The following is a 144,179-nucleotide window of genomic DNA, read 5'->3' on the forward strand; positions in this document are numbered from 1 at the left end:
CGCTCTCCTCAGGAAAATGTTGCTATTTAAGTTAGTAGATCTAGTGACTGCCTTGTGTCTAAAAGGGCTTCTGCCCAGCCTGGGTTCCGTTCTCACAATTTTCTTTTTCTTTAATAGCACCTTGCCTGTTAGTCTCCTCAAAGCAAACCGGTCACCGAGCTCTCCAGGGTAACCTCCAACTCTCCGACCCCAGCCACCTGCTCCCTTCCGGCGGCTCAAATTCCGACTTCTCCCGACCTGGGGCCTTTGACTGGGGCCCTTGATTGACGTCGCCCAGTATCAGCATGAAGCCGCTAGATGAGCAAAAACCACGCCCTTCTGCACCCCCTTAGTCAAAGCCCTTCTGCACCCCTGAGTCAAAGAGGTCGGAATGTAAAGTGGGGGCAGGGCCGAGAGCTAGGAGGTGGAGCCTGCGATTCCAGGACCAGGCCTCCCGCCCCGGAAGAGAGAGTTCAGAGAGGACCGGGAGAGGGAGGGAGGCACTCTCCCGCCGGCCACCGGCCCCCGCGGCCACGCGGGGGCTGGGGGTTGACCCCCCACGAATAAAGCCTCTCGTAACTTATTATGGATCTCGGCGTGTCTCTATGCTACTGGTGGGGCACACCTGCATTTCTACAATCTTACACTTTGGTCTTAAGACTCTGAGATTTTTCATCAATGCTGGAACTATTAAGACTGTGGGAACTCTTGGAGAGGACTAAGTGTATTTTGCATTCCGTGTTGGGAGTGAGCTCTTCATGGGCCAGGGGCAGAATGTTACAGCTATATAATATCCCCTAAACAGCTCACTTAATGTTTGGAGATAGTGTAAGTGAGTCATGAAGGTTATGATCCCAGAAGTGGATAAATCCATCGAAATGGACTTAACCTGGGAGGTACCTGGTAGACCTTCCCCAGCCTCACAGGGAATGAATTCAAAACTATAAGAAAATAAATCTTTCCTCTAAGTTATGTGGTCAGATATTTAGATTATGGCTACAAGAAGGCTGACAGATACACAGGCCAAGGTCTGATCTGGACGGTCCAAACTTCTAAATCCTGGCCTAAAAAAAAAAAAAAAAAAAAAAAACTTTTCAGAAACTAACAAAACCTAAAGAGATGATGTAACCCATGTCCATACTTTCAAACTTGCTAGAGTCCTTATCTCCATTTCTACAACATCCCAAATTGCATGACATTAACCCACTACGTCCCACGGTCCCTTTATGAAACACCTAAAAAACTTATTGACCAACAAGAACACCACTTACGGTAACTTTGAAATAAACGTTTTAGTGTCCTATTTTGAGAAAAGCGATAGGTGAATGACTAGTGATAATATTTTATGATATCAGTGATAATAAAATATACAATAAGACCTAGGGTATCCTTTCCAACCTATTTTAATGCACTTGTGTCAATTTCACTGAAATATTTACAAGATTTAAAGCTTGGGGTTTAATGAGCTAACGGCTCATGTAGGCAGCAAATATATGTACGTATCTTTTTTTTCCAGCTACTTTTGTAAACACATTCCAAATACATCATCTAACATAGCTAAAAATAAGGGGAAACATCAGGATGAGATGTACATAAATAAGGTTAAGCCTATTCCGGAAAGGTATTTAACTGGATGATTTAATACATATACAATGGTTTGCTGTGTCCCAGAAGACAGTACATGTTCGGTATGTTAGCTAATAATTATTATATGTAGAGAATCACTGAGCTAAGAATTTTTAGCGTTCACCCCAACATTCCATGACTCTTTCAAATCAAGTATTTATGAAGCTTCATTTTCCAGAATAAAGATCATTAATGGCAATCAAAGAAAATGGATTTAATTGTGTGCACACTTAAAGACCAACTTATTTTCAATTTAATCTTCCAACAACTCCTTAGAAGTTGCAACTATTATATCCGTCTAACGAATGTAGACATTTTAATCCAGAAAATTAATTTGTCCAGTCGTGCTGATCAGGTCTAAGTTGGGCTCCGAAGCACATGTCTTAAGAGAAGGGCCCTGGCAAGCAGTTGGCATGCAGAACAGTAGAGACAAGCTGCTGCCCCACCTCCACTCCAAAATCTCCCGGGATACCCCAAAGCCCTAATCTTCCCCAGATTCCCTCCGCCGACCCAGCAGCTCTGCCCCGAGTTCCCGTCAGACCCCGCGGCTCCCACTTCCTCGGGCCAAAGCTCTGCGCAGGCGCATGGCCTGTTAGCGGGCGGCTAGTGGTCCTAAAGTATCGCGAGGGTGCAGCCGTTGCCTTGGTAACGAGCGTGCATCTGGGTCCTGTTGGAGGGCTCAGCTGAGGCTGATAAACTATATAAAGTTCCTTCCAGCCTCTGGGCGCTTGGTGTCTTGGGAAGATCTGGAAACGTTCTCCCAGCCCGGCTGGGACGACTGGGCTGACCAGAGGAAAGCAAGGAGAGGCCGGAGCCCCGGCGCCTGCCGAAAATGAGCCCCCCGGCTCCCCGCAGTGCCCCGCAGGAGTGAGCGCGGGAGGGGGACGGCCGCCCCCGGGTGGCCCGCAGACCCGGGTGCGCGGGGCCGTCCTGGCGCCCGGGCGTCCTTCCTCCAGGTTTCATTCATTCCAGGTCAGCGCTCGCTCCCACATCCCCAGACCCGCACTTGGAGTGACTGATAAGCAGTTTTCCATTTTATAGTTATTTGCGATGGAGCTTGGACTTCTACCAGGCGATCCCAAACTCCAAAGCACGCTTTGGGTGGAGATGAGCAGAAACGAATAGGTTTGAGAAATCCCTCCCTGAAGCGATGGAATCTCCACGAGGAATTTCGATTGTTCCATTATCTTAATAACCTGTGGGCGGGTCCTTGCGTCAGCGCAGGAGTGATGTCATCGCCAGTACAACTTTTCTGGTAGCTATTGAGATTTCACTACGAATAATATAATTGAATATTAGAACAGGCAGTTTGTACAGGGTAATATTAAACTGTAAAGAGAAAAGCCTTTTGTCACGTCAACTTTTGGTCTTCGAAAACTGGGAAAAATCTTTTTGAAGTTTATTAATACATTTCACTACCTGGCTAAGTAACTAAGTTTTATTCATTATATTTTAATGACTCATGATCATTTCAAACCCATTTTTATGTATCTAATTGCAAACAGAAGTGTAAATTATTTTCCTGTGTGCTCTGGAAGTCGTTTTCAGCTAGTGATTTGTCTTTTATTGTGATTTTTGACTTAGTAATGAAAAGTCTCTATAACTTTGAAATTGAAGACTTAATTAGCTGTATACTAATTTAGCTTTTAGGAAAGACGTCACTGTTACTTAAATACAGTTGAATACTGTTTTGAGTGCTCGTTTAATGTAAAAAAAAAAAAACCTTCATCTTGAAAAGCTGTTAAATAAGTTCCATAGAAATTGTTTTACAGTCTACCCACAAAGTAAAAGAAATTTTAAGCTAAACCCTGGAAGAGATGTCAGAAGATTCGGACAAGGAAGACTATTCAGACAGAACAATCAGTGAGGAAGATGAATCAGTAAGTTCTCAAATTTTATTTTACCTAATTTGGGCTGAAATGTATGTTATAAAATAAATATTCCCAATTAGGATATTTAACATTAATTTGATGTAAAAACCTATTGAACGTTTAAATCATAATCATCCGAGTTGGAACATAGTTTGATAGAAAAGTCAAGCTTTTGCTGTAGGCAGCATCCCCGTCTAGAAAGAAAAACTATATTGTCTTCTTGAGAAGGTCCTTTGGCTAAGATACTTCTGGGTTTTATTAAAATGTATGTGTTAAACCAGCGTGGTGGCTAATACCTGTAATCTCAGTACTTAAGACAGGAGGATCACAGGTTCAAAACCAGACTCATTTACTTAGCCAGACCCTCAGCAACTTAATGAGAAGGATTATATTATTATTTTCAAAATAAGAAAAGGTCAGGAGTGTAGCTTGGAGGTACAATACCCCTAGGATTAATCCCCAGTACAGAAAAGAAATGTGTATGTTAAATAGAGTTTTTATAGTTAATATCCACTTTTTTCTATGTGCATGCATGTGTGCATGTGTTAGTTACTGGGAATTGAATCCAGGGACTACACCCCTAGCCCTATTTTTAATTCTTTATTTTGAAAAAGGGTCTCACTGAGCTGCGGAGGACCTTCCTCCCTCACGCTGAGGAACTGCAGTCCTCCTGTCTCAGCCTCCCAAATGCTGAGATAACAAGCATGTGCCACCACGCCTGGCATTTATTTTCTTCTGTGTATTCTATGGTGTTATATCATAGTCTCATGCTGGAATGATGAGTTCTAAAAATCCTGTGTAACACTGTAATAGGCTTAATGTAGCTCTGATAGCACAAAGTATGGAAGAAAATGGGTGAGAAATGTCTTTAAAATGCTTTGCTTGGTTCTAGTACATATTTCTGAGAGATTTCCTTTAAATTTTATTAAAGTAAAAACTGTCAGGTATGTAAATTCCAAAATGTGTCCCAATAATGGGTTCCATTCGAATCTGTGGCGTTCTGTGTTCTTTTCGTTGTGGCCGTTCATTTTAATCAAGTATCTGTGAAGTCGTCCTTCTGATGGCCGTGCCCAGTGGAGGAGGAGTAAAGATGCCAGGATATTTGAGCCGTTGCTTTGAGACCAGTAGTCAAAAATAATCCTTTAACGTTCTCATTCCTTAAAGATTAAGGACGTGTACTCAATCCTAAGCACTAAGAAAGATGTAAAAATATATGCATGTGGAAATAATTGGTTTATTAATTTAAAACTTATCTTATTTTAGGATGAGGATACATTTGTGAAATTTGTAAGTGAAGATATCCATCAGTGTACACTATTAACAGGTTTGAACTTTTCCATATATTTTTTTGTCCCTTTTATCATAAGATCTTGAGTGGTTAAAAAAAAAAATGAAGACACTAAAAAAATCAGATTGAGTAAAACAGGGCACTTTTATAAGAATCTTTTAAACCTTTCAGATATTAGGTAAAGCTGATTCATATTAGAAAATAATAAATGAAAGTGACAATTACTTTATAAAGAACTTCACTTAACAACTAAAGATTTACCTTGTCATTTCCATAAAGAACTGGAGCTCTTTAAGTGCATACGTAAAATGACCAAAATCTTAATGGACATGACCTGCAGGAAGTACATCTTTATTTGAATGAAGCATGCTTTATAAAGAGTTTCCCTAATAAAGCCATTCATTATTCACAGGTGTGCATGTATCTGGGATATTGACATATAGCTAGATTTTTAAATTTTATACATTTAGTATATAATTTAGTGTATTTTATACATTTAGTATTTTTAATACTAAAATATTTCCACTAGATATTTACATATCTATCAGTATTCCAATATTGAAGTTAAGGCATCTATCTATTATCTCTCTTTTTTACCACTATCCTAAAACAGATCTTAACTTTTGAGATAAACGCTATTCTTAAATTGCTATGAATCTTTCTAGACCTTTTTCTTTGCATTCAGTAGTTCTTATATTGTTAAAAGATAAACTTTGACGGCGTGGTGGCGCACACTTGTAATCCCCACGCTTGGGAGGCAGAGACAGGAGGATCATGCAGGTTCGAAGCCAGCCCTGCTGGCTTAAGAGACCCTGTTTCCAAATAAAAATATAAAAAATAGATGTCTGGGAGTGTAGCCCGGAGGTAGAAGGGTTTCCAGGAACCCCAGTACCACACACACACACACACACACACACACACACACACAAATTTTTTTAAAGATAAACTTTGTCATGTTCAAATTTTAAGGAGTTTATTTGAACAAATAGCAATTCGTGAATCCAGCAGCTCAAAACTAGAGGTGTCTAGGGGCTCCACCTAAGGGCCATGGAAAGAAAGGCATATTTATAGTGTGAGTGCAGACGCAAAGCGAGGAAGAGCCTAGGCTAGAGTGGAGCAGGAGCCTTATTTCGATCATTCCAATGGAAGACCCTCGCTAGAGGTTAGTGGGCAGTTTCTGTTGTATCATAAAAGAAGGGAAACGAGCCTAAGGAGAACTTCCCATGAAGTTGATGCTGCAGAGAGAGGGCCACGGCTCTGCCTGTTGGGGTGGCCCCATGTGTTCTAGAGTTGCCCCAGAATGAGAACTGGGGGAAAAAACTGTGACTGAGAGATGGCAAACAACCCCTGAGAATACAGTTCCAGTAAGTGGTGAGGAATTGCAGTCAGTGTATTTAACCCATCAGGTAGAGTGTGATTTTTAAGAAGAGTCAAGAGTAGATGATGGTGCCAGAAAAGCTGCAAAAAAAAAAAAAAGAAAAGAAAAAAGAAAAAATCCAGACATGTTTAGAGGAGCTGTGAAAATTCAGTATAAATAATATACAAGGCCAACAACATTTTTGATTACTGTCAAGACCAGTTGCCATGAAATTTATTAGCACTTTTACTAAAAAGGGATTATTAGTCATAATGGTATCCATAGGCATCCACAAATTGGATAGTGTTAAAGAGAGAGAGAAAGTATAGGAAAGGGGTTTTCCTTCTCGTCACTCCTGGTTGTGTTGGAATCTTTCTTTCAGCCGACTCTTTTGGTGACCCGTTCTACCCCCGCACCACACAGATACTCTTGGAATACCAGCTGGGGCGATGGGTGCCCCGCCTGCGGGAACCACGAGATCTATATGGCGTCTCCTCCTCCGGTCCACTGAGCCCGACACGGTGGCCCTACCACTGTGAGGTCATTGATGAGAAAGTCCAGCACATTGGTAAGCATCTGGCAGCTTGGGGGATGCAGACATTAGCAAACTCATTTGTCAGCCTTGATTCTGATGAGGAGATTCAAGATGTTACAACAGTGCATGCCAACAAAAACGAGTCCCACCTACCACGTTAAATGGTCCAGGAGCTGATTTATAAAGGTCAAAAAGGGAAAAAGTAGTATCAATTTCTTTTAAATTTACTTTAACCTAAATATATCCAAAATATTTCACTTTCTCTTTGTACAAAGAGCCTTCCAAATCTGATGAGCATTCATACGTACAGACATCTCAGTTCAGATAAGTCGCATTGTAAGTGTTAATACCACATGAGCTTGGAGGGGTTTAAAATATGTGCCAGAGCTATAGGAGTTCTAAACAGTTCCTAAGAGCATGACCGTGTCTCATCACAGCCAAACTCACAGGGACTCTGCCCGAACGCCCCTGACCTGGAGCCCTGCGGTTCTGCTCCATCTCCTCCTCTTCCCCTCCGGATGTCCCTTCTTCTCCATGCATCCTTAGCTTCCCTTGCCCCTCTTTTTCTTTTCCATTTCTTTTCCACTTTTATTTCCATCTCCTCATCCTCTTTGTCTCCTTTCCTGTTCTACTTTCTGCTTCTTTCTTTTAATGGGCATTTATGGAACTGAAAAGTGCATATTTGCCGGGCATGGTGGCGCACGCCTGTAATCTCAGTACTTGGGAGGCTGAAATAGGAGAATCGCAGGTTCAAGAACAGCCTCAGCAAGTAGTGAGACACTCATCAACCTAGTGAGACTTTGTTTCCAAATAAATAAAATCAAGCTGGGGATGTAATCCTAAGGTAGAATGCCACTGGGTTCTATCCCCAATTTTTAAAAAAATGCATAATTTAGTGTTTGATTTTATGTTTCTGTATGTTTGAATCTCCAAATTTCTTTTTCAGACTCCTAGAAAGAGCTACCCTTTGTCCCCAACCCACAGACAAGTATGCTAGAAACAGACCCATTGCTCCACACCTCCCTACTCGTTTTCCTTTTGTTGATTAAAGTACACACACATATGTTATTGCTATGCAGAGCACTCATGGACATTTGTTAGGGAATAAAGGGGAAAACTGTATTTTTATTGTGCCTGCTTAAGTTAGATGCTGCTTAGAAGCTATTAAAAACTAAGCTTTCTCAGATTATTTGGTCAGTAGGTAGGTAGGAAGACAGGAAGGGAGGGAGGGAGGGATGAGCAGAGAAGGAAAAAGATAACACACTTATTTTTATTCATAAAATATTTGTGTTCATAGAAGGTTAATTTTCCCCAAGAATTCAAAGTTATAGGGAAAAATATGTCCGAGAATTCATGTTTATTAGTGCTTAACAGCGTCACTTACCTTACATAGACCTCCTCAGGTAAGGGTAGCTGGATGGACATTTCTGTAGTATAGGGCATTACTCTTTCTTTGTTTCTTTTCAGCCCTTGCCCCGTCATCCCCACCTTTCTACTATCCCCCCTCCTTTTTGCTCTCGTACCAGCTAGAGAAATTAAAAACCTCACCGCCGTGCCGCCTGATCTGAACATTCCACAGCCTTTGTGTACCTTGATGTGTTTCACAGCCTTCCTCACTAATATCTATAGCATTGGCGATTAAAAAGAAGAAGCAAGGAAAATCCCTCCTGCCTCTAGTGTGACCTCTGCCTGATTCCTGAGAGAATGAGAGCAGAAGAGACCCACGGGGCAGAGGGAATCAAGGCTTCTTGTGCCTCTGTTCCGGCACCCAGCCCGGGTGCTCGCCCCGCACAGTCATTTCTTCCCCTCTGTCCCCCGGGCAGCCCCCTTGCACACCCTCAGCGCACCTTCCTGCTCCTTATCCTTCCTGTCCTTCACTTTCAGCCTTCATCTGCCCCAGGTCACGGGAGTCGCTGTCCATCAGTGGCTCAGGATAGAGCAAGTTTCCACGCCCTCGGTGCTGGGTAGACTCTCACATCCTTCTCCAGTCCCCCGGTGCTTGAGACGCTTTCAAATTAGAGCAGTTGTATTTCTGCCCTCTTCTATTAATTCCAAACATAATTCCTTCCCAAAATATTGTTTTAAGAGTCGTTAGAGTAGGCACAGTAGTACATGCCTAGAATTCCTGTACTTGGGAGCCTGAGACAGGAGGTTCAAGGCCAGCCTCAGCAACTTAGCAAGACCCTGTTTTGAAATAAAAAGGGCCAGGAATGTATCTCAGAGGTAAAATGCCCCTCGGTTCAATCCCCATCACCACAAAAGAATAAAATATCAAAAAAAAAATGGTGACAGGCTACGGTGCCGGGTCTATCTTACATATGACATGGGCTTCGGGGCATCAGTTCCCAGGATCCCCAGTAATGCCAGAAGCATCGCGTCATGGAGGAAGTCACACAGCCACCGGGACACTGCGAGGTGGAGTGAGCTGGGTGGGAGCTTCCCCTGGGGCTTGCCACTGCTGCTCCTCCACAGCCCGCGGCCTGCATCGTTGGTGAACTCTTCTGGTTCTCCAGCCCAGAGCAGCACCCACTCCACGCTCATCTAGGGAGAATCTGGGTTTGCTCCGAGGGGTCCTTGACAACTTCCTCGGCTTTGCTCGCTACCGTTGCAGGAAGTGCATTTCCCATAGTATTTTTTTTTTCCTTCCAGACTTCACACATGACTTTGCAGAGCTCCATTCATACCTAGCTTTTATTTAAAGGCAGAGGATATGTTGCAGCAAGTAAAAGAGGCTTCTGGCAGAATGGGCCCCCAAAGACACCCAGTGCAAGCGCCCCGCTCCTTATCCACACTCGCTGGCTTGTCTTTCGATGGAACACCAGCAGCTATATGCCGAAACTTAGTTTCAGAAAACCGCAAGGCAGAAGGGCCCAGCTGGGTTTTGTGCCCCCTACGATCATGTCATGAAGCCAGGCTAACTAGCTCTGCCAGATGAAACCCACCCAGTAAATTGACTACGTGGGACACCAGAATAGTTTCAAAGTTTAAACAGTGTGCCTTTAATCTTATCTGGGCCAGAATTCAAAGATAGACATCTCAACTTCCCCAGAGATAAAAATAGAGCTTGTCCAGCCCAGCTATAAATTAGCTCTGTCCTACACAGCCAGCCATCCTGAAAGTCTCTCCGTGTCAGTTCATACATACCAACCTTTTTTTTTTTATAATGGGTACATTATATTTCATTACATCTAACATTATTTCTTTAACTGTTACCTTACTCAATTTTAGATGTTTCCAATCTTTGGCTCTGGAAATCACATTACTATCTTTTATATGTGTCCTAATGCACATATAAAAATATATTTTATGTCCTGAGCCATATATAAAAATATATTTTGGGACTAAATTCCTGGAATTTCTGGTTGGGGATACCTTCCAGCACATTCATAGAATCATTTTGAATTGATTTCTGTATATGATAAAAGACATAATCTAGTTTCATTTTTCTTTTTTTTTTTTTTTTTTAATTTTATTTTATTGGTGCACTGTATTCATACATCATAGTGGGATACAAACTTTTGTAGACATACATGCACACATCGCCCAGTCAGCCCCCACCCGATCCCCACCCCATTCTCTCCCCATCCCTCCTTCCCATGCTTGGCTTAGTGGTTGACATCTAGTATTATAGCAATTTATCCAAAATTAAAAATGATAATCTCACATAACAGTTTCATTTGTCTGATACCAAGTGTTTGATGATTTAAAGATAGCATTTCAATATTTCTTTTTGCTTTCTTTCTTACTAGAGCATATTTTTTTCTGTTTTTTTAGGTGAAACTATCATATATTTATATATTTATTTTTCAGAAAAAAATCTATCCTAATATGGAATATGAATTCTAGATACCCAAAACGATCTTGAAAAAGAACAAAGCTAGCAGATATATATTTTCTGATTTCAAACCATATAAAGCTACAATAATTGAAACAGTGTAGTACTGTTCTAAAGGCAGATATATAGACCATTGGAGTTAAATACAAGCCTAGAGCTAAATTCTTCCCTATATTGTCAAGTTATTTTTGACAAGGTTTCCACGAACATTTGGTGGTGGAAATAATAATCTTTTAACTAAATATTGTTGAAAAATAATAATTACATGGAAAAGAATAAAATTGGACCCTTACCTAATCCCACATACAAGTATTAACTCAAAATAGATAAAAGACCTAAATATATATCTTAAGACTATAAACTTTTAGAAGAAAATCTGGGTCATAAAACCTTGCAACATTGAAATTGGCAGTGATTTCTTGGATATGATTTCAATGGCACAGGCAACAGAAGAATATACAAACTCCCTAAAAAATAATAAAAAAATATTGTATATCCAAAGACAATGTAAACAGAGTTAAAAGTTACTAATAGAATTGGATAAAATATTTCCAAATGCTATATCTGAAGGTATATTAATATTCCAACTAGAAATCCTAAAAATTAACAACAATAAAGGCAAACAATACAACTTAGAGATAGGTAAAAGACTAACATAAATAATGAATCTCCACAGATAACCAATCTTAGTTGTCTGTTGGATGGAAAATCTTGTTTCTCTGGTTCTGGTGAGTGTTACCTATTTCTTCTTTGTAGTTAATCTCTTTGAGTATTTTCTCTAGCTCTGGTTTTGAAGACATAAATTCCTTCAGTTTCTGTTTGTCATGGAAGCTTCTTATTTCTCCATCTAATTTGATAGAAAGTTTTGCTGGATAGGAAATTTTTGGCTGGAAGTTGTTTTCTTTCAGAGTTTGGAATATGTTACTCCAAGCCCTTCTGGCTCTCATGACTTGGTTTGGGAAGTCTGGAGTGATTCTAATTGGTTTGCCTCTGAATGTCACTTGGCCCTTTGTTTTTGTTGCCTTTAAGATTCTCTGCTTGGCTTCCACATTGGTCATTTTGACAATTATATGGCGTGGGGATCCTCTTCTCCGATCCTGTCTAAAGGGAGTTCTATAAGTTTCCTGGATCTGTGTATCAACCTCTTGCTCTATGTCTGGAAAATTTTCTGCTATTACTTCCTTGAAGAGATTGTTGATCCCTTTGGTATCACTTTCTTTTCCCTCCTCTATTCCAATTATTCTTAGGTTAGCTCTCTTAAGATGGGCCCATATTTCTTCAATGTCAGATTCCTGCTGTTGGATATTTTTTTCTAGATTAGAAACTATGCATTCATTTTTGGATTGCTCATCTTCTAAGAGCGAGATTCTGTTCTCCATGTGGTCTAATCGGTTGTTTGTGCTTTGAATTGAGGCCTTTACTTCATTAATTGCATCCTTTATCTCTTTTTGGCTCTCTCTGAGTTCTTTTCGAAGCACCTCTATTATTTCTACAGTTATTTTCCTGATTTGATCTTCTAGAAATCTCTGATTTTCTGTTTTATCGGGTTCTGGTGTTGTGGGGTTGTGCACATTCATTACTCCAGTGTTATTCCTCTTTCCCATGATGTCGGATGTTTGTGCCTTCTCTGGGTTCTTCCCTTGGGTCACTATGGCTTCACTTAAGGTGCTCTGGATCTCGAGTCTGTATTATCTCAGACCCCACTACTCCTTTACTGGGTTGTATCACAGAGTCTCCGACCCAGGGAGTCGATAGAGGCTGCTTTAAACTATGGGGGGTGCCAGGTTGCACGTTCTCCTATGGTGTGATATCTCTGCCACCACCACTCCCTCACTGGGTCAAGTCCCAGGAGGTCCAATACTGTGATTTCTCCTCTGTGGCCCGCAATTTGACTCACTGTTCTTGAGTACACAGATGTAGCTGTACTGGACTCGGTGAATTCACTGCTGCTGCCGCCGCAGGTGGCAATATGGCGCCTCTGCCACGCCCTCGGCCATGAGGCTGACGTATTTTTTCTTCTCTGGTTTTGATTTCCACTCTGAATCCCTGCAGCATGTGCTGAGCTCAGCCACTGGGAGCTTTAAATGCTGTCTGCGCCGAAAGATCCCGCCTGGCTGTTCCGCAGCGGCTCACCTGGCTTGCTGTAGCCGTCCGTTGAGTTCACCGCTGCCGCCGGCAGTATGGCGCTGCTGCCGCGTCCTCGGGCTCGTGTGTCTCCTCTGTGGCCCTGAGCTCTGTTCTCAGTCCGCTTTCTCTCTGGAGCCTGGTGGTTTTTTTTGTTTTTCTGGTGATGGTGTTTTCTGGCTATGAAAGGCGCTCTTTTTGTGGTAATGAAGATTGGTTGTTAGCGGGACTCTTAAGCCCCGCTTTTCTCGGTCGCCATCTTCTAGTTTCATTTTTCTATACACACTTTTATGCATGCACACAGAGTTTTCAGTACCTTTTTTTTTTTCCAGTACTGAGAATAGAACCCAGGGTCATCCCACCTCTGAACAACACCCCTAGCCCAATTTTATTCTTTATTTTGAAACAGGATTTTACTAAGTTGCAGAGGGCCTTACTAAGTAGCTGAGGCTGGCCTTGAGCCTGTGGTCCTCCTGTCTCAGCCTCCCAAGTACTGGGATTACAAATGCGCACCACCACACTCAGCTCCCAATATTCGTTTTACCATAAATTGAAACCAGGAACATTCTACCTCTGAGCTGTACCCCCAGCCCTATTTTTTTTTTTTAAACAGAGTCTCACTAAGTCGCTGAGGCTGGCTGTGAACCTGCTCTCCTTCTGTCTCAGCCTCCCAAGTACTAGGACTAAAAGTGTGCATCACCATTCCAGGCTGTATGTTAATTTTTGTATCCTGCAGTGTTACAAAGTTTTTTTTTTTTTTTATCAGTTACAACAGTTTTTTGGTGTCCTTAAAGCTTTCTATGTAGATTATTCATCTGCAAACAGATACTTTGTCCTCCTTTCCATGTGATACCCTTTATTTTGAGCTCTTGCCTGATGACTCTAGCTAAGACATCCAGTACTACATAGACAGAGTGGTAAAAGTGGGTGGCCCTGCTGGGCGTGGTGGCGCACGCTTGTAATCCCCGCGCTTGGGAGGCAGAGACAGGAGGATCGCGCAGGTTCCAAGCCAGCCTCTCTGGCTTAAGAGACCCTGTTTCCAAATTTAAAAAATATTAAAAAAAAAATAGGTCTGGGAATGTAGCCCGGAGTTAAAAGGGTTCCATCCCCAGTACCCCCCACACACACACACACAGTGGGTGGCCTTTTTTGTCCATTTCTCTATAGACAGTAGATTAGTTCCTCTAAGAACCAAGCAGAGGAGCCTTGCATGATAGTGCACACCTGTAATTCCAGTACTTGACAGGCTGAGACAGGAAGATCAAAGTTTGAAGCTAGCCTCAACAACTTAGCAAGACCCTGCTTCAAAAAATAATAATAATAATTTAAAAGGCGGGTGTAAAGTTGGGCGTAGTGGTACACACTTGTAATCCCAGTACTCGGGAGGCTGAGATAGGAGGGTCACAGGTTCATGAACAGCCTCAGTTACTTAGGCCCTCTGCAACTTAGTGAGACCCTGTTTCAAAATAGAGTTGAAAATAGGGCTGGGAGTGTAGCTCAGAGGTAAAAATGCTCCTGGGTTCAATCCCCAATACTGCAAAAAATAAGATAGAAATTAAATAAATAAAAAATAAGATAGAAATTAAATAAATAAAAAATAAGATAGAAAAAGGACTGGTATATATCCCAAGGGGAGAATGACCGTAGGTTCATTCCCTAATACCAAAGGGGAAAAAAAATAAAAAAAAAAAAAAAAAAAAAAAATTAAATTAAATCAAGCCAGTTTACATTGAAAATTTTTGCTACTTGAAGCCAGTAGCATCTTAACTAGATGACTGAAAGAAAAAAAAGCTGAAAGACAGACACTATGTTATTTATCAAACATAACACAAACTAATCAAAGCAGAAGTGGAAAGGAAATACCAGAAAGCTTTAAAATTTATTTACTATTGTCACAGGAGTTCCATTCTAAACTTATCTTTGTATATGGGTTCTATCCAGCTTGATTATAAATTATTTTCGAATATGTCTAGATCTACAAAAAAGATTAAATTCTAGCATACATTTATCAATTTATAATTTGAAAATATGCGATACAAATTTCTGGTTCTATTTTGAAGTAATAGTCAAATAATGCTTCCCCCCCCCTTTTTTTTTCTTTCAGAGTGGAGTCCTTTTTATCCTGAGCCAGTATATACCCCAACAGGCCTAGAAATGGAACCCCTTTATCCAAATTCCAAGGATGATACTGTGGTTTATCTAGCTGAAGATGGTGGGCATATAATGAGACATGTTACTGTAAAACATAATTTCATACCTGGATCATTGTCTTAAATTACATTTGTTTTCTTATTTATAGTGGAAATTTCAGATCGTAAGTTCCTGTCCCCATAAAAATGTTTGGTTACATATTGATTCAAATGTTAACTTGGTACTTAATTATATTTCTGAAGGTATGTTATGTGAAGTTACTTTAAGACATCAGGTTGACCGTTAGAATGGAGAGCTATATTTAGAATGAATTATGCCTCATATCAGTTTTCAAAGATAAGTCTAATGGAGAATTCTGCAAATATAATTCACCGCCCATCTCCAGCTGGCATTCCTGCAGTTGTTCAGATAGCTTTTCTTTTCATTTCATGCCTATTTGATGCATTTCTTCCTAGGGCTTTCATCTTTAAAAGGGAAGAAATACCCCCCCATATTGCAAATAACATTCAAGATTATATCCCAGGAAATTGTTCTTAACACTCAAGATCAATATTTACACTTTGAGAGCTCTGTCAGTACGAAACCGTATGTCTGCTTTTATGATAGAGTGCTGATAAAAAAAAATAAAAGTCTCAGCTTATATTCTAAACTGTACTGTTCCTGAAGCACTAATGCGAGGAATTTGGGGCTCCTGCACAATTTCACCATTAGAGTTTGCTATCTTAGTGTTTTCATAAATTAAAAATGATTCCCTGGGGGCATATATATTTTACTTAAACAGCTAGCAAGGCAAAGAGAAATTCACAGGAACTGTTTCCTATACAGTAAGCAATTCTAGAAATCATATGTTCACATCCATATTTTTAAGCAACTGGACTGAGAGAAGTACCTTCAGTTTTTTTAAATATTTACATGGCTAACTTTCCTTAAAGATTCCACACATAAGTGACATGAGATCTGATTAAAAAAAAATAGTTGAGGTGAGTCAGGCAGGGTCAGGGATCAGATGGTATGCACAGAGTAACTTAAAAGAGTGTAATGATATGCAAAATTATTCATTGGTAATAACACAAAAGCGACATATTAAAATAAAAAGGTTAATTAAATGTAATGAATGTTCAAATGGGTAGACAGTGTTAAGGGGGGCTAAGGAGATGCTGAAGCTCCTTAGGAAGGACTGTCAGCAGAGCAGAATCAGATGTCTCCTTGGTGTGAAAGGGCAGGGCACAGGGTGGTCTCAGAGCTGCAGAAACCCTGAGCCGCAGGAAAGGGTGGCCCTGACGCTGGCTTTCCGTCAGGGAACCAGATAACTCCAACCTGTGTCTTTGAAATTAGAAAGCCAGGGAAGAAGTATACCACTTTCCATGTCACGCTTTCCATGCCGCACAGGGCCTCCCACCGTCCCCAGACACAGGCAAGAGAGCCGGAGGCAGCCCGTAAAGATGAGCCTCTTGGGAAGTAGAGAGTGCATCCAGTAGGACAGAGGATGGACCTGGAGGCGGAATCGGAGAACATCCCTATTGGCTGACATCACTCAGCCTGATTTTTATGCCATCCTTGGGAGTTGTGAAGGTCTGCGTGTCACTGAGTTGAAAGCTGTAGAAACCAGCTTTGAGGATGAAAAACATCTTTTTTATGCTGGCTTTTATCCAGCATGTAAAAGATTATTTACAATACTTCTCTTTTTCCATTTTTACAAACAATGAAAACAATTGAAAAAGGCATATCTCAATAGGTAAAATATGAATTAAATATCAATGAAAATGATTTAGGATATTAAAAATTTTGAGATAAATTAGGTGATCTGATTAGTACTTGTTTTGGTTAAATTGAGGTAAAATATATATATAATGATGAAATATATAGATCATAAAGTCACAGTTTGATGTCGAAAAATAAGTACATCATTATAATCCACACTTCTATCATGATATGGTACACTGCCTTCTGTCACTCCAGAAAGGTCCCACCTGTCCACCATGGCAGTCCCTGGCTTCATTCCTGGACAACCACCGTTCTGATTTCTGTCACCATAGACTGGTTTTGCCTGGCATTCCGCTTCTTAGAAATGCAGTCATATAGCAAGTGTGCTTTTGTGTCTTGCTTCTTGGACTCAGAATTATGTTCTTCAGATTCACGCATGTCAGTTGATGCTGCTGTACTGCTGAATATACTCTACCATATGACTGGACTACGGTTTGCTGTCTTTTTGTGATTAAAACATATTCAAGATAAAATAAACTCTATCAGATACATGTATTGTCAGTATTTTCTTTCAGTCTATGGCAGTCCTTTTCAGTTTTATAATAATCTCCCTTGATCAGCAGAATCTTTCAATTTGATAAAGTCAGTTACCAATTGTTTTTCTTTCAAGTTTAATGCATGTTGTATTCTACTTTTAAATCTTTGTGTTCCTTATGGTGACCTATATTTTTAGAAACTCCATTGTTTTTATTCATGTCCATAATCTATCTTGAATCACTTTTGTGAATATTTTTGGATAGGAGCCAAGATTCATTTTTTTCTCATCCATTTATGAAATTGTTTTATCACCACCTATTGAAAATACTACCCTGTCTACCCATGAATTCCCTAGCCACCTTTATTAAATGTTAGTTAGCAATATATCGATGGGTCTATTTATAGATAGCTATAGAAATACTTCCACCTGTGGATACTGCTGCTCCATTAGTGTGTGGATACTTGGGCTAATATCACCACATTCCTATTGTAGCTCTATATACAGGAGGCCACTTCAGTATTAAAATAGTTACTTATGATTTATTTTGATAATACTTACATAACATCTTTTTAATCACTTTACTTTTAGTCAATGTTTTCTTAATTTTAAAATTTTTGGAATATAGATAGTATATAGGGGCTTTTTATATAGCTTGAAAATCTATCTTTATATTTAATATGATTTTGCTGATTAGATTAATAGCTTACTAGTTCTGTTGCATTTGCTTCATCTTTTTTATTGTTTCTGCCTTCTTTGCGATTAATTTTAATATATTTAGATTCCATTTTATCCCATTCCCTTATCATATATGCCTATTTTTTATTTTTTGATTTGGTCGCTCGCCCTAGGGTGTTTTTTTTTTTTTTTTTTTTTTTTTTTGCTACTGGGGATGGAACCTTTCTACTTCCGGGCTACACTCCCAGACCTATTTTTATATTTTTATTTGGAAACAGGATCTCTTAAGCCAGGGAGGCTGACTTCGAACCTGCACAATCCTCCTGTCTCCACCTCCCAAGCACAGGGATTACAAGCGTGCGCCACCATGCCCAGCTAGGTTTTTTAATATACAGCTTTAATTTAGAAAAGTCTGCTTTCAAATAATCCTGTGCCACTTCATATAGAGTGTAGGGATCTTACAAATACATATTACCAATTATTTCCTCCTTTCCTTTATGCCAGAGTTTCAAATATCTTACTTTTTCATGTGCTAAAAACTCAAAACATTGTTACTTTTTTATTGAAAGAGTTATCTTTATCCTTGCACAGAACAGTTGGGCTCATTTTTTATATATCTGTAGGTGCACGTAACATAATTTAGTCAATTTCATTCCCCAGTGCCTCCCTCTCCCTCTCTTTCTCCATCTCCCTGGCCCTCCTCCTCTCCTCTACTAGCTTCCCTTCTATTTTGTATGTTTTTAACTCCTCCTTTCTCTCTAGCTTTTACACATGAGAAAAGGCATATGCCCTTGACTTTCTGAGTCTGCCTTATTTCACTTAGCAGGATGTTCACCACCTCTATCTATTTTTCTGCAAATAACAGAATTTTGTTCTTTATGGCTGAGTCAAACTCTACTGTGCATATAACCAGATTTCCTTTATCCATTCATCTGTTGATAAACATCTAAACTAGTTCCAGTATGCAATTACTGCTCTTCCCCAAGGAATAAAGAGGTTTACTTTCATCTTTTTCCCCCAGTAATGTATATCTACACAGTGCCTAGAGGTGCCAGTGTTTGTTTCCCTGACCCCAGGAATCTAAGGTTCTTAATTCCATAGGAGGAAGGAGAATGAGGTGGGCCGGCTGTTGTGCTTATCTGGAAGGGCTTACCAGGCCCTTCCCTGTCTACACTGTCAACAGTGCTTTCTCAAGACTGTTGAAGTTTGTGGAAAAAATCTACAATAGGCATAAAATTCCCTTATACCTGTACATTTCTGTATCTTCTCAGATTCTGTATTCTCTTACTAGCCCACATCAACCTTTACAACAACTAGCTAAAATTTTAACTGAACATTCCTCACTGGAGTCTGCACTGGGTAAACTAGTTCCCATGTCTGATCTCTCCTGATAAGAGCCTTAGATTTTGATTGGATAGTTGCCTCTCAATCACAGTTCTTGGAGGCATTCCAGAAAAGTGGTTACGTTTTCCCACCATCTACCAAGGTTTTTATGTTGTTGCAAGAGTGAGAGCAGTGCTTTGTGCTCTAAGCAAAATCCAGAATTCAGTCTCTAATTTTAAACCTTTTCTGGTGTTTAAAACTAAGCACTTAGAGCTATTTCTTTCTCAGAAGCACTGCTTTTACTTCAAAGAGGTAATGTGTTTTCTGTATTTTTCAGTTTAAAATATCTTTAATCCACTTGTGATGTTTTGCTGTGGTCTCTGAGTTGTTTATAAATGTGTTACTTTATTTCTAAATGTGTGAGATTTTCTAGATATCTTATTGTCACTGACTTCTAATTTAATTCCATGTGGTCTTTTCAAATATAATGAGATTTATTTTCTGACTCAGTATGTGGTCTAGCTTGGTGAACAGTTGAGGTGCACTTAGAAAGAATGTGTATTTTATAATTGCATGTAGTGTTCTATGCGTATAAATTAGATCTGATTGGTTGACGGAGTTGTTTAAATATCCTGTATACTTATTCATGGTTTGTCTTGGTCTATCAGTTATTGAATGAGGAATGTTAAGATTTCTAACTATGTAAGATTTTTTTTCCTTCCCTTCATTTCTCCCAGTTTTCATCTCATGTATTTTGAAGTATATTCAACCATTGCAGTGGCTTTGTGATAAACTGCCTCTTTTATCCCCAGATAATGTTTCTGTTCATCTCTGGCATTTTACCATATTTTTGTTATTTGATATTAATATAGCCAATGCCAGCTTCTGATTTACTGTTTACTTGGCATAACTTTTTCTCCCTTTTAATTTCACTCTTTCTATACAATTATATTTAAATGGCATCTCTTACAAATAGCAAGTAGTCGGATGTTGCTTTTCTATATAGTCTAATCTCTGCCTTTTAAGTAAGATATTTTGCCAATTTTTCATTTTATGCACATAGAGATATGTTTGCATTTAAGTTTATGATTTTATTAATTGGCCCGTCTCGTTCTGGTTCCTCAGTTACAGCTTCCCATTTTGAAGCGGTTAACCAAATGCTTCTTAGCATTTCACTTTAATACCTAGATTACTTAGGATCACTTCTATCCTTATTTACACTCTTGTTCTAGGGATTACAATATGCATCAACTTCTCATAGTCTATTTAAAATTAATATTATGCCTTTTTTGCAGTATTGGGGATGGAACCCAGGGCATTCTACCTCCAAGCTACACTCCCAGCCCTATTTTTTATTCTTTATTTTGAAACAGGGTCTCATTGAGTTGCAGAGGGCCTCACTAAGTAGCTGAGGCTGTCCACGAACCATGATCCTCCTGTCTCAGCCTCCCGAATGCTGAGATTACACGCATGTGCCACCAAACCTAGATAATATTATGCCTTTTAATATCAAATATTTGTAAAGAAAATAAGAGCAGAAAAATAGTCTTTCAAATTTGTTTACATATAATTTCTTTTCATTCCTTCCTCTAGAACTGAACTCTCATTTAGTATTATTGTTCAACTTCAAGAACTTCTGTTCACATTTCTTTTCAGTGTGAGTCTCCTGACAATGAATTCTTTCAGATTTTGCTTACCTAAAAATTTACTTTTTCCAGTATTTTTTAAGAACCTTCTCACTGGATATAGAATTCTAGGTTGGCTTTTTTCTTTAAAGATATACTTCTATTTTCTTACAGCATCTATTGCTTTGATACAGAGTCAACCATAATTTATATTATTTTTTCTATATGTGATGTGTCTTTTTTTCTGCCTCTTTTGAACCAGTTTGATATAATGAACTTCTATTTTATTCTCTTTTTATTTATCTTCCTTGGAGTTTGATGAACTTCTTGGGCCCATAGGTTAAGAGTTTTCCCCTAAAACTTCAAGAAAGCCAGGCATGGTGGCGCATGCTTATAATCCCCGTGCTTGGGAGGCAGAGACATGAGGATCGCACAAGTTCGAAGCCAGCCGCGCTGGCTTAAGAGACCCTGTTTCCAAATAAAAAGTATAAAATATAGGTCTGGGACTGTAGACCGGAGGTAGAAGGGTTTCCAGGAACCCCAGTACCACCAAAAACAAAAACAAAAACAAAAAAAACTTCAAGAAAATTTCAGTCATTATTTCTTCACATATATTTCCATACTGTTTTTTTCTCTCTGTCTTTGAAATTCCAGTTGTACATCTGTTAGATTTCTAGTCATGCCCCACATGTCACTGGACATGTCATCTTTTTCTTCTTTGTCATTTAGTTTGGATAATTTGTACTTTTTTTTAAGTTGATTGATTTTCTCTTGCAATTCTTAATCTTTTTTCTAATTATAAATTGGCAAATTATAGTTGATGTATTTATGGAGTACAAAGTGATGTTATGACTTAATGAATGTGTTTAATGATTTAATCTTAAGCCATTTCAGTTATTGTATGTTTTGCTCTTGGAACTTTCATTTGATTACTTTTCAATAATTTACCTTCTTTTTGAGATTATTTATGTTTCCTCATTATTTCTATCTTTTCTCTTAAGTCTTTGAATATATATTCAGTGTTCTTTTGACTATATTGAGAATCTTGCCTCCTCAGCTCAACAAGACTGCTGTGGTATGTGTAAGCGTTGCCTCACTGAGCTGTGGTCCAGAGAGTACCCAGACACAGAAATCACATGTGCCTCCTCCTGGGTCACCTTGCATGCTTCTCTGGATCTTGTATAGTGTTTTATCGTTTGCAGGACATTGTGAAAGATGCTACAGGGAGTCTGTGTTATGTTCTTCTTAAAAATATGTTGAGTTTTGGAATAATAGGCACTTAAATTGGTAGCAGATCATTTTGCTTCTTTCAGGTTTGCTTTTATTTTTCATAAGAGCAGGTCTATATTTTATCTTTAGTCTTAGTTGATAGCCCTTACTCATATATGTAGTCCTTACATTTAAGTGCAGCCTTTCTGGAGCCACAGTTGAATGACTGAGATGTTCTGAGGTATCTTTCCAGCATGAATCAATTGTAATTTCATTACATCCCAGAATTGTGTGTCTTTTGGTAGTTCAACCCAAAGTAGTTCTCCTTTCTCTTTTTTAGGGGGGAGAAAGGGGTAACTGGGCATTGAACCCAGGGGCATTGTACTGTTGGGCTACACCTCCAGCCGTTTAAAATATGTATGTATGTATGTATGTATGTATGTATGTATGTATGTATGTACTGGGGGCAGAACCCAGGGGCATTGCAACTCTGAGCCCTGTTTTTTAGCCTTTTTATTTTATTTTTTATTTATTTATTTTTTGGTGGTACTGGGGGTGGAACCCAGAGGCTTTCTACCTCCGGGCTATACTCCCAGACCCATTTTTTATATTTTATTTGGAAACAGGGTCTTACTAAGTTGCTGAGAGCCTTACTAAGTAGCTGAGGCTGGCTTCGAAGCTGTGTGATCCTCCTGCCTCAGCCTTCCAAGCACGGGGATTACAAGCGTGCGCCACCACGCCCAGCAAAATCTCCAACTCTAAAAAGAGGGCCCTCTCTTGCTGAGGCTGTCCTTGTTCCTGTGTTTCTGAGTCTCGTCCTTTGATTGTGTAGCTGAGCCCCGAGTGAAGGGCTGGGGGACCACTGCTTACACGACCGAAGCTCTCCCTCTTTGTAGCTTCCTTTGGTGCTTTGCCTCACAAGTTTCAGCAGCCCCGATCAATAAGCCATCTTCCCTCAGCTCAAGACTGCCATACTGCTCCAAGTGTCCCCTCCCTAAGCTGTAGTCCAAAAAGTACCCCCTGCAGAAAGCCAAGGCTAGGCTTGGGCTCACTTCTTTCATTTTCTTTTTCAAAGCTCCTCTACAATTATGTTCTATGTATTGTCCAAAAGCATGGGGACTACTCATTCTTTTTGTGCAGTTTTATAGTCGTTTATAGTGAAAAAGAAAGTTCAGGACCAGTCAGTCACTTCCTGACCAGAAGTGGAATGAATATTCTTAATATGAGAAATATATAAATTTAATTCAGGTGTTATTTTTCTAGTGTAAGTCTTCTTAGACTCTCTTTCACATACATCTATATAAATTAGTATCAAATTACTTTAAATGTATAGTCCTTATAGGATTCTAGTTCTAAACTCCATGAGGAATAGCTGGCATACTTTAGACATGTCTTGACATTGACATGTCTTAACATCTCCATGGTCTTTTCTCTCATCAGCTTACAAAGAGCCCTGTTTTGTGTATTCCCGAGTTGGGGGCAACCGGACACCCTTGAAGCAGCCTGCAGATAGCTGTGACAATACTTTGATGTTTGAAGCAAGGTTTGAGAGTGGTAATCTACAGAAGGTAGTCAAAGTGTAGGTTTTAATTATTTTTATTTGAGAAAGACCATCAACCATTTGTTATTTTTGTATAGTTACGTTACGTTTCTTAGTATCCATGACTGAACTGTAATTCCTGAAGCATAGGCACTAATTAAAGTTATCAATGGCTCTCAACACTTATTTTACATATTCCCAGGTCCCTATTTATAACTGTACTCACATGAACATTAAAAGAAGTTACTTGGTAAGGGAAAAAAAATCACACCTAGCCAAGTAAGATTGTTGTGTATAAGCCGTATTCCAGTGAATGTTATTTAAGCAGCTTCAATGACTAAGTTTGAGATACAGATATTTATCAAATTTGGTCCTTGTAGCAAGGGAGTTACCAGTCAAGGAGTTCAAACCTTGTACTTGGTGTGATCTAAGTATGATGTATGTGCGATGTTACATGTGATAAAACATGTAACTCTGATTTATTTCACATCTTTAGAACTGGTATTATTAAGAAATAGAAATATATATCAAAGCAAGCAGAAACATGGGCTTTTGCTTTAGTTTCAGTAACTATTTCATAGGAAATTGCATTGAAATATATATATATATATATATATATATATATATATATATATATATATTTAGCTGGGTGCAGTGATACACGTTCATAATCCTAGTATTTGGGAGGCTGAGACAGGAAGATCACAGTTTTGAGGCCAGTGCATGGTAACTTAGTGAGACCTTTCTTCAAAATAGAAATAAAAAGATATGGGGATATATTTCAGTGGTAAAACACCTCTGGGTTCAATGCACAGTACCACATGCACACACAAAATAAGAAATGCATACATTTTTAATCAAATAGCTGTATTTTTATGTGCTGTTGAATCACAAAGGAGTCCAAAGACTTTTGAACCAGCAGAGAAGCAGTTTTTAAGTTACTTGAGATTGAATGGATACTGTCGGAGTAAGCATTGCCCTCCCCGCAAAAAGAGCTTTCTGTGTATAGGTAAACTGGATAAAATAGTTTTCTTCATTTAACTTATTTTTACATTATTCCGTGTTCTTTCTCTTCCTTTCTTGCTTATTAGGGCAGAATATGAATACCAGCTGACTGTGCGCCCTGACCTCTTCACAAATAAACATACTCAGTGGTACTACTTCCAAGTCACCAACACCCAAGCAGAAACAGTCTACAGGTTCACTATTGTCAACTTCACGAAGCCTGCTAGTCTTTATAATCGGGGCATGCGGCCCCTCTTCTACTCTGAGAAGGAGGCCAAGGCTCGGAACATTGGCTGGCAGAGAAAAGGCGACCAAATCAAGTATTATAGGAACAACCTGGGGCAGGACGGGCGCCATTTTTTCTCTCTTACTTGGACGTTTCAATTTCCACACAACAAGGACACGTGCTACTTTGCTCACTGCTATCCATACACCTACACCAACCTGCAAGAGTACCTTTCTGGCATCAATAATGACCCAGTCCGGTCAAAGTTTTGCAAAATACGTGTCTTGTGCCACACCCTTGCCAGGAACATGGTGTATGTCCTAACAATCACTACTCCCTTAAAGAACACCGATTCAAGAAAGCGAAAGGCCGTGATTTTGACCGCAAGGGTCCATCCAGGAGAAACCAACAGCTCGTGGATCATGAAAGGCTTCCTAGATTATATTTTAGGAGACTCGAGTGATGCTCAGCTGCTTCGGGACACTTTTGTCTTCAAGGTGGTACCCATGCTGAATCCAGACGGGGTGATTGTGGGAAATTATCGATGTTCCTTAGCTGGACGGGATTTAAACCGCAGTTACACATCTCTGCTGAAGGAGTCTTTTCCCTCAGTGTGGTATACCCGGAACATGATCCATAGGTAATATAAGCTTCAACTTACCTCTCTGTTTAATATTAATAACTTGATAGTAAGAATTTTCCCCCGCAATTCCATTTCTTTTACTCTAATTTTCCTTAAGCTACTTTATAACTACTTTTTTTCCTCAGTCTTCCCAACTCTAATTCTATACCCTTTTGGCACTATGCCACTAGATTGCTGTCTTCCCCTTTAACAATGAAATGTAAGTGTACACATTTATATACATAATTATAGAGAATGCTATCTCCTTATCTATCTTTATTACCAGGACTCCTCAGTAGTGGCAAGCACAAGAACCCAGTTACAAAGCTGAGGACCCCGAGGACACCTCCAGTCCTTTAGGGAAGATGGCAGGAGCTTTTAGAAACCCTGAGCATGGATCCAGCTGTTCTGAACAGTTTGGCCTCAACTTTCACTTTTATATGAATCCTTTTACCTTAGGAGCATTGGAAGTGAAGTACAGAGTCCCACTAAGAGACTGGAAACCCTGGTTTTATGCCCCTCACAAATGTGGACTCCAGGATTCCTTGAGGTTGTTTGGGAAATGTTTAAGTAATAAAAGAATAACCTGTGACTCCATTCTTTTCCGGAGATGCAAAGTATGAGAAGAGGGCTAAGTACATGCAATATAGAATTCTGAATTGAATTCTGGGACAAAAAGGGGGTATTAGTGGAAAAACTAGCAAAGTTCAAATGAAGTTGAGAGTTTAATTAATAGTGATGTGCCCATGTTAGTGTTTTTTTTTTTTTTCTGGTGGTACTGGGGTTCTTGAAAACCCTTCTACTTCTAGGCTACACTCCTAGACCTATTTTATTTATATTTTTTAATTTGGAAACAGGGTCTCTTAAGCCAGCGTGGCTGGCTTCAAACCTGCACGATCCTCCTGTCTCCGCCTCCCAAGCACGGGGATTACAAGTGTGCGCCACCACGCCCAGCTTATTGTCTTCATTTTTAATAATATACCATGGTTATGTGATATGTTCACATCTGGGAAATGGGGAAAGGGTGTATGAGAACACTTCCTACTATTTTTACAGCTTATTTTATAAATCTAAAGTTATTCCCAAATGAAGTTATTTATATTATTATATATTATATGTGGATCTAATGGGATACCCATTAGAGTTGGCCTGTGGATTACAGGCCAACACCGATTGGCTTGTCTCTGGAAATTCAATTAAATGTCTCAGTTCTTAGATTGCCTCGTAGGAAGGTTAAACCAGAAATCCATTTCTTAAGAAGTTAATTTCAGAAAGGCTTCCAAGAAAAAGAAATACCTTGATGCAGTTAATCAAGGACAGGCAAGTAAAATAACACGTTGGTCACATATTTGTGGACAGGTGAGCAGCCATAAGTGTGTCTAAGAGGAAGGATATCTGTAGCATAGTGAGAGTATGGACACTAGGGTATGATACTTAGTATAAAACACTAACAGTGTCTTTTTTTTTTTTTTTCGGGACTGGGGATGGAATCAGGGCATTGTATCTCCAAGCTACACCCCTAGCCTTATTTTTTAATCTTTTTTTATTTTTGAAATAGGGTCTCACTGAGTTGCGAAGGGCCTTGCTAAGTAGCTGAGGCTATCTGTGAACCACGATCCTCCAGTCTCAGCCTCCCGAATGCTGGGATTACAAGCGTGCACCACCATTCCTGGCTTATTAACAGTATCTTGATTACCTGTGGGTAAGGAAAAAAAAAACCCAAACTTTTCCTAAAGTTATTTTAATTAATATAGTACAAGATATATTAATATTCTTCTTTACTTCAAAAGTAATCATTTTGGGGGGGAATTAATTATTTGGAAATAGAGGTTTCTTTCGATTCATAAAAAGCTGAAAAACCATGAAGCTGAGGGATTTGGGGTTTAAAATTGTACAGCATGCTTCACATTTATTTTTTTTTTTTACTTAAGGGGAATAAAAGTGTATTTCTCATTCATACCACTGTTATATAGCAGTCCAGGCTGATAAAGTGGTTAGCTTCACAAAGTTACTGATTTCAAGTTATTACTATTCTTCAGTCTCCCAGGACTTTTTCTGAAAGGTTAAATTTGGGTTACTGCTATATTTGCGTTCTAATTTGAAAAAAGGAATAAATTTCAAAAGTCATGGTAAACACTTTTAACCATTTAAAATGGTTAACAGTTTTAAAACATTTCACATTCCATTGGTTAGAACGTTTTCATACGGCAGCAATGGCTAACATGAGAAGCCAGGAAATGCCATCTTTATATGATGACCATTTATTTAGTAAAACTTGTTATGAAGCAAAGGAAAACGAGTTTTAGGTGACCAGAAGGAGTTTCCACAATGCTTTTAAGTTGTATTATGCTGTTTGGTAGTTTTGTCTCGTTTGTATTATGAGGCAATTAAAGAAGGAACCAAGGGAAGCATGAAGTGTTCTTGTTTCCGGAGAGTTTCTCCTGTGACCTAGCAGCATGGTGTGCCAATCCTAATTAGTAGGACTCCTATATGTAAAAATAAAGGAATAAAATAATATATGTTTTTATATGCTTGTATATACATGTAGTATCTCTAATAGAGTTATACAGTGGAACCAAAATATTTTTATTTAGAAATTATACTCTAAATTTTCTCTTAGGAGTCCTAATTTTATTTTTATAAAACTATGTATATTTTGTTTCAGAAATGAGATTTTTTTTTTCTTTAAGAAGGTAAAAATCATAGAGTTTTTAGCAGGGTGTGCTGGTGCACACCTACAATCCCAGTGCTTGCAGGGCTGAGATAGGAAGATTGCAGGTTCATGGCCAGCTTCAGAAACTTAGTGAGGCTCTCTGAAATTTAGTGTTTCAAAATTAAAATTAAGCCAGGCATGGTGGCGCATGCTTGTAATCCCCGCGCTTGGGAGGCTGAGACAGGAGCATCGCATGGGTTCAAAGCCAGCCTCAGCTACTTAGTGAGGCTCTCAGTAACTTGGTGAGACACTGTTTCCAAATAAAATATTTTTTAAAAGGGTCTGGGAGTATAGCCCGGAGGTAGAAAGCCTCTGAGTTCCACCCCCAGTACCACCAAAATTAAAATGAAAATAGGGCTGAGGGCGTAGCTCAGAGGTAGAATGCCCCTGGGTTCAATCCCCAGTAAAATGTACGCACGCGCGTGCACACACACACACACACACACACACACACACAAATCACAAGAGTTTATAAAAAATACAGTACTGGTGATGTTTTTCTGTGATGCAGTTCTCTTCCGTAGTATCCTTGCTGTTTGATTATCCCATGTGTGAACACTGTTACTAAAAAGGACTTACTTTCTCAAAATAACCAATTCTGTTCATTTATCTGTAGTAAGAACCAGAAAAAAAAATTGTGTAGGATAGGACAGAGGTCTCTGAGCTGAGTATTACTAGCCTAGAAGATACATAAAATTCAAATTGCCTCCTTGGAATAATAAATGTTGGATAAAGAGGGTCCATTGTTCCTATTTGAGGAATGCATCCCATTGCTGGTGGTAGAATTCGTCTTTATATAAGGCTAACCTACCCAGCTTTACTTCTTTCATGATTTATAGACAGTGATTTTAAACTATATTCTGTGACTTATTTAAACAGAAGCTTTTCAGTTGTTTAGAGACACTGGGCTGAAGGTCCTCTGTTTCTTTGACTTTCCTTTATATGATATAATTTCCAGGCTTTACCAGACTGCTTTCCCTCTGTGTCCTTCACTGAATATGGGGTATGCAGATGTAAGCATTAGCCTAGACAGGACTGGAGTGTGCAAAAGATAGTGAAGTTCTTGACTGTTTTCAGTGGTGTGTGTATGTGGTTTTTTTTGAAGATTTAAAGAAGTTTATTAGAAAGATGGAAATACAGAAAATAGAAATACAGCTCCATACCAGACTGGCATGGAGGGGTGACTCGAAATGAATACACTCTGTGTGTATGTTTTTATTCTAAGATTATATTAGTCTTTGGGGCACATTGTCATTTTGAATTTGAGTTCCACTAGAGTACCTAGATGTTTCTCACATGAATGTCTATTAATTTTTCCCATAAACTATTATGGCTATTCGTGTACTTCTAAATTTTTTGTACATAAAACATTCTTATATTTCTCATATATTGATCATAAAAAAATTTAAAGTTTCAGAAGAGAAGAAAATTTCAAATTGTTCTCAGTTACAGGCTCTCTTAATACTTTGTTGTACATCCTTTAGTACTGGGGATGGGACCCAGTGGCATTCTACTCCCAGCTATAAACTCAGCCCTTTTTTTTTTTTTTTTTTTTTTTTTTTTTTGGTGGTGGTACTGGGGTTCCTGGAAGCCCTTCTACCTCCGGGCTACACTCCCAGACCTATTTTATATTTTTGAAACAGGGTCTCTTACGCCAGCGCGGCTGGCTTCGAACCTGCGCGATCCTCCTGTCTCTGCCTCCCAAGCGCGGGGGGCGGGGATTACAAGCGTGCGCCACCACGCCGGGCCTTGGCCCTATTTTTATTCTTTGCTTTGAAACAGTGTCTCACTGAGTTGCAAAGGGCCTGACTACGTTTCTGAGGCTGTCAGGGGAACAGCTCTCCTCCTGCCTCTGCCTCCCAGGTGCTGGAATTACAAGCCTGTGCCCCCAAGCCCTCGCTTCACATTTAAAGACTTGATATTCATGTTTAATAATCTAATTAGTATTCTAAACGCCTGCAGTGTTCTTCTGGTGGCTATGTCAACTGTTTATTTTCCATTTGGACTTACTAGGCACCAAATGAGATAGACAAATAAATTAATACATGTAACAAATTTCAGTTTGAAATTTTTCTATATTTAAAGGAATTTTTTTTTTGCAGTAATGGAGATTAAACCTAGGGCCATTCTACCTCCAAGCTGCACCCCCAGTCCCATTTTTTATTCTTTACTTTGAAACAGGTCTCACTAATTGCAGAGGGCCTCTGAGAATCTGCGATCCTCCTGTCTCAGCCTCTCAAGTCCTGGGATTGCAAGTATGTGCCACCACACCATCTGGAGTGTTGTTTTAATAATAGAAATGCTTAAATGTTTTTATTTTAAATGTTAGTAGTTTTATTATAAATGTAATACATTTTATATTAATGTAATGCCATCATCAGAATTTTAGTTTTTATGCTTCCAGCTACAATAAAAAAATAATTTTGATTAAGTAATATAATAATGCTATATAATGTTTGAAAATATGAAAAAAGACAAAAGTGCCCATAATCCTACCACTTTAATGATACTTTTTTTTACCTTTGAAAGCTACTTCAATTTGTCATTTTTATCAATCAGTTTGATAAGTTTAGTCTTTTATTGTTTAAAAGACATTGAGTGCTGAGTTATATAGACTAAGGCTTGTGCTCTGAAGAATTTCTAATTTCTTTAAAATACTCAAATTTTTTAGAAAAATTTCAAGTCAAGTTTTGGTACTATTTTTCTCTATATCAAGGGTTAACTATTCATTGGCTCCAGCACAAAGTCCTTAGGCATTCAATTTTTAACAAATATTTATGTATTTACTGTGTCTATAAGTAGTTCTAGATAATTTAAAACATTCTCCTTTTCTTATTTATTTATTTATTTATTTATTTATTTATTTTTGGTGGCACTGGGGGTGGAACCCAGAGGCTTTCTACTTCCTGGCTGTACTCCCAGACCTATTTTATATTTTATTTGGAAACAGGGTCTCATTAAGTTGCTGAGCACCTAAGTAGCTGAGGCTGGCTTCGAACCTGTGCAAGCCTCCTGTCTCAACTTTCCAAGCAGGGGGATTACAAGCGTGCACCACCACACCTGGCTAAACATTCTCCTTTTCAAACTAATGGAAGAAATATGAAAATTTTACAAATCAAGTGCCAAGAAAATGGTACCAGTCAAGTGCTAACAGAAATTTAAAAAGAAGCCAGGCATGGTGCCATCTGCTTGTAATCCCAGTACTTGGGAAGCTGAGACAGGAGAATCACAGGTTCTAGGCCAGCCTCAGCTACTTAATGAGACCCTCCACAATTTAGTGGGACCCTGTTTCAAAATTAAGAATAATAAACCGGGCATGGTGGCGCACACTTGTAATCCCCACACTTGGGAGGGGAGACAGGAGGATCGTGCAGGTTTGAAGCCAGCCTTGCTGGCTTAAGAGACCCTGTTTCCAAATAAATATATAAAAATAGGTCTGGGAGTATAGCCCGGAGGAAGAAGGGCTTCCAGGAACCCCAGTACCACCAAAAAAAAAAAAAAATTATATGGATAATACATGATATGGATACAAAAGAAGCTAAAAGATAGGATATAAAACATTCTGCTTATTTGGATGTTACACTTCCAAACCCATAGTAGCACTCATCGAAGAAAATTTACATGTAAAATTTAGTAATTGATCATGTTTCTTCTTGGCAGGTTGATGGAGAAACGAGAGGTCATTTTATACTGTGACCTTCATGGCCACAGCAGGAAAGAGAACATCTTCATGTACGGCTGCGACAGCAGCGACAGGTCCAAAGCGCTCTACCTGCAGCAGCGGATCTTCCCTCTCATGCTGAGCAAAAATTGTCCAGACAAAGTAAGCGCCGTCGACGTCTCCTTTATTAAAAGTTTGCTATGTGGAATCAAAAATATATTCAATAGCCAGATATTTAATTATTTCAACTGATTTATACACTTGACTCCAAGGAAACAATTATATGGAGCTGTTTAGCGATTGATGATTTGAAAATATGAAGAGACAAAACTTCTCATAGCCCTGTCCTCTCACTACTAGCACTGCTTTACTTTTGGAGAGCTTTCTGCATTGGCCATTTTCTTGCCACAGGTTTAGGGCCTTATTTTTATTGCTTTAGTGTTTTGTTTTGTTTTGTTCCTAAATTATATAGGCTAAAGACTATGCTCTTAAATGTATACAAATTCCTATATATATTATAATTTTACTAGAAAATATTAATAATATTTTTAAATATAGGGAAATTAGAATGAGAAAAAATATAGGATGATTTCACAGACTGTGGAAATGATGCCACTCGATTACCAACATGTGAAAAATATTTTAATCATTCTTCATAGAAAAGATTTTTTTTTTTTTTTTTTTGGTGGTACTGGGGTTCCTGGAAGCCCTTCTATGCCTGGGCTACACTCCCAGACCTATTTTTTATATTTTTTTTATTTGGAAACAGGGTCTCTTAAGCCAGCGCGATCCTCCTGTCTCCGCCTCCCAAGAGCGGGGATTACAAGCGTGCACCACCACACCTGGCTTAGAAAAGATATTTTTGTGTGTGTGGTACTAGGGATTGTCGGGAATCCAGCCCGACAGCTGGCGGGGCTTGGCGAGATGATGAGTACCGATGACTCGAACACAAACCCACGAGCCAGGAGTCAAGTCAAGCGAGATCTCATTTATTTCTCTCCAAGCAGTCCAATATATAGCACCAAGCCATGAGGGGAATTTCCATGAGAAATAGCCTAGCCTATCCGGGATAAAGATCACTAGCACGTAGTTCACAGCCAATCCCAGGCCAGTTTATGAGCCATTCATGTGTGCAGGAAGCTCCTTTAAAGGTAGAAAGGGAAAAGCTCAGTCTCCCCACCCATAATGAATGGGGAAACCACACCTTCCTAGCTTCCTCCAGGCGCCATCTTTGCCGCCTTTTTGCTGAATCACTTTACTTAAAGTTTTGCCTTAGGCCGTAGGCCGCTCAGGCCGAATCTCCTTAGGCGCTGTATAGACACACCCCATCAAGGGATTAAACCCACAGGTATTCTGCCTCTGAGCTACACCCCCAGCCCTTATATTTGTTTTGAAATAGAGCCTCACTAAGTTGCTGAGGCTGACTTTGAACCTGTGAGAGTAGCGCGGAGGTAGAAGGACTTCCAGGAACCCCAGTACTACCGAAACAAATAAACAAACAAATAAATAAATAAATAACAAAGGTCTCAAATTAATAATCTAAGTTTCTACATAAGATACTAGTAGGAAAAAACCACAAAACAAGCAGAATAAAGCAGATTTTAAAAAGTTACAGGTTGATGAAACTGGAAACAAAGAATCAGTGGAGGAAATCAGGAGCACATTATGCCAAGTGAGATGATTCAGTCACAAAAAGTAAGAAATCAGATGCTCGTTTTAATATGCAGAAGCTAGGGGGAAAAGGGTCACAGAAGGACCTCTACAAGAAGGAGGGACTGTACATGAGTAGATAAGGCAACCTAACTGAGGGCATGTCCGTGTCAACCACTCAGCCAACATGAGAGGGAGGGAGGGAGGGGTAATGGGGCGGAACTGAGGAAGGGCTGAATGAGTGATGTGTGCCTGTGTGCCTCTACCATCTTGTACCCCATTAAGATGTATGACTGCAATGCACCAATGCAATTAAAAAAAAAAAAAAACAGAAATTGCTGAGCATGGTGGCCAACCCTTGTAATCTCAGCATTCGGGAGGCTGAGACCGGAGGATCACGGTTCGCGGACAGCCTCAGATACTTAGTGAGGCCCTCCGCAACTCAGTGAGACCCGGTTTCAAAATAAAGAATAAAAAAATAGGGCGGGGGATGTAGCTTGCAGGTCAAATGCCCCTGAGTTCCATCCCCAGACCCTCAAAAAAACAAAAGCATACAAAAAAAAACCACAGAAATTGTGTGCTTGAAAAGATCAATAAAGCTGATAAAAGTCTACCAAGACAGACCAGAAGAGGGAAGAGGAAGAAAAGGAGAAGACACAACTTACTAATATTAAGGATGTAAGAGGGTCTCACTATAAGACCCTACAGGCGTTAAAGGGGAAATAAGGGAAAATTCAATTCTATGCATATAAATTCCACAAATGAAATTAACCCATTCCTAAAAAAAAAGAAAAACTATCAAAATTCTACCAGGATGAAATGGACAATCTGAAGAGTCCAGAAAAACATCATCATCCCCCTCAAAAAAAAAAAAAAATCAAAACCTGAAATTTCCACATCCAGATGGATTCACTGCAGAATTCTACCAAACATTTGAAGACAGTCTTTTCCAGGATTACCAAGACACCAACACTAGACAAAGAACAATACAAGAAAAGAAAAATATATCCCTTGTAAAAATCCTCAACCAAATATTTGCATATTAAGTCCAGCAATCAATAAAAAGAATAATGCATTATGACAAGATGGGGTTTATCACAAGAATGTAAGAGTAGTTCTATATTTGAAAACTAAGCCTGATGTGATGGTACATGCTTGTAAGCCCAGTATTTAGGAGGCTCAGACAGGAAAATCACTGGTTCGAGGCCAGCCTCAGCTATTTAGTGAGGCCCTCCACAACTTAGACCCTTTTTAAAAAATAAAGGATAAAAAATAGAGTTGGGGTGTAGCTTAGAGGAAGAATGTCCCTGAGTTCAATCTTTAATACCACACACACACAACAAAAGAAAATTAATTGATGTAGTCTAGTATGTTAAGAGTCTACAGAAGACCCAGATTGACATTTTGATGAGAGCCACTGATGTGTGTGCGCCTTAATTCACTGGGAAGAGGCTCTCTCTCTAACATTTTAGTAGGAGACATTTCTAAAATTTACCCTACAGAAATAGAACATGCATTCGTATGTATACCTTTGCACACAAATATTTATAGCAGCTCCGTCAAACTTCCCAAAGCCAGGAAACAACCCCAAACAGCCTTTACCTGGTGAATGGATGTGAGAACTTTAGCATCCACCCAGAATGCTGCTCAGACATTCAAAGAACTAATACTTGCAAAAGCTTAGATGAGTCTCAAAGGCACTATACCTAGTGAAAGAAGCCAGTCTCAAAAGGTTGCAGAGTATATGGTTTCACTTATATGAAAACCTTGAAACAATAAAAACATAGAGCAAACCACTGGTTGCCAGCAGTGGGAGATGACAGAAGGGCGTGAGTGCAAGGGAGGAGCATGGGGTGGTCATTGTAGGGGTGTTTTAAGGGATAATGGAAGTCTCCTGGATCCTGGTTGTGGTGGTGGCTATACAAATCTATACGCATGTTAAATGTCGTAGAATGTAACACAAGTCCATTTCATGCCGATTAAAAAATAAAAATTAGCCGGGCGTGGTGGCGCACACTTGTAATCCTCGCGCTTGGGAGGCGGAGACAAGAGGATGGCGCAGGTTCGAAGCCAGCCGCGCTGGCTTAAGAGACCCTTTTTCAAAATTATAAAAAAAAAAATAGGACTGGGAGTGTAGCCCGGAGGTAGAAGGTTTTCCAGGAACCCCAGTACCACCAAAAAATAAAAAAATTAAAAAATTAAAAAAATAAAAATTGCCCCCCCCAAATCTCTTGGTAGACGTTGATCTCTATAGACAATCTTTCGAGTTACCTTTTTTTATATATTTTTGGTACACTACAGTCTCACATCATAATGTAGATCATGTTGACAATGGCATAAATTCACACAGCACTTGGTGCCCCCCACTTCCTGTTTTCCCTCCCTCCCAAAACTGAGCATCCAGGTTAACAATGTTAAATTCACATGTATACACATAGTCACAGGTAGCGTTTCCATTAGTGAACTTCAGTCTTTTCCATCTCCTGCCCTTTAGACATCTTTTAAATGGCATTTCACATGAAAATAAAGACTCTTGTATTTTTGACAATCTGTAATACAAATCTTTATTCCTAAACATTGTTAAACCTCTTCTTTTTAAAATGTATAAGGTACTATTCCAACAGTAAGAAAATTAGTAAGGTAATTTTATATACATGTTATATAAAGATACAAAGGAAATTTTATTGCAGGAGTTAGAATCTATACTTCTCAGAAATAAAAAAACATATTATCAAAAATGAGTTATTTTCATTGGTCAGAAAATGAAATTACCTTCTTATGCTTTAGTGAGAATTACAGATTCGGCACACTTCCTCCTTTTCAGCCCTTTTTCCTAAGAAAGATATAGGTCTCATTTTTTTTATCTTCTTGTCAGTTTTCATTCTCAGCCTGCAAGTTTAATGTTCAGAAGAGCAAAGAAGGAACAGGAAGGGTGGTGATGTGGAAGATGGGAATTAGAAATAGCTTTACCATGGAGGCCACCTTCTGTGGATCAACTCTGGGTAAGGCCAAGTGCTCTCCTTTGTGGCGCTCAGAGCGTGAAGTCACAGCTGTGCAAAATGCGTAGTGCAGATAATTTGGTGGTGAGGGCTTTCTTCCTGTTTAAATGCATGCTGGTACGTAATCAGTTCTGTAGAGAGGGTGAATAAACTTCCACGACATGTGCTTCGGTCAGCATGCTCACTGCTGTTACCAAACACACCTGGCGCAGGGATAGGGGCCTTTCAGAAGTTGTTGTATATCTGGGGGCTGGCTTCCAAGAAGCAGCTGTGGCTACACATCCTCAGGGCATCGTGATGGGAGCAGAGGGCAAAGTGTCAGAGAGACATGCTGCGCTGAGTACACTCGGACCCTTCCCTAGCAGCCAGGCCCTGGCTCCTACACTGGGGCTTTGTCTATCACATGAGGTCTGGGGGACACTTTATATCTAAGCTAGAGAAGTATGCTCTCTCTATTTCATCATTTCCTTTTGTTTAGAAAGAAATATTTAGCCAACACAGAAAATACTCTAACTGGCTGTTTCATAACTAATTCTATGCTTATGTTGCCCTTTTTTTTTTTTAAAGGAGATTCCTAAAGACTTTTTTTAGGTACCAAGGATTGGACTTAGGGGCATTCTTCAGCAAGCTGCACTTACAACCCTATTTCATTTTTTATTTGAAAACAGCCTCGCTAAATTGCTAAGGGCCTCTCTAAGATGCTGAGGCTGGCCTCAAACCTGTGATCCCACTGTCTTAGCCTCCCATGTACTGGGATTACAGGTGTGCACTACCACTAATGGTTAACATTTCTTTTAAATATGGGTTCCTAGCCAGGCATGGTGGCGCATGCTTGTAATCCCTGCGCTAGGGAGACTGAGACAGGAGAATCGCACAGGTTTGGAGCCAGCCTCAACTACTTAGTGAGGCTCTCAGCAACTTAGTGAGACACTGTTTCCAAATAAAATATATAATAGGCCTGGGAGTATAGCCCAGAGGTAGAAAGCCCCTGGGTTCCACCCCCAATACCACCAAAATAATAATAATAATAATAATAATAATAATAAACAATAATCATATAAATAAATAAATATTGGTTCCTAATTACTTCAAGAAAAAGCAGTCTTATGCAGAAAATATAGTAGAAATATTTCATTGAATTTGCTGTTGGCAAGACAAAAGTAAATGGTTATAGCTGGACGTGTGGCTCACGCTTGTAATCCCAGTACTAAGGAGGCTGAGGTAGGAGAATCACAAGTTCAAAGCCAGCTTCAACAACTTAGCGAGGTCTTCAGCCACTTAGTAAGACCCTGTCTTCATATAAAAAATAAAATAGGGTTAGGGGTGTAGCTCAGAGGTAAGATTCCCCTGGTTCAATCCCTACCACCATGCACACACACACACACACACACACACACAAAATAGACTGTTTAGTGGTTTTGTGTATGCATGTATGTTCGTGTGTGTTTATCGATTTATGTTTAAAAGGAACACTTAATTCCTTGAAGTAAAAATTAAAGTGTTCTTTGTACTCTCATTTGAAAAATCTTTTTGCCGTATTTGGCATAGATTAATGCAGTTAATTTTTTTTTTTTTTTTTTTTTTTTTTGCGGGTCTGAGAATGGAACCCGGGGGCATCTGACCTCTGAGCTATACTCCCTGCCCTATTTTTTATTCTTTATTTTGAAACAGGGTCTCACTGAGTTGCAGGGGGCCTCACTAAGTAGCTGAGGCTGTCTGAGAACCACGATCCTCCGGTCTCAGCCTCCTGAATGCTGGGATTACAAGCATGTGCCACCACACCCAGCTCTAAAGTATTTTATATTAAGATAATTGTCACATGGTTAAAAATGTATCAACTCAAAGGAAAGTGCTAGAATCTACATGTGTAATCTCTGGCTAGTTTTAAAAGCATCTTAAAGCTGCTATAACATTATCCATGATGAAGAAAACGTTTTCTCATGAAATCCATGCCCAAGTTTTTCTGAGTGATTATTAGTGCTATTTATAAACTGGTGACCAAATATTCTCTAACCGTCTTACTTTTTTTCTACTTTACAACATAAACTAATCTGTGTTACTCAGCTTTGATCCAGATAGTAGGAAAGGAATAAATCAATAAGCTGTTGAATGACCTGGCCCAGAAAAGAAAACCCCAAAGAAATGATATGTAATCATATCAAAGTTTTGTTTGTACTCTCCTGCAATTTAGGCCTACTTGCTAAAAATAAAAAAAATTAACTCGTCCTCAAGAATGGACAAACTTATTGATGTTTTAGGTAATAAACGAGGAACTCATTTCAGCACAAAAGATTTGGAGTCAATGGGATACCATTTTTGTGATTCTCTCTTGGACTATTGTGACCCGGACCGGAGCAAGGTAAGCCAAGTTCATTTGGTAAAGCCACAGATTCCAGCCTATCAGATAACACATCTACCAACCTACACCTTTCTTTTAATATCCTAAAAGTGTTCTAGGGCTTGGGATATTTAATATCCCAGTTACTATTGTTCCAGATGTCTGTAAATACTTAATTAGTTTAATTAGGAAGAAAAAGAAGACTGTTTTGCAGCACTAGAGATTGCACCCAGGGCCTCTCACGTGCTAGGCAAGTGCTCCACCACTGAGATACGTCCCCAGGCCCTCTTTAAATATTTTACTTTGAGACAGCAGGGTCTTGATATGTTGCTCAGGCTGGCTTCAAACTTGGAACCTCCTGCCTCTGCTCCCCCAGTAGCTGGGATTAAAGAGTGCACCACTACGCCTAGAAAAAGTAAAATTACTTTATAATGAACTCATTCCTATTTTTTCTTAGTATTATCAGTGCCTGAAAGAATTAGAAGAAATGGAAAAGCATATGAACTTGGATAAAGTCTTTGACGATTCAGATACTTCTCTAATAGAAATTACATTGGATGTGGAGTCTAGGTAAGTCAAGACTGCTAACTTTACTTGTTAAAATATTTTATGTTCACAGAAAAATTGAGTGAAAAATACAGAGACTTTGCCAGGCATGGTGGCACATGCTGGTGATCCTAGTACTTGGGAGTCCAAGACAGGAGGATGGCAGGTTTGTGGTCAACCTCCGCTACTTAGCAAGGCCTCCACAACTTAGTGAGACACTGTTTCAAAATAAAGAGTAAAAAATAAAGAGTAAAAGATGGGGATGTAGCTCAGAGGTAGAATGCCCCTGGGTTCCATCCCTAGTACCACAGGAAAAGAAAAAAAAATGCAGACTTCCCATGTATCCCATAGCACTACATGCATAGCCTCCCCATATTCTAAACATCCTCAGCAGAGTGGTCCATATGTTACAAATGATGAGTTTGCACCGCTGCATCTTTGCCACCCAAAGCCCATAGGGTCCGCTCTTGGTGTTACACAGTCTATAATGGCACTTATCCACCAATAAAGTAGCAGAGTATTTAGAATCCATCTGTTCCTCTTTCCTTCCCCTAACCAATAGCAATCATAGGTCTTTTAACTATCTCTGTAGTTTTGCCTTTTCCAGAATGTCACTTGGTAATAATTCTATAGTATATAGCCTTTCCAAACTGGCTTCTTTCAACTAGTAATATGCATTTAAGTTTCTTTCAGGTCTTTTCATGGCTTAGTAGCTCATTTCCTCTAAGCACTGAATTATGTTCCATTGTTTGAATACACCACAGTTTTGAATATGCATCCAAGTTTTAGCATTTGTGAGTACGGCTGCCCTAAACATTCATGAGCATGTTCTTCTGTGGATATAAGCTCTTTCTGTGGGTGTGAATTTTCATTTCCTTTCGATAGATAATAAGCATGGTTGCCAATGTAAGAGTATGTTTAGGGTTTTTTTCTCACAGCAATGAAATAGACTGCACTCTATTTTAACGTTAGTGCAGTTAGAACAGGTAAGAGACCTACCCTCGTAATACATTTTTAAGGTTTCCTGGTGGTGAGGCTCTCAGTGAAGCAGTCATATATGCAGACATTAGTTTGTTTCCTTCCCATTCCTCCCTTTCCTTTCCCTCCTCCCTCCCCACCCCCTTCTGTTCCTCCCCTAGTTTTCCTGAGGTTCTTTTTTCCTTTTTTTCTCTTTTTTTCACATCCTTGATTTTCTGAGTCCTGCATACCTTACTCAGCATGATGTTTCCTAGTTCCATCTTTTTTTTTTTTTTGCAGATGACATAATTTCAGTCTTCTTTATGGCTGAGTAAAACTGCATTGTGTGTATATACCACATTGCCTTATTCATCTGCTGACAGACACCTAGATTAGTTCTGTAATTTGGCTATTGTGTGCTATATATACGTGAACGCACGTATCGCTGCAGTACTCTGACTTTAGTTCTTTGGGATAACCATTGAGGAGTGTTGTATCTGAGTCATATCTACCTCCGTCCCAGTGTCTTTAAGCAGAATGGAAATATAATAAAGTAAAAATAAGTGAATTTTAAGAGCTAATGATACCCATAGAGCTAGGAAACTCCCCGAATATAGCATTTGTTTATTTACTAATAAATATCTATGAGTCTTACTATGTTCTAGGTCCTGTTTCCACCCTGGTTATACAGACAGATTTAAAATAATAAAAAAAAATTACTTTTCTAGATTTTACACCCTAGTAACACATTTCTAAGCCTTTATATCTCTCCACCAATGCAACCAAGAAAAAAATCTATTTCTAAGCTGCTGAAACTACCAAGCACTTAAGCCAATAAATATTTGTCGTCTTATAATTAGAATTTTCAACCATTCAGATAAGATGATAAAAGTAAAATCAATAGTAGAAAAAAATTTTTTTTGCAGACAGTCTGACCTTGAATTCCTGGGCTCAAAGTGACTCTTCTGCCTCAGCCACTTGAGTAGCAGGAATACAAGCATAGGCCACTGCACTCTGCACAGTTGAGATTCAAAAACACCATCAAGACGTTGTGTACATTTATATATATATTTGTTTTCATAGTAGCCGAGGCTCTGACAGTTCAGAATCCAATGACTCTCAGACTTATCTCCTCAAGGTAACTTCTCAGGTATGGCTAAAAATTCCTTCTTGTGTTATGGGTATGCTAAGTAGATCGTTCTTATTGTGACTAACAATCAGGCCACAAAAAACGTTTGCAGTTGTATAATTATTAGATAGTAACAATTGTTTATTTAGATTATGTACATACCTTTACATAATAGAATCTTAACCTCGGAGTATTTTATTTCAATGTTCCTTATAGATGCTAATAGTTAAGATCTCGAGAAATTAAATTGCTTCTCAGAAGCCACACCACTTGTTAGTGACAGAATTGGTCATCTAACATACATGGCCTGCCTGCTAATCCAATATTCATGTATACATGAGTTAGTCAGCTCCGTCCTGTGCTCCAACTATGTTTCAGGCCTGTCTAGAGGATGAAGGTAAAGCACTGAACAATAGGCAAAAATCTTTCCTTTTATTATTTTATATTCTGGTTGGGAGAGATGCGCAATGAACAAGATAAGTAAGACGTACGAGGCATCAGATGGGGAAAATGCCGAAGGGGAGAGTCAAAGCAGTAGGGGGATGCGGCGTTTAGGTGGAGATTGTAGTTGTGGATGAAGTTACCAAAATGAAGACGGGATGCTTGAGTAAGCCAAGCAGGGACCAGGGATCGTCGCTGCTCTTTGCTGTGCAACAAGCAACTTTGAAACCTCAGTGGCTCACCACAAACTCTTACTTCCTCACTCATGGCTCTGCCAGCCTTGGGGAGGATCAGCTGGTCCTGGCTTCTGGCTGTAGGTTGAGCTCAGTTGGGTATCACATCTTTCTTATCTTCCAAGGAAAAATCCAGTGGTGAAACCCAAAGTGTAAGTGGGAAAACAAAGCAAGATAAGCTCATTTAAAACTACACTTCCTCATGGCAACCATATGTCATATGACTATCCCACCTTATAGTATAGTCACTAACATTCCACTGACCATGGTAAGTCACTTAACCAAACTTAACATCAAGAAAATGGGGAAGGATCCTCCAGCTAAAGTGGGAGGTGCTACAAAGTCACATGGCAAAACCGTGGCTGTAAAGCCTATCGCAGGAGAATGAAAACGCAGAAATACAACCCAGTATTCCAGAGTTATCCTTCTGGACTAGGGTGCTTACGTTGTACTTAGTGGGAGGAAAGGGAACAGAACTTCCCCATCTTTTAGAAAGTGGGAGTCTCAGGATAGTTTTATGTCTGCATACATACTGTCTTTTATGTGTTGATTAACTGTTGATTCTTAAATATGATTCTTTAACCTAGATAAAAACCAAGAAAAAACATCTGAAAACAAAGAAGGAACGAAATTCTACCATAGCCCATCGCCAGAATGCAAGAGAGGAGGTCAATCTTTCTTATTTATGTACTTTTTTATTTATTTGTGATGCTGAGGATTGAATCAAAGGACAGTCTACCTCTAAGCTATACCTCTAGCCCTACTTTATTTTTTTATTTTGAAACAGGATGTCACTAAGTTGTGAAAGGCCTCACTAAGTTGCTGTGGCCGACCTCAGACCTACAATCCTCCTGTCTCAGCCTCCAAAGTACTGGAATTACAGGTGTGTGCCACCACACCTGGCTGAGTTAACCCTTTATTAATCTGGTTAAGAGGTTTTGAAAAAATGTAAGAGAATGGCAATTTATTTTCTTGAACTTCTTATACCCTGATTAATCTTTTTTAATTTCATTTTTTCTGGTGGGGTGTTCTACCTCTAAACTGTACCCCAATCCTCATTTTTAAATTTTTATTTTGGAAAGGGTCTTGCTAAGTTACTGAGGATGTCACTAAATTGCTGAGGCTGGCCTTGAATCTATGATCCTCCTGTCTCAGTCTCCTAATACAGGGATTACAGGCTGATTACCACCAGGCCTGGCAATTTTGCTCATTCTTGACAGATGAGAAGCAGGATTTAATGGAATAAAAACAGGTGGTGGTAAGAGACTGGCTTCGGTATAAGCATAAAGAGTTTAATCATCCCATTCACAAGCAAAACTTATGCTACTATTTAAGAAAAAAAATCATTTTTAAAGTAGAAATGATCCGAAGGGCATATAGCAAATGCAAAAAAAAAAAAAAGAAAAAACAATCTATTGAATAAGATCTACTCAAGTTCACTGATATTTGAGACCAGACTGTCCTTCGCTCCCCACCACTCAGCTCAGTAAGACAGCACCCACTCTAGACTAGTGCAGCCAAGAAAACTGGGTCCCTTCCCCACAGCTACCAGAGGGCTGTCTCCCGAGGAGGGGCAGGACGTCAGCATTTCTTACCTGCCTCCAGCTGCCTGTTACGGAAGAAGCAAAGTTCCAGGTAAGTGCAGACGAGAGGTAGGCGCTCCTTTCTTCACCCAGAACCCAGCTCTGGGCTGCAGGTTGTACGTTGGGCTATTCTGCTGAGACCATTTAGGCCCTCAGCACCTTTGCCTGGGTTTGTAAGGTGGCTGTTCATCCCTAGGAAAGGCAAGCGGAGAAGACGTCAGGCTCTTGCCCTCCCTCCACCTTCCGCTCAGCTACATTACCATTGTCTCCACCACCACCCCCAGAGCCAGAGCTTAGGAGTTTCCCCTTGAGGGAGAGTCAGGCCATAAAACAGCCTGTTACTCTTTTCCCCAAAGAAATCCCTTCATGTGCACAAGAGGAGAAACACATATGTGCATATACATAGGGCTCTATGTATTTTATCACATTTATATTAAAACTATCACCACATTCACGATACAGAGCTGTCTCACCACAAGGCTCCCTCGTGCCACTCTTTATAGCCACCCTTACCCCCTTACCCCACAGTTCTCACGCTGGCAACCACCATTCTGCTCTACACTCGAGCATTACATTATTTGAAGAGTGTTATATGAATACAATTTTAAAATTCTTTTTCTGTACACACATCTAGTTGTTCTGTGTTCCTAAAGTTGCTGGCCAGTGATCTTTCTCTACTGAACAGGGGTAATAGTTTCTTATGACTCCACATCACTTCCTCAAGAGATGAGGTCTAAAAACACCACCAATAGGTCCTTGAGTCAGCGCTTACTACAAGTGAGTTTTCTTCATCCTGACTTTATTACTTTGCTCACCCCATTTTCATGTTTATAACTATATAATACTGCTACGTTTATATCTTTTTCGTGCATTTTCATAAAGATCGTGTCAGTTTTTCTGCCAATTATATCTGCAAAGAAGTTGAGTTTTAGATTTTAACTCTATGTCATGTTTTTGTTTGTTTTGTGGGTTTTTGTTTGACACAGCGTTTTGCTGTGTTGCCCAGACTGCTCAAGAGATCTCTCCACCCCAGTCTCCAGAATAGCTTGAACTCTAGGTATACACAACACTCGGCTGCAAGTCTGTTTCACAGTCTACTTTTATTGATCTGATACACATTACATATTGGCCAAAATATATTCATTTTTTCATACCTCGTGTTCTTCTGAAAAATGCTTCATAATATCAATCTGTACAGGTAAAGAGACAAAAATGGGACACATTTAAAATATTATCATAGTTACACAATTATTTGTACACTACTTAAGATCTGGTGGTCACAATTCTACTGTGCCTCTTTCAGTCCAACTGGGTCACATTGGCATGGCCCAAGATAGGAACCAATATCATCTGCCCACGCTCCTCCTTGCTCTGGACTTTTTTAAAAGCATCAAGAAAATATTTTGTATCCTTGGTATATAGACACAATTTAGCAATCTGTTTATAAAATTTCATAACATCTAAGCTGGGCATGGTGGTTGCACGCTTGTAATCCCAGCATTTGGGAGGCTGAGATAGAAGGATCATGGTTCACAGACAGCCTCAGTTACCTAGGAAGGCCCTTTGCAACTCAGTGAGACCCTGTTTCAAAATAAAGAATAAAAAAATAGGGTTGGGGATGTAGCTTGGAGGTAGAATGCCCCTGGGTTCAATCCCCAGTACTGCAAAAAATATATATATATATAATATTTTTTCACCTATTTCACACTCTCTCTATATCTTTATTCTAATTTAAATAGATGATATTATAAGAATACTCTCTCAAGCCGGGCATGGTGGCGCACGCTTGTAATCCCCGCTCTTGGGAGGCAGAGACAGGAGGATCGCGCAGGTTCGAAGCCAGTCTCGCTGGTTTAAGAGACCCTGTTTCCAAATAAAAATATAAAAATAGGTCTGGTGGTGTAGCCCAGAGGTAGACGGGCTTCCAGGAACCCCAGTACCACCAAAAAAGAAAAACAAAGAATGCTCTCTCTACGTGTGTGTGTGTGTGTGTGTGTGTGTGTGTGTGTGTGTGTGTTCTAGGTGACATGAATTTTTAAGCACCCTTTAGTAGCAAGAAAATATCAAATATTTTTCTTTTCATTGATGAGAAAAATAGTGTTATAAAAAATATTGAAGAGTCGGATACCTTAGATTATTTTTAAACTATAAAAGTAAAATGAAGGCCGGGCATGGTGGCGCACGCTTGTAATCCCCGCGCTTGGGAGGCAGAGACAGGAGGATGGCACAGGTTCTAAGCCAGCCTCACTGGTTTAAGAGACCCTGTTTCCAAATAAAAATATAAAATAGGTCTGGGAGTGTAGCTCGGAGGTAAAAGGGTTTCCAGGAACCCCGGTACCACGATAAATAAATAAATAAATAAATAAATAAAATTAGATGTTTGTTAAAAAAAAACTCATACTACCATAAGTCACAGGAAATATACCCACCACCTTCATGTTTATAATATAGTATTGTTTTCCTTCTGATTCTCTATTTTATTAGGTTTATGGTACAGAACATTTACTGAAAAGACGCAAAGAATCCAATTCTGATGTGAAAGGTAATACTTGGCTTCCACTTTCTCATAAGCCATTAGGTCATTTACTCAGCAGTATTGTGTGTGTGTGTGTGTGTGTGTGTGTGTGTGTGTGTGTGTGTGTGCTACAACACTGAGGTTGCCACTGTGTCTGGTGCTAAGAGTATGAAGAAATATATTTATCATTTCTCCCCTGCAGGAGCTCATCTTTTAATCAAAGAAGAAAAGAAAGTAAACCAGCACCATGTTGCAGGTATAATGCAAGTAATTTGTAGAGTTCCCAGAGAGCAGAGGGAAAGGGAGTGGTCACTTCCATAGGAGGGCAGAGATTTTTGAGGGATAGGCATTAGGTTTGAAATTTTTTCCCCCAAAAAGAATGTAGAGACTTAATGCTTTAAAAACCTATCATGTAGAGGATATTCTTGGGAGAGAATTTATTTGAACCCTGTTTATTTGATAAATAATATACACCAAATAAGCACTATCATTATGGCTGAGTAAAATTCTATTGTGCACATATCCCATAGTTTCGTAATCCACTCATCTGTTGATGGGCATCTTGGCTGGTTCCATAGTTTGGCAACTGTGAATTGTGCAGCTATGAACATAGATAGGCATGCATTAGTTTGGTAGTTTGGTTTTTATTCCTTTGGGTAGATACCTAGAAGTGGTTTTGCTGGATCAAATGGTAAGTTCATTCCTATTCTTCTGAGGATCCTCCATATTATTTTCAAGAGTGGTTGCACCAATTTGCAACCCCACAAGCAATGCATTAGAGTTCCCACTTCTAGGTGCCTTCACCAGCAATTGTTGTTTGAGTTTTTAATGACTGCCACTCAAGTTGGAATTTGGTAAAATCTCAGAGTAGTTTTGATTTGCATGTCTCTGATTGCTAATGATGTTGATCATTTTTTCATGCATTTATTGGTCATTTGAATTTCTTCTTTTGTGAAGAGTCTATTTAGTTCCCATGCCCATTTTTGATTGGGTTATTTGTTTTCTTAGTACTGACTTTCTTGAGTTGTCTGTATAGTCTAGATATTATTCCTCTAGCGGAGGAGTGGATGGCACAAATCTTCTCCCATGTTTTTGAAAGTTCTTGATAGTTTCCTTTGCTTTATAGAAGCTCTTCAGTCTAATGCAATCCCATGTACTGGTCTGCCTTTTAGTTTCTTGTGATTTGGGGTCTTTTTGAGAAATTTTTTGCCTGTGCCTATGTGTTGCAGTGTTGGACCCATGCCCTCTTCAAGGAGTCTCAAGGTCTTTGGTCTAATTTCAAAGTCTTTGATCCATCTTAATTGACTCTTGGGCAGGGTGAGAAAGTGGGGTTTAGTTCTGTTTTTCTGCATATTGTTAAGAAAAAGCTATCTTTATTCCAGTGTATGTTTTTGGCCCCTTTGTCAAAAGATAATTGGCTATAAGTGTGTTCATTTGTTTCTGAATCCTCTATTCTGCTCCATTGGTCTATGTATCTGTTTTTGTGCTACTATCGTGCTGTTTTGTGTTGTTTTTTGTTTGTTTGTTTGTTTGTTTGTTTGTTTGTTTGTTTTTGGTGGTACTGGGGTTCCTAGAAGCCCTTCTACCTCCGGGCTACACTTCCAGACCTATTTTATATTTTTATTTGGAAACAGGGTCTCTTAAACCAGCCTGGCTGGCTTCGAACCTGCGTGATCCTCCTGTCTCCACCTCCCAAGCGCGGGGATTACAAGTGTGCGCCACCACTCCCAGCGTGCTGTTTTTATTACTATGGCTTTGTACTATAGTTTAAAGTCAGATTTTTTTAAATTTTTTATTGAACATAAATGGTATACATTTAAACTATACTTGGTGCCCTCTCCCCCCTGCCCCCATTTTCCCTTCACCCCTCCCACTAATGATTGCCCAGGGTAACCATGCCATATTCATAATTTTACAGATATTCGGATGTAGACCCTCATTAAGTAAGTTCAGCCTTCCTCCTCTCCTATCTTTCCATTCAAACTTTGCTGGTATTTCCCCTCCATTATCTGGAGTACCACTGGTATCCTCTACGTTCCTTTGTTTGGGCATATTAGAGGGAACGTATGTACCTTCTCCTTCTGTGTTTGGCTGATCTCACTTAACATAATGCTCTCCGGGACTTTCCATCTTCTTGCAAATGATACGATTTTGTTCTTTTTTATGGCTGAGTAGAATTCTATTGTGTGTATTTCCCAGAGTTTTGTAATCCATTCATCTGTTGATGGAGACCTGGGTTGGTTCCATATTTTGGCTATTACAAATTGTGCTGCTATGAACATGGGTATGCATATGTTGCTGTAGTTCTCTGAATTCAACCCTTTTGGAAAAATACCCAGGAGTGGTAGAGCTGGATCGTATGGTGGATCTATTCCCAGTTTTCTTAGGAATCTCCACACAGATCTCCATAGTGGCTGAACTAGTTTGCATTCCCACCATCAGTGTAAAAGAGTTCCTCTTTCCCCACATCTTCACCAGCGTTTGTAGTTATTTGATTTCTTTATGCTTGCCATTCTGACTTGGGTTAGATGGGATCTCAGTGTAGTTTTGATTTGCATCTTGGGGGAGAATTTAAATGACAAATAATTCAATTGCTTTCACTGCAAACTGCTAAGTCTGGTGTGAATCTTTAACTGACATTCTAGCATCTCTAGAATTTTTTATTAATTTAATCACCTTTAACTTAGATCCTTTAAATATATCATTTAATTAGCATTTCAATTTTATCTAGAATTATCTAACTTTATGTGTATATATTAAGTTATTACACATACATACCACACCTACTTCCAAAAGGAATTTGAAGTAACTTAGTTAAAAATATACATTATATATATTTATGCTCTATACATATATACATGTGCATATGTCCATTTAGTTTCTGAAATAGCAAGCTAATTAAAAATAGAATGGAGATAAAAACCACACTGAGGGGAGAATTTTTTTTGTGTGTGGTATTAGGGTTCCTGGAAGCCCTTCTACCTCCGGGCTACACTCCCAGACCTATTTTTTTATATTTTATTTTATTTGGAAACAGATTCTCTTAAACCAGCAAGGCTGGCTTCGAACCTGAGCGATCCTCCTGTCTCCACCTCCCAAGTGTGGGGATTACAAGCGTGCGCCACCACGCCCGGCTAAGAATCTTATTATAATTAAGATAACTAATTCACTTGAATTTTATTTTATTTTATTAATTAATTTATTTATTTTTGGTAGTTCTAGGGTGGAACCCAGGGTCTCTCTACCTCAGGGCTACACTCCCAGACCTATTTTCTATTTTATTTGGAAACAGGGTCTCACTAAGTAGCTGAGGCTGGCTTCAAACCTGTGCAATCCTCCTGTCTCAGCCTCCCAAGTGCTGGGATTACAAGTGTGCGCCACCATGCCTAGCTTTATTTCATTTTATTTTTAAAAACCTATTTATTTATTTATTTATTTATTTATTTATTTATTTATTTCGCAGTACTGGGGATGGAACCCAGGGGCATTCTGTCTCCAAGCTATATCCCAAGCCCTATTTTTATTCTTTATTTTGAAACAGGGTCTCACTGAGTTGCAAAGGGCCTCACTAAATAGCTGAGGCTGTCCATGAACTGTAATCCTCCTGTCTCAGCCTCCTGAATGCTGGGATTACAAGCGTGCGCCACCACGCCCAGCTTCACTTGAATTTTGTATTAACTCTTCTTCCTAGTAGAGATCAATCAAGCAATTCAGCCACTTTTTATACATAACATTTGTATGTGCTTTTGTTAAAATGTAGTGCCACAAATTAGAAATAAAGATAAGCAAGCCAGGTATGGTGGCGCATGCCCGTAATCCCATTACTTGGGAAGCTGATGCAGGAGGATTACAGGTTCAAGAACAGCACATGGTGACTTAGCAAGACCCTGTTTCAAAATAAAAAGGGCTGGAGTATAGCTCAGAGGTAGAATGCACCAGAGTTCAATCTCTAGTTACAAAAAATAGAAAGGGCTGGAGGTGTATCTCAGTGGTAGAATGTCCCTGGGTTCAGACCCCAGTACCACACACACCAAAAAGTAAAAATCATATTTTAAAATATTTATTTTAAACCTCTTTCTGTATCTATACATACATATTCCACATTGCTGAATATATATTCTTCTTAATATTATGAAACCTTGTTTTTCATGTACAATGATAAGCTCATTTATATTTAAATAAATGGTGGTAAAGTGTTCTGTTCTTTTAGTGAATGTTAGTTTACTTATCTACTCCCATTGTTAAGATTTTTTGTTTCTATTTTCTGTTGTAAATTTAAAAAATGAAAACCTTATAACTCTATTTTTAAGTATTTCTTTTAAATAAATTCCTAGAAAAGGAATTGCTAGCCCCAAAAAATCTGAACATTTTTTGGGGGAGGTTGGGTCTGGGGATGGAACCCAGAGGCATTCGATCTCTGAGCTACACCCCCTGCCCTATTTTTTTTAGTCTTTATTTTGAAACATGGCTCAGTAATTTGCAGAGGGCCTCACTAAGTAGCTGAGGCTGGCTATGAACCACAGTCCTCCAATCTCAGGCTCCTGAATTCTGGGATTGCAAACATGTGCCACCACACTCGACTTAGATCTGAACATTTTTAAATACAACAAAAATTCATAAGACTTGGAGACCACTTATATTAATTTCATTGAGCCAAAATAGTATTTACACATTATTTGCTAGCATTTTTAATTTTTAAAACTGCATCATGTTTATTTTGCATACTTAAATTTCAGAACAAAATGAAACAAGAAACACAACACACTACATCCAACCCTGCTGTTAGGTCAGGGATGGGAGCAAGCTAGAGGACTTGGTTTCCTATCTAAGACACAGGGACAGGGGAAAAACAAAATAACAACAAAAAAGACACTAGACTGAGCAGAGGGAGCCAGACAGGACAGGGCCATTGCCGGCTACTATGGAGCCATGGGGACTGCACAGAGGGCACAGGTTCCACGTGGAAACTCCCTAATCTCCTCCTTCCATGCACCATGCACCGTCCTCACCCTCGGGGGCTCATCAGGAACAGCAGCATGGTTTCTCGCAGCCATTGCACCTTCACTTCCTAGGCCTGGCTGGATCGTGCGGTAGACGTGCTTGGAGAGTGGGTCTGGGGATATTCAAGGGAGAAGCCAGAAGAGAGCAGTGCAGTTTCACAACAGCACCAACAGGTCCTTGGCAGCCTGTTGTTTTTGTCTGCCTCAGCTTTCTGTGGTTGGAGCTGATCTCCAGGTGCCTTTTGGCCATCATGTAACCTATTTCACAGTTGTCTCGAAGGGTCTGGGCCTTCATGATTGGCTCAGTGTTGACCATCCAGCCATAGGTACTAGTCACAACACAGCAAGGTATAGACACAAGCCTACTGTAGATTGTAACCTTCTTATTCAATATTTTATGAGTGCAAAGATCCTCAAACTTTGCCTTGAGCTCCTCCGTGTTCTTCTTTTCCCCTTCATCCTCGGGTCACATCAAGCCTTCCTTGGTTGCAGATACCAGGCCCTTCCTATCAAACTTCTTGAGCTGTTGTGCACAGTATCCATCGATAGGCTCCGTCGTTGTACTGCCTCAAAGCCCTGCTTCTATCCACGCTCCACAAAAGCTGAGCTGGCCACTGCTCTCTGCTCTCACCAGTGATGCAGCAGATAGACTTCCGTGTTTCCTTCAAGTGAGAGACATGCTCTGACAAAGGGCTCATCTCACCTCCAGACAGAGCTGTGGTGGTACAGCAGCTCAGACAGGCGTCACCGGTTAGTGCAGCCCTCATGGATTCCAAGCTTTAGAATTTTAGAGAAAGCCTCATGGGGTTTCTTATAGATCTCCTTGTCTTCTGTCAGCTCAGAGAAGAGCTCAGAGCACTTCTTAACAATGCTTTTGTAGATGACTTTCAAATTTTTACTCTGATGGAGCATTTCTCAGGAGATGTTCAGGGGCAAATCCTCAGAGTCAACCACACCACGAATAAAGTTGAGATACCCTGGTTTCAGCTTCTAGCTGTCCATGATGAACACACAACACATATAGAGTTTGATGTTGTTGTTCTTGTTCTCAAAGAGCTCAAAGGGGACCCGTGAGGATGGACAGCAATGCCCTGAACTCCACCTGGCCTTCAACAGAGAAGTGCTTGACTGCCACCTGCTCTTCCCAGTCACTGGTGAGGCACTTGAAGAATTCTCCGTATTCCCCTGGAAAGATGTTTCTGCTCCAAATGAGAATTTCTGATCCAAAGGAGCTTTGTCTTGTTCAGTTCTTCCTGATACTTATATTTTTCCCTGATCATGGTTTTCTTTTTCTTACCAGTGTCATCCTCCTCATCTGAGCCCACATCTTCAGTCTTGGGCTTCTTCTCATCCTTGTCTTCCTCTTTCTCTGCCTCATCATCACTGATTTCCTTCTCCAAAGAGAGGGTGATGGGATAGCCTGTGGACTACAAGTGCTTCTTCACCACTTCTCAACCCACCTCTCCTCTAAGTACTCTGTCTGGTCTTCTTTGAGGTGGAGGGTCACTTTGGTACCCGGCCAATTGACTCACCACGATCAGCCCGTGCAGGGAAGGACCCCCCAGCAGAAAACTCTCAGACACACCGCTCATCATGGTGCGTTGTCATCACAGCCCCTTTCTCTGCCAATTGGTAGGCAGAATACAATTCAACACCAAATTGCCTGATCACAGAGACATCTTCACCAGCTTGAAGCGCCTCCATGAATGCTTTGATACCAGACTTGGAAACGGTTCCCAAACTCCTTACAAAGTCACACTTGCTCATGCCAGTGCCTGTGTCTACCAGTCAGGATACATTTCTCACCATTAATTTTATTGAGTCAAACTACTGCTTGTACATTACTGACTAGCATTTTTCATTTCGAAATAAGATGAAAACTATGAAATGCACATGATCAATGAATTATTTTCATAATACTACGATCTTTCACCATCTTCTCCAGATATAAAGCCAAATGAACCTGATGATCATATAGTTGATTATTTTAGGAGATCATTGCCTAGTCAGGTTTGGGTGAGTAAAGCAGGAACAAAGACAGCGACGAGTGGTCGCCCGTCCTCTGACTGTGAGCTCTGTAACGGTGCTTCTGACCCAGATGCACACGGGGACCTAAAACCAGGCGCTGAGCAATGACTCGCCTTCCAAAAATTCTAAAACTTAAGTTTTTCTTTTTCTTCCTTGGTCTAGAAATATATAGGGGAAACCAGTAAAAACTGAGTATATGTCAACTTACATTTTTATTATTTTATCTAGTCATCTCAGTATCTAATCTTTTCATTTCCCCTCTGACCAAATTTTAAAGCAGAGAGAAACTTTGAGAGTACTATTTTGTTCTCACCTCCGACTCTCTATAGGATCCGATCTTTGACTACACTTGGCCACAAGTAATTAACTTAATTAAAGTAGCTCATTCCATTGTGAGAAAGCTGTAGCACTCAAAAGCGTTTTCTTGGTTGTGTTTCACTTTGTTTTGTTTTTATACTGAGCATTGAACCCAGGGGCATTCTACCTCTGTGCTATGCCCCCAGCCCTCTCTATATTTTTTATTTTGAAACGGGGTCTTTCTAAGTTGCTGAAGGTCTCATTCAGTTGCTGAGGCTGGCCTGGAACCTGTGACCTCCTGTCTTAGCCTTCCAAGTACTGAGATAACATGTATGTGCCCAAGTTCTTTTTTAATTACAAATAGTGTCTTATAAATTTTATGTATCTCTCTTAATCTGCCTACTCTAATAACATAAAACAGTGATGAAACCTTAAAGAAAAAATATTCTGGCTCACTTTTCTTATTTCTTCTTGAAATAATGAGAATAATCATAATACCTCCTCTACATAATAGATCTTAAGTATCTTTTTATAAAAGCTGTTATATTTTTGAAACTTTCCATATCTTTCGACCACCCACAACGTTTCATGATTTCAGTTTTTTTATGGTCTTGTCTTACTCTCTCCTGTCACTGTTCATGTGAATGAAACTGAGCTACAGATGCTGGGTAACAAGCATACAATCAATCCTCATCCTCGCTTGCTTCTCTCTAGATACGATTTTTCCATTAACGCAGGCTCCAAATGTACCCTTTTGAAATTTATCTTAAGCTACTGACATTTACATACACTCGGACCTACAAGCTTTTATTTTTCTTAGTGCTGCTGCTAAGCTGTGTCTCCTCCACTCTTTCTTCAGATGGCATTTGTCTCAACGTGCTGGGCTTAAAACTTATTACTGTTAAATTCAGTCTTCTTAATCTTTCATGAACTCTCAATCTTGATTTTCATATTGCTATACTACATATGTCTGTGTACATGAATACATGTGTATTTGTATGTATATGTACACATATGCACATATATATGTATATATAGATATATTTGACCTGTTACCAAAACTTCAGATTCCAATATTTTAACCACCTGTCACAAATCTCCATACAGATGTCCCACATATCCAATTCAATTTAACGTCACACTGAGTTCCTCTGCATTCTCTGTACACGGGTAGCAGTACCATCCACAGAACCCTCATGCAAGAAGCCTGGTCACTCTCTTCTTTCCTCCTTTTCGGTCATTCCTCGTAGCTAGTCGATCAGCTGATTTTACCTCAGGGTCCCTTTTACTTCAGCTTAACGACCATCATTCACCAGAAGCTCCACAGGTTTCTGACTGGTCTCTGTGCCACCAACAGACACTGTCATCCCACTTGCACTCTTCATACTGGGACACAGTGACCCATCAGAAACACAGACCTGACTCTGCGCTATCACCGCCAAGAGCCTGATGAGGCTCCAGTCATCTAGCAGTCTGCAGTGAGCCTGTGAGATGTCCTAACACAGGTACTTAGCTGTTTCGGCTTTCTCCTTTTAACTTGTAATTCTGAAATAATTTCAAGAATAACACAAAGAACTATCTTGATCTAACAATGTACCTATATATCTATCTACCCATCTAAACTTTTCCCATGATCCATTTGAACACAGTTGTAAACACTATGCCCTTTACCTCTTGAAACCTTCAGCATATCTTTACCAAGAAAAAGAACATTCAACTTTGATAACTATTTTGCATCATATATACAATAATCATCCCTTATCTGTAATTTTGCTTTCTGTGGTTTCCGTTACCCAAGCTCAACCATCGTCCAAAGATGTTAAATCTGATCTTATAGAAATGAACAGTTCTAGCCGGGCGTGGTGGCGCACGCTTGTAATGTCAGCATTCGGGAGACTGAGACAGGAGGATCACAGTTCACGGACAGCCTCAGCTACTTAGTGAGGCCCTTTGCAACTCAGTGAGACCCTGTTTCAAAATAAAGAATAAAAAATAGGGCTGGGGTGTAGCTCAGAGGTAGAATGCCCTTGGATTTCAGTACATACAAACAAACAAACAAAAAAAAAGGAAAATAAACTAACAGTTCTCCAGTTCTTGGTTTCACACCGTTCTGAGCAGCAGGATGAAATTTCACACCATCCACCCAGGACATGGATTATGTGCACTTTGTCCAGTGCACATGGGCTGCATATGCTGCCTGTCCTAGCCACTTGATAAACAACTCTGTGATCAGATCACCTGTAACGGTATCACAATGCTTCTGTTCAAGTAGCTCTTATTTTAGTTAATACTGGCCCCAAGCACAATAATATTGATGCTGGAAAATTGCACATGTCACAGAGAATGTATAAGGCTTCATTTAAGTAAAAAGGTGAAAGTATAAGGTATTTGGGAGAGGGAGAGACCATGTCTATATTTTTATTATAATTGTTTTATTTTGTTATTGGTTATTATTGTTACTCTTTTACTATGCCTCGTTTATAAATTTACCTTTATCATAGGCATGTACATCTAGGAAAAACCATAGCATATGTTTGGTATAGTACTATCTACAATTTCAAACATTCACTAAGGTGTCTCGGAACATTTCCCCCACAGACCAGAGGGCTAGTGCTATCATTAAATTTTGCCAAATGTCCCATTATTGTCCTTTGAAGAAAAATTCTAATTTAGGCTCTAATCCAGGCTCATGACTTTCATTTAATTGTCATCTCTCTATCTCTATCTCTATCTTTTGTGGTGCTTGGAGTGTAACCCAGGGGCTTTTCTACCTCCAGGTATATACTCCCAGACCTATTTTATATTTTATTTGGAAACAGGGCCTCACTAAGTAGCTGAGGCTGGCTTCGAACCCGTGCGATCCTCCTGTCTCAGCCTCCCAAGCGCGGGGATTACAAGCGTTCGCCGCCATGCCAGCTCTTTCTCTCTTTAACCTGTAACATCAGCTCCGCCGTCCTTTGTCAGTCATGGTTTTGGCAGTGTTAACGAAGCTGAGCTTATTCATATGCTTTTTAAATGTTAGTGTCATAGAGGTAAAAGTACCTTCTCTTTCCCTTTAGAGGTTTGATACTTGAATCTGCTAAAATAAACTGATATTAGACAGATTAACAGGAGAAAGAGTACAAGTTTATTACGTGTATTAGGGCATCACAGGAAAGTAGGCTTCCAGCAATCTAATAAGAGGTAGAAGCTTATATACCCTCATCGTAGGGAAGGAGAAGCGGGGCGTAGCCAACTTTAGAGGAAAAGCAGATGGTTTGTAGGGGAGATTAGTGGGCCTACAGAACCCAATGGCCTGCGACAAAGTTGATCCGGGCTTTCGGGATGTGTCCACTCTAGTCTTCCTTCCTGGAGGACCGGCCTTCCAGGGAGAGAGAGGAACTTCAGAAAAGCCCTGCGCCCATGTGCTGCTGCTCGGGGGCTCTCGGGTAGAAGTTCAAAGGGGCATGTTTGGGAGCATCATTTTCTGGTCCTCAGTAGTAGATACCAGAATTACCTGGAAAGTTTATGAAAACGTCCTCTTCTGACTGAGCGGGTCTTTGGCATCACTTAATGGATTTGTATTTTTAATGAACACCTCAGATGATTCTGATTTGGTAAACTGCAGACCCGTACTTGGCAACCTGTCTCTGAGGGCTACAGTGAGAACTCGTGGAAGGCCATCCAGCCCGGCCAATCCTGCCTCTTCCTCAGTGGTTTCTTTTACAACTTTTATTTCAATATGGTTCATAGTTTTAAATCAATATATGTTTTTTTTTATTTGTTTTGTGGGTCTGGGGATGGAACCCAGGGGCATTTGACCTCTATGCTACACCTCCTGCCCTATTTTTTTTATTATTCTTTATTTTGAAACCAGGTCTCACTGAGTTGCAGAGAGCCTCACTAAGTAGCTAAGGCTGTCCGCGAACCGTGATCCTCCAGGTCTCAGCCTCCCGAATGCTGGGATTACAAGCGTGCGCCACCACGCCCGGCATCAATATATGTTTTTTGGTACTGGGAATTGGATCTACCGCTGAGCTATACTCCTAGCCCATACATTTTATTATGAAACAGGATCTCACTAAATTGCTGAGGTCAGCCTCAAGGAGATCCTCTTGTCTCAGCCTCCCAAGTACTGCAATTACAGGCATGCACCACCACACCTAGCAATTTTTTTCTTCTTTGACAAATACTAAATGCACCCTAGGAAGCAAGTTCTCTGATGTGAAACTGTCAGTGATCCGGTCCCTGATCTTAGCAGAGGTGATCTTGTCTCCTCAGAACATAAGACTTCCCTTACTTCCTCAATTGCCAATGCTTTCTTCTTTGCCTAAAGCATACTTCCTTTTGTCTCTTCAGCTAGATTAACAACTCATCACTTAGGGCATCAAGCATTAATCAGACCCAAACGGGTCCTCAAAATAAGACCTTAGTCAGGTCTTATGATAATAGGGTGCACACGGCACTTCCCCGGCTCAGAGAAGGGGATCTAACCCAGACTGAGAGTCTCAGGGAATGTTTTCTTCCAGTTGATCCTTAAATCATATCATGATGGAATCTTTTTTTTTTTTTTTTTTTTGGTACTGGGGATGGAACCCAGGGGCATTCTACCTCCGAGCTACACCCCCAGCCCTATTTTTTTTTTAATTCTTTATTTTGAAACAGGGTCTCAGTGAATTGCAAAGGGCCTCACTAAATAGCTCAGGCTGTCTCTAAACCACAACCCTCCTGTCTCAGTCTCCCAAATGCTGAGATCACAAGCGCGCACCACCACACCCGGTATGATGGATTTTTTTTTTCCAGTACTGGGGATGGAACCCAGGGGCATTCTACCTCCAAGATACACCCCCAGCCCTATTTTATTCTTTATTTTGAAACAGGTCTAAGTCATGGAGGGCCTTGCTAAGTACTGCGACTATCAGCGAGCCGCAATCCTCCTGTCACAACCTCCCAAATGCTGGAATTACAGGCATGAGCCACCACTCCCAGCTCATGAAGGAATTTTAAGTGACAAATATAGACAGTTAGAAGAGGAAAACCACATCCTTGACTTCTTAAAATATTCTTGTCAATGGTTTTGTGATCTTCTACGCAAATGCTTTCCTTGCTTGTGATACAGATCCATGCGCCTGGATGACGAGGACGCATTCGTTGTCTTTTGGCTGCTTTATTGTCTTCCAATATTATTCTTCCCTTTTCCAATCAGAAGAAGACTCTATTCTCAGCCGGGCGTGGTGGTGCGCGCGTGTCATCCCAGCACTTGGGAGGCTGAGACCTGAGGATCGCAGGCTCACAGCCAGCCTCAGCTGCTTCATGTGGTTCTCCGCAAATTAGTGAGACCCTGTTTCAAAATTAAAAATAGGGCTGGGGGTGTAATTCGGAGGTAGAATGCCCCTGGATTCCATCCCCAGTAGCACAAAGAAGGAGGAGGAGGAGTAAAAAGAGGAGGATGAGGAGGAAGAGGAGGAGGGGGAGGAGGAGGAGGAAGAGGAGGAGGAGGGGGAGGAGGAGGAGGAGGAGGAGGAGGAGGAGGAAGAGGAGGAGGAGGAGGAGGAGGAAGAGGAAGAGGAGGAGGAGGAGGAGGAGGAGGAGGAGGAGGAGGAGGAGGAGGAGGAGGAGGAGGAAAGAAGAAAACTATTTCCTAGAAAAGGTAGAAGCAACTTAACAGCTGAGGGAATCTGCTCTGGCATCTTTGAGAACTATAAAATAATTCCAGAAGTACAAATACAAACAGTCCTTGGTATATTTGCATTCTGAATATAGCTGTTATGGTTAGGATATGACGTGTCACCAAAGACCGTGCTGAAGGCTTGGTCCCCACAGCAGCAGTGTTGAGGTGAGGTCTCAGGCAGTGATTAATCGGGAGGCCTCTGACCTCATCAGGGGTCCATCCACGGAGGGATCCTCAGTTGCTGGCATTATTGGGGTGTGGTATAAACTGCAGGAGGCAGGGCCTAGTTGGAGAAAGTGCGTCGCTGGGGATATGCCCTGGAAGGTTTCCTTCCCCCGCCCCTTCCTTGCTTTCTCTGCTTCCCAGAGCTGAGCAGCTGTCCTTCACCCTGCCCTCTGCCACGACGTTCTGCCCCGTCGCAGGCCCAAAACGACAGAGCTGGCTGAGCACGGACTGAAACCAGCAGCCCAAATAAACATGTCCTCCTCTAATTTGTTTTTCTCAGCTATCTTTATCACAGTATGAAATCTAAAACAAGCTAGAATTTTTTTGTTTTTAGTACTGGGGATGGAACCCAGAGACATTCTACCTCTGAGCTATATCCCCAGTCTATTTTTTATTCTTCACTTTGAAACAGGATCTCACTGAGTTGCAAAGGACCGCACTAAGTAGTAGCTGAGGCTGTCTGTGTGCGAACCGCGATCCTCCTGTCTCAGCTTCCCAAATGCTGGGATTACAAACGTGCACCACCACGCCCAGCCACAGAAAAAATTATCATCAACATTTTTTCTAATATTAGTGCACTTGATGTTTAACCCTCCTGATACTATGTCTCAGCAACTCATTTATAGTCAATTTTTGTTACATAATCTCCCATTCTTACTAATATTCTTAAAATCTGATGTTTTGTCTGCTTCTCAGATGTCCCAAATTGTTAATCTTCTGTGATCTGGATACTGGGTACAATGGTAAATGAAAGAGAGTCTGTTCTCAGGAAGCAGAGAGGGTGATAAACAAGTGGGTCGGTAGTAGCGATGTAATGGGATAATCGCTACTTGCTTTGCTATGGGATTATGTAAGAGTTCCTTGTGGATAGGGGTGAATCAGAGGCTTCTCAGAAAAGGTAACTCTGAGGATTTCAGGAGCCAATTAAGTAGCACTTTTCTTTGCCAAGTTTATTAAGATACAAAAGCAGCAAGGCATGGTGGTGCATGCCTATGGTGCGTGCTTATAATAACCCCAGTACTTAGGGAGCTGAGACAGAAGAATTGCAGGTTGGAAGGAAACCAGCCTCAGCAACTTAGTGAGGCTCTCAGAAACTTAGCAAGACCCTGTTTCCAAAAAAAATTTAAAAAGTAAGGATAAAGGTGTAGCTCAGAGGTAAAATGTCCTTGAGTTCCATCCCCAGCAACACACACACACACACACACACACAGTTAAAATTAAATTAAAAATACAAGAGTAATTAAAACAAAAGAATTAGATGAGATACTAGCAAACTGAATCCAACAATACATAAATAGGATTATATTTATAGAATCCGCCCTCAATGTGGCAGTGTGCAGAGGTGACCACGTAGGATTTATCCCCCAGAAATGCAATGTTCATTTAGTATATGAAAGTTAAACAATATAACATATTGAGAGAATTTTAAAAAGCCAAATGATTATGTAGTAGATAGAGAAAAGACATTGGACAAAATCCTACAGCCTTTCATGATTTAAAAGAACTCAACAGATAAAGAATAAATTAAATCTTTCCCAGTCTTGTAAATGCCATATTTGAAAATTCCACAGACATAACAAAATTTCGGAGAAGAGAAGCATAGATTTTTTCCATTGAACCTACGTGACTCTAGATAAGCGATAACATGAAGCCAGGAGCTTTGGGTAGGAGGGTGGTACCTAAGAAGGAACTGTTGCTTCTGGACTGGTCGGGGTTAACAGGCCAGACAGCTTAGCCAAATGTAAGCAGAGCCCCGTGTGGGCCTGGTGGCTGTGATAGGATGTAAGTCAAGGTTTCAACATAGGGATGTGAAATAGTCTTGTGTTGGTTTCTCTCAAAGCTGTTAACTGATTAACTTTCCTTACCTTTCTCCTACTCCATCTCAGAAATTTTATCAAAATATACTAAATAACCAAATAAATGGTAAAATATGTTCATGAATCACAAAAAAGAAGATAGAAATATTGTTAATTGGCAATATTCCCCAAATGGGCAGGTTCTGTGCAAATCTTATCAAAATATCAGTTACTTTTTGTGCAAAAATTAGCAAACTGAACCTGAAATTCTTATGGAAACACAAGAAACCCAAAATGAGGAAAACAATTTTGAAAAACAAGAATGAAGTTCAAGGATTTCCTGATTTCAAAACATACTACCAACCTATAGAAATTAAGACACTGTGGTACTGGTATACAGATCAATGAAACAGACTTGAGAATTCAGAAATAAACTCATATTTATAATCAATGAATTTTTCAACAAAGGCATTAAGACAAGGTGATGGGGGAAAAAATAGTCTTCAATAAATAATAATAGGCAGCCAGGCATGGTGGCCCCTGCCTACAATCCCAGTCCTTGGGAGGCTGAGATGGGAGGACTACAGGCTCAATGACAGCCTCAGCAAATAGTGATATTCTCATCAACCTAGCAAGATCTTGTTTCAAAATAAAAATAAAATAGGGCTGGGTGTACCTTGGAGATAACCTGCCCTGGGTTCAGTCCCCAGTACCAAAAAAAAAAAAGTCTAGGAAAACTAGATATTCACATCCAAAATAATGAAGTTGGACCCATTTCTTACACTATTCACTAAAATCAATTCAAAATACACCTAGGAGTGGTATAGCTGGATCATATGGTGGTGGAGCCATTCCCAGTTTTCTGAGGAATCTCTACACTGATCATAGCAGCTGAGCTAATTTGCAATTCCATCGACAAGGTAGAAAAGTTCCTATTTCCCCACATCCTCACCAGCATTTATTGTTGTTTGACTTCTTGATGAGTTGACGTTCTGATTGGGGTTAGATGGAACCTCTAGTTTTGATTTGCACCTCCATAATTACTAATGATATTGAACATTTTTTCATGTATTTATTGGCCATGCATATTTCTTTTTTTGTGAATGATCTATTGAGCGATACCAGAGGGACTCCCGATAATGAAGGAGCAATTTCGGTGGAGCCAGGGAGGTGGTCTAGGGGAAGGGGAGGAGCAGCGTGAGGATCAATGATGGAGTTACTGCCACCATTGGGCATATGTGAGAATACCAGTGCCAATCTCAGTACTTTGTATGGGGCAGGGGGGACTGGCAGGAGCTGGGGGAAAGCCCTCCAAGTGCTATGTGCACATAGGTCACTATCAACATGATTTACCTTATGATGTGAGACTATAATAATGCACCAGTAAGATCTGGGCGTGGTGGGCACACTTGTAATCCCAGCATTCGGGAGGCTGAGACAGAAGGATCGTGGTTCGCGAACAGTAGCGTCTACTTAGGTCTTTTGCAACTCAGTGAGACCCTGTCTTGAAATAAAGAATAAAAACTAGGACTGGGGTGCAGCTCAGAGGTAGAATGCACCTGGGTTCTATCGCCAGTACCACAAAAAAAGTACTCTTAAAAGAAAATATAGACTTACTATTTAAATAATATAATGGAACTTCTGGTTTATCTCTAACATGAATAAAGTTTGAAAAACATCATTCTTGTCCTTACAACAGGGAAAAGCTGAACTGAAAACCAATACCTTCTTGGCTCCATAAGAGAACTGAGACATCAGGGTGAACCACCACCCTGAAGGGTTCACAATTCATTTTCACTTCACCTGCAAGTTAATGTTGTGCTTTACCAGATCATTCGTAAGCTAGTATCAGATTAATTTTTAATATCTTGAATACTGGGTCTATGTTTTTAAGAGTTCAGATAATGAAGGGAGAACAAGTATATAATAACAATGCCAACTTGATCCAGGCATCATTAAAGGGACAGGAGGGAAGGAGAAAGAAAGAAGGTTAATGATTATATTATTTTAATAACAATTGGACGGCCACGTATAACAGTCAGTTAGGGAGATAAATAAGAAAAATAGAGCACGTGATACAATATACAGAAAAATATTGGAAATGGGTGTCGAGGAAGAAATCAAAATAGAGTAGTATCAGTTTGTGGTACTTATCTGACAAGCATAATTAAATCTGGTCTCAGACACATCCACAGCTGAACCTTTGAACTGAGCTGCAAATAGATCCACCCCCAGACACAAGCTGATCTTTAGACTGGGCCAAACTGCAGAGTCCTGAAATACTGTTTGTCGACCTCTGTTGACCTGCGTAACAGACCTAGGGAATGAGATCATAGTCATTCGGCTTCTTCCAAGTCAGCTTAACTTTTGTTAGTCACCAATCATCCTTCCAGACTAACAAGTAATTTTCAATAACTTGCAATTGTGTGTGTGTGTGTGTGTGTGTGTGTGTGTGTGTGTGTATGGTTGTGGGGATGTAACCCAGGGGGCATTCTACCGCCGAGCTACACTCCCAGCCCCACTTTTTAGTCTTTTTTATGTTTGAAACAGGGTTTCACCGAGTTGAGAAGGGCATTGCTAAGTAGCGGAGGGTGTCCATGAACTAGGATCCTCCTCCCAAATGCTGGGATTACAAACATGCACCACCACGCCATTTAATGGCTTGGAATTTAAAGCTATTAAAACAGCCACCATTTTGAAAACGTCAGAGCACTTATTCTGTGCAACTAGAATGTGTATTTCCCAGGTGTCCATCTTCACTTGGGCTCAAACAAGTTCTCTGTTCTTACATTTGAAGAAGGCCACAACGTGCCTTTTAGTTTGACCTGGTATCATGAAGGAGAGGCGACAAAAGCATATAGAAAGACTAAATCTGGTGGCTCCGGGTCACCAAGACGTGAGACAAGTGAGCGCTAAACCAATTGAAAGAATTTCCATCTCCCAAAAAGACACCAGTGCTCAGCCCCAAACAGTAACTGACGAATTCCCCTGGGCATATCACATGAACAGTTATCACATTGTTCCCATGACTGCTTGAGGAAATAGTAAAATTCTATTTCCTGATTTAGAGGTGGTCACTAAATACCCTGTGGGTCAACAAAAGGAAAATTTTGATAGTAGAAGCCTTGGCCTCTTAAAGTTCTACAGCTCATTTTGTCGGATCATTACTAATGATGTATTCAATAGTATATCCAGTGACGCACCGAATCACAGCAACAACAAAAAATCTCCGCCTCTTACATACTTTGATTTGAAAAATGGGCTTCAAATATTCTCGACATCTATGAAGACTTTGATGAAACCAAAGTAAAAATATTAATATTCTGTCCAAATACAAACTAGCTGTGCTCTTGAGTACTTGGCAGCACAAACGTAAAATGTGTTACATTTCTATCCATCTGTGAACTTCTCAACAAAGAAAATGAAAAGTTCTTTCCCAGTAGATATCTTCCACACCTTGTACTACAAACGGGTGTGATTTGCTAACGCCGTGCTGAGGTCATTCATAGTGAAGTAGCCACGGCCTACGGCAAAGCATTTGAAAGAAAGAAAACCTTTGAAAGTACTTGTTGGGGAGCGTCCAGCTCTTCTCTGTCTCCAGTGACTTCAGAGATTCTAAAAACAGTGGCCATTTTAGATATGGAGACTCATGTGTCAAATCTATAGACACAAAGGACCTGTACAAGAAGTAGCTGATCTACCAAAACAAGCCTGTAGATACAGAGTGGACTGATATTTAAACATCTGCTACTGTTGAAGTAAAATCCTGAGCATTCCATAAGGAAACCGTTTTTGTTGCTAGGTAATCTAATTTGGTGTCCTGGCAGGGACTGATAGCAGGATCTATGCAATGTGAATTTGATATGAGGAGGCCTAAAAGTCTAAAGGAACTTGAAGCTTGCTTGAATTCTATTTTATCACTACATTAAAGAAAGAAAAGATACTCTAAAGGCAGCAGGCATTTCAGAGAAGTATTATTGAAAAAGAAAACAAACCCACTTTAACATGAGGCAGGAAAAAAAAGTCACTGTTAATTTTCATTAACAGTGTAGAAAATATCTATTCAGTTAGTCTCATTGTATTTATATTCAACTTTTAAAAGGTGTGTGTGTGTGTGTGTGTGTGTGTGTGTGTGTGTGTGTGTGTGTGTCTGAAGAATATAAGATACAATGGCCTGCCTATAAAATTTAAATATCTATTAGGAATTAAAGTCTACCAGAGGAGAGAAAGAAACAATATAAATTATTGTATTTTAGCCGGTCATGGTGGCATACTTCTATAATCCCAGTTCTTGGAAGGCTGAGATAGGAGGATCACAGGTTCAAATCCAGCCTCAGCAGCTTAGTGACATGGCCCTCCACAACTTGGTGAGAACTTGTTTTAAAATAAAGAATAAATGCCTGGTGTGGTGGCACACACTTGTAATCCCTGCGCTTGGGAGGCAGGGGCAGGAGGATCACGCAGGTTCGAAGCCAGCCGCACTGGCTTAAGAGACCCTGTTTCCAAATAAAATATAAAATAGGCCTGGGAGTGTAGCCCAGAGGTAGAAGGGTTCCATCCCCAATACCACCAAAAAAGAAAAGAAAAGAGAGAAAAATAGGGTTAGGGTGTAGCTTGGAGGTAGAATGCCCCTGGGTTCAGTCTCCAGTACCACACACAAAAAATTGCATTTTCTCATTTAACTATTTCTTTAATTTGTTCTGTTAATGATGACTGATTGCTACTCTTAAATAGTTCTATTGTTTTTCTTAGATAATAACATATATATAACAGCAAAATACATAATAAAGAATTATACATAATTTTAAACATTATTTTATACTAAATAATAACACATGTATATAATTTTTATTATAATACTGTACTATTTTATTTGGTCTGGTACGTATGTGTTCTGAATTGACTCTAAAATGTTGGTCACCTTAGTGTACAAGTAGATGCTCTTCATAGATACTAACATACATATATGTATATATAACATATATACACATATAACAGGTATATATACATATGTGTATATCTATGTATGTTATATATAGTCAATTCTGAATTTCCTGACAGTTTAACTAGGTAGGTATTTCTATTATTTGCTGGTTTTTTAAAAACAGTTTAATTAAAAGGCTTCCAGAAAAAAAATATGTATTCATATTTTATATCTGAATGAGTCAGTAGTAAATTAATTAAAAAATAAGCTCAATTAAGCTAGTCATTAATTACATGCATGAAGTGATTGACAAGGAAATTAAAAAATTAAGTTTTGTTGCTTTTAAAACCTAACTTCAGATATCTTATGGTATATTCTCTTTCTTAGTGAAAATACCCGGACAGACCCCTTGGCTTCTAAAAAAATATTTAAGGTAGGGGAACTGTACTTGATTTCTTCTACATGACTATCTTACTTTGTTTCCTGTGTCTTATAAGATTTTATTTTTAATTAAAACAATATGTTAAAATAACTTTTTGATCATTATTGCTAAATGAATACATTCTTATATCTACATAGCAGCTCCAACTAAATCATGTTTATACACAGGAGCAGCCACAAAGATGCATTTTGAAGAGTTCTGAGATTTCAGTATTGTCAATCTATCCCCAATGGATGCCTTAAAATCCATAGAGCCTTATTTCTATGTATTTATCAATGCATATTTATCAATGTATTTATCTGAGCCTCTTTAAAAACAGAAAAAATTCTGGCATAAGTAAATTACCTATTCCTTAAGAATGAATGAATGAAAATCAAATGTTTTCCTCTCTATAGCAGCAATTGAGGCATTGGCTACATGGGGGGAAATATAGTATTTAAAACCTGGAAAAGGAACAGAAAGTAAATTGAGATTACATACTTTGTTATTATTACAAAGTTTGTATATTATTATATATAAACTTTACAATTTGTCTATAGAGACAAATTTCTGTCTATACTAGAAATTATTGTATCTGTATTACTAGCTAACAAGCTAGTTTCCCTGTCCTATAGAATAAATATGTGAACAATTGTCTGGAGAGTAAAATAGGTAACCATGGGTGAGCATTTGAAATTTGACTGGATGTGTACAACAGAGAGGCCATGCTATGTTCCTATCTTGGCTTTTCTCCTAAGAACTTGGTTTCTGCTAAATAAAATGGGTTCTGAGCCAGTCACAGTGGCACACGCCTGTAATACCAGTGTTTGGAAGACTAAGCTAGGAGAATCTCAGGTTGGAGGCCATTGAGCACTAATTTAGTGAGACATTGCCTCAAAATGTGAAAGATAAAAAAGGCTGGGATGTATCTCACAGGTAGAACACTTTTGTGCTCAATCCCTAGTACCAAAAAAAAAAAAAATAGTCCTGAGGAAAGATGACTTTTTTGCCCCAGAACCCTAGCAAACTAGGTATAAGACCAATATTTGAGGTATCTTTGGGCACACCCATACCTGATTCTAAAATTGGCCATTTTAAGCTAAGATTTAATATTTTAAGATATATGGTTTATCATCACCTATGAAAAGAAGTCAAATAAGAGAAAGTAACAGAAGTAGTTCTGGACCTTAAGTTCGACCTCTGCCTCTTACTAGCTCTGTGATCTTGAGCAGATAGCTTAACCACCCTGATTCCTCTTGGGTAAGATAGGGATAAGACTGGCCCTCCTATTTGCAGGATTAGTGAGAATCCAAAGACTGTTCTCTGAGGTGTTATATACCAGTAGAGCGTGGCATTGCATCACCTCATGTGGGTAGTGCACTGTTGACATTGATATCAGACTATCCAATTTCTTTCAGTTCCCAAAGAATGATTCAGACTCTTCACAGAGACCAACAGAGATATTTTTTGGAAAACTGTGAGAGGCCAGTCCAGGAAATAATTCAGCCCGTGGAGACTGATTTGTATGAAAACTGCTTCAAAGTGACATCCTTGAAGTGTCCTACGATCAAACAAGCTTCGAGTTGGATTGAGAAGACCAAGATACCAGCAGGTTTATATATATATGTATATATAAAAACGACTGCTTAGTACTTTAATAAATATAAAGATGGTTTATACTGTATTATCATTAATAAATCTTATGAAAACTAAAATATAGGACCTGACTTTTATTTTATTTTATTTATTCTTGGCTGGTCTGGGAATTGGAACCCAGGGGCATTCGACCTCTGAGCTACAAGCCCTGCCTGCCCTATTTTTTTTTTTTATTCTTTATTTTGAAACGGGGTCTCACTAAGTTGTGGAGGGCCTCACTAAATAGCTGAGGCTATCCGCAAACTGTGATCCTCTGATCTCAGCCTCCCCAGTTCTGGGATTACAAGCATACGCCATCACACCTGGCTTATTTTTAAAAAGAGGGAATTGGTAGCCATTTTATCCCTGTCTCTGAAAAATACCTTATTTAATTGCTATATCAGTTATATATAGAAGAAAAATATTTCAGTTTAATCTTGAAAAAATTTACTTTACTTGCAATAGTTCCCTGGTATAGTCACCTTTCAACTTCACACTACCCGTCTCCCCCAAAGGAAATTTCAAAAAAAGAAAAACATACCACCACCATATTCTGGTAGCTTCTGCTTCCCAGGTTGGAATTTTCTGTTGAAAACAGCCTTTTATCCATGACTCTGTAGAGTGACCCTAAATAATTGAAGAGCACTGTACTTCATAGTTTCTGTCTTGAGATGTGTCTAAACTTAAGTGCCCCTGCAGCAAGGCAGAGAAAAGTGCCCTAACCCTGATTCTATCATGGTAAAACGTGTTAAAGTTATAGTAAAGTAAACTAAAGCTAAATTCACCATCCATTCCTCCAAATGAATCTAAAAATCACGCTGCACAAAAAAGCAAAACACACAATAGTAAATTATGCACAATGATTACATTTATATGAATGCAAGTTAATCCATAGAGGAAAAAGCAGAGAAACGTTTCTTGGAGCAGACAATGCATGGGAAAGTGTGTGTAAAGGAGAAGGAGTCTTTTGGGATGGTCTTTCTGGATTTTGATTGTTGTGACAGTTCCCTAGGTGTTTAAAGATGTTGAGACTTAATGGGGTTTGGCCAGAGTACATTGCTGGATTGAATTATTACATGCTGAGACCAAAAAAAAGGGTGAAACAGAAATTTGGTTTGGACATGGTGCATTTGGTGTTGAAGTTGAGCTGTGAATAAGCAGACGGGTATGTGTCTGAGACTCAGGAAGGAGCTCTAGGATGGGGATGCGTTTCAGCATTTAGATAATGTTTAAAGACATGATGCCGGATGAAATTCGTAAGAGAATGAGTATAGAGATAGAAAAGGGCTAAGAGAGAATAGGAGATAGAAAAGGACTAAAAGGAAAAGGTCAAGAGAGAATAAGAACCAAGAAAGAAGACTTTGGGGTAAGAGGTGGGATAGGAGGAAAACCCTATGTTGTTCTGGAAGCCAAATGAGAACATGTCTCAAAGGGGAGGGAGTGACCAGCTGAGCCCCGAGTATCTGACTGGTCCACTGAGATGGACTGACTACCGAGTTTAACAGCATGGACTTTCATGGAGATTTTTTTTTTTTTTTTTTTTTTTTTTTTTGGTGGTGGTGGTACTGGGGCTCCTGGAAACCCTTCTACCTCCGAGCTACACTCCCAGACCTATTTTTATACTTTTTAAAATTTGGAAACAGGGTCTCTTAAGCCAGCACGGCTGGCTTCGAACCTGTTCGATCTTCCTGTCTCCACCTCCCAAGCGCGGGGATTACAAGCGTGCGCCACCACGCCCAGCTCATGGGGATCTTGATCAGAAAATTTTTAGTAGAATGGTGGTGGTAGCAATCTAATTGAAGTCTATTTTAGAATAGGAGACAAAATGGAGACAGGTAGTATTCATGGTATTTTGGTATAAAAAGAGAAGTTTTTTATTTGTTTTAGAAAGTATTTTTCCCCACTTCCTCCACCAACATGCTTAATTAGCCTTAGCCAGTCTTTCCTGAGCTTAGAGTCTCATTTTTTCTTCACTACTTTATTTTATAGGTAAATGTCCTATTGAAACTTGGTTATATACTAATGAGGATTCTGAAACTTACTTTCTAACTAAAGTAAATCAATTTCAGAGGTGGCTATTTTCTTTTCTTTTTGTGGAGCCCCCTTATAATATATGCATATAAGGCTATTTTTTTTTCTTTAAATATCATATCGTCATTATTACTCAGTTTCTTACATAAGTACGTTTGTCCTTTTCCATTACTGAACTTGTCAAGTAGGAAATAATGTGGATTCTGTGCAAGATTAATGAAGGACCCAGTCAGACTTTAATTCTGGAAGAATTTATATTTATTCATGAGATCCAGTACAAAAACAGAGTTTCAGCTGCCAATGGAGAGTGAAGGAGGAATAAATTCTTAACAGATCATAGCAGATAATTACATTAAGTCATTACTCTTCTTTGAACTTGGGAATCACAAATGTACCAATCTTACAGTGCCCACTCTTCTACTTATCCAGACCCCAGACCTGGAAGTAAGTCATGAAATTTCAGGAATCGTTTCCATTTTTAGGAAGATGTTTCACCTACACAATTTTCAGCTTATATTAGTTATCTATAACCATTTCCTTGAGTGCCCTTGATGGTTTATAAATTTATCAATACTAACAGCAAAAACAAATCAAATTATTGAAGCCAAGTGATGAATTCCTTATGTTGTTCTCTCTCTGTTGGGGGATATTGAAATTTTTAAAAAGGAAATCTACCAGTACATGCTCACAACTATCAGTGCTCTTGTCCCACTCCCTCACCGCTATATGTTAGAGTTATGTTGTATATCATTTCATTTTCTTAATAGGTGTGCTCCTTTTAGGTAAGATTTAAAAGTCAACTCATGGGGATTTACCTGATCCATTTGTACTATTCTCAGCTACTTAGTGAGGTCCTTCACAACTCAGTGAAACTCTTCCAAAAATTTTTTTTAAAGACTAAAAAATAAGGCTGAGAGGCCAGTCATGGTGGCGCATGCTTGTAATCCCTGCACTAGGGAGGCAGAGACAGGAGGATCACACAGGTTCGAAGCCAGTCTCGCTGGTTTAAGAGACCCTGTTTCTAAATAAAAATATAAAATAGGTCTGGGAGTGTAGCCCGGAGGTCGAAGGGTTTCCAGGAATCCCCAGTACCACTATATATATATATATATATATATATATATATATATATATATATATATATATATATTAATAAGGCTGGGAGTGTAGCTCGGAGGTAGAATGCCCCTGGGTTCCATCCCCAGTACTGCAAAAAGAAAAAAAATGCCTCCAGGTTTCTAGCATACGAAAGCCCATATATCCCTACTGTTTTCTCTTGGTAAACAGTTTCTTTTTTTTTTTTTTCATATTCTATCTCAATGGGAGACTGGGAGATGAATAATCAGGTACCTGTGGTCACATTATCTCACTGGAAGTTGAAGTCTGGGCATGTGTGAATAAGCAAAGCCAGGTAGTTAGGAAACCACATTGATCCAGCTCCAAATTTAAAGAATATAATTTACATCCCAGTTCTTAAAAGCTCATCTAAATTTCTAGCACATTTTCTCTGTTGTTTGAGGTGTGGGGTTTGGGGGTTTTGTTTTATTTTATTTATTTCTTGCTACTGGGAGTTGAACTCAGGGGTATCCTACCTCCACACTACACCCCCAGGCCTTTTATTTTTATTTTGAAACAGTATCTCACTAAGTTTCTGAGGCTGGCCTCGAACTTGCAATCCTTCTGTTTTATCCCCCCAATACTAGGATTACAGGCATGCACCACCATGCCTGGCTGATTCCCTTCATTTAATTTCCTTTGTCCATTTTCCTATCAATGCCTTTAAAATGAACTAAGCCCATGCTTCACATCTCTAATTGTAAAGGAAGCTAGCCTTTTCTGCTGCCATTCCAGCTCATGAAGCCTTTACTCTCAGTAGGTAGCATTTTTTTTTTCACATATGCACCTACACACACACAAGCCAAAGGATCTCCAGCAGAAACTGCCTCCACTTACAGGCCCCAGTCCTACCATGAAATTTAACTTATATAGGTCATCTTTTCTGCCTATTTCAGAGAAGTAAACATTCCTTCATTTAGTGCTTTGGTTCCCACAACCACTGATTTTGTCTGGTTCTGATAACCCTCACCTTTCTGAAGTTGTAGCTACTCATCACTACCCTGACTTCCTCGGCTGTGCACGCCTCTCCTGCAACCTGGCTTCTGCTATCACCATACCAATGCAACCGTTGTTTCCAGAGGCATTGGTCATCAATTTCTTTACTATTTATTATTCCCAGGGCCTTTTAAACTCTCTTTTGACACGTTAGACTTTTCAACAAACATATCTGTGACACTACTCTGTTCTTGTCTTACTCCTCTTTCTCTGGATATTCATGAAAAAAGTTATGAAATGGGTAAAGAGAAGCCCATGCAGGCCGTTGCCCCTGCCTAAATTTTAAGTGTTCTATCTTTCATCTCTGTTCTCTATTCTCTCTTTTCTTTTATTCTGCAAACTTTTTTTTTCTTTTTTGGTGGTGGTACTGGGGTTCCTGGAAACCCTTCTACCTCTGGGCTATACTCCCAGACCTATTTTATACTTTTTTATTTGGAAACAGGGTCTCTTAAGCCAGCGCGATCCTCCTGTCTCCGCCTCCCAAGTGCAGGGATTGCAAGCGTGCGCCACCACGCCCGGCTGCAAACTTTATTTTATATGACATATATTTGTTTACTTTCATTAAAGTATAAACTTCAGATGGCAAGGCTATTTAGACAAAATCCTTGACATATAATTTGACTTAATAAGTAATTATTGAATGAATACAGTTTGTATATATCTATCCATATTTTTATGGTTGCTTCCTAGATCTGCATCAAAACTTAAAAACCAACGTGAAAGAATGTACATCTTTCCAAAGCAAGAAGACTGGCATAAATTGGACCGATGATGAAAAAAGAAACTACAGGGATAAAAAAATGGCCCAAACTCAAGAAATACTACAGTATTTGCTCCCTATCATGGAAAACCCTAGAAACATAGAACCCGCTCAGATAAAACAGCTCTTCAATCCAAAAGCCAGCTTCCAAACCCAGAATCAGTAAGTCAATATAATTTTATTATTTCTGGCTACTTACATATTTGTGGTGCCAGGGATCTGATCCAGGGCCTCGTTATATGCTAAGCAGTACTCTACCACTGAGCCATGCCCAGCCTGTTTTCATTTAATACATCATTTGATAAAGAAGCATGGTGGAGTGGTTCGTTACCCTAAGCAACAATCCTGGATAAACAACCAGGCCCTTGAAATGGTGTCAGCTACATCATCACATTTGATCATGGAACAAAGGTATAAACGCATTAGTTCACAGTAGGCATAAGAAGAACTAAGATATCAGGTCGTCTTTGCCTGGTTATATATAAAAAAACTCTTAATTAACTTGGATTTCATAAGGTATGCATAATTAACATATAACCATAGCCTTGAATTTTTTCAGATGTTTAGAAAGCTTAAATCATGGGGGAGATGAGGACAACTGGAATAAGAAATAATTAACCTGAGCTACTTCAGTTTGTGGATACTCAGAGAAAAGCAAAAGGGATGAGACCAAATCTCTTTTAAAGATTAAAAACATTACCATCTCTAAGGCCAAAAGGAAATCTATATAAAATAAAGTAAAAAGACAGCACAAATCTAAAAATAACAAATGTAATACTAATACTATCAATTTTGTACAGGAGGGTCATGGGGATTACAGGAGCATTCTATCTCTAAGCCATATGCCCCCAGCCTTATTTTATTTTATTTTATTTTATTTTATTATTTTTTTTGGAAACTGGATCTTGCTAAGTGGCTGAGAGCATCACTAAGTTACTGAGGCTGTCCTCGAACCTGCAATCATCCTGTTGTGGTCTCCCAAGTACTGGGATTACAGACATGTGCCACTACACCCGGCAATAATTTGTTTTTGTGTGTGTAGTACTGGGGTCCTGAAAGCACTTCTACCTCCGGGCTACACTCCCAGACCTATTTTATACATTTTATTTGTAAACAGGGTCTCTTAAGCCAGTGTAGCTGGCTTCGAACCTGCGCGATCCTCCTGTCTCCGCCTCCCAAGCGCGGGGATTACAAGCGTGCGCCACCACGCCCGACGGCAATAAATTTTTTATCGAGTATTTTCTATGTGTTAGCCACTGTTCTCAGCTTTCTGAAGATTCTACATCCACAGAACCTTTTTTAAAAGCAAATGGAATTCAGAACCAAGCATAAAAGGAATTATATACCCCTTGTTAGTGTGGTCCATTTCAGAAATTTGAGGAGGGTTTAATATTTTAAAAAATCAATCAGTGGACAGGCATGGTGGTGCATGTCTATATCCCACATATTTGGAGGCTGCCACAGGAGCGTCACAAATTTGAGGGCAGCCTGGGCAACATAGCAAGATCCTATCTTAAAATTAAAAGGTCTTTATTTTTATTTTTAAAATAAAATTAAAAGGTAGAGTACTTAGCTAACATTTCTAAGGCCCAATCAAAGTAATCTCCCCTATTAGCAAACAAAAGACAAATCCACATGATCTTATTGATTGGCACATAAAAAGCCATTTGACAAAATATTAATGCCTATTCATGATAAAAAAAATTCTCAGAAAAACATAGGAATAGTGGAGAACTTAACTCCATAAACGCTGCTCTCACTCTTCTTATTCAACATTGTGCTATAAGGCAAGAAAAATAAAAGCAGGCAGAGGGAAAAAGAAAGGAAGAAAACAGTCCTTATTCATGAAAGACATTATTCTCTATGTATAAAATCTCAAAGAATTTATCAAAAAAAATCTTCTTAAATAAGCAAGTTCTTCTAGGCTTCAGAATTCAAGATACATACAAAATTAACTATATTTTATATATAATCAATGACATCAGTGTTACAAATATAAACCATTTTAATCTCTCAAAAGTGAAATACATAGCCAGGCGTGGTGGCGCACGCTTGTAATCCCAGTATTTGGGAGGTGGAGGCTGGAGGATTGCAGTCCGCGGACAGCCTCAGCTATTTAGCGAGGCACTTTGCAACTCAGTGAGACTCTGTTTCAAAAATAAAAGAACTAAAAGTATAGGGCTGGGAGTGTAGGGGAGGTACAATGCCCCTGGGTCCCATCCCTAGTACCACACACAAAAAAAAGAAATACATATTTATAAATCTACAACATATATACTGGATATGTTGAAAATTACACAAGGAGAAATCAAAGATCTAAGTAAATGGAGAGACATTGTATACTCGTGGAATAAAAGATGCAACATATAACCAGGTATGGTGACACATACCTGTAATCCCAGTATTTGGGAGAGAGGAGGATCACAGGTTCTAAGCTAGCTTCTGCAATTTCACAAGGCTCTCTGCAGTTTAGCGAAAGTCTGTTTCAAATTTTTTTAAAAAATAGGACTAGGAGTATATCCTGGAGACAGAACACTCCTGGGTTTCATTCCCAGTACCACACACCAAAAAAAAAAAAAAAAGATTCAACATATAAAGATGTCATCTCTTTCCCAGTTGATAGACATGTTCAATACAGTTTCTTCTAAAATCCCATTGAGACTTCTTGTAGCTATAGACAAGATTATTCTAAAAACTTTATACAAAGGCACCAGAATAGAAAAAAACAATTTCCAAAGAAGGCTAAAGTGGGAAGCATAAACCCAACTGATTTCAAGACCTTTTTTTATTATATTTTTTTATTTTTTTAATTTTTTTAATTAATTTATTTATTTATTTTTATTTTTATTTTTTTTTTTCTGTACTGGGAATGGAACCCAGGGACATCCTACCTCCGAGGTACACCCTCAGCCCTATTTTTATTCTTTATTTTGAAACAGGGTCTCACTAAATTGCGGAGTGCCTCACTAAGTAGCTGAGGCTGGCTGCAACCTGTAATCCTCTTGTCTCCGCCTCTCAAGACTGAGATTACAAGTGTGTGCCACCATGCCTGGCTATTTCAAAACCTTTTATATGACCACAGACATATAATGTTGTATTGGGGCCATATACATAATAGAACTAGACATATATACATCAGTAGAACTGAGGAGAGAACCCAGGCATAGACCCAACTGATTTTGACAAAAACAGTTTGCAAAAAGAATTCAGTGGGGGAAAGATGGCCTGCACAGCAAACAATACTAGAAACTGAGACACTCCAGTGAATACTTCCCAAAATTTCCCTCTCCCAAGGAAAACTTCCATCTCTTGGACTCATTGATCTTTTTATTGGCTATGGAAAATAAATCTTTATAACATGTATAATAAACCTATTCTAGTAGAATTCACAGTAAATGTGTCAGGCGAAGTGGAATTTTAAAGACCCTCTACTTAATTAATTACGTAGGTAAGTAAGGAGCCGAGGCTTAGAGTGGCTATTATATCAGGAAAGCTGGGGTTAGGCAGGCGTCCAAATCAAGACATCCTCTAGGCATTTGGAATTACAGGTGGGAGCAGCGCTGAACAATTACAAGCGGGCATGAAGACTTAGATCTTTCTTACAAAGATGAGGGCAAAATCTTCAGGGCGGTGAACCCACGGGAGGAGGAAAGTCCAGTCTGTACTAGAACAACATATGTAGGACTACAAAGTAGGTGTATGTTAGGCAAAAACTCACGTTTCGTTTCTTTCCTAGAGTAAAGCCAGCTCCTTGCGTAAATATAAAGAGGTACAACACGTCTTGGACACCCCCCAGAAATCCCCCTTTCGTAACCCAGAGGAATCTCATGGCTAATGCCTCAGAATGGCTGCAGTCCATGCAACAGAGGTCATTCGAAAGTCTGTCACCTCTTAAAAGCTCCAAGAAGAGGAAAAAACACTCTCAAACCTGGGCCAGAAAGACTGAACACCCGAAGCTTCCCGGCAGCACCTGGGAGTCTCCTCCCTACAGCATTGAAATGGATGTGAGTGTTTTCAAAGTCAAGAATCTTCAAGCCGAGGAGGCCAGCCCGCAGACCTGCAGCCAGACAGACCCGCCTCTGACTCAAAGCCAGGAGGAGCAACCAGAGAAGAACGAAGGCGAGCCCACCTTCCACCCGAAGTTCAAAAAGGACAATTAACCCTGCCGAGGCTGCCCTGAAAACTGTGGAGGAAAGATGGCATTTGCCGACATAGTAAAAAGAATAAAAGAAAAGCCCTTCCCTCGCCCACACCTCCCTCTTCACATGCATGTGCGGAGAGCAGACCACAGCTCTAGATAGCCCCGCCTCTTCACTGGGAACATCTTTCAGAGATTTTAAAAGAAATCCAGAGAAAATATAGAAAACTAAAAAAAAAAAAAAAAACTTAGAAATTCTGATTTAATATTTGTCAATGTGAAAAAACTCTGAACTTTTTATTTCCTCCAAAATGACTTATGTATACACCACCAAAAAACTAAGACCTCAAGGGAAAACTGTCATGTACTAGCACCGATTTAATCTCCCTGCCAGGCACCTTAATGAGTCAGGCAGCAAACAACACTTTCTGAATCTCTGTTCCGTGGTTGGTATGCTAGGAACCACTAGTGATAGAAAAGATATGCTCCCCACTAGAAGATTACCCTGTAATTGTCCCTAGAAAGCACACGTGACTAAAACGATTGCAGAATAAGATGGTATGTAATAAAATGATATGTTTTATACCTCCAACTAATACAAACACCATATATTAGAAGGTGCTAATTGCACAGACCAAAATATGGCACGAAATAGCACTGGCGTGTGTAGGGCATGGTTTAGAACTCAGTTTACCAAGTTTATAAGCAGGCCAGCGTGAGAAGGACTGCACAGGCACTTTCTCTCAGAGCTGTCGAGGGTACGTCTCCAGCCTTTTATTCTCGTGGATGCTCTGGAGCCAGATCAGCATGTCACCTTTTATCACCCGTAAGGCAGGAGGCCTGGGAGGGACTCCTGAAGGACGTGCAGAGGAACAGGTATGCCAGGCAGGTAAGTCGGGATGGATGGGGCAGGTGAGAGTCAACCTGTCCTGGGTCAACAGTGGCGTCTGTGTCAGGCTAAGACTGAGAAGAATGACGGTCAGGTGGACGAGGTCCTTTAAAGGTGCCACCCACAGCCCTCCTCGGACATGGGTGGAGCCAGCAACATCTGAGGGCAGTGACCTACTGTCAGCATTTCAGTAGCCAGGGAAGATGTAAGGGACTCTGTACTGATGTTGAAAGAATACAAATTATGTCTTAAAGAATCTGATCATAGATTTCCTCTGGATTCTTTGCTGTCTGGTGGGAAACATCTTCTGAATAAGATAGGTTGGACTTTGGGGATAAGTATCCTGGTCCTCAGAGGGTCCCCCGACTTTTTGGTCTGAAATTCTCATCTCTGGTGACTTTCCAGGGGCAGGAACAGAGATCTGCTTTCTCCTGGGATTCCCTCTGCCAGTTAGGTGCTCAGGATTGGCAAAGCACTAGGATAATGTTCTGGCCACGATGGAGAACTCTCAAAATTCAATTTTGTCCTTATTCACTTAGATCGGGGGGGAAACCCTAAGCTCTGGGAAATTTTTATTTTAAATCAGTGAACCTTCAGCTGTCTGAGAACTTGAAATTGTAAACTCTGAAGCTGAGCATCTTTGTAAAGGATAAAATAACAAGCCAGTTTCTTGGAAGATTGAAGTGTACAGATATTTCCTAAACAATCTTACTCTGGTCCTCAGCTATAATTGCTCTTTTTGTAGATAACCACAGGTATAGAAGAATTTATTTGGGAAATCTCTCTACATTTCTTTCAATTTTGCTATGAACCTAAAATTTCTTTTAAAAACAAAGTTTAATTTAAAAAATATTGAAATATAACGAACGGGCAGAGATCCAGTTCCACAATGGTAGCCTTCCCCCCCCCCCTCTCTCTCTCTCTCCAGTGAATAAAACAAGATTGGTAAAATATTTTTTAGAAAAATCTGAACGTGTCAGGAAATTGTCCTAAAATCATGTATTAAATGAAGAGTCATTCAGTCAAGAAAATGTGCTAAACCCCAGTAAGAACAGGGAGGGTTGGTGGCTCTTGGGCCGGGCTGGGCTCCCTCCGTCCTTCACTCCAGTCTAGAGTAGCGGAATTCCAAAGGAACACAACCAAGAGGTCAAACGTGAGGAAGTTAGAAATAACACGGGGCAGAGAGAAGGGGACAAAGGAGAGACAGCCCGCCCAGCCTGATGGATTGCAGCTTTGGGTTTCTCACACAACACCGATACTGATTCCGATACCGTACTGTGGCGCTAAACCCAAAGTTAATGTACATGAAAAGGGGTGGATTTTCTGGAAGTTTTAAAAGTCCACCTTGCAGGCCGCTGTCCCTCGTGCACTCTCCCCTAGGACGCCTCTCTCCCTCTCTCTTCTTGGCCCCCTCTCCTCTTTATTCCCAATCCAAGACCCTTCTGTGGAATTTATCCAATAAAGTTTCTCATGGCTACCTAACAGCATCCTCCTGAGGAAATCTTTCTTTGAAGGGGCATGAATGAAGGAAATACGGTCCTCTAACACAGGACTCCCTTCCTCCCCCCATCCGGAGAGCAACAGCTCTTCCTTGGGTACAGAAGGCTGGGAACAGGAAGGAGCCCTGGTCACCTTTGTCTCGGCTTCTTCGTGGGGTGGAGGTTCCGTATGTGAACTGTCCAGATAAAAAGTCCAGAGGCTACGGCCCCACCCAGCATCCTACTCCCAAACCAGACTCACCGCTTGGGAAAGAAGCGATCCTTGGTTGCCAGCCTCACCTCCGGAGCCTCAGCCCGCAGGAGAAGCTGGCCATAGGACAGAGACCTCTGAAGCAGATAAACAGACCGAACAATGGAGGCTGGGCTGGTAAGAATTAGGAGATTAAGCTGAGCATGGTGGCAGGTGCCTGTAATCCCTGTACTTGGGATGCTGAGACAGGAGGATCACAGGTTTGAAGCCAGCCTCAGCAACCTAGTGAGGCCCTCAGCAACTTGGTGAGACCCTATTTCAAAAAGAAATAGAACTGGCAGTGTAGTCCGGAAGTAGAAGGCGCTGGGTTTCAAGCCGGGCGTGGTGGCGCACGCTCGTAATCCCCATGCTTGGGAGGCAGAGACAGGAGGATCGTACAGCTTCGAAGCCAGTGAGGCTGTTTCCTGAGACCCTGTTTCCAAATAAAAAAGTATAAAATAGGTCTGGGAGTGAAGCCCAGAGGTAGAAGGGCTTCCACGAACCCCAGTACCACCAAGAAAAAAACACAGAAGGCCCTGGGTTCCATCCCCAGAGGCACACACACAAAAGAAAAAAAAAAATTAGGAGATTAGCAGCTTGATAAAAATTGCAAGCTCAACAACAGACTTTTGTGGACTCTGTACCTTCTCTTTGTAAACTGTATTTATCAGAGTGAAACCAAAAGCAAGGAATAGCCTTTCATGGGTAGAAACAAAAAGAAAGAAAAGTAAAGACAGAGAATAAAAATTATAGACCTCTAGTTAAAAGTGAAGGGATACACATTTAATTTTGATCTTCTCCAAACCTCACGAACTTTTGCTTCTTAAAGCAAAAAGTTGCCGGGCGTGGTGGCACACGCTTGTAATCCCCGCGCTTGGGAGGCGGAGACAGGAGGATCGCGCAGGTTCAAAGCCAGCCGCGCGCGCTGGGTTAGGAGACCCTGTTTCCAAATAAAAAATGTAAAAATAGGTCTGGGAGTGTAGCCCGGAGGTAGAAGGGCTTCCAGGAACCCCAGTACCACAAAAAAAAAAAAAAAAGCAAAAAGTTGAGTTGGAAGTGGTGGCGCACACTTGTAATTTCAGTACTTGGGAGGCTAAAATAAGAAGATGGAAGGTTCAAAATCAGCCTAGCAACTTAGGCCCTTCCCAACTTTGTGAGACCCTGTTTCAGAATAAAAATTATATGGGCCTGAGGGTACAGCTCAAAGGTAGAATGCCCCTTGGTGGTTCAATCCCAACCTTGGTCAAGTGTGAGAGAACAAAGAAATTTTCAGTTTTGCAAGTTTTCAAAAAATTACCTTTGATGTGCCCATTTCTCAGTAAGTTCCTGGATATTCGTTTCATCAAAATTGAATAAACAAGAAAAAGAAAATGCAGTGGTCTGAGATGTTGCTGTGGGTTCTTGTTCTTAGCTAGTTTAGAAAAAAATAGCCAGAACTACACTACTGCAAGCTTAAGCAAAGTTTTATCATTACAAAGATAGAAAGAAGAGACAGAACAATCCAAGCACTACATAAGAGGAGCGCAGTGGAGTGCCTTGACAGTAAGACACCAGGGTCTCTACATAAGAGGAGCGCAGTGGAGTGCCTTGACAGTAAGACACCAGGGTCTCTGAATGCGTACATTTTTTATAAGAACTCATTATCTCCCATTCTCCATAATTAGCCAATAAGCTTCTTCTCCCACCAAAAGCAGGTGCAGGCCCGCCAGTTATCTCTGCTGTATGAGACTTTTCTATTAGCCTCCTTTGTTCATCCTCACAGGGACAGACAGGTCTGACATCACTGATCAAAATGTGTTACTTGGAATGGGGCGTGGTGGCGCACACTTGTAATTTCAGAATGTGGGAGGCTGAGACAGGAGGATAACGGTTTGTGGACAGTCTCAGCTATTTACTGAGACCCTTTGCAACTCAGTGAGACCCTGTTTCAAAATAAAGAATAAAATATAGGGCTGGGGGTGTAGCTCAAGATAAAATGCCCCTGGGGTTCCATCCCCAGTACCGCAAAAAAAAAAAAAAAAAAAAAAAAAAAAAAGCGTCACTTAGCAAGGCCAGGGGCTGAGCGGTAGAAGCCTGCTTTTCTTGTTTGTTTGCTTGTTTGATTTTTAGTCTTAAGTTTTGGTTTTGGTTTTGGTTTTGGTTTTGGTTTTGTTTTTTTTTTTGTTTTTTTTTTTGTTTTTTTTTTTTTTTGTGTGTGTGTGTGTGTGTGTGTTACTGAGGATTGAACCCAGGGGAATTCTGAGCTACACCCCTAGCCCTATTTTTTATTCTTTATTTTTGAAACAGAGTCTCACTAAGTTGTGGAGGCCTCACTAAGTAGCTGAGGCTGGCTGTGATCCTCCTGTCTCAGCCTCCCAAGTACTGGGATTACAAGTGTGCGCCACCACGCCTAGCTTTATCCTCAAGTTTAAAGTGTGTATTGTCCACCTGAGTCCTTAGTGAGTTCTCAGATTTTTCCTATTTCTGTCTGCTAGAAGTTACTTATTATGTTGAAAAGTTGTTTTATAATAAAGAAAAGAAAGACACAGGAATATAGTCTTTGAGAGTATGGAGGTTTGGGGCTATAACTATTTTGTGTTATGAGTAATTAATATTGGGTTAATTTAGCTTGCTTTTTTTTTTACCTTTTAACTTTAGTCTAAACTGTTGTAGAGCCGGGTGTTGGTGGCGCACTCTTGTTATCCCAGTAGTTGGGAGGCTGAGACAGGAGGATTTTGCAGGTTCAAAGCTAGCCTCAGCTACTTGGTGAGGCTCTCAGTAACTTGGTGAGACCCTGTTTCCAAATAAAAAAGAAAATAGGTCTGGGAGTGTAGCCTCTGGGTTCCATTTCCAGCACACCATAAATAAATAAATAAACAAACAAACTTGTGAGAGTCTGTAGATTTTTTTTTTCTAAGTGTAGGCGTCTGTATATTAACATTCAGTGTTCAGCTGGGCTAACAACCCAACTTTTAGCTGACCGAAGTCAACCTTGGCTGCAGCTCTAGGCTGACAGTTTAGAGACAGAGAAAAAAATCTTATTGTTCTGCTTAAGTATAAAAGCTTGTTCTTATTAGCAAATAATACAGCCCTTATTAACAGCCAATACAGATTCAAACCCCACCCCCCATCAGAAAAGCCTTTGATATAGGAAATCAGAGTTCTACTATAACAGAGGCCAAGGGAATCCCCAGGGTGGCGAAATGAGCTTCTGTTTGTAAGGGGGTGTCCAGGGGAAGGAAGAGGAACCCTGCGGGACTCAGCATTACTGGGTAGCTGTCTGTCCACTTAACCCGGCTTAGCCCTCAACCAAAAGTTCTGGTGGTCATGTGAGCAGCAGAAGCGATTTTTAAACTGGCCAAGAGTCCCTGTGACTTAAAAAAATAAAAGCTTTGTTCTGCTCTTATTTTGAAACAGATGTTCCATCTGCTCCAACATAGGCCTAAACTTACCCAAGTGAGAATGTTAAGGAGTCAAAGTTGTGCCTCTGAAAAGGGGATCCGATGGCCCAGCTGCTCCCCAGGGGCACGGGGAGGGGGTGGCCGCATCCCCACTACTGCACCGGCTGGGAGCATGGCACGACAGTGCTGAGGGCCCCTCCCAAATTAGAATCTAGATCGTGCTCGTCTTGAAGTTTAAATCATCTGAGCTCTCAGAGTTCCGGTCTCCTTTTCTTGCTGGAGTTTCAGTGGGACACGGCCAAGACCCCCACCTGGCTCTTTAAGTCTGAACGGCTCACCGGCCCCAGGGTGGGTTGTGTCTTTGGAGGAACACCAAGTTGTTTACGTTCCTTATTTCTGAAAAGTCACGAGCCAGTTAAAAAAACGAAAGTGAAATCAGCTGAGAGGAGTGACATCAGTCAGCATAAATGTACTAACAAAGTTCAAGAGCTGTTTGCTTTGGGCAGTGTGGTGCGTGCCTGCAAGCAGGACAGCCGCTGGGCTGCATCTCCCCGCAGCCCTCTCTCCTCCGCTGCCCAGGTTCTGCAGCCTGGCATTATTAGAAAACCAGCAAAGCGAAGATTCACCACCCGGCCGAACCTGGTTCCCTGCTCCACCTTGGCTAAGTGTTCCTGTGGACTCTGCACCTTCTTTTTGTGAGTACCTCCCCCACATCCACCCGCCGGCTCAGCTGCCCACCGCCGACTAAGACGGTGTTTTCTTCCCGGGTGTTTTATATTCTAGCAACTGGCATTGGGGTGAGGGGGGATCGATTGCAAGGTGTTTATGACCTCTCCACTGCCTCCTCCGTTCTCTCCTTCTGATCTGTCCCCTGGTTCTCTTCTTCTCTCTCCTCTCTCCAGCATCTACCTGTGTGCCTCTTGCCTCAGAGCGACGATGGTTACTCCGGGAGAAAAGTTTGCGCTCGCCATGTACGGCGGGTTCTTGCACGGTCTGAAATGCAGTCCAGAGTGTAGGACACTGGGGACACATTGTTCATCAGAAATAAGCAGCCAGACAAGAGCAGGTCACCAGCCAGCAGCAGCTGGACTTTTACTCAAAAGTAGTTCTGAAAACACCAAGAGACCTCAAATACATACTGAAGAGGAAGATTGCCAGGAAGATCTGTGTTCTTTTTTTGGAGAGGGTGGGTAGATACTGAGGATTGAACCCAGGAGCATCCTACCTGTGAGCTATGCCCCCAACCCTATTTTATTTTTTTTATCTTTAAGCAGAGTTTCACTAACTCACAGAGGGCCTCATTAAATGGCTAAGGCTGGTAGTAAACCTGTGATCCTCCTGTCTCCGCCTCCCAAGCGCTGTGACTACAGGTGTGCACGGCCAAAATCTGTTCCTGACTCAATGACTAGGGAAGGATCTAAGAGATTTTTAGACCCTGTGTTATTACGTTAGATTGCTTCTTATGCTTAGATGGATATTTGTGGTGGGAGTTTAGTTCTTGATGCAGATATCAAAAAGATTTTTCTCAGCCAGGCGTGGTGGCGCACGCTTGTAATCCCAGCATTCGGGAGGCTGAGACCAGACCATCGCGGTGAAGGGTCGCGGTTTGCAGACAGCCTCAGCTACTTAGTGAGGCCCTCTGTAACTTAGTGAGACACTGTTTCAAAATAAAGAATAAAAAATAGGGCGGGGGCGGAACTTGGAGGTGAATGCCCCTGGGTTCCATCCCCAGACCCCCCCCAAAAAAGATTTTTCTCTGAAATGTGGATTGTTGGGCTGACAGTTTCCATCATGATTTTTTTACCTGTAGAATCAAAAGTTTGGTTGACTTAGGAAAAACACCTATCTTCTTCTTCCCTTCTTCCCTCTCGAGAACTAATGTGTATTTTCAGTATCATCTTCCTGTAACACACCTGGTATTTCCAGATTCTTATTTCTGAGATTCAGCTCATGTGATGTTTTTCTTTCAGTTTTAAACACATTACCCCTTTTCAACTTTCTTTCCATATTGGTCCTCCCTGCTTTATCTGAAATTACTAAGGTTATGTTTTTTTTAAATAAATTTCAATTTTTCTTAAAAATACCACGTAATTCTGGGAATATTTTAATGCTAAAAAGAGAAGAAAAGAACAATAGGCTATAATAACACCGCCCAGAAAAACCACAGCTAATATTAATATTTTTAAATAACTCCTTAATCTCCTTCTCCTACATACTCATACTGTAGAGTCCGATTTTATACCTGATTTTCCTAAAAGCTGTGTACTGTGCCATCATCATGATATATACAGATTTACTTCTAATATTGGGAATGCAAGTTGCTTTGGCTTTTTGCCAACATAACATAAACATTCCTCTGTATAAATCACTGCTTACATTTCTGATTGCTGGTTTAGGGTGAATTCAAAAAAGTGGAATTAAGAGGCTAAAAAGATACAGCTATTTGCTGGGTTTTTAAATGCTTGTGCCCAAAGACCTCCCAGAAATTTTGCACAATTTTGTGTGTGTGTGTGGGGGGGGGGTACTGTAGGATTGAACCTAGAAACATCCTACCTCTGAGTTACACTCCCAATCCTTCTTATTTTTTTAATTTTATTTATTTATGTATTTATTTGAGGAGGATCGTCACTGGGTTGCTAAGAGTCTCAATACTTGCGGAGACTCTCCTAGAACCGGCCGTTCTCCTGTCTCAGCCTCTCAGCTCCTAGGATTACAGGAGTGCCCCACCACGCCCGGCCTCTGTACAAACTTTCACACCCACGATCCATCGCTGTGTGAGAAAGCCAGTTCTTCTGCCTTGCCAATCCAGAGGTGTTTTGTGTACAGTTTCAACAGGGAAACACAAAGGTTACATTATTTGGCACGTCTTTGATTACATTAGAAGAGGTGTAGATTGAGTTTTCGCCCTAATTAACTCCATTGTCTTCTTTTTAAATGATCTCTTCATATCCCCTTGTCCATTATTATGGCGTTTAATGACTTTTGAACTATTTGCATGGATAATTTTATAAATTAGCCTATTATTTTACATTTTTGAAGATATTTTCCATGCTTAATTATATTGGGATATAATTAAAATATATTAAAATAATACACACTATATATATACACACAGCCTATATACATATATATACTATATATATATACACACACAGCCCTTCATATATATATATATATATTTTTTTTTTCGGTACTGGGGATGGAACCCCAGGGGCATTTTACCTCTGAGTGACACCCCCAGCCCTATTTTATTTTTATTCTTTATTTTGAAACAGGGTCTCACTGAGTTGCGAAAGGCCTCACTAAGTAACTGAGGCTGGCTTCGAACTTGAGCAGTCCTCCTGTCTCAGCCTCCTAAATGCTGGGATTACAAGCATGTGCCACCATACCCGGCTTTTTATATTTTATTTTGAAACAGTCTCACTAAGTTGCTAAAGTGCTGAGGCTGGCCTTGAACCTGTTATCCTCCTATCTCAGCTTCCGAAGTACTGGGATTACAGCCACGTACCTCTATATTTAACTAAAAAACTATATTTTTAAATAGTTGAATCTATATAATTTTTTCTTTATAGTTTTGATTTGCTTTTAAGTTCAGACTATCCTCTCTTGTTCAGAAATCAAATATTTAATTTTTTCTATATTTAAAAAATGTTCTTGAATCTACATGAAATTTATTTTAATACGTAGCATGAAACAAGAACATGCAATAGTTTGGGCACTTTTTTCTTTTTCTCTCTCTCTTTTTTTTTTTTTTTTTTTTTTTTTGCCGGTCTGGGGATGGAACTCAAGGGCATTCAACCTCCAAGCTACACCCCCTGCCCTATTTTTTATTCTGTATTTTGAAACCGGGTCTCACTGAGTTGCAGAGGGTCTCACTAAGTAGCTGAGGCTGTCCTCGAACCGAGATCCTCTGGTCTCAGCCTCCAGAATGCTGGGATTACAAACTGTGCCACCACACCTGGCTCTTTTTCTTTCCTTTTTAATTTTTTTGGGGGGAAAGGGGGCTCTGGGGATGGAACCCAGGGGCATTCGACATCCGAGCTACACCCCTGGCCCTTTTTAAAAAATTATTATTATTCTTTGATTTGAAACAGGGTCTCACTAAAGTTGCAGAGGGCCTCACTAAGTAGCTGAGGCTGTCCACAAACTGTGATCCTCGGGTCTCAGCTTCCTAAGTGCTGGGATTACAAGCGTGCACCACCATGCCCAGATCCTTTTTAATTTTTTTTTCTCAGTTTAATCAGTTACTTCAGCATTAGTTAATGAGAAATCTTTTTGGTCCTCAAACCTAAGGTCTCTTCTGCACAGAGGTTTTCACTGACCCTCAAACCTAGAATCATTGCTTTTTCCTGCCCATTTCTCTCCCTCGTCTGCCCCTGTTTCCTTCCCAAAGCTTTTCAACAACTGTAACTATCTTTTCTAAAGCACATGTGGTGTCTGTCTTCCCAAGTGGGGTAAGCTCAGTGAGAGGCTTCTCATTGGCCCCACATGTCTCTGAGTCCCCAGGGCCCTGGCTCAGGGTATCACCCAAATGCATCAGTAGTGGGGGCACGAGAGAAAAGTCCTGGCCTGGAGGTAGAAGGGGCGATGGATCTCCCTGGAAGCACAGGACAGAGCGCAGCAGCCCAGGACCAGCAGTCGCAGCTAGCGTTGTTGGTCTTCAGCTGCTGGGGCCTGTGACCCTCAGCTGCCCCCAGACCCGACCGTGGAGGCCGCTCAATGAAAACCAAGCGAGAATGGGTCCCCCATCTCAGTTGTTTGCTCATGCGTAAGGATTTTTTCCTTCTAAAATTTTTGGTGACCTCTGTTCCCAGAGAGGTTCTCTGCTAGCACAAGCTAATAAGCAACAAAACAACCAACCAGATTGCAAAATTAATATTAATGGAATCATTTAAACAGCTGTATCAGTGGCTTCTCGTGCATGCCTGTGCCTGTTCTCACACTTGGGACTTTAAAACACCATTTCATGGTATGATTCTATTTCTGTGGGTAAAACCGTTTTTATTGACATGGATGAATTCAGCAAACCCAAACACCTCAGCATTGCATAAAAATCCGGTAGATGGCTATCCCCAGAAAAAAACTCTGGAATCCAGGAGCTGCCACCAAGAAACTGCCATAGCCCACTTTTGAAAAATTAGAGCCTGGACTCCTGTTTCTGCCAAAGGAAATATGACACGTTTCCCCTTTTTCTTCCCCTTTTACTTCTGTGAGAGCCACACCCAGCCCGCGAACACACTGATCTTAAATGTGTCAGCCAGAAAGATGATAGCCAGAGCTGGTGGCCCCGCACAAGTAAACATTCTCCCTTGCCCCGCACCCTGTCAAATTCTCTGGCTTGATCTGGCTTGATCACTCTCCATCCATGCTGCGCACCTGACCCTCCACTTCAGTATCCTTTTATGCCTCAGAATCATTGCTACCTCACCATGATCAGAGCAGACAGGCGGTACATAGCATGTGCCAGGCACTGACCCATTTATGACAACTGTTAACTCGTTTTGGTCTCGCAACAGCCAGCCCCATGCAGAACGCGACAGCCAATGCATTATGGAGGGGCCAGAACTCACCCAAGGCCACCTGACTAATGCGTAACGGGGACAGAGACAACCCAGGTGGTCGTGGTCATGCTGGTCACTGCTGCCTTTGCTGCTTCTAAGTGATGGCTGCATCCTGGAGTCCTACAGGAGGGCGGCTTTTAGGAGTTGAGCTCTGCAAAAGAACGCCAGCACGCCCCATCTCCCTAGAATTTCACTTGGCCTCTGCGGCCCTGGGCTTAACTTCTCTCAGCTTCAGTGTTACGCATGAATTACCTCACTTAATTTCCCTAACATGTACAAGATAAGATTTATAATTATACCCATTTTGCAGATTAGAAAACTAGGCACAGGGATGTCAAGTAACCAAGGTTCAAGATAAATGGAAGAGCTGGGATTTGAACTCAAAAGACGAGTCTTCCAAGCCCATACTCAGCACCATTACTCCACAGCGTCTCCATTGGAGCAGGTGAGGATGGAGAGAACAGCACTCACATGTGGTTGTTAAGATAGTTCTTGAGTAGTCCCTACATGCCAGGCACAGTCTTGGGCGTTGGGGATAAAAGAGTAAAGACAAATTTTAGATCAATATATCAAGCAATAGCTAGAAATGCATAAAAATGAACACCAGCCAGGCGTGGTGGTGCACACCTGTAATCCCAGTACTTGGGAAGCTGCTACAGGAGGATCACAAGTCCGAGGCCAGCCTCCGCCACAGAGCAAGAGTCCCAGCAGCCAACCTTGATAAAAGCAAAAGGCATTAAAAAGCTGGGGGTGTAGCTCAGAGAAAGAATGCCCCTGGATTCCATCCCCCTTACCACTACAAAAAAAAAAAAAATTATATATATACCAGACAGCTCCTTGCTTTGACCGAGTTTATAGTCTCTTGGGGATGGGGAGGGTGAGATATTTGAGTGCTTGACTTAGTAAGTGTGGTGCAGGAAGCACAGGGTGTGCCGACGCTGGCCATTGTGATACTGTGGCGGACAGGGTTTCTATTCTTTAGATGCTGGCCAGGGAAGGCCTGGCTGAGTAAGGGACATTCCAGAAGAGATCTAAAAGAGAGGGAGTCACATGGCTAATAATTAGAAAAGCTTCCAGGTACAGAGAATGGCCAGGACAGAAGCCCTGAGCTCCCCCTGATGGTTTTGGAAAATACCAAAGAAGCCATCATGGCGGACGCCGAGGGTGACTCAGAGCAAGTCATGGAAGAGTGAGAGGCCAGATGTGCGGGAGAGGAGGGCCCTGTGCCTGCAGGGGCAGGAAGACGCCAAAGGATTGTCAGCGCCACCCAAGGAATGAGGGCCCGTGGGGAGCAGCAGGCCTCGAGAGAAGTTCCAGAACACACGAAGGCCTGCCAGGCAGAGGTCAGGCATCGTGCGCTGGGGGAGGAATCCAAGGGTTCCAGAGCCTTGTTCCCTGGGGAGAGGACTCTCACTGGCCAGGGCAGTCTCTGCCAGCCCCTGTTCCTCCCGCTGGTACACGATAGGAAGTTATAAACAATGGGTGGAACGGAATTTCTTGGGGACAAATGCTCTGATAAGACAGACAGTGCTCTCTGGACTGGCCTAAGGGGAGGAGGCAGAGTCCTCGGGACAGTAGGGACAGAGGTCTGCAAGTGGCGGTAAAGGAGAAACGAGGCCACCTGTATCCAGTCTGTTACTGAGCACAGTTAGGCATCCGGGGAGGGAGGAAACAGAAAGGTCTAAGGACAGTTTTAACTTGTTTTTTTTATAAGATGAAAGTAAAGGAGAAGGGGTTTGTGGGGATCTCAAATAATTAGAATAAGACCGTTAATCAGGATTCGCCCCGGAAACAAATTAGAAGTGATAAATAAGCTGGGTGTGGGTGGCGCATGCTTATAATCCCAGCATTCGGGGGGCTGAGACTGGAGGGTCACGGTTCGTGGACAGCCTCGGCTACTTAGTGAGGCCCTCTGCAACTCAGTGAGAGCCTGTTTCAAAACAAAGAATAAAATATAGGGCTGGGGGTGTAGCTCGGAGGTAGACTGGCCCTGGGTTCCATCCCCAGTACTGCAAAAAATAAATACATAAATAAAAGTAAAGAAGTTATAACTATCTGATGAACAGAGTTATATAATGTTTTAGTTGCTAGATATTTTGGTGTATGAGGGGAGAAGTACCAAGTAGGCCTGGAAGATGGAAATTGGAACCATAACGACCTTCTGCTAAAAGGAGCACCGGCCACGATGGGCAGTTTGTCGATTTTCTTCTGTTTGTTCTACTCAAGTAAGCAAGTGGTGCCTCAGCCATTGTATGTGAACCGGCTTCAGCAGCAAGGAAGGCTCACTGCTCATCAGCCCCTCTCATGTGCTCCTCGCAGGCCGGAGCAGCTCCTGGACAGGGCCCCGGGCTGCTTTGCCTATGTAGACCTACGCTATGAAGTTCTCTGTCAGCCGAGCGTCTGAGTGCCTGGGCTGGAGGGGCCCTTACTCAGCCCCACATACAGCCAGAGGAACTTTTTTATCGGGGGTGGAGATAGAACCCAGGAGCAGTCTACCACTAAGCTACACTCCAGCCCCTCTTATTTTTTTCATTTTGAAACAGGGTCTTGCTGAGTTGCTGAGGGTCTTGTTAAATTACTGAGGCTACACTTACATCTGTAATGCTCCTGTTTCAGCCTCCCAAGTACTGGAATTGCAGGTGTGGGCCACCACTCCTAACCAGAGGATTTTAAAATTTGTTTTTATATTTATTTGTTTGTTTTGTGCTACTGGAGATTGAACCCAGGGGCATTCTATCTCTGAGCTACCCAGCCCAACTTTATTCTTTGTTTTGAAACAGGGTCTTGCTAAACTACTTGCGCTGCTGGCCTTGAACCTGCGATCCTCTTGTCTCAGCCTCCCAAGTCCTGGGATTACAGGGGTACACCAGCTTCAGCCAGATATATTTTTAGTGCAACAATATGCCAGGACCTAATTGTCCCTCAGTCTCACCTCCATGAAAGTTTCACTCTTTGACCTGACAAGAACATAATTAAAAATTAAATGATACAGCTATGTCTCTCTATGCTACCATTCCATTCTTCTTTATTAGGACGATCACTTTAGAGTTGCTTAAAGAATAAACAAACAAAAAGCTGCCGCCAGTGAATCTTTGGACAATATTTTCCTCCTGTTTTCCTAACTGGACTTCTCCTATTTCCCTGCAGCAGAGATCACACCCCCCCCCCCTTGGTCCTGCTCACTCGCTGCCCCTCGAGTGACGAGGATCAAACCCAGGCACAGACCTGGAGTCTAAGTTGGAGGCCCCTGCGCCTCAAAAGCATTGTGCTTTACTATGACGATTAGGATGGCAAAAGGTGGGCTGCCTTTATCTACAAAGGGCCCACGCGGACTGACAAACGCCAAGGAAATGAAAAGTGATTGTTTTTTCTTTGGGGTGTGGGTGTGTGTGTGCACACTTGTGGTTCTGAGGCTCAAAATGATTTTTTTTTAAGGAAAATGAACATTTTGCAGCCATCATAATAAAGACTGATACAAACAAAATTTATCAGTTTACACTAAATTGAGAAGGGGTAGTTGGATCAGGAGTAATATTTCTTAATGGTTCTAAGATATCTTAATAATAAGTGATTATTATTGATCACTTATTACTTTTTAAAGCAAAATAAGCAGGAACCCATTAATCCGGGGTTGTTTCTGTACTAGGGATCCATGGCATTCTTCATCCATGTGTTTGTGTATTTATTATGAGCATGACACTGGGTATAAAATTCTTCAATGATTTAAAATGAATCCTTTAGCCATTTTAAAATGATTTTAAATAAATTTGCTTTGAATATAAAAAATGATTTTTTAAATTTAAAAATCAAAATTATTTTTAAAGCCTCCCCCAAAAAGATAGCACTTCCCAAGAGAAGAAATACCAAGGATGATCAGACACTTAAAAATATTACACTTTCCTAACTCCAAAAACAACGACGATGATTCACCATTTGTTGCTATCTGCGACTAAAAGACTCAAGGATCTGCAATATTAGGGAGGATGGGGTGCTCCCTGCAAACATCTGTCACCCCAGCTGTGGGGGAGGCTGAGACGGGAGGGACTCGAACCCAGGAGCTGGAGGTCAGCCTGAGCAACAGAGGGGGATCCTGTCTCTGAAAAGAGCCCGGGGAAGAAAAGAGAGAAGCTCTCTCTTAAAGCGCTGGTGGGAAAATAAATTGACTCACAGTAGCACTATTTAAATATCATGAAGTAATGTTATAAAGCATAATTTAAAAACTGTAAACTATGATATAACTATATGAAGCCCTTAAAGATATCATTTGGAGCTGAGGCTGTGACAGGAGCATCCCAGGTTTGAAGATAGCCTCAGCAACTTAGAAACTCTCGGCAAGCCGGGCGTGGTGGCGCACACTTATAATCCCCGCGCTTGGGAGGCTGAAACAGGAGGATCGCATAGGTTCAAAGCCAGCCTCAGCTACTTAGTGAAGCTCTCAGCAACTTAGTGAGGCCCTGTTTCCAAATAAAATATAAAAGAGGGATGGGAGTATAGCCCGGAGGTAGAAAGCCTCTGGGTTCCACCCCCAGTGCCACGAAAGAAAGAAAGAAAGAAAGAAAGAAAGAAAGAAAGAAAGAAAGAAAGAAAGAAACTCTCAGCAAGCTAGTGAGACACTATTATCAAAAATAAAATACTAATACTAATACTAATACTAATAATAATAATAATAATAATAATAGGACTGGGGCTGTAGCCCAGATATAGAATGCCTCTGGATTAAATTCCCAGTGCCAGGAGTGGTGGCACACATTTGTAATACCAGCATTCGGGATGCTGAGCCTGGAGGATCGTGGTTCGCAGACAGCCTCAGCTACTTAGGCCCTCTGCAACTTAGTGAGACCCGGTTTCAAAATAAAGAATAAAAATTAGGGCAGGAGGTGTAGCTCGGAGGTGGAATGCCCCTGGGTTTCATCCCCAGACCCGCGAAAGAAAGAAAGAAAGAAAGAAAGAAAGAAAGAAAGAAAGAAAGAAAGAAAGAATATAAAATAGGGCAGAGGGTGTAGCTTGGAGGTCTAATACCCCTGGGTTCCATCCCCAGGTCCACAAAGAAAAAATTCCCTATACAAAAAAAAAAAAAAAAAAAAAAAAATATATATATATATATATATATATATATATATATTGCATATTCTTGAGTCTTTTAGTTTCAGCTAGCAACAAATAGTGAATCATTGTTGTTTTCTTTTGAAATTATATATATATATATAACTTATATATAAAAACATGTATATGTATATATATGTATATATAATATATAAATATATATCCTTTAGGAAATATTTCTAGTGAACTAGGGAAATGTTTATTCTATAGTGATGTTCACAAAGTGGAATGCAAAATACGTATTTATATGATCCCAGCTATCCCCACCATAGCCTTGGGTGTAGCTCGGTGTAGAACACTTGCCCAGCGCGCACCCACAAGGATCTGTGTTTCATCCTCGGCACTGGAAAAGGAAAAAAGGCAACCAACGATGTAAAACAGCGTTATAGAAGATGTGCTGAGTGGTATTTCTATGGCCAGAAATTGCACATGATTTTAGTTCTTTTCTCTATGGGTCACATGTTTTGCCAGTTGACGTGTTTTACTTTATTATAAACAGGAAAAAGTCCGTCTAAAAATGGCCACAATGACTCAGCAGACTCCCCTTTTGACCCTCAGAGGAAACATGAGCTTATCATTAAAGGGAATTAAAAGGCTCCTTGTGGTAAGAATGTGATTAAAAGGACTGTTAAAAACCAAAAACACAGGACAGGCTCTCGGGGCAGCAAGAAGAGCATCATGAGATTTCCCATCCAGTAGCCAGACACTGTCATGCAAAGTGATGAGGAGAAGAAGCAAGGACTGGTCTCCAGCCTCCCCTCCAAGTCCATCCTCTATAACGTGACAGTGGTCCAGCAAAACCGAACCAGTGTGAAATGGAGGCGCGGGTTCTTGTTCTGAGCTATTTTAGAAAAAGAAAAGCCTAAACTCCTTTTGCTATAAGCTTAAACAATTTTATTATTACAAAAACAGAAAGAAGGAACAGATATTAAAGCCCTACACCCAAAGGGGAGGATGTAGGAGAGTAACTTGAAAATAAGTTACTATAGTTTTTGGATACAGAACAGTTTTTATAAAGATACATTATCCTTTGTCTTGCCCAACCAATAATCTTCTGACCTGACTAGATGACTAGCTCCATGTGGGGATCCACTATCTTACATCCTGTCTGACCAAAAGTCTTCTTCCTAGAGGTATCAGCTCAAATCTTTAAGACCCCCAAAATGTGTTTTCGGTAAGAGGGATACTTGAAGGCTGTGCCCTCTGCCTTCACCTAATCTATCTGCTAGAAGTTACTTTCCTTTAAAATGCAAAGGCCCTGGGCTCCCTCTATTTTCTTGCTAATCACTCTTGGTGCCAGGAACTCTGCAGGGTCCCTCCCTGTCTGAGTGCCCGCCTTACACCCAAACTCTGACTTTTTAATACCAAAGTTATTTTCAAATACGTTTTGAAGCCATTTCCCAATACCAGCACATTTAGGAAGCACACACGGCCTCTCCGGGAACTATGCTGGCTCCTCTGAGATGTAAACACGGCTCTCACTCGAGAGACCCCACTGTCTTAAACCCTGTAAACGTGGCACATCTGCGATTAACTCAAAGATACCACGTGCATTTCTGTTCATTCATTCATTCATTCATTCATTCAAAAAAGTTCCCATTTGTGTATACTCAGGCAGCCCAGGAATGCATAGAAGGTCTGTGGGACGTTGGGAGTCAGGGAGCCGCTGGGTGTGCTGCTGGGTGTAGGTGCAGCCTGAGCAGAGGCTGGGCGGGGGCAGATGGCAAGCTCGAGTTCTTTTTTTTTTTTTTAAACCCAGGGCCATTCTACCTATGAGCTATACCCCCCCAGCCCTATTTTGTTTTTGTTTGTTTGTTTGTTTTGTTTTGTTTTGTTTTATTCTTTCTTTTGAAACAGGGTCTCACCGAGTTGCAAACGGCCTAAGCAGCTGAGGCTGTCCGTGAACTGTGACCCTCCTGTCTCAGCCTCCCAAATGCTGGGATTACAAGCGTGCGCCACCACGCCCGGCTTGAGTTCAAGTTCTAAGTGGCAGAAGGTGGTGGAGAGCCCAGGTCTGCCCGCCTCTGAGCCTGAGTCCTGTGTGTGTGTGAAGAGGAGGAAAGGAGGGCACCGGTGCTGGTCCTGCAACTCTTGGCTCCAATTTTATTTTGCTTTACTCTCCATCTAAAAACCTCCAAAAGATCAGTTGGGAGAAAATGCGGAAGTCAAAAACAAAGGCTCCTGGTGGCTGGCAGCGGCTGCGCTCTAGGGAGGCGGCTGATGAAATCGCCCCTTCCGGCAGACTCATTCCTTATGATTTTCCATTGAGTCTGTCAAAAACGTTTCAAGTCAAAAACGTTTAATAACAAAGCTTTCTGAATCCAAGTGTAACAGGATTAAAACAGGAGAAATAAGGTGGAGGGTTTGAACGAAGCACCCCAAAACTCCCAGCTTCCCTGGTTCCTGGCCAGTGTGGGCAATTCAAGCCTTGTTTCCCATAGCACCGAGGGGTAAGTAGGGGCTTCCTCCCTAGAAATACATTCCACGTCCTGAAATAGTAAGCCCATTAAAACCCAGGTGAAGGCTAGTTTTTTTTGTTGGTTTTTTTTTTTTTTTTTTTTTGTGGTACTAGCGTGGAACCCAGGGGCTTTTCTACCTCCAGGCTATACTCCAAGACCTATTTTATATTTTATTTGGAAACAAGGTCTCACTAAGTTGCTGAGAGCCTAAGTAGCTGAGGCTGGCTTCGAACCTGTGCGATCCTCCTGTCTCAGCCTCCCAAGCGGGGGGATTAAAAGTGTGCGCCACCACGCCCGGCTCCAGGTGAAGGCTTTTAAAGAAATTTTGTTAAGTAAGTCTAATAACACGATTCAAATCACTTGAGTCTTGATAAATCCCCCTGTAGCAAGCACCACTGCTCCAAGAGTCTCTGACTACCCAGGGTGTGTTCCACCCCTTGGACCTCCAGCGTCCTTGAACGAGGAGTGTCCTTGAACGAGGAGTGCCCAGCGCTGGCTGAGGTGGTCCCTCACACTTCCACTCCCCAGGGTCCCCGCAGAGCTGTTCTGGAGGGGAAGCCATGGGTAGGAGCCAGGCGGCTGATCAGTGCTGCCAGGTGGCGGATTCAGAGGCTGTCTGAACAGGCACGCGCTTGCCACCAGGATCCCTGGTGAATCTCTGTTCTCATCCTGACGTACACGTGGGTCCCCTGAACGCAGCCGCCTTCTCTCTGGGCCTGGCCCATGCTCTTTTTTCTGTTGGGTCCCTAACTCTTCTTGCAAACTCCTTGTGGTCCATGGCATCAGACAGACCCTCCAGACAGCTGTGGAAAGGGTCCCCTGAGAAGGTGGCCCACAGGGCATCTGGGCCCCTTGCCAGGGCCACAGCTGGCCACCACTTACCCCGCTGCTGGCTGAGGCTTGCAGGACACCGCACAGCATCTTATCTCAGCCCGTGTCTCACAATGTGCAGACTACTGTTTTATTTTTATTTATTTTTGGTGCTGAGTATTGAACCCAGGGGCATTCTTCCTCCAAGCTACACTCCCAGCATTTTTTTTTTTTTTTTTTTTTTTTTTTGGTACCAGGGACTGAACCCAGGGGCAGTCTATTCCTAAGCTACACCCTCAGGCCTATTTTTTTTTTTTTTTAATTTTGAAATGGGGTCTAAGTTTCTAAGGCTGACCTTGAACCTCTGATCCTCCTGTCTCAGCCTCCCAAGTACTGGGATTGCAAGTGTGTGCCAGTGTGCCTGGTTCAAATCTGTTTTAGAGGACATTTGAAAAAGACCGTCTAGCCGGGCGTGGTGGCGCAAGCTTGTAATCCCCGCGCTTGGGAGGCAGAGACAGGAGGATCGCGCAGGTTCGAAGCCAGCCGCAGGCTGGCTTAGGAGACCCTGTTTCCAAATAAAAAAAAAAAAAAATGTAAAAATAGGTCTGGGAGTGTAGCCCGGAGGTAGAAGGGCTTCCAGGAACCCCAGTACCACCAAAAAAAAAAAAAAAAAAAAAAGACCGTCTAAGAAAGAGAGGTGTTTCTTTTGTGTGTGTGTGTGTGTGTGTGTGTGTGTGTGTGTGCGCGCGCGTGCGGTACGGGGGCGGGGGTGGGGGGTGGAACCCAGGCTATACTCCCAGACCTATTTTATACTTTATTTGCAAACAAGGTCTCACTAAGTTGCTGAGAACCTCACTCAGTAGCTGAGGCTGGCTTCGAACCTGTGCGATCCTCCTGTCTCAGCCTCCCAAGTGCTGGGATTACAAGCGTGCGCCACCATGCCCGGCTTGTTTCGTTTTGAAGTAGTGAAGAGGGTGATGACGTGGGCACTTCATGTATATATACCTAGAGTGGCTGCTACTAGCAAGCTTTCTGTAGATCAGTTTGGCAAGATGCAATAAGATTGCTTACGCTGTCTGCCTTTGACCTTGGTGATGGTACTCTAAGATGTCTCGACTAAGGAAAAATCAGATTCCAAAGACTCATCCACGCATCCTGTCACTTACAGTGGTGAAAAAATGAAACAGCTGATCAAGTAAGCGTGTAATGCGTAACTCTATGGCATGAACTCTATGCAGCCATTAATCATGTTGTACTTAGGGTGTGGCAAGGACTTCAACCCAGGGGCCTTTCAGCCCAGACATCTCAGGCCTTCACGGCTGCTGGGAGAGAGACACCTTCCCTCCTGGCCTCAAACTGGAGGGGCAGCTGGTGACTCACGAGTGGGCCCTGGCTGTAGGTTTCCCGGGATCTCCTGTCCTGGCGGAGTTGCCACGGGTTTTCATGGACCATTGTGAGGGAGGACAGGGGCTCGTGAAGACAGGGAGTGGGCAGGGAGGGACAGCCGGACGCTCACTGTTGTCGCTTCTCCACAGGCCCCCGCAAAGGGCAGGAGAGATGGCCCTCCCCAGGCCGTGGCGGGGCGACCACCTGCCCCTCGTAGGCATCTTGATCCTCGTGGCCGTGGTCATCTCCCTGCTGTTCTACGCTCTCCTCTGGAAGGCTGGCAACCTCGCTGACCTGCCCAACCTCAGAATCGGCTTCTACAACTTCTGCCTGTGGAACGAGGACGCCGGCTCCCTCCAGTGTCACCAGTTCCCGGAGCTGGAGGCCCTGGGGGTACCTCGGGTTGGCTTGGCCCTGGCCAGGCTGGGTGTCTACGGTGCCCTGGTCCTCACCCTCTTTGCCCCCCTGTCTCTCCTCCTTGCCTGGAGCAAGGGCGATGACGGAGAGTGGCAGCTGGCCACGGGCTTCCTGGCGTTGTCTTCTGTGCTGCTGGCCAGCGGCTTGAGCCTCTTCCTGTCCTACGTGTGGAAATGGGTCAGGCTTTCCCTCCTGGGGCCCGGCTTCCTGGCTCTGGGCCTGGCCCAGGCCCTGCTCGTCCTTCTATCCGTGGCCACGGTGGTGTTCCCTCCAAGGACCAAGGACAAGAGGAAGCTTGAGAGCTGCTACTCCTATGCAAAGGCTTAAGGGACTGCAAGAGCTGGTTCCACCTGTGCCCAGAGGACCCAAGGCGAGGTTCTCTGCAAGGGCTGGCTCCTCTTCTCTGCCATCTTGTTTCATAGCTAACACAGATCTCAGGCTCCAGCAGGTGGGACCCTCCGCGGAGGGGAGGGGCCCAGCGTCAAGGGGATCAAGGCAGTAAGGGCGGCTGGGCACCCGCAGCTTCTTAGTGTAGGATTATCTATCCTTCAGCACTTCCGAGGCCATCTAAAACCACACAGCTCACTGTCACACAAATTCCTGCTCTAATTGGCCCACTGGGGCCATTCTGATACTGGCCTCAGGAGGGTGGGGAGTAAGGATTTATGTTATGAATCAGATTTCTGGACTGATCTGCTAGACTGCCAAGACGGAGCCGGTGAAGGTTTATGGCAAGCAAAGGGGCGGCTGCAAGAGAATGCTGGAGTCCTCCGGGCGCGGTTCCCAGGCCTCGGCTCCTCCCTCATGGTGGGAGGCCTCTGCCATGAGCCCCTCACCAGGACGCCATCCCGAAAAGCCCAGTACTGACCCCCAAGGGAGTCGACAAAGATCACACAGGACAAAAAGAAGCCTTGGAGGCTTTGAAGGTCCCCTGAAAAGGGAAACCACGCGGAGGAGTTGGCTGGCAAATCCTTCCCATGTTTGTTACTCAGGAGGTGGGGTAGGGCGAGGAGACGGGATCGAAAGGCCACACACACACACACACACACACACACACACACACACACACACCAAGGATGCGCCCCTCGCTGCTGCACCAGAACCAGAACAGAAGCACAACTTAGGCGTTGGAGAATGCGGTCTATTTTTGGGCACCTGTGTACTGGTAAACCCGTGTGGTAGCGGTTTGCTCATTCTGTGCCGGTCAAATGCCACAGTCAATACAGAGGCAGAACAGCAGTCTCGGGTACGAACTTTGTCCTTGGCGTCTCTCTGGGCTCCTGACCTGGGAACCAAGGCAGAGGACGGCCAGGGGGAAGAAGGTGGCAGCTCGGCGAGGCACCTGCCCGGCTTTCCAGTGTGTGTGGGAGGCCTCACATGCCGGGGCAGAGCAGGGACCACGAGCGGGCGGCCCGGCTGCCTTCATCACTGGCCGGATGGGAGGGAGCCCAGGGGCGGAATGCATTGTGCTGGAAACGTCTTCACACGCTCCTTAGGGAGCGATCGTACTGACTAAACACCAGTTGTGCGTAGCAGCTAAGCTTTTTCCTTGAAAATGGCTGTCTCTTTGGTTTTTAGGAAATGAGTTCTCTCCCTGTGAACTCATTTCCCCTGGAAACTTGGTAAGTAAACAAACAAACAAAAACAAAAAAAAATGGGATTCCGGATCTCTGAGCTAAGAGAAAGGAGAGTGCAAGGGAAGCCCTAATGGGAACGGAGGCCCGGGGCTTCTGAGCTAGGACGCATCTGCCAGGCCCAAGGAAGCAGGAAGCCAGGAGCTTGGACAGCCCGATCCATATTCTGCAGGACGGGGCGCCCCCGGCACAAGCCCGCTGTCCCCACCTCTCTCCGCACCAATCCAGTGGTCAGTTTACCCCTCAGCTGAAAAAGATCTCCCTGACATATTTCAGCACATCCTCCTCCTCTTCCTCCTCCTCCTCAGGGCTCCTCCTGCAGGTGGAGCTGGAAGTCCCGGGCCCCTGGGAAGGGCTGGGGCCTGGGGTGACCCCCTCTTTCCCACTGTCCTCTTCCTCGCTGCTGCTCCCAGGAGAACTCGTGTGAGGAGACACGGAGCAGGCGGGGGAGAGCTGTGGCTTATCATCCTCGGCCAGAGGAGGCTGCTCCCTGGATACTTCCTGTTTGCGGCCCTGCAGAGAGGAGAGGCAAGCTCAGTTTCCCTAACAATTTGGTCTGTCAGCAACGCAGGACACGTCCAGAAGCAACCACGAGGCAGCGGGCAGCAGGCCGGTCTCTGTTCACAACCCCGGTGCCCTTCCTCCTTCTACCCCACTCCTTCCCACAACCCTCCTCAAAGACAACAGGACGGCTTGGGAGAGAAGAGGAAGGGGCATGAGGAACAGCTGAGTATCAAGAAAAAGAAACCACTGGAAAAACACGGCAGGAAAGGCAGGTTGAGAGGATGGGAGAGGCCCGGGGGCCAAAACTTGCCATGGCTAAGCTCTGCTACAGAACCAAGGAAAAGCACCTTGGTCTCCATTGCTTGAGGGTCATCGTACCTGACTTACTATAGCACAGGGTCAAGACTTATGATACGATGACACTGTGTAAAAGCACCTGATATAGCCGGGCATGGTGGCGCACACTGGTAATCTCCACGCTCGGGAGGCTGAGACAGGAGGCTCGCACAGGTTCGAAGCCAGCCTCGGCTAATTAGGCTCTCAGCAACTTAGTGAGACCCTGTTTCCAAATAAAGTATAATATAGGTTTGGGAAGTACAGCCCGGAGGTAGAAAGCCCCTGGGTTCTATCCCCAGTACCACAAAAAATAAAAAAATAAAAAGCACTTGATAGCTAGGTGCAGTAGCGCACACCTGTAATCTCAGTACTTGGAAGGCTGAGATAGAAGGATTGTTATGTTCCAGGAAAGGCTCAGCAACTTAGTGAAACCCTATGTCAAATTAAAAAAAAAAAAAAAAAAAAAAGAAGTGGGCTGGGGCATGTAGCTCAGAGGTGAAACCCCTGGGTCCTATCCCTAGTACCAAACTGATAAAATTCACAACAACAAGAGTATTTGATAAACTATAAAGTGCTCTAAGATTCTAAGGTGGTTTTATTATTATTAGTAGTAGTAGTAGTAGTAATAGTAGAAGTAGTAGTAATTATTTTGGTACTAGAGATTAAACCTAGTGGCATTCGACCTCGGAGCTACATCTTTAGCGTCTTTTATTTTTTGTTTTGAAACAGGGTCTGGCTAGGTTGGTGAGAGTCTCCCTGAGTAGCTGTGGCTAGCCTCGACCCTATGATCCTCCTGTCTCAGCCTCCCAAGTACTGGGATTACAAGTGTGCACCACCGTGCCTAGTTAAGAAGCCGACTTCTTCAGGAAGCTGGTAACACTTATAACAGTGCCCTCCTAAGGAGCATTTCCAGGGTTACGAAAGGCCTCAGGGCCTTAGCCAACTGAAACCCTTTCAGAGAACAAAGCAGGTGAACACTTTTGAGTCCCCGCCACACACACACACACACCAGTACGCAGAGCTGCCTGCATAGGGCACGCCATCCCTCACGCCCACACCCTGCCCGGGTATCCATGGCGCACATCCCCTGGGGACAGGCCGAGGGAACCATGGCTGGTGGGAGACGAGTCTCCAGCAGAGGAGAGGGTCCCCAGGCAACCTGAGCTAGTTTCTGTCGGGAAGAGTTCAGGGTCTAAATAAGAGACAAGGCTGCCATTACCTCAATCAGGACGCCCAGGGCCGTGTTCACCAGCTCTGCTTCATTCATGCAGTACACGGTCTTCACTGTAGGGGGTCTGAAATGAAGCCACGCGTGGGGATGGGGTCTCAGGCCTCCGGGGAGAGAAAAGGACAGAAAGAGGGCGGTGACCTCAGCCTCCCCACCAGGGGTGCCTGCCACGCTGCCCCCACCCCGCTGTGACCGAAGCTTGGAGGACCTCGGAGGAGGCATCCTCGCAGCCCAGGGACCCGCGCTGGGGCCTCCCCTTCAAGCACAGGAACTGGCTGCGGGGCTGCCGGCTCCTGAGTCACACCTTGAGACACCCTGAGCAGGTGGAGCCTGCAGGAAAGGTGCCTGAGCCCGCAAACAGACCTACAGGAGGGCCAAGGCGGGGAGGCGAGTGGGGCCGGGCCATCTAGACCAGAGGCTGTCTCACCTAGCTGTTGCCACCGTCAGCACCCTCTCCATTCTCCTCCTCTTGGGGGTCTTGGCTGCGCCCTGGGCTGTCATCCACGAGGGAAGGACCCGTCTCTTGTCTCCAGACGCCAAGGCTTCCATCGCTGCCGTTTCCCACAGGAGGAGGCAGGGCCCGAGATGAATGGCTTGCTCCTGTAGTCGGGACAGTGAATCCCACCTTTGCCACAGCAGAAACTAGAGGCCTGTCTCCAAAGAAAACCGATCTTCGGTGTCTATGAAGGAGAACAAAGCCTGGTAAATTCTGTAAGCTAGATTGTGTGCAGTCATCTGCCACAGTCACGGGTCAGTGCAGGGCCGACCGGAGGTGACCCAGGCCAATGGTGACCAGAGGGTGGGCAGGAATCTTGGCCACTGGCAGCACAAAGCAGAGCCGGGGACCTGCCCCACAGAGAGCCAGGCACAACCGGAAATGCCCCCCAGGTCCCCTGCACTGGTAGGACCAGCACTCCCAGGAGAAAGGAGGGGAGACAGAGTCAGGGAGGTCCTCATCCGCACCCCAAGTACTGCTATCCTCTGGGTGCCCAGCCAGTCCCACTCCCGGCACATCTCCCCCATCCCTCCCTCCCCAGGGAGTGCAACAGGAGCACCCCAGGCCACTCTGATTCACAGTAAGGTTTCACTGCCCAGCGCTCTCTGCCTTAATCCAAACATAACCTCCAAGGGGTCCTGCAGAGAAGGAAGTCTAACTGCTTGGCTCCCTGAGTTTGCAGAATCCAAACGCCCCTGCCCCAGCTCTGATCTAACTTGGCTTCCCTTTTCCCTGCCCCTCTGGACTCCACCTCAGCCCCTCAGCCCTGAAGCTCAGTCCCCACCCAGAGGAAGGACTGTGTCTAAGAGCGGTCCCCTTCCACTTAAAAACCAACTCAGGCGGCCTCAGACACCGCACCGAGGCAGAGGTGCCCAGAAGGGGGCAGTCGGTGAAGCGTTAGAGGCCCCTCTGGGAACCCGGGCTTGAGGATCATGGCTATCCAGAGCGGCTGTGGAGGAACTAAGAATTGTGCAGCCAGCACCCTACCGAAGGGCAGCCCTTGGCCAAGGGACTTCCAGGTCTGTCGAAACTGGGACATCCAGAGTCATTCTGGGTAAGCCCATTCCACAACAAGGAAGTGAGACTTAGCCTGCACGGGTCACAACAGTTGGAAACCCGCCATCTAGGGTGGCGGCCGGGTCCTGCAGACGGCGAGCCCCGCGCCTGCGCGCCCCGCTTCCCGACACAGCATCAGTGCCGGTCGGAGGTCAGACCTGCGGGGGGGGGGGGGGCTTAGAAAATCCCATCCTGACCCGCCCGCTGCTCGGGAGAGACGGCGGCCCCGCGGCTAGCAGATCCGCCTGCAATTCGCCGTCACCGCCCGCAGCTCGCTGCTGGGGACCCTCCCCCCGGCCGCCCCTACCGGGAGCTCGCTGCGCCTCCCCATGGGGGCTGCTGGACCTCGAGCTGGCGGGGCCGCGCTGCCCTCCCAGGGGCTCCCCGGGCCCCAGCCGGCCCTCCCGCACGGCGCGCCCCCGCCTCCCGGGCCCAGGGAGCTCGACCCCCGCGGTGGCACCGACCCCGGCCCCGCCGCGCAGCTCCCGGCGCCCGCCCCTTCCGCCGGCCGCCCCGCCGAGGCTCGCGCGGAGGCTCGGACGCCCCCTGCTGGACGAAATTGGGGACGCGCCCCCGCCGGTGGCCGTTCCCAGGCCCCTGAGCTCCGAATCCTAGGGTGGAAAGGTGCTCTGTATTTGTGACAGCCCTGCCCGGGATTCCCACAAAAAGCCAGTTCAGTGCTTGAACTGAGCGATGCATCTCGAGGGGCAAATGACGGTGCAGGGAGATCAAGGTTCTGTTATTCTAATGGAGGTTTTTAATATCCTGATTGGCAGCCCCGCGCTTCCCTCTGCAGACGGCCCAGTGATTGGCATGTGAAGTTACCGTCAATTAAAATCGCACTCCAGCCGGGCGTGGTGGCGCACGTTTGTCGTCCCAGCATTCGGGAGGCTGAGACAGGGTGATCAAGGTTCACAGACAGCCTCAGCTACTTAGCAAGGCCCATTGCAACTCAGTGAGACCCTGTTTTTAAAATAAAGAATAAAAAATAAGGCTAGGGGTTGTCGCTCAGAGGAAGAATACCCCTGGGTTCCATCCTCAGTACCGCAAAAAAGAAAAAGAAAAGAAGAAATCACACTCCTGGCTTAAAGTCTAAAAGAGGGCAGAAAAAGAAGCCACCAGAGTTGCAACTGACAAATACCCATGCAAGCAGTCCCGGGGTAGGCCTGTCCCTGGTATTTTGAGAAAAACACAAAATCAGATCTGATATGTCTGATATTCCCCAAAGTGAGACATCCAGAGTTATATTACTGTGACTCTCACCTTGCCCTGCAGCCCGAGCCCTCCCTTCCCCTGTGCCCTGTAGTTTCTTCAAAACACCCAATGGACTCCTCCTGGTGTGAATCCTCAATCCCAGGTAAGTAGGTGGAGTGGGAAATTTTAACTAGATCAAGACTTAAGGAGGTGACCCCGTGGCTTCAAGGCCCTGGACAGCCAGCCCCCATCAGGGTCAGCTTAGGCAGCTGAACCAGCACTGCCTCCCTCTGCAGGGCAGGCGGCAGGCAGCACCCACTTCTCAGCCTCCAGGAAGGTGTCAGAGGCAACCTCGCTCCTCCGCTGAGCCAGCTAGAGCCTCACGGGCCGGGCTGCAGCTGCACCCTTTGCTTCTGTGGATAATGGAAAAGAAATCCTTGCTCTCAATAGAACAACTCCTGTACATTTCTCTCCTTAAAACCTTGCTCCATGGCCAGCTGGGAAGTGAGGCCTAGGAGCAGAAAACCTGTATCTGCCTTGTTGCAGGGAGAGACCCGGCAGGGTTAAGGAACCCAGTTCAGGACTTGTACACACTGGAGCCAACACCTGAACCATGGAGGGTTTCTTGACTTTTTTTTTTTGTACTGGGGATGGAACCCAGGAGCTTTCTACCCCTGGGCTATACTCCCAGCCTATGTTATGTTTTATTAGGAAACAGTGTCTCACTAAGTAGCTGAAGCTGGCTTCAAACCTGGGTTATCCTCCTGTCTCAGCCTCCCATGCCTGGGATTACAAGTGTGTGCCACCATGCCTGACTTTGATTTTTTATTTCTAAATTGATGGATCAAATTATATTTTGTGTGTGAGGTGACATGTGTTAATTAACTAGGTTTAATCCACAGTGTGCATATACTGTACTCCAAACAGCGCACTGAGCTCCTGGACACTTGAGCGCCATGCTAGGGGGGCTGGATGTGGGCCTGAGGAGGCCAGGGTTGACACACCTGCCAGGCTCCCAACGCTGAGCAGCCACGGCCCAGCCTGAGGCGCTGCCTGCCCATTCATTTCTACCCAGCTCCGCTGCCCTTTACGAAGATACCAGTTCTTGAGTGGAGGCTAAGCGGGTGTTTGTTTGTTTTTTTTGTGGTGGTGGTACTGGGGTTCCTGGAAGCCCTTCTACCTCTGGGCTACCCTCCCAAACCTATTTTTTATATTTTTTAATTTGGAAACAGGGTCTCTTAAGCCAGCGCAGCCAGCTTCGAACCTGTGCGATCCTCCTGTCTCCACCTCCCAAGCGCAGGGATTACAAGCGTGCGCCACCACGGCCGGCGCTAAGCGGGTGTTTTGAAGATGAGACCAGTTTAAGTTTTGACATAATTTGAGGGTGAGCACCCTTTTATGGGGGGATGCCGGAGCCATCTCACCAAGCTCTGGGGACCGCATGAAAGGGGAAGATGTTTCCTATGATGCAGACTTTGAAATGAGAGGGAAAGCTAAGCCATGGACTCAAAGGACACCCATGAGCAGAACTGCCAGGCGAGCTGGGTGAGGCTGCCCCTTCAGTGCTGAGGACAGGAGGGTGGTGTGTGGAGGGAGCAGTCTGGGTTCCCTCCTCTGAGGCGGGAAGTGGGTAGAATTAGGCATCTACTTACCTGGAAGTCTGGTGTTTTACTGTAACCCATCCACATACAAGCTTCCCTCAGTCCCAGCAGCAGGCCGCCACAGCCTGAGTACCTTCCGGCTTTTCCCAGAGTAGGTAACAAGGAGCACCCCTGTTCCAGCCCTGTGTCCCTGTCTGGGCTAGGGCACAAGGAGGCCCAAATGGCTGTCTGGAGCAGCTGGGTACCAAGGCCACCCCTGCCAGGTGTGGGAGGCCCAGGTCCCTGTTCCCATGGCAGCCCCTCTACTGGCCCAGCCTCAGCCATGGAGAGCAGGAGGGACGGGGCGGTCCATCTGCCTCTACAAGAGTCTCCAGCTAGGGAGTGGTGGGCAGGGATGGTGACCCAGCTTGTCCAGGCCCGCTCAGCCAGGAGTCTCCAGGAGGGCCATTCACCTCACTCCCTCTTGCCAGCAACCTGGCCGGCTGGCTAGCTGGCCCTCCCACCATTCTCCAGCAGAGGGCGCAGGCGGCCGGCACTACTGGTCAACCTCCCAGACAGGCTGAACACCCGGGACCGCAGCCAGGGGGCAGAGTGAGGCCACTAGCAGCGGAGGTTTCTATAACAGGGAAGACAGAGCACACTGGCCTTGTTGGAGCCCAGACAAAACAGAGGAGGGCACAGGGGCCACATCCCAGCTCTCTGGAAGCTGCAGCAAACTTGCCGAGTTCAGCCCCAGGGCCTGCGAGGTGGGAAGGGGCTGGGGTGGGGAGACAAGGCAGGGAGTCACAGCTGGTGATCACCAAAAAAGTGATACACACACCCTAGAAAGAGACACCGGGTGGCTGCAAGAGCATTCTGGGTTTGTTTGTTTGTTTGTTTATAAAAAAAGACATATCAGCAAATATATGTACAAAATACTGTCAATCTGTCCTGGCCTTTCAACACTGCACCACGGCTGCTTCTCCTTCGGGACTTTCCTCCTGAAGAGTGGAGCAGGCTCTGCCACAGCCGGGACTTTGGTCTCTGGGCAGTGTAGGCCACCTGCAGGCCCTCCCTCCCCCAGGCTGCCGCCCAGACAGGGCGCTGACCGCAGGTGTCTCGGCCCCTCGTCTCGCCTTCCCTGCGTCTCGAGGCAGCCCGTCAGAGCTTATGGGCCAGGAGGGTGGTCAGCTTGATCTTGCCGTCCATGGAGGCCGTGAGGCAGGTCCCACAGTCCATGGCAGTGCTCCAGTCCACGGTGACCACGGGGGCCCGGTGGCCGCCCAGGCTCAAGCAGCTCTCCAGGGCCTTCTCCACGCCACCCAGCTGCAGCACAGGAGAGAGGAGGCACCGCCAGCTGACGTCACCCACAAACAAGCCATCTGACCCACTCTGGGTGGAGAAACTGCCTGGAGCCGGGCCGGGCACACATGCCTGCCTTTCCAGGGAGTCTGTGTAACTTTCTGGACCAGGAAATGCCTCCTTCCCTGACTATGACCGGTCTGCCTCACGTGGACACCCAGTCCCTGAGAAGCTCCTCCAAGCCTGCCATTCTCTGCGCCACCCTGACCTTGCGGCCTCGCTCATCCCTAGCGCATTTGCTCGCACATTTGCTTCCTCGTCTGCAGCTCTCTTCCCATCGCAGGGATGCAGGCCGCAGGAGGGCCGGGTCTTAGCTCTCAAACAAGCGCTGTAACGTGAGTGGCCTGTGGACCGCTCATGGAGTAAGTTCACATCAATTCAAGTAACAAAATAAGGCACCTAAGCACAAAGCTGAGTGTGGGTGTTTCCCGGTCCCAGCGCCTCCCGACTCTTCTTACTCCTCAAAGCTTTCTGTAACGGGGTCATACCAGGGAACGGGGTCAGGACAAGGAGGGTCCTGTCAAGGACAGTCAATGAACAATCATTCTGCTCCAATCCCACCTCTCTAACAGTGCTGACCAGCCCCGCCTGGCCTGCAGCAAGGAGGCCCCAGAGGTGGCTGGCTGTCCATGCCAAGGGTTCCCCAGGGGATGCAAGACTCCGGGGAGCGGGGCCACACTCCACTCAGCCAGGCCTGGGGAGGAGCCCCGCCCACCACCACCAAGCCACCCTCACCTTGTAGATGACGCCCCCCGTGGCAGAGCAGGTGAGCATGTAATTGCCCTCTGAGTCAAAAGCGAAGAGCCGGCCCCGGGGGGCCTGGACCTGCTTGTAGCCGCTGTAACCAGACAGGACGAAGGGGCCCGTGGCGTCCGAGGGGAGGCTGTGCTCCGACACCTTCAGGCCGCTCTTGTGAATGTTCCACTGGATGAACTGTGGACACAAGGCACAATCATGGGCGTCTCAGAGGGGCCAGTGCAGGCCAGGCCCGCCCTGAGCAGAGGCTGGCTGCCTCCCTCCAGCGCAGAGGCTGGCTGCCTCCCCCCACCACCATCTGACAGCTCCCAGAAGCCCTTCAAGCTCTAGAGGCAGAGGAGGAGAGCGATGGATCCACAGGCCATCCCAAAGTCCCACTCCTTGCCAACATAATTTTTTAGTAAAGAAAATCTGGAAAAATAGTCATCAACCACACGTGGAAGTTAAGCCCTTCTCTTTCCCTCTGGGCTGACTCTTGGGGAGGAAAAGGGGCAGGGCTGGCTTTGCTGGGATCCTGGTCTCTCAAGCAGGAGAAAGCTTGATACTAGAACCCAAATAGACTTTCTTGATTTAGGACCAAAGTACAGAGGACAAGTGTCCAGTACAACCCCCTGGACACTGTGGTATATTCCACAGTTGGCTTCACTTACTGTGGGGTGTATAATTCATCAGCCTACCCTCCAGACAGGCTGTGACCTGCATAGGGAATCTTACCCACATAAACAGGAAGTTGACCTTTAGCTTGAAAGTCCCTTCCTATAGTTTTTAAGTGCATGATTAAAGCTGGGCACAGTGGTGCAGGCCTACAGTCCCTTGTAGTTGGGAGGCTGAGGCAGGGGGATATTTTGGGGCCAGGCTGGATAACATAGTGAAACTACTTCTCAAAAAACAAAACAAAACAAAACAAAAAGATCCTGTAACTGATTTCAGTGGAGAATACAGGTGGTTGGTATAAAATCCCCAAGGTACAGGAAGACACACATCATAGTCTTTCGCTCACCTCTGCCCACTCCCACCCACTCCTAGCCCCCTTCCCAACCCTGCTGCTACTCCAAAGGTCATTTCTGTTATAGTTAAAGACTATCCCCTAAAGAGCTCCCTTATGAATGGTCGGGGTTGACACAGTCAAGCCATGACGGCTGTAATCGCATCAGTACCCTAGCAGTGGGTGTGGCTGGAGGGGGCGGGTCCCTGGCGGTGCGGCTGTAGGGGCTGTGCTTGTGTCTCTGAATCCCTTGGCTGGCTGGCTCCCTTGCTTCCCACCTCTGTGATGACAGCAGAGTCCATGTCCTCTCCCTGTCTCTGCTTCCCACCCCCATGGCCTGAGCTGCATCCTGACCTCACACGGACTGAACTTCGAGAACGCCAAAACAACTGTGAGCAGATAAATCTCCCCTCTGCTAAGTTGCATGGTCAGGTCTTCTGGATTGCCGCAGGGAGGATGCTGACCGAGGCAATTTCCTTCACATATTTTGTCGGGTGGCTTTCTTTTTAGTTCTCTGGACTCTGCTCAAGGCTGCTTGCCTCTGGGAAGCTGTCTCTCCCCCTCAGCAAACTTTGCATATACACTGCACTCATTTACACCCCACAGAGAGCCTCTGGGTGGATCATGCTTTGGCCCTGTTTGGGCCCCGCCTCCCGGAGCCTGGTGCACCCACCTTGCCATCCTCGCCGATGCTGTACACGGCGTTCTCGTCACAGCTGAACTCCACGGAGCAGACCTCCCCGCAGTGCGCTCTCCAGCTCATGGCGCACTCGTGCTGCTGCATGTCTGCGGCAGCGGGAGCCACTAAGTAACCGGGCCGGCGCCTCGGAAGCCATCGCCCATGGCAGGGGCCCCTCTCACCTCCACTTGCTCACTGGGGTGGCAGCTTTTAGGAGTTGGGGGACTCCCAGGCCCACATGCTGACCCCCCCCCCACCATGAGGCCAGGTGGCCTCTGAGTTGCAGTGTGGCTGGGAAATCGCTAGAGGGAGCTGGAGCTCCTGTGAGAAGTCCAGGAGTCCAGAAGGACACTGAAATGCTTCCTAAGAGACCTCTACAACCCCCGTGGGGAGCCACCAAAGTACGGTCACCCTGCCCCATCCCTGCCCCTGGGGACGTCTCCCTGTGGACGGAGAATAGCCACCCACCGCATGTGAACAGGAAGAAGGTATGATTTGTATGTGTCCTCCTGTATCCCACAGCTCGAAGCCAAAGCACTGTTGAGCTCCACCCCCTTCCCTGTCTATTGACAATAGCCACCAGCAAGCCGATTATGCTGGGAGTTTTGAAAACTCTGACCAAAGGTAAGCTCTGCAACATGCATTTGAAGTCAGGGTTTCGCAACAGCCCGCACTCCAGCTGGGTGTATAAGGAGGGACAGGGACTGCCACCAGGGCACTTGCTTACCAAACAGCCGGATGACACCATCGGCCGCCCCCGTGACCAGGAGGTTCCCGTTGTGGTTGAAGGCCGTACAGTTGATGGCAATGGGTTCTGGGTCCAGGGAGAACTGGAGCTATTAAGTCCAAACAAAGGCACAATGGGCACACCATTGCAACTGAGACCCAGGCAACCTGCAGGGTCTTCCACCAGCTCTGCCCTCCCATGACCTTATTCTGGAAAAACGGATCTTAGTCCTTGCCAGAGAGCTAGGCTTCTGACCTCTTGCACTCTTCTGAGAGGCAAGGTCTCTGCGCCTGGAGGCTTGCTGGTTCCCATCCTGAGACAATAATCCATGCTGGCTGAGTTACAAATGAGTAATCCAAATCTTAGCACCCCACACTTCACTCAAGTGCATTCCAGCTAAGTCCAACTAAAAAGTCTTATTGCCAGCAGGAAATAACACTCCACTGACTGCCTTTCAGGACAGGCTGCCCTACAATCAGAGTCGTGCAAAATCCCGCGGCCGCCGCATTCCCCTGACATCAAGCCCAACCTCTCCCCACAGCAACACTTAGACATATAGGAGCTAACAAAACCACCTCATAAATCTTAGGCCTATTCGTTCAGCTAGTAATTAATGAAGATTAACGTTCTAAACAATATGGAACAGGACTCTAAATTACTCTCCTGATACTACAGATGTGAGTAGAATGTTACATGATGTCATTTAGACGCACACGCACAGTGCTGAGCTAGCAATAAAGTAGTCCTCTGCTGCCAGTACGGCGGGGAAGCAAGACTCCTGAGGGCCCGAGAGCTCCGAGGCGGCTTTCACAACAGGGCACTGACCAAATCTACAGGCCCCTGGTTCCTAGTTCTCGATCTCAAAGCCACGAAGCGCCCACAAGCCCGAAGTTCAAGGTCAGGTGATAAATCCACACACGTGTCTGGGGACTCCAAAGAGCTATACATCCTCAGTGCAAGAAAGAACAAGAAATAAGCCTACTTCGCAGAAAGGGCTAACAAGAACTGCAGTGCTGGGAAAGGGGTCTAGAGCCTCAATTCACAGTCCCTAAATAGTCTGGAAAAACCTCAAGCAGAGAATTTGAGAGTCACCTGCAGTTAGTGGCGCCCCCAGGCGCCTGGCAGAGGCGAATGCAAATCTCCTCCAGAGAAATTCGCCTCCACCCCGAGCCTTGAAATATTCTCTAGGATAAAGGTCCCAGAAACATGAGCCCCAAACAGAAATCCACAAGATGTAAAAGGAACGAGCGCCCACAGGAATGGCAGAGAGCAGAACCAAACCCACAGACACTTTAGCTACTGAAGTCAGCAGACGAAATGTACGAGGGCTTCAATGCCTTCAACAAAGCAACAGGAGGAATTTTTTTATGGAAAATATGAGCAAAAGTGGGGCACTATAAACGGGACAAAGCAAGCTTGTAAAAATGAAGCTGTGCTTCTAAAAGTGAGAAACACAGTAACTGAAAAAAATATATATATAGGCAGAGAAGGGTAACACTGGAAACAAAAATGACTAAGGACTTTCCAGAACTCAATAAAGACACAAATCCTCTGAATCAGAAAACCCAACAAATCCCAAGCAGAAGTTTAAAAATTAAAAAAAAAAACTTTAAACTTAAAAAACAGGAAATCCAAACCCAGCTAAGATCTTAAGAGCAGCCCAAGAGAAGACAACCAGTTCCATTCACAAGGACGAACTCGGTTTTAACAAAGGCAGCCAGAAGACAAGACCAAGCTATAGAGTTACGAGACTCAGCCCTCAACCAGAATATGACATTCTAGGCACATACATACAGTATGATTCCATTCATATAAAGTTTGAAAACGTGTAAGAAAAACTGTGTTGTTTGCAGATATAGATTCATGTGATGAGCTCCTTTTTTTTTTTTTTTTTTTTTTGCAGTACTGGGGGTGGAACCCAGGGGCTTTTCTACCTCCGGGCTATACTCCCAGATCTATTTTATATTTTATTTGGAAACAGGGTCTCACTAAGTTGCTGAGAGCCTCACTCAGTAGCTGAGGCTGGCTTTGAACCTGTGCGACCCTCCTTTCTCCGCCTCCCAAAGCGCAGGGATTGCACGCGTGCGCCACCACGCCCGGCTGATGAGCTCTTTTTTAAGTGAGGCGGTAACACACCAAAATTCAAGACAGGTTCTCCCTGGAAGTGGGAAGAGGCAGAGACTGGGGAAAGGCACAGCGAGCCCAGAGAACTGGCAGTGTTCTGCTTCTAAACTAGGTGCTCATTTTCTTGCTTTTCTTCTCATTACACCATGCACGTGTGATTTCAATATTCTTTTATATTTATCCAAAATTAAATAAAAAATTTAGAAATCACAAGCAGACCTAAGATTAAATGTCCTGCCAAGAGATTTGGAGAAGAGGCGAGCTTTCAAGAACCAATAAGGACTGGATTGAACCGGTGGGGGGCCAGCAGGCAGGGCCACAGCAGGGCCCTGCAGACGTCTGGACTAGGGCTCTGGGGATATGGGGCTGGTCAGGCTGGAAGCACATTATGTCACTAACCGCATCCGCTCCTGGACTGGCTGTGTGAGCAGAGGGGGCGGATGGTCTGGGAACGGGACATATTTGCCAAGTAAGGAAAACTAGGAGAGGAGGGACATGTGTGGCAGAGGGTGGGGGTCAAGAATTCACATGTAGAGCCAGGCTATGCTGGAGGCTGAGGCAGGAAGAGCCACAGTTCAAGGCCAGCCTGGGCAACTCAGTGATCCCGTTTCAAAAAACAAAACAAAATCACAATGCTAGGCCAAGCGCGGTGGCGCACGCCTGTAATCCCAGCGCTTGGGAAGCTGAGACAGGAGGATCGCGCAGGTTCGAAGCCAGCCTCAGCTACTTAGCGAGGCTCTCAGCAACTTAGTGAGACCCTGTTTCCAAATAAAATATAAAACAGGTCTGGGAGTATAGCCCGGAGGTAGAAAGCCCCCGGGGTTTCACCCCCAGTACCACACACACACACACACACACACACACACACACACACACACACAGTGCTGGGGGTGGAGCTCAGGGCAGAGCGCTTGCTTAGCATGTGCAAGGCCCTGGGTTGAATCCCCACCCTGCACAGAAGAGGCCCGTGAGGCTTCCCGGTGGGCACATGGGCTGCTTCTGCAGACAGATGTGAGGAGGTGCCAACTGCACATCTGGAACACAGCCTATCTCTGAGGCTTGCACCAGGAGATATGCTCAAATAAAGAACACACCACTTCAGCCAGGTGTGGTGGCGCACACCTGTAATTCCAGCTACTCGGGAGGCTGAGGCAAGAGGACAACAAGTCTGAGGCCAACCTGGGCAATTTCGAAGACTCTATCTCAAAATAAAAACCCAAAAGCATTGGGGATGTAGCTCGGTGTTAGAGTGCTTGTCTCCTATGGGTGAGACACTAGGTTCAATCCCCAGTGCTGCAAAAAAGAAAAGAAAACAAAACCTCACTTCTGAGCACTGAAACGTTTCACTCATTCAGTGGGTCTGGGGATGGAACCCAGGGGCATTCGACCTCTGAGCTACACCCTCTGCCCTATTTTTTACTCTTTATTTTCAAACAGGGTCTCACTAAGTCGCGGAGGGCCTCACTTAGTAGCTGAGGCTGTCCACGAACTGCGATCCTCCGGTCTCTGCCTCCCAAATGCTGGGAGTACAAGCATGTGCCAACCACGCCCAGCTTGAAACTTTTCATTTAAATAAGAAACAACAGTGCCTTCTATCCAGATATGTTTAACCTCATTTCTCCTCTCTAGGGCTATGGTGACAGCCACAGCACCTGTTACTGTGGCGGCGGTGGGGGGTCTTCAGCTACAGGAACACACGCCTGCCCTCCACGCCCGTCCCACACACGCCTGTCCTCCACGCCGGTCCTCACTCCGCCACGCCACTGTTCTGTCATTTTTATACAGTCTGACAGGGACTCAGAGCGTGCGTCCTGTTCTACACACAGGCCCCCTAGGAGGTGCTGGGTGACTTCTGGGCCTGTAGCACCATTCGGAACAGCTCCAGTCACTAACGATCTGCCCAAATGGAGTACATTGCTCCTTGACACTTAAAACTTGGAAATGTTCTCAGAAATCAAAAATTTGGGCAAGGGGCACAGAATGAATGGGAACACGGGCGTATGCCCGGCACGGGGCAGCTCCCCTACCTGCTGCTTCATGGTTTTCGTGTCCCACAGCAGCAGCTTGCCAGGAACCTGGTTCATGCCCTTACTGCCGATGTCTGGTGCCAGGGAGTCCACCTGCGGGGTCAGGCTTGGAGCTGCAGCCGAACAGACGAAAGAGGCCCCGTTGGGGCTGCACGCGAGAGACAGGATTCTGCAATACACGTGGGCTGGGTCAGAGGAGCGCCTGCCCCCGGGGGCCCCAGGCCCAGAAGAAGCAGGCCTCTACGAGCGAGCACCTGTGGCCTGGACGGCTGGAGGGGCCTCCCGCTCACCTGGGCATGTCGTCATTGATACTAATCTCACAGAGATTCTTCTTGGCTTCCGTGTCATAGAGACGCACGGTCCCCACGCCACTACCCAGCAGGAGCTGGAACGAGAAGGGGAGGGCAGGTGGCCAGCAGGGAGGCCAGGCCCACCCTGTGAGGTAAGGGACGGGGCAGACCCCAGGGTAAGCCGCTCCTCCACCCAGATACAGTAGACCACTCTTAAAAAGTAAATAAAGACATTATAGAGGACCCTGAACAGAGCGAGACCACAAAGGCCTTTGCTCTGGTGTGACTGTGGCTTGTGGGTCACGTGTGTTGAAGCGCTGGCCCCAGTGAGATGTGAGAGGTGGTGGGATGTTAGGAGGGGCTTGGTGGGAGGTGACTGGCTCACTGGGCACCACCGCCAGGGATACAGCCGGGGTCTCGGAGTGAGTCAGAGTTGTTATCACAAGGAAGCCCGGCCTCTGAACCCCTCTCTGGATTCCTGTCTCGCTGGGTGATCTCTCCCTCTGGCACACGCTTCTCCCGTGAAGCTATCTACCATGCTGTGATGAAGCCCAGGGGCCTCCACTAGAGCAGAGGAGACGTTGGCACCACGTTCTTGAACCTCCAGAACTGTGAGCTAAAGGAATTCCTTCTTTATAAAGAACTCAGCCTTGAGTTTTTTGTTATAACTCCAGAAAACAGACTAATACAGTATTCTTGGAATGGGAGAGATGCATCACCTCAGACACTTCTGAAGACATGCTCCCAGAGTTACGTAAGACCCCCTTCATCCTGGGTGTAAAGCCCAGCAGTCCTGCTCCTTCCTTCCCTCCCCTGGTCCACCAGCCACCCTGCGAGGGCACCCGCCCGGGCTGATCACAGGGTCTGGGTAACTGCCCATTTGCCCTTTCAGGGTCTTGGCTATAAAGGCCTCCAGGAAAACACATAAGAAGTTAGCATTGCATCTGGGAGCTTTTGATTTATTTGGCAAAAATCTTCAAAAATACTAACAAATATCACCAGAAGAAAGTACCAGAAGTAGCCCAGGGCTCAGGGAGCTCTCCAGGAACACTAGCTAGACTGTGGCTTCAATACTTAGCTGGAAAATGGACACTGGTTCAGGAAAAGCCCTGATCCTAGGCCCATGGGGACAATTCCTTCAACTGTCAAGAATTATAGAAAATCAGTACCTGCCCATTAGGAACTGGTCAGAAACACAGACTGCTGGGAGAGGAGAGGAAGCCAGCCCATCTCCTGGGTCAGAATGGGGCAGGACAGCACAGACGTCAGGATGCCTTCTGTCATCTCCAGGTCCCTCATTTCAGTTTTCAACCCAGTAACTCACTGGCACCTCTAACAGGAGCCTACTGGGCCGGGCCTGGAGGTCTGGTCTCCACATTCCCAGTGATAGAGAGGAGGGACGGGATTTGGCTCGGCTGCCTCGGGGGCCAGTGAAGAGCCCTGGGGAACCTTCAACTTGAATGGCAGAGCAAGTACTGCAGGCCAAGTGCCACTCACCAGCCTGTCCCGCTTGGTGGCCCATTCTAGAGAGAGCAGCGGTGACTTGGAAATGGAGGAGGCTTTGGTCTGCATGATGGGGTTGAAGGACCACACCTTGATGACCCCATCTACATCTAAGCTGGCGACCCTCCTCCCTGAGCAATCCACCCTGAGATGAGAGAAGAAGGGAGATGTTAGCATCCTGGCCTCTTCCTCTTCAGCTCATGTGGAGATGAGCACTCTTCCAACTTTCCAATTTTTCAAAAAGAAAAACTCAAAAGGCCTGCACTCAAAGGAGGTGTGCAGACTATTTCTTGAAATATTCAGTCAAGAACTACTAATGGAGCACCTGTGGGATGCTGAGCTGTGGCAAACACAGGCACAAAATAGTGGCAGAATTGGCAGGGCTGCCCCAGGCATCCGCAGGCCGATAAGTCTGGGGCCTCCCGCACCAACTCCAAACACACTCCCTAAAAGCACCAACCCAAAGCCATGTAAAGTTGAAGAGTCTTGGGGGCTAAAACAAAGGATAACTTGTTGCTCAAACTCAGAGAAACATTATTAGAAAGGACAGAGAGAAACACTGCAACAGCAGCTCTGAGCAGGCCCTCCGGGAGGCAGCTGTTCACACCCCTGACCTTCAGGAGGACCACAGTCCTTCAGGGAGCACTGCCGTCCCACTGCTGTCCTCCCCCGTCCTCCTACAGCCACACCCCCTCACATTCTGCCTGAAAGCCCAGGCGCTGCATTTTCCCTGGTGGCCTGGCCAGCCCACCTGCAGTGCATGATGGACGAGTGGTGCTCCCCGTACTCCTCCTGCCCCAGCAGGATGAAGGGCTGCTCCGGGCGGCCTCCTCCCTCAGGGCCTGCAGTGGACACTCGGGTCAGCGGCTCCACCGGCTCCATGTGGAGCTCTGGGCAGGGCTCAGCCTCTGGAGCACTGGCTTCTGGCTTCTTCTCTGCACACTGTGGCCAGCAGAGGGGATCTGTCAGCTCAGGGCCACGTGGGGGCACTCGGGGGTCACAGGAGAGCGCTGAGATGCAAGGGTCGTGCTCAGTGTGTCCGGCAGAGTTGGGTGCCCACTCCCTAGAGACTTGCTCCCTCCCCTTGACACAGGCCCGATGAGGATGATGGCCATCGTCCGTGAGCGCTCACCGTGGGCCAGGTGCTGTGATGAGCGGTCTGCGGATGTTCTCTCATGTAACCGCTCCCACATCCTCGTGAGCCACTATTAGTGACCCCCCAAGGCTGTGGGAGCTAAGACTGAAAGCAGTTCAGCCCCTTGCCCAGGCGTGGGCTGGCAGAGGGGAGGACCCAGCTGTGCAGCCAGGCGCCAGGCGCGCAGTAAGCGTGGCACAGCATCTCCTGCTGGGAGGTGGGGACTAGGCCACGGAGAAACCCAGGCCACTGGCCCGGCATGGCGACAGCCCAAGGACAGCGGAGGTCCACGGCGGCCTAGTTTCTGCCGCCATAGGGTGCTGAGGACCCGCCACCATGATGACTGCATGCCTGCCGGTCACACCCCAGGCCTGGGGGCATTGGCCACCCGGAGGGGCCTGACGTTTCTCCAAGTGTCCCCCAAGGTGGCAGGAGGAGTCTAACAATGAAAGAAGATGTAAAGGATCTCAGACAGGATGGAGCTATCCTCCAGAAGAGAAGGATTTGAGATTAGAGTCTTTGGAGCCTGTTGCCACCAAACTAGAAACACTCTGGGGCTGATCATTGACAATAAAAATAAAAATAAAAAATCAATAAGAACAAAATTATGTTATTCACAAGAAGATGGAAAGACCTGGAGAACATTATGTTAAGTGAGATCAGCCAAGCACAGCAAGAGAAGGGACATGTGTTTTCTCTAAAATGCTCAAGACAGGGAGTATTAGGGATAGCAGAGGGACTCCAGATAATGGAGGGGCAACCTCAGCAAAGCCAGAAAGGAAGGGTAGGGGAGGAGGAAGACTGAGGTTAATTAATGGAAAAGCTACAATCGAATATGTGTATCCATGTGAATATAACATAGTTAACCTGGACACTCAGCATTGGGAGGGAGGGAGAAGGGGAAATCGGGGGAGAGGGCACCAAGCACTGTGTGAATATATGTCATGTCAACATGATCCACATTATGATGTGAGACTCTGGTGCACCAATTAAAAATAAAATTAAATTTAAATTAAAAAAATACAGCTGGGCGTGGTGGCGCATACTTTTGATCCCAGCATTCAGGAGGCTAAGATCAGAGGATCACAATTTGTGGACAGCCTCAGCTACTACTTAGTGAAACCCTTTGCAACTCAGTGAGCCCCTCTTTTAAAATAAAGAATAAAAAATAGGGCTGGGGGTGTAGCTCGGTGGTAGAATGCACTTGGGTTCCATCCCCAGTACTGCAATAAATAGATAGATAGATAGATAAATAAATAAATAAATAAATAAATAAATAAAGGCAACAAGCCAGGGTGGTGGTGCACACTTGTAATCCCAGCATTTGAGAGGCTGAGACAGGAGGATCTGGGTTCTCGGCCAGCCTCCGCTACGCCCTTTGTAACCCAGTGAGACCCTGTTTCAAAATAAGGAATAAAAAATGGGGCTGGGGTGGAGCTCAGAGGTAGAATGCCCTTGGGTTCATTCCCCAGTACTGGAAAAAAAAAAAAAAAAAAAAGGCAACAATCCCCTAATAGGAGGTAAATGGAGTAAACCAGCAAATCCCTTTGACTTTTCCCTTCAATCTGGTGTAAAATTTGGCAGAAAGGGAAGCAGCTTATGCTTCTGGGAAGGGCAGCCCCTGACCACACTCCAGAGGGGCGCCCCAGCCCAGGGCTGCAGGGGAAGGGTTGGGGGAGAACCGCCCCGTGTGGGTCTCAGTGCAGCCTGGGAGCTGGGCCTCTGGTAAAGCAGAAGAAAGAGACCTGGTGTCAGGCGAGCCAGGGTGACTCTGGATTACATGGAGGAGATCAGCTTCCACATCTGGCGAGATGCTGAGCTGCACAGTTAGCTTAAGGGAGGGACGAGCATGCCAGGTTCCCCAGCCAAACACACGCAGAGCCGTCTTCAGGGCACGTCCAGAGGCTCGCGTTCTACGGCCCTTTGCTGGGGCGACGCTGCAAGGGGAAAGCCGGGCAAACTACAACCAAGCAAAGGGCAAGCAGCTAAAAGCATGCCCTGTGCTGTGGTAGGACTTGGAGGGTAGGGAAGAAGCCCCGCACCTGGGAGGAGGTGGAGAGAAGCTCTTTCCGTTCCTTGCCGTGGTCCTGCAGGCGCCGCTGCCGCTGCTGCACCCAGCTGGACTCAGGGGCCGGTCCGCCTGGAAGGCTCTTCCCATCCTTGGTCCCCAGAACCAGGTCCTTTCCCTTGGAGGCCTACAGGATGAGAAAGCAGCTGTGAGAAGTCTCTTCTTGCAGGTCGGGGTGAGGGCAACTGGGTCAGGAGGGGAGCAGGGAGCAGCTTCGCTCCCCAGCAGCTCCAGGTCGAAGGCCTTCCTGGAACCAGGACAGGAGTGGAAACAGCACTGGCTCGGCCAGGTGGACTGCGGCCGGCGCCTCCTTCTTCCCATCCTCACCCCGTGAAGGGCAGGAGAGGTCACTGCGCGCCTCAGCCTGCACTCCTTAACCTTAGGGTCCATTAACTTTAGTTAAGGGGGAGCCGCTCAGCACTGACCCAAGACTAAGGCAGGCTAGAACCCACGCTCCAGGCCGTGAGCATTTACACACAACGGTATGTTTGGGCCATATGAAAAAAGGTGCGTCCAACATGCAGTCCCCTTCCAAAGGGAAAAAGGAACGCAATACTGTCTCTTGTTTGGGGACAACTATAGGACCAGGCCAGCTAATGCTGACACATTCGAAAACGATGACTGGAGAACCAGAAAATGTTAACAGAAATTGTTGGAAACCCAAGGAGCTTTGAGAAAGGTAAACTGGACGGGAGAGAAATTGTCATTTTCTGACTTCTTTTCCTAACAGGTGATAAGGCCCATCAAGCCCATAGCAACAGGAAATTAATCTAATAATCATCCCACTCCTCGAGGATGTCTTCTCTCTTCCCAGAAACAGCAGGTGGTCAATAAAATCAGTATCAAAGAGGTGATGAGGTAGCCCTGGTGCCCTTCCCAAGGTCCCTGGGATGAGAAATATGGGTGCTGTCCCCATTATACAAATTCACTAATCTTTCATTTATTTATTTATTTATTTATTTATTTATTTATTTATTTATTTGTGTGTGTGTGTGTGGTGCTTGAGATTGAACCCAAAGACATTCTATCTCCAAGCTACACCTGCAGCCCTATTTAGTTTTTATTTGGAAACAGGGTCTCGCTAAGTTGCTAAGAGCCTCACTAAGTTGCTGAGGCTGCTTCTAAACCTGCGATCCTCCTGTCTCAACCTCCCAAGTACTGGGATTATAGGCAGGCGCCACCACACCCGGCTAATTCCTCCCCATATTTACTGGTCTAGAGGGCAAAAAAGACTAAGGAGTTCCAAAGCACGTCTCCACAAGCTCTAATGTAATAGCAGAACCTGAAAAGTGGCCGTGGGACCTCCACAACACTATACATACAGGGAGACCTATCTCCTGGGTGTATGGCAGTCTTCCAGAATACTGGGCTCCTGGCAGGTGAGGATGTCACAAATGCCCGGAACAAGTATTAGGTAGGTTTAAGCCGGGCGTGGTGGCACATACTTGTAAACCCAGTACTTGGGAGGCTGAGACAGGAGGATCGCACAGGTTCAAAGCCAGCCTCAGCTACTGAGTGAGGCTCTCATCAACTTAGTGAGACCCTGTTTCCAAATAAAATATAAAATAGGTCTGGGAGTATAGCCCAGAGGTAGAAAAGCCCCTGGGTTCCACCCCCAGTACTGCAAAAAAAAAAAAAAAAATTGGCAGGTTTGACAGATTCAGCAACTGACTACAAGATCTTTACATTGGGTTTTTGAGAAAAAGGAAAAGAACCCACATAATATTGCAAACTAGGTTCTGTGAAGAGTATGTTTCATACAAAAAGATCAGCAGGGTGGAGGCCTGCTAAACCTCAGGCTACTAAACAGGTAACTGGCTAAACGTGGTCTCTGGGGCCTAAGTGTTCACTATATAGACAAGTAGTAGTTCTCAGACTTTACTGTGTCTCAGAAGCACTCGAGAAGAAGCCTGTCGGTGTGGTGACTTCTTTGCAGACCTTTACAAAAACCCAACTGAAATGATTAATTGCTAAGAAAAATACAGTTTGCCAGTAGTGATGAAAATCTTAAATGTGCCATTTTCCATAAGAAGAAAAAAGAAAATTACAAAACTAATCAAAAACTATCCCACCAGAAAGTACCAAGCCCAGATGGTTTTTCGGGTGAGTTCTATCAAATCCATAGGTATCATATGGGTTTTGTATCAGAGTCCAGAAAAGAAGGAAAACTCTTAAAATTCCTTTTTTATAAGCAAACATAACATTTGTAGGCAAATGTTATGTTTTCTACACCTGATAGAGACAACACAGAAGAAAGGAAATTAAAGATTAATATCAATTAGCACTGATAAAAAAAATTCAAAATAAATGATTATTAAATTATCTAGAATGTGTATGGATATATGTGGTATTCCCTCATTCCCCTCATCTTAAAGCCAGCCAGTATCATAATGATTGGTTTTATTTTGTTTTATTTTATTTTATTTTTTGGTACTGGGGATTGAACCCAGGGATATTCTATCTCCAAGCTACACCCCCAGTCCTATTTTAATTTCATTTCAAAATAGGGTCTCAGCCTATTTGATTTTTTATTTTGAAACAGGGCATCAGCCCTATTTTGTTTTTCAACAGGGTCTCGCTAATCTGCTGAGAGTCTTACTAAGTTGCTAAGGCTGGTCCTGAACCTGCGATCCTCCTTTCTCATCTTCCCAAGTATTGGAATTGCAGATGTGCACCACCATGCCCAGCTGCCAGCACCATACGTAAAGGCAACCTCTTGAGGGAGTTGTGCTAAGGAACAAGGCAAGATGCCCTCTGTCTCCAGTTATTAAACACTATACTAGTAGTAAATATAATTGTTACAAGAAGTAACTAAGAGACTCAATCAGAAAATTAGTAACACCCTTTTTTGAAGATAATAGAACAATATATCTGAAAAATCCTGGAAAATGAATGCTAAAACTAACTCAAAAGAGCAAGGTAACAAATGTAAACATAAAATGCAAACGGGCAGCCTTCATATACACAAGTAATTACCAGGCAGAGAATGTAAGAGAGCCTCGGTTACTATAGCAACAACAAATGTGAAATATCTAGGAATAAACCTGACAAAAGTATTAAAATCTACATAAAGAAAATTATAAAGCATCCTTGAAAGACGTGAAAGTAGTATAGCACAAAGGACAGCCATCCCTTCTTGGGCAAAATCTCAGCATCAACAAATTGCCAGTTCCCTCTAATTTGTAATTTCAAGTCATCTCAATAAAAATAGCAACAAATTTTTTTTTCTGAAGGCAAAAATGTTGACATTAAGGTTTACATAGAAAAAAGAAACAGAAAATAGATAGAAAAACACCCAAAAAGAAGAGCTATGAGGGGAGACTGGTTCTTCTAGGTGTTTAAACATATAGCAAAGCCTCTAGAATTAAAACAGCACAAATGGACAGAAATACCAGAAGAAAAGGAAGTCCAAAACAGATTCAATTACTCATGGTAATTTACATATGATTAGGGTAGTGTTTTCAAATTATCAAAGCAAAGATGAATTTTTTTTTTTTCCGCAGTACTGGGGATTGAACCCAGGGGCATTCCAATACCTCTGAGCTACACCCCCAGACCTATTTTTTTATCCTTTATTTTGAAACAGGGTCTCACTAAGTTGTGGAGGGCCTCACTAAGTAGCTGAGGCTGGCCGTGAACCTCTGATCCTCCTGTTTCAGCCTCCCAAGTACTGGGATTACAAGCATGCACCACCATACCCGGCTCAAAGATGGAATTCTTAATTACTGGTATGAGGACAATCAGATAACTAGTTTTAAAAAAGAAGAAGAATTTAAGCCAGGTGTGATTACAAATGTCCTGTAACATTGAAAGTATATAAAAATAAAAATCTAAAAAAGTTTTAAAAATTAAAGAAAGAAAAAGAAAAGAAAGAGAAGGTGAAGTCACTATGGAATGTAATTATGTTTGAATAAATCCCTAAAACTGGCTGAGGACTTGTGCACGGATAAGGAGCTGGAGAGTGTTGGTGGCGCTGAGTTCTCACTGGCTGAGGATACCTGCGCGCTGAGGCTCAGCCCTCTGTGAGCGTCTCCCAATCTAGGACCCGACATTACTTAACTTTGGATCCACGGTGCCCAGCACCCTGCCTGGCACACTGGGCCCGAATTAATGACTGACTAAATATATGAGGTCTGTGGGCAGGTGAAGCCACAGTAGCAGTGCTTGGCTGCAAGGACAATCCTGACATCTACTCTACTACAGGTTGAGTTCCCCTAATCTAAACTTCTTGGGTCCAAAAGCGTTTCAGATTTTGGAATATTTGCATACACATTATGCCTATTATGGGGCTAGGACCTAAGTCTAAATAGGGAATTCATTTATGCTTCATATATACCTTCTATGCATAGGCTGGAGGTAAATGGAAAATTTTATATGATATTTTTAATAATTTCATGCATGAAACAAAGTTTCCTTGTGTGGAATTTGCCCCTTGTGGCATCCTGTTGGCGCTCAAAAGTTTCAGATATTGGAGCATTTCAGACCTTGGATTTTAGAGATACTCAACCTGAATAAACAGAATATCTGATGAATTATTTTGCTGAAAGTTTCATCTAACAGAAAATAAGGGAAGTGCTATGGAGATCTACCTCCATTTTATTTTTTTAAAAAAAAGTTGGTTGGCTGTGTTCACATGACAGTAAGTCTTGGGCTAGAGCAACCCCAAAGGGCACCCTCGCACGGCCAGACACATGCTGAAACTATAGTGACAGGATGTCAGAATGTCTAGAGAAAGGAAGAGATTTAAAAGGAAATCAGTGCGTGAGTGAGCACTGACAGATTCTAAAGCAAGAAACAGTGGCTATTTTATGTCCCAGGAAGAAAGGAAATATTTAAAGGAAATAGGCGGAAAGTTCAACTCATAGAGTAATGCACATCTACCAAAAAATGCTAGAAAAGTTAAAGCCCAGACTGAGCAATGATACGCTAAATACAATGACAAGACTGCAGCCAAAAAGAGCAAGGAAAGGAGTGGCCATCCTCAGATGAAATGGCACAGCCCGGCCAGTGAGGCAAAGAAGCACCACGGCTTCTTCAGTTCTCAAGAATGTCTCATTGAGTATTTCCCTTAAGACAAAAGGAAGAGACAAAAGCTGGCCTGTTTATACATTTCAAGTCCTTCCATGAAGAGAGCAAGAATGGTAAACCTGTGCTGATGAGCCATAGCGCACCTTAATTCCAAATGTCAGAGCTGTGTCGATAACTGTTTTCAAGGCCTGGGAAGACGAAGGTCCAGTCCTAGGCGAAGGTGAGGGGGCTGCCTGAGTGAGCCGTGCTCTGAAGCCAAGGTCTGGGGAGGGGTAGGCTGCTGCTGTCAGGCACGGCTTCTTCAGGTGATGTCCACCGAGCAGCCCATCATGGCCCGGGAGGCGCCACGTCTACTGCGTCTGTTGCCGCTACCTGCATGCTGTGGTCTGTGGGCCACGGGGCATCCTGCCTCGGGAGCAAGCGTGGGAAATGCTACAGACAGAGACGAGCGCTCTGTGGCCTCTTCTTTCCTTAGTCATTCCCTACACCAGATAAATGGCAGCCTTTCCTTTTTCGGTGCTCGGTGTTAAGAGCACCCAACTCAAGTGGCCCATATTGGTGGTAAACCGAGGTTCAGATTCTCTAGCCGACTCAAACACCACTTATAACACTTCCCCAGACAGGGCAGAAAACCCGACATGTAGAAACGCCAGGCAACGCTTCCCTTGCAAGTCAAGATGGCGAGGAAGTTGTCCAGTCTGCCGTCACACTGGGGCAGACAGCTTGTATTTTCAAATAGGATTAACAAAAGGTACCACAATAAATCAGGAACTGCCTTTGTAATGCCAGGGTAACTTATAATAAGAGCGCCATGGATTTAAGCACTTCTCAGATCCTGCTTCAGAAAAGAGAGCTTCTCTGCAAACTACCTAAGTCACTAAAGAGGGGTGAACTCCAATCAAAGATAACGATGTATTAGGAGCTAGTAGATGCAGTTGTCCTCAAAACACTTTGCAAAGCAGGTTAAGGTAAACACTGTCTAGTTGCAATGTACACAACTTAAATAAATGTTTCCAGTGATGTAACCAATAACTGAAGGTTTTGTCTCAGGAGCAAATTTCATAAAAATCTTAACTGCTGAATTCATGTAACATTAACATCCCATGGTTTAAATTATATCCATCATAATCTACCTGACTGCTACAGTTCAAAAGAGATACTGTAACCTGTCTTATTACTTTTTATTTTCTCTCTCTGAAGATGGATATAAGTTGACATCTGAGTAGACTGGGAGGGATTCCAAAGCCTCATAGGTCTTGCCAGGCGTCCATCCAAACGGCTCGTTTTGGTAACGTGGTCGCGCCTGGAGCAAAACAGAGCCACCCAGAAGACAGGCTTTCATGATGTAGAAATTACGGACCTAAAGACAGAGGAGGCCACTCTTCCCCCACCCTGCCCACTCCATGGGAAGAAGTCCTGGACAGCTGGGGATGTCTCAATAGCCAGGAGGTAATTTGATGCTAATAAGAGGAGCACAGAAGTGTGTAGACGCGTTGCTGTCTTTACATTACAGCCAATTAAAGGCTATCTCTATAATAAGGTAGTGCCCACTTGCTGTGGCACAGCTCACTAAGTGGGAGTGGAAGCCAAGAATTATCGCTGCAGGGAAGGACATGAGCAGAGCCGCTGCCCAGACCTGTCTGCTATTAATGCGCCCTTCTGGCTACTGCAACTCCAGATCCGAAAAAGCTTCAGAGCTGCGACTCTGCAGTTTCTTATTATTTATTTATTTATTTTAATTTTTGCCCCCAGCTGGGCGTGGTGGCGCACTCTTGTAATCCCCGCGCTTGGGAGGCGGAGACAGGAGGATCGCGCAGGTTCAAAGCCAGCCGCGCTGGCGTAAGAGACCCTGTTTCAAAAATATAAAATAGGTCTGGGAGTGTAGCTCGGAGGTAGAAGGGCTTCCAGGAACCCCAGTACCACCAAAATAAAATAAAATAAAATAATTTTTGCCCCCAGATTCATATTAAAAGTCTCGAGAGTATATGTTGTCATCTATTTTGCAAGAATAATGTTATAGACATTTCAGTCATAGTGACAAGTTTTAGCAACACATCAGGAGAAGGTGAAATGCTGATGTGAACAAACTTTACAATGTTCTGTAGAGATAGTATTTATTTATTTTTGCAATACTGGGGATGAAATCTAGGGGTATTGTATATCCGAGTTATCCCCCAACCCTATTACATTCTTTTATTTTGAAACAGGGTCTTACTGTGAACCTATGATCCTCCTGTCTCATCCTCCCCAGTGCTGGAATTGCAAGCATGTGCCACCACACCCAGCTTAAAATAATATTTAAAATAGGAAATCTAATCATTTCATGTACTGCTAATTGAACATCAAAATACAGCTTGTGGTTTTTTTTTTTTTTTTTTTTGTGTGTGTGTGTGTGTGTGGTATTAGGGATGGAACCTAGGGGCATTCTACCTCTGAGCTACACCCTCAGCCCTATTTTTTATTCTTTATTTTGAAACAGAATCTCACTGAGTTGCAAAGGGCCTAAGTAACCGAGGCTGTCCATGAGCCAGGATCCTCCTGTCTCAGCTTCCCGAATGCTGGGATTATAAGTGTGCACCACCACACCCGGCTGTGCACTTATTCTTTAACAGTAAAATGGAGGAGTTACATTCGAATATGTGTGTAAGTGTGAATGTAGCATGGTTACCTGAACATTCATTCTTGGGAGGGGAGAAAGGAGAACCGTGGGGGGACACCAAGTACTGTGTGAATGGATGCCATTGTCAATATGATCCAAATTATGATGTGAAACTACAGAGTACCAATAAAATAAAATAAAAAAGGAAGTGAGATAGTGGTGAACAAAAGACTGTACTTAATATGCATTGGCAAAGCACTGGAGTTTATTTAGAAACCAGTTTCACTCCCTACTGAGTTCTAAGGAGTATGTGACCCAAATCGCAGAAGAGACCCTACCACACACTGCATTTGACACTGGCGAAAGGCATCGAACACAGGACATTCAGCTTCAGTTCTAATACAGGAAGCAAAACATCAGAATGTCCCCAGAGGAGGCAGCCCAAGGATGGCGGCAGCCCAAGGATGGCAAGGGAATGAGAAACCACGCCAGAGGGAGCCCTGGGGAGCAGGATGAACAGAGAGTGGTCAGCGTGGAAAAGATAGGAAGGATTGTCCTATGCAAGAAGCCTTGTACATAGCTCCAGCAGACTAAGATTCAGGAATAAAAGTTATAAAAAGATTTCTACTAATAACTCTTGACAAGCATATATGTCTCCTTTGACAAGCAGGGAGCTTCACATCAGAGGAGGCAATCCATCCAGAGAATATGCTCCTATGGTCAGTAGGTAAGGGGGTCAGATGACCTTTAAGCCTCCCTCCAACTCTAAACTTTTTTTTTTTTAAGCACTAGGGATGAAACCCAGGGGCATTCTACCTCCGAACTACACCCCAACCCTATTTTTAGTCTTTTTATTTTTTTAAACAGGGTCTTGCTGAGTTGCAAAGGGCCTAAGTAGCTGAGGTTGTTCAGTTATTTCTAGAGTTGAAATGTTGATGCTGAGTAAAAGCATCAATAAAACAAGTGACTTGATGGATAGGCTTTCAAATTGTAGACATCCGTGTCTCCATTCAGGATCTAGAAGCTCTGCTCTGGTAACATACCTTTCGGTGACTCAACCTTTATCGGATTATATTTGAGAGGCAAGATAAGGAATGACTGCTATGCATATTTTTACCTCCATCTCTTGGCTATAAGCTGCACAAAAATGCCCCACTCCATTTCAAGCTTACCATGTGACACACAGTTGCTGAACACATAAAGAGCTTAGCCACAGGCTTAACCCCAAAGAAGCTGCCCCTGTCTGCTCCCATTCCGAGTTGGTGCAATTGAATTTCGCAATGCTGAGCTCATTTCAAGGGACCAACATTCCCGATCCATATCAACTATCAAACTTATAAAATGTTACTTGGTGAGAGATCTAGAAAGCAAACAGTAAAACTTACCTGGCCATATTCTAAAGAACTAATGTTCTACTCCCAAGACTTGACTTTTCAGTAAAACAACTGTAGAAATAACTGTGACTGACCTCCAACGGCCTCCACGCTCTGGGACACTGAGATTAGTCAGTCCTTTGCATGGGTGGCACAGAACTGACTCGGGCACCAGGTAGGCCAGGAGTATAATCTCGCCTAAGATTTACTGAGTGCTGAGCACCTGCCAGGCATTCACTGCAGGTACAAAAGGCTCTCCTCTCCTCTCAATTGCTCCTGCCCTAGGGAGTCAATACTGCTATTAACCAAGCAAACGCATCTCCACTCAACAGCACCAGACGCCCACATTCCAATGGCAGCCGGGAGCAGGATACAGAAAGCTGTCCCAAGCTCCAGCCACGAATGGTAGGTGAGGATGGCTCAGGCTATGATGAACTGCTTTATTGGTAGCCAGTAAAAATATATTAAAAGAGAAAGCGTCCCTATCCAAGCAATAAAATCTAACTGTGAGCCTGGTTAAGTGTTCGCTCTGGCAGGCACTGCTGAAAGCAACGAAGTCTGACAAGCTCTGCCAGGAAAACTGCTCTGTGGGACTCAGCTGCTTGGGATATAAGCTGGCATGGAAGAAATTCTCTTGCAATATAATATAAAAGTGAAAATCCTTGGCAGAATCAACGCGGAAGTGAAATACATGGATCCAGAGGAAAGTCTTAATTAACTCTTTGGCCAGACACTAGTTTGTGTCACCAAAAACTCAAAATTCCAGAGTTGGAATCACAATGCAAACAGTCTAAGTCCTCTTGCGTCCACCAGGTTGTGAGGAAGGGGGAGGGGCCCCTGAAGCCCACTTCCTACTGCTGTCGGTCCAGTACTTCAGCCAAGGGGTGTGGCAGACTTCTGGGAGCTGGCCAAGGGCACGGGGGCAGCCAGAAGACAGCAGCCCCGTGGGGTTGGGTGACGCAGGCCTGAGGTCCTGCACAGTCCTCCACCAACACCATGCCCTGCAGTGCCAGGAAGGGGAGGGATGGGATAGGTGGATCGTCTCCTGTTCTCCCAAGGCCTTCCCTACAGCCTTGTCTCTAGTCTCACCCTGCCGAGCCCATCATTGGCCTAGGAGGGGAAAGGCAAGAAAGGAAATGAGAAGTGACTTTTGGCTCTCACAGCATAACCACGAACCTGGTCCTGAACAGAGGGCATACGAGTGTATGCCTGCAGAGGCGGCCTAGAAGCAGACCCGACAGCAGGTGTCAGAGGCTTCTTGCCAAGAGTCAAAAGGTGTGACCGGGGCTTACCTGACCACTGAAGGTCTCCCTCTTGGCCGAGCTCTGAGCCTGGGGTGCTCCCTGGGCGGGCAACAACCTTGAGGGGCTCTTCTTGCTCTGAGGTAGCAGCGAGGACAGGAAGCCTACTCGAGGTGACTGGGAGAGGGAGGTCGTCCTCTGGCTGCACACCATGGCTCTGGGCAAGCAGACACACCACAGGGTCACAGAGAAGAAGAGGAACCAGGAAGATCCAAGAATTTGGAGTTTCTGGGCCATAGATGAGGTGAATGATGGTGGCCCTAGCCAGAATCCCCAGCCTGGGCTTGATGGTGCCATTTTCCTCGGTCCTACTTCCTGAGCAAAGGTGGCTGACAGCTGACCCAGCCCCACAGTGAAGTCTGCGGCTCTTCTCTGAGGCCCTGGTAAAGCTCAAAGCTGCCCTGCCTGACAGGCACTGGCCACCGGTGTTATGGAGCCCCTGAACCGTGGTCAGCCCAAGTCGAGATGTGCTGGAGGGGTAAGACACACCGGAACTCAAAGACTTAGCGTGAAAGTACTGCAAAATAGTTCATTTATGTTTTGCTTATATTCCTTATATATTGGAACAGTTCAGATATATTGGGCCAAATATTAACTTTGTTTCTTCTCTGTATAACATAGCTACTAACACATGTTAAGCTGCATCTTTAGCTGGCATGGTTTTTAATCAGCGGGCACTGGCTGAGGAGCTAGGGCAGTCCCACCTAGCAAGCCACTTGGCTGCTGCCTGGGTTCACACCCTGACTCACTAGCCCTGTCGCCTGCCTGCACCCTTCGTCAACCACTGCTGGTACCACTATTATCACCACACAAAAACAGCTATGCCTGGCTGTTTTTTAAGGTCAAATACCTCTCTTACAGTCTGCCTACCTCTTTTTTTCTGGAGGGGGAGAGTAACTGGGGATTGAACCCAGATACAAAATTGAGCCAATTTTACATCCTATTTGGAAACAGGGTCTCACTAGGTTGCTCAGAGCATGGCTAAGTCGCCAAGGCTGGCTTTGAACCTGTGATCTTCCTATCTCAGCCTCCAGGTACTGGGATTGCATGCGTGTACCACCATGCCCTGCTACTGCCTAGCTCTCTGAACCCAAGTAGGATGCTTCTCCTGAGGAGTGTGTCTCGCCTGTGTTGGCCAGTCCTTCCACCCTGAGGTGCTCCTTCCGGTGCACAGCAACTCCATGGGATTTTGCCACAGTGTCTGTTTTATTGATCTGAGCTATGCACATCTAGATGTGCAGGCCCCTGGCAGAGCTGTGCAGTTCCCCTCCCTCCAGGCAGAGCCAGAGGTTTGGAGGTTACAAACAAATCCTAGAGGACCTTAAGGCCATAGGGACCTTGCTCATAAAACTCTAAACCAAGCCGGGCGTGGTGGTAATCCTAGCATTTGGGAGGCTGAGACCAGAGGATCACGGCTCACGGACAGCCTCAGCTACTTAGGCCCTCCACAACTTAGTGAGACCCAGTTTCAAAATAAAGAATAAAAAATAGGGCAGGGGGCGTAGTTCGGAGGTCAAATGCCTCTGGGTTCCATCCCAAGACCCAAAAATAAATAAATAAAACTCTGAACCAAGGGCAGGTATGCCTAGAGGCTCGTTAGCAATTCTCCCTCAACAGGCACAGGGGACCAGGGGCAAGGTGGGGCCAAAGAAGCTCGGGCCACAGAGAGCAGAGGAGGGGCAGCAACTGCCCCCCACCCACAAGCCCTTGCGCACACTCACAGCTCTGAGTCCCCCAGGCGGTCCATATTGGAGACATAAGGAGGCAATCGGTGTTGGACCAAGGTCTCTTCCTCTTCCGGCTGCTGCTCTTCCTTCTTCAGTCGGTGGATTTCGGCTTGCAGTGCAAAAAGCTACGAGGAGTTGGAGGCAAGTTAGCCAATGAGCCACCTGACTTTACTTCTGCTGAGGGGGATTTCTAGACACCTCACATCCAAACCCAACTTCACTGGCTCAAAGAGGTACTGGTCCTGGATCTCAAGGTCCCCATCACATCGCATTGCACTGGTTTGGGGGTTTTTGTTTGTTTTGTTTTGCTTTTCTGCAGTACTGGGGATTGAACTCAGGGCCTCACACATGCTAGGTGAGGGATCTACCACTGAGCTGCTGCACTCCCAGTCCCTCCTATCCATCTATCTCTCTATCTATCTGAGCCAGGACCTCGCTAAATGCCCAGGTTGCACCAAACTTGCAATCTTCCTGGTCAGCTTCCCTAGTCTCTGGGATTATGGGTGTGTACCACCGTGCCCAGCTGCTCACAGCACACTGGGACATTTTTTAAAAGAGTGGCTTGTTGGAATTACAATAGTGAGATGAGAAAACCAAAAGCTGCTAAGACATCCAAAACCTATTTCTTCTTTGATTTATCACTTGACTTGCTTCTTTTTTTACCACCTGACTTGCTTCTACTGAATTCACTAAGAAAAATAGCTCCTCGCAATCCTGCTTTGCACTTTGGCATGTAAAAAAAAAAAAAAAGAAAGAAAGAAAATCAAGCCTTAGAACTCACATGGAAAAATATTTTAAAGGAATTATAGCACCTTTAACCTTTTGACTGAAAACTATACATAGGCACACACATTCAAAATCCAAGAATATTAAACGCCAAAAATCTAAAGAGCCTACAAGTTTCCCTTTTCTGAAAACATCAAGGAGAGAATTTTTCATTTCAGGACAGGAAAATGCTCCTTGGGCAAAACGTAAAAGCAAATGTGGGTCCCCGCCTCTATTCTTTTATCAAACAAGAACATGCAGCTGAGTAGCAATAATTAAATTACATCTGGGTTGTGAACAATATATACATGGCCGGAGGTGGAAAAAAAAAAGACTGGGAAGGCAAAATAAATATAAGGAAAGTGAGTTGCAAGGTGGTATCAATGCGCACAGTCTTTTAATTCTTACAAGTTCATTCCTGTTTATAGGTTTAGCTGCACACAAGATTTCAAAATGAATCTTACCCAAATCCCCAATACTGACTCTGGGTGACTCATTTCACCTGAGAACAGTTCAGCTTTTCTGTATCTAATCAGCCCTTCATTCCCACTACCCGATTTCAAAAAGCAGAAGTCCTTCCCAAGGAGCAAGCCTGTCGAGAGCAGACCTTCTGGCGCAGGACTTCATTCTCCTCTTGAACCTGGTTAGTCCTCTGGCATTCTGCGTCAAAGTTCAGGATCACGGGAACTGGTGCACAGAGTTAAAGAATAAGCCTGCTTGGAAACTCCGTAAAGTCCTTCCCAGACCTTTGATATTTGAACATAAGACACAGGGCACAAGGGACAGAATTTGGGCTGTAGACTAGTTCTAGATTTATGAAATAGTCTCCCTCTAGTCTCTGGACTCTAGTCCCTAGTCCAGGCCATCCTGTTTCCTCTGGACGCACAGAAACATGACATTCTGCTTGGCCAATCCTTCAGGAGGACAGAAATCCAAACCTAGGAATTCTCCCCCAACCACTGCCAGGAATGAGCTAGCTTCAGCAGGCTTCACAGTCTGTCCAAGCTCCAGCGAGGTCAAGGCAGACACTAGCCAAGAGCGATCCTGGAAGCAGGATCAGCCACTAGGTTTTCTCCTCCCCAGACTGAGAAAGGGTTAGACTTAGAAGCAAACATGTTCTGCAGATGCCCGGCCACACGCCGCCCTGAACACCCACCTTCTAGCTTATGGCCCTGATCTCTGTAACCACTCACCACTTCAGCCAAGAGGACACAGGGCAGACAGGGCCTCAGCCTGGGGAAGCAAACTGCAGCCCACATGTGTTTGTATCCCACTCCACTGAGCACTGTCTTGCACGGAAAGGATCCTGAGGACCATCTGAATTGCCCTGGGGGGCCCATGTAGCCAAGCAGTAACCACCCCGCTCATTTCTTTGGAAAGTCCCCAGGGTGAAGAGGCAGAAGGAGGAGAGAGGCAGCCCTGGCAAGGGCGGAATTCACTCTCCTCCACAACGAGAAAGGAGGGGGAAAAAGGGAGGAACCTCTACCAGAAAAGGTTCCTCCCAGAGGCCCCACAGCCACCAGTGGGTGGGCCTCTGCCACGCCCAAATTTATCAGTGCCTCACCGGGCAGCCTCAGACAGACTCCCTTCTCCTCCCCGAGGTTTCCAGTCTAGAGAGCGGGAGCAAAGGTGCAGCCCTGGGCCTCAGGAGCCAGGCTGTGCATGACAAAATGGGACACTCGGGAGGCTGGAGGTTATTTACACTTTCATTTACACTTTCATTTCCTCTCTCTCTTTCCCTTTCCCTTTAATACCTGCAGACAATCTCCTTTTTTTTTTTTTTTTTTTTTTTTTTTTTGGTGGTAATGGGGATAGAACCCAGGGGCATTCTACCACCGAGCTACACCCCCAGCCCTATTATTTAGTCTTTTTAATATTTATTTATTTTGGTGGTACTGGGGATGAAAGCCTCTGGGTTCCACTCTGAGACCTATTTTATATTTTATTTAGAAACAGGGTCTCACTAAGTTGCTGAGGGCCTCACTAAGTAGCTGAGGCTGGTTTCGAACCCGTGCGATCCTCCTGTCTCAGCCTCCCAAGTGCGGGGATTACAAGCGTGCGCCACCACGCCCAGCTAGTCTTTTTTATTTTTTGAAAAAGGGTCTCACTGAGTTGCGAAGGACCTCCTCACTAAGTAGCTCAGGCTGTCTGCAAACTGCAATCCTCCGGTTTCAGCCTCCCGAATGCTGGGATTACAAGCGTGCGCCATCACGCTTGCACAGACAATCTTAAAGCTCAATCTTAAAGCTACTCTGGGTTCTGACAAGTTGAGGAAGGAACATGAAGTCACAGTTGCTAGCAAGTAGCCCAAACACTAACTCAGGGAGGCAGCTCCTAACCAAGAAGTGTTCCCGTCTGCTACCGCATGCCCACAAAGGCAACTTCCAGGGACACGTGTCATGCACAGGGAAGGTGCTCTGAGTCTGGCTGGTGTCACCAAGAAGTAGCTGCCTTCCAACCCCTGGGCCTGCTGACAGAGCTGAGGATCGGCACTAGGCTCCTGTCACTATCCCCACCACGCATGTCAGCTACTTCTTCAGCAGCACAGCCTCAGAACCAAGACTCATGACTGCCTGGCCTCCTGACAACATTGCCAGTCTGTCCAGCCCCTCACAGGACACATGTCCATGATCCTTGGGCATTATGTGGAAGAAATCAAGAGCGGCAGCTACTGATCACGTTGCCTGGACGCCTCGGACTGGGCCTGCAGCCCCAGGCAGCGAAGAGGATATGCATGCACTGAAACAGGACGCTCAGGAAGTTGTGCAGGGACACGATGAAGGTGTCGGCCCACTGTCGAGAGAAGTAGGTGGCAAAGGTGGGGTTGGTGTCCGGGGAGGGCAGGAAGGGCAGGACAAACCAATCCTTCCACTCGGCCTGGTTCTGGAGCTCGGTGGCCTGCTTTGCAAAGAACTCCTGAGCCTTGTCATTTCTGTTGGTCTGCCAAGACACAACGAGGGTAGTGAGGACGGGAAAGAGACAGAAGACGACTGGTAAGATACTTCCCCACTGCACAGCAGTCTGCACCGCCTCTGGATGTCACCTGTCAGGTAAGTGGCAAAACGCCACCTTCACAACATGAAGGAAAGCAGCTCTCTTTTCCCAAAGATCTTGTAATCTCAGAGCTGGTTTAAAAGAAGTTCTAATGACCAGTGCCATTCTGAAAATTAATCCTGACTTGATGCTCAGATAACCTAAGGACCTTATCCACCCCTACACCTCGAGTCAATCAGCTGTTGCCTTTCTTATTCAAACGTTATATTCCTTTAAAACACCACCCACGCTGTGTGCTTAAGACAAGAGAGGAAACGGGAATAGGAACGACGAGTCATATGATCTACAGATGATGAGAAGGAAAAAAAAAAACAGGAAAGCAGGCAAAAATAATCTGCACTGTGGCTGTTCTACCCTTTCCCATAGTAATGTATAGAGTCCTCCCTGGAGGTTAGAAAAAAATCTACTTCTGGATCAAAGAGCTCTCCCTCCCAAGAGAAGCAGAACCCTTGACCCAACAAACACCTGGATTGTGTAGACAAGATAAAAGCGGAACAGGCTGGTTTTCAGCTTGTTGATGGTGGGTCTATATATATCCTCCAAGCGGCTGAAGAGCCTCCGCTCCAGGTAACTCCAATAATCCCGAAGGGCAGCCAAGTCATACACCTGCATTAACTGCTGTAGCTGGTCCACAATCTTGTCAACCTGAGAAGAAAAAGAAGCGCTGAAGAAGACAAGACAAGAAGGACAGGGGGCAATCCTCCCCTTGCTCCGCAATACACAGCTTCTGCCTCCCTCACTGCGGCTTCTGGATATTAAACAATTTTAAGTTGGCAATCTGTAACATTTTCCAGACATAATAATAAAACAGGTTTTAAGTTATTTTCCAATGAACAGTATTTATCAGAGATTTGGTAAACATGTAAATTACAAGTGCCAAAAGGCTCTGGCCCAAGAAATGAGATCTGGCTCCAGGTCTTGGATCTCCTGAACACACTTGGCAATATCATTTCACCTGCAGTCTCATATTTTTTAAAAAAAAAATTTTAAGTATTTTTTTAAATGAGCAAGAAGCCGAGTATGGTGATGCACACTTATAATCCCAGTACTTGAGAGGCTAAGACAGGAGGATCGTAGGTTCGTGGCCAGCCTCAGCTACGTAGTGAGGCTCTCCACAACTTAGTGAGACCCTGTTTCAAAATAAAGAATAAAAAGTAGGGCTGGGAGTATAGTTCAAAGGTAGAATGCCCCTGGGTTCAATCCCAAGTGCTGCAAAAATAAAATAAATGAACAAGGAAGTATGAGATGATCTCCAGAGTCCTCCTCCCAGCTTCACAATTCAAGGATTCCCAGGGTCACCAGGAGGTGCACTGCAGACTCCTGCAAGTCATCAAACTCCCACCCCAGAGCTGGTAGCTGTTCAGAGTATCAGCCAAAGAATTCACCTCCTTGTAAGGAGTAATTGCATCAGAGTACAATCTAGAAATTTTGGATGCAACCTCCCCTCCTCATCTTAAAAATAGATCAGGACTATTGGAAGTGGTGACACTCTCTTGTAAGCCCAGTACTTGGGCAGCAAAGACAGGAGGTTCATAGGTTTAAGGCTAGCCTCACCAATTTAGTGAGGTCCCTCCGCAACTTAGTGAGACCTTGTTTCATAATAAAAAGTAAAATAAAATAAAATTGGGCTGGGGGTGTGTCTCAGAGGTAGAATGCCTCTGCGTTCAACCTCCAGGACCAAATCAAAACAAAAAACAGCCGGGCATGGTGGCGCACACTTGTAATCCAGCATTTGGGAGGCTGAGACTGGAGGATGGCGGTTTGCGGACAGCCTCAGCTACTTAGTGAGGCCCGGTTTCAAAATAAAGAATAAAAGAAATTGGGCAGGGGGTGTAGCTGGGAGGTTGAATGCCCCTGGGTTCCATCTCCAGACCCGCAACAAAGGAAGAAAGAAAAAAAAAGATCAGAACACTGGAACCTGGAGAGGTGAAATAATTTGCTTTTGCCACTAAGTAACCACTCATTTTGTCAAGTGAAGAAACCAGGATCCCTAACTCCCCTCCAGCGCTCTTGAGCTAGCTCCTGCCTCTTTCAATCCATCTGCCACCAGTTTAATTCAGCACGTACAAACATACACATCAAACACAAAAATGCCAAGAACCTCTCAAGAGAAAACCTTATCAGAGCAGGGGAAGTCTGCATTTTTAAATGGGCAATGAGGCCTTCCTCATCTGCAGAAGCAAAAACTACCGTGACAGGGCCATTTCAGGCAAACACCACAGACAGACGTCCTCTGCCCCTATTGCCATCGGAAGCCCACCCTTGAATACGTCTCTGTCCAGAACTCATCCATCTACCCAACCCTGGCTCCTAACACCTTGTCGCCATGCTGGGCAACCACTGGCCAGCACCTGCCTCCTAAGGCAGGGATGGAGAACGGAACCCTGGACAGGGAGGAATCGGGGAACCTGGGCCCCGAAGCGGATGCTCCCAATAAGCCGGGCAGCTTCAGGCCAGTCACGCCGGCCTCAGGGCTTCAGTTCCTCATCTGCCGGGCAGGGCAGACGCGCCCCCCACAGTGCGGTGACAGCGCCGCCGTCGCCGGGAGGGCAGCGCTGGGGGAGGGGGCCGCGCCGGCTCCCTCGGGCCGCCTCCACCCGCGCGGCGCCCGCCGGCCCCTCACCCGGAACCCCTTCTCCTTGTCCGCCTTGATCTCGGCGTCCAGCTGCCGCAGAGTGTGCGTGAAGCCGCGGAAGAGCAGGTATTCCCGGACCAGCTCGTCAGTGCGCTCCACCGCCTCCGCCATAGCTGCGCCCGCCGCAGGAGGGGCCGGGGCTGCAGGGAGCGGAGGGGCGGGGCCTCGGGACAGGGGCGGGGCCGGGCGCGGGCACTTAGCACGTCACGCCGCGACCAGCCTACCAGCACGCACGCCGCTCGCGCCAGGCGCCTGAGGCCACGCCCCTAGATATCGCCCCGCCCCTCGGCCTCGCCTCCGGACACGCCCAGCCGCCCAGGCCACCCGAGACCTTCCCCAGCGCCTCTGGCTGGCTGCAGCTTTGTCATCTGAGTTACTGCAAAACGCGGCTCCGGTCCAGATCAAGAAGGACTGGGCTTTAAGAACATCCCAGAGAGTCACGAGACGGCCAGGGCGGGGATGAAGTGCCCTGCATATTGGCACTACATCGCGGAATCCGTCATCTTCTGCCTCCTTTTACAAGTGAGGCAAACTGGAGTCCCAAGGAGATGACCAGATGTGTCATCAGAGAGCTCTGCCTCCCCCCAAAGCCCTGCTTTCATTAATAAAGCTAGTGATTGCATGACAAGATAACCAAGATATGTTGCTAAGAGGAGAAAAACAAATTTTAGAATAGTATGTACACTGTGGTCCCAGTTTCTTGTAAAAAATAAAAAATAAAAAATAAAACAAGATGCACTGCCAAGAGGAAAAAAGAAAAATTTCAGAGTATGTACGGTATGGTCCCAGTTTCTTATAAATTTTTTTTTGTGTGTATATGTGTTTAAAATTGAGATGCAGCAAGAATAAAATTCAGCAAGCTTATACACTGACTTCTTATCATTGTCGGGGAGGTGAGTCTACGAGGAACTAAATGCCTTTTTTAACATTTTTTAAATCGTGCTAGTTTTTAAAAGGTATATATTTTTGTAAGCCAGAAAATAGCTATTATCTTTGAGCCTTACTTTTTTTCATCTGCGAAATGGAGACAATACCTCTGACACTGCAGAGTCATGATGAAAATTTGATAATTATGAAGAGCCCCTTGAACGGCCCATTGATAAAACCAAATAAATACTCCTATCTTCTTCCCTCTAATGGTCTATTCATCAAAGTACAACTCAAAAAATAAAAATGAGGTAGAATGTCCCTGGGTTTAATCCCCAGTAACACACACATACGTACAACTCAGAATTATTACTACTACTCTGCTCAGACCTTCCAACCCTACTATGTAGAAATGCAGCTCCAAGGGGCTCCCGTCTGCACTAGGGAAACCCAAAGAGATAAGAGCGAGCCGCAGCAGGAGAAGGTAGATGCTGGTTCTCTCTGTCTGACTTCCTGGATCTCCTAGGAAACAGTCTGTCTTGCAGGGCAGGAAAGGAGAACACCCCGTGCCTACTGAGAGAAACAGACCATCAAAGGTGAATTTGGGAAATTTGGACAAGTAGCAACCACCCAAACCTCGGCCCACGAGAGAGTCATTAATTAGATTTCCCTAGGGCACCTGAAGTCTGCAGCCACCACCTCCCCTGCCCCATCTAGCCTGGCACTTGTAGACCAGAGCCTGTAAAACCAGCTAAGATGAGGTTTCTGATCAACGGAAGGCAGTTCCTCGTAGCCCTGCATAAGCTCTTTGCTCTACCTGGAACACCTTCTCCTAGATAACTGTGTGGATCGCTGCCTTTCCTCCTACACCTGTTTGCTCCAATGCCATGCCTTAGTCTTTGGGGGCTGCTATGACAAAATAACAAAACTTAGATGACATATAAACAACAAAAACTTACTTCTCGCAGTTCTGGACCCTGGAAAGTCAAAACTCAAGGCGTCAGCAGGTTCAGTGTCTGTTAAGGGCTTAGTTTCTGGTTCACAGATGGCCCCTTCTGTGTCCTCACATGGCAGGGATTTATTTGAAACTTTTTATGAGAACACTAATCACATTCCTGAGGCTTCTGCCTTCACGATCTAGCCAACTCCCAAAGGCCCCACCTTCTAACACTGTCACATTGGGGAATATATTTCGACATATGAATTTGAAGGCAACATAAGTTTCTGGACCATGACAGTGCCTTCTCGGAGAATCCCTTTCTGACTGTCCTAGACAAAATTCCACCCCGGTATTCTTACTCCTCCGTGCCCTCTTACATCTCTCTACATTGCATTTATCACCATGTGACAAAAATCAACATTTTACCTATTTCATATATTGTTCTCCCCCGCCAAGTAAATTATAAGCTTCATGAAAGCAGAGATGTCGTTTGCATTGTTTTCTACTAAACTTCCACAACTCTTAGTATATGCTCAATAAATACTCACTGAGGGCAATTTCAGGTATGGCCTAGCCAGCTTCAAGCCAGACAGCCCTATGAGAGGGCAATGAAGTCTTGGATCACGCCTGTGGGCTTCTGAATGGTTCCTTGTCACTGCATTTCTCTTACCCTTCACTGTATTTGTTTCACGTTTAAAGATTTTTGGAGCCCTTAGCTGAGTTATCTTTATGTAAGCAGAAAATAGATTATCCAGCTAATTTATTGGCCCTGATTAGTTGATCTGATTAATCCATCTCTGCTTATGCTTTGGAGTGGGCTATGAAGATAGAAAGTGGTAACGGGCTTTGTGTAAGAAGATGCTTTCAGGGGCCCCAACTGTTCTTTTATACACAGAAAATCATGTAGACCCCACAAGGCAAACTGCAAGCCAGTTTTCTGATTGAATAGTCTCTCTTTGCCTTTGAGCCTTAGAACCGGGAGAAACGGGAGGACAAGGGAATAAGGACAAGAAAGTGGGACAGAGGAATAAACACTTAATGAACACCTACTGTGTGTCTAACACTGCACTTGGTGTCTGGTAAATACTACTAACAAGGCCAGGGTCCCTGTCGGAGGACAAGTTCAAGCTGATCGAAGAAGCCAGATGCCTGAATACACACTGAAACTCTGGCCGCAGGTGGATATGGGATTGGATTGGAACAGGGCCCGACACAAGAGGAGAGGTAAGTAAGTCCCTGCAAGAAATGAGACTAGACCTGAGGCAGTGGGGCTGAGGAGCAAGGATTTGAGAAGTGACAGCAGTCAGATGTGGTGGCTGATTAGCTGGGCTACTTGAAAATCAGAGGTAGTCAATGAAGGCAGGTTCGGGCTTGGGCATCTGCAGGTGGCAATGTCATTCATGGGGAAAAAAGAACTGAGGAGGTAGAGGCTGCGAAACATCTAGACACATTCTTTTGGGTTGAAACTACACCAAACACTGGATCCCAACAACTGGGTATATCACTATTGTAAAGGGATATAGCCAGCTCTCACTGAGATGACTCCCAAATCCTACGCCCAGCCCAAACTTTTCTCTGAGTTCTCAACAAATTGCTCAGGTACATTTCCACTTGGATACCCTCCTACCGGCACCTAAAACTTAAGTGTATCAACTCAGTTCAGAAGCATGTGTTGAGCTTCCAAGTTCAAAATGGTGATTGAAGCTTTATTTCCTGCAACAATGGACTGTAGAATTCAGCTCCTGTTTCTCCAAAGGGTAATTTCATCACTCTCTGCATCAGAATTACCTTAAGGTAATTCTGGGACCCAATTCCTAGGACTCATCAAGAACCTATTTCATCAGTGCCTGGAAAATTGTATTTGGAGCAAGTTCTAGGTGATTCTTAGGAGCACATATGTTTGATAACACGCTTACTCACTGTATTAGGGGGTAGAAGTGGTTGGCTGGCGATCCACGGAGCTCCCGAGCATAAGTCATTATTTGCAGTTTAATGGCAATGACAGTAATGTTTTATAGTGGCACAACACTTTTATTATTTCACTTGAGTTAAATGAGTCTCTATAAAGTAGGTGTCTTTGACTTCATCTTAAAAATAGGAAAAAAAAACTGGCTGGGCGTGGTGGCACATGCTTGTAATCCCAGTACTTGGGAGGCCGAGACAGGAGGACTGGGGTTCTCAGACAGCGTCAGCTATCCTTAGTGAGGCCCTCTAAAACTTAGTGAGACCCTGTTTCAAAGTAAAGAATTAAAAATAGGGCTGGGAGTATAGCTCAGAGGTAGAATGCCCTGGGTTCCATCCCCAGTACTGCAAATAATAATAATAATAATAATTAATAATAATAATAATAATAATAATAATAAACTGAGGTTCAGGAAAACTTAGGTTTCACCCAAATTCAGGTTCCAAGGCCACTGACTCTGCCAAGTGCTTCCCAGAAACAGCATTCAATCTGTCAACTTGTGAAGCAGAGGAATGAAGACAAATTATCAGACTAGCCAAGCAAGTCTCTAATAGCTAGAGCATTCTGCCGGAGACAGGGAAGACCAGTTCAACCCTGGGTGACCCGAGGTCGGAGTTGCATGAACACCTAAGCTACCCAAGGCCCTGAAGTTACCTGCCAGTTGCTCTTTCTGCCCTTACCTCTCAGCCCTTAGTTCGATCTAATCTCGATGCTTCGGTCTGCTCTCTGTGTTCCCTAGACTTCCTGACACTTCTGCTCACTGAGTCCTTTACTTCGTTCAGTCCATAGTTAGTCCTTTGAATTCTGTCCTTTAAATTTAATCACCATGCCCTCCAACCCTCCAGTGGCAGCAGGTGATTGTCCCTCTGTTTTTATAGCATGTACCCTGTCACATCATTACATTTTTTTCTTTTCTTTTTTGCCATTCTGGGGACCCAAAGGCATTCTACCTCTGAGCTATACCCCAAGCCCAATAATTTTAATCTTTATTTTGAAACAAGGTCTCACTGAATTGCAAAGGACCTCACTAAGTAGCTGAGGCTGTCCACGAACCCGGCTCCTCCTGTCTCTGCCTCCTAAATGCTGGGATTACAAGTGTGCACCACCATGCCCAGCTTCATTTTTTTTTTTTTTTAACTACCTGTTTCATCTCCTTGACTGTAAACTCCTGAGAGCACAGACAGGTTTTGGGCGTAGTGTCCCCACTGCCTTGAAAGTAGAAGGTACTCAATAGCAATTTGGGGAATGAATAAGAAAACAAAATCCATACTTCCGTACTTCCTAGAACTCCAAGTTATATGCCTACTGGAGATCATCCATGGCCATGGTTTGGGGTAGATAAATCTTTTCTTTGTTAGTTCCATTAAATGTTGTGAGCATTTCTTTTTTTGTTGTTTTTTGTTTTTTGTGTTGTTTTTGGTGGTACTGCGGTGGAACCCAGAGGCTTTCTACCTCCGGGCTATACTCTCAGACCCATTTTCTATTTTATTTGGAA

At 43.8% G+C, this 144,179-nt stretch overlaps 4 protein-coding genes across 4 annotated transcripts; 2 read left to right on the top strand and 2 right to left on the bottom strand.

Moving 5' to 3' along the window:
* Positions 1-3,422: 3,422 nt before the first annotated feature.
* AGBL3 (AGBL carboxypeptidase 3) lies at positions 3,423-77,037 on the top strand (the record flags this gene model as incomplete). Its single annotated transcript, XM_080701236.1, is given in 18 exon segments — positions 3,423-3,485; positions 4,740-4,800; positions 6,504-6,689; positions 14,720-14,827; positions 23,281-23,419; positions 24,472-25,251; positions 31,607-31,769; positions 36,133-36,259; positions 38,515-38,615; positions 39,052-39,164; positions 41,181-41,247; positions 42,488-42,586; positions 45,983-46,025; positions 52,944-53,018; positions 66,306-66,351; positions 67,758-67,951; positions 72,808-73,039; positions 76,614-77,037. Coding segments are annotated over 18 exon segments (3,021 nt in total).
* Positions 77,038-98,493: 21,456 nt separating this feature from the next.
* Positions 98,494-99,075, top strand: TMEM140 (transmembrane protein 140; the record flags this gene model as incomplete). Its single annotated transcript, XM_080701237.1, has 1 exon — positions 98,494-99,075. Exon 1 carries the CDS (start codon positions 98,503-98,505, stop codon positions 99,073-99,075), a length of 573 nt encoding a protein of 190 aa, XP_080557363.1. The 5' UTR covers positions 98,494-98,502.
* A 1,550-nt stretch (positions 99,076-100,625) lies between these two features.
* CYREN (cell cycle regulator of NHEJ) lies at positions 100,626-102,516 on the bottom strand (the record flags this gene model as incomplete). The annotated part of the gene is made up of 2 exons (XM_080701493.1): positions 102,442-102,516; positions 100,626-100,895 (listed from the first exon to the last, which is right to left on the bottom strand). Exons 1-2 carry the CDS (start codon positions 102,487-102,489, stop codon positions 100,626-100,628), a joined length of 318 nt encoding a protein of 105 aa, XP_080557619.1. The 5' UTR covers positions 102,490-102,516.
* Positions 102,517-107,937: 5,421 nt separating this feature from the next.
* Positions 107,938-139,025, bottom strand: WDR91 (WD repeat domain 91; the record flags this gene model as incomplete). The annotated part of the gene is made up of 15 exons (XM_080701491.1): positions 107,938-108,102; positions 108,874-109,071; positions 110,553-110,665; positions 111,286-111,394; positions 115,437-115,605; positions 115,727-115,821; positions 117,224-117,374; positions 117,981-118,171; positions 120,407-120,559; positions 130,725-130,890; positions 132,455-132,585; positions 133,833-133,912; positions 135,925-136,165; positions 136,745-136,924; positions 138,903-139,025. The coding sequence occupies 15 exons, from the start codon at positions 139,023-139,025 to the stop codon at positions 107,938-107,940; spliced, it is 2,265 nt and encodes a 754-aa protein (XP_080557617.1).
* Between the last annotated feature and the right edge of the window lie 5,154 nt (positions 139,026-144,179).

This window comes from Muscardinus avellanarius, assembly GCF_963383645.1.
Source record: "Muscardinus avellanarius genome assembly, chromosome: 9".
Lineage (NCBI taxonomy): Eukaryota > Metazoa > Chordata > Mammalia > Rodentia > Gliridae > Muscardinus > Muscardinus avellanarius.